Source organism: Microcaecilia unicolor, chromosome 5 (genome assembly GCF_901765095.1).
Source record: "Microcaecilia unicolor chromosome 5, aMicUni1.1, whole genome shotgun sequence".
NCBI classification, from domain to species: domain Eukaryota; kingdom Metazoa; phylum Chordata; class Amphibia; order Gymnophiona; family Siphonopidae; genus Microcaecilia; species Microcaecilia unicolor.
In genome coordinates this window covers 358,549,341-358,666,735 of record NC_044035.1, presented here as the reverse complement: position 1 = coordinate 358,666,735, position 117,395 = coordinate 358,549,341, and the positions used below count along the sequence as shown (strand labels likewise).

At 45.9% G+C, this 117,395-nt stretch overlaps 1 protein-coding gene and 1 long non-coding RNA gene across 2 annotated transcripts; one reads left to right on the top strand and one right to left on the bottom strand.

Annotated features, from left to right (window-relative positions):
* Nucleotides 1–15,383: 15,383 nt before the first annotated feature.
* On the bottom strand, nt 15,384–117,167 carry LOC115470969 (protein spire homolog 2-like). The gene is given in 16 exon segments (XM_030204617.1): nt 15,384–17,192; nt 21,351–21,466; nt 29,980–30,007; nt 30,648–30,715; nt 32,738–32,872; nt 35,688–35,812; nt 59,030–59,243; nt 64,376–64,539; nt 71,674–71,797; nt 74,131–74,168; nt 74,171–74,216; nt 76,740–76,904; nt 77,806–77,889; nt 78,804–79,160; nt 86,423–86,469; nt 116,913–117,167. Coding segments are annotated over 16 exon segments (2,184 nt in total). The 5' UTR covers nt 117,163–117,167; the 3' UTR covers nt 15,384–16,969.
* On the top strand, nt 24,093–31,001 carry LOC115470970. Its single transcript, XR_003942264.1, has 3 exons — nt 24,093–24,235; nt 28,627–28,716; nt 30,565–31,001. It is a non-coding gene; the product is annotated as an uncharacterized LOC115470970 (long non-coding RNA).
* Nucleotides 117,168–117,395: the final 228 nt, after the last annotated feature.

Sequence of the window (117,395 nt, the reverse complement as noted above, 5' to 3'; positions counted from 1 at the left end):
ATGCATGCCTCATGAAGAGGATGTCTCGATGGAACAGGTGGTGCAGGGCTCATGATGTCTCAATGGAACAGATGATGCATGCCTCATGAAGAGGATGTCTCGATGGAACAGATGGTGCAGGGCTCATGATGTCTCGATGGAACAGATGATGCATGCCTCATGAAGAGGATGTCTCGATGGAACAGGTGGTGCAGGGCTCATTAAGTGGAAGTCTCGCTAGAACAACATCTAAAGCAGGAGCGTATTTCTCTGCATAATCTTCTTATTCTGTATATAATAAAACAGATTACAAACATTATTTCAAGCATTTTCGGGTGAACCTTAAGTACTTACATCTTTTAAAATGAAATATGTGACCTCTTCTGGGATAACATGAATGAGTAAAGTCACCAGTCTTTCGTCATGTTTTCCCAGAAATGGTCACATATAGCCCAGGAAATGAAATGTTTGTTAGAAATATATATTGCTGGATAAAATATTAGAGAGAGTTTATATAGCAGTTAAATGTATTTTGCACTCACGTAAACTCCACTGAGCAGGTTGGCTGCTGATATTTAGCAGCAGTTAACCAGGCAGTGCTACAGAATATCGGCTAAGATCGTGCAAGCTGAGTCGAGGAGAAGCTGGCACCTTTGTGTCCAGATAGAACTATACAGAAGGCTGATTTATCTCTGCGGGTACCTGCGGCTACAACCTCCCCAGTTCTAATCCTCCTGGATCCCTGATGCTATCCCCCCCACTCTGTTTCCCAACCCCCCAAAGAGGTGATTCCTAGCATCTAGTGGGCTATGGTGAGAGCTGTCCCCCTAGGCTCCTGCCCCCTTCTGGCTTGGGGTTCAAAAATGCCAGTGATAACCCCTAGCAGTAGTCTCACAGTTTAAAAGAAAAACATTTCCGGTAATTTAAAAATTTATTATAATTACCCACGCCTTCTGCTTCCTCTGCTCCTGAAAAGGAAAGAGAAGTTTAGGACTTGTCTGCAAAACACTTAATTTGTAGCAAATTAATCCAATTAAGAGAACCAGAGGGAGTTGTAAATGATTGGCTTTAACAATTTTATAGTTGCTGAGAAGCAAATGCTAAATAAATCACATAAGATACCTGATCTTCTATAATTGATATAATTGTATTTATTTATGCTTATATATTCTCCCGGAACCTGAAAGTATTAGATAGTAGAACACCAAACCCTTGCCCTATTTGATATAATATGGAAGTTTCTGGAATCTCTGTTCCTAATGTGACCTGTGAGTTCGTAGTGGAAGATTGATTGCTGATAACTGACCAGTGACTGTAAGCTGTTAAGACTCTCATTGAGGCTCATTTTCAAAGCACTTAGCCTCCCAAAGTTCCATAGAAACCTATGGAACTTAGCCTCCCAAAGTGCTTTGAAAATGTGCCTCATAGTCTCATACTGTAAAGTCATGATGTCTTAGAGTATAACCTTGGCACACCAGTCACACCTTGAGTCTCTGTTATTTTTAATGAAGCCTCTTTTATTTGAATAAATCACAGATAATTTACTCACAGTCAGATGGTCATAAGTGCTGCCTCAGTTCTGGGAGCTGTTGGAGGTGGAGATCTGAGGAGAGGTAGCTTTATTGCAGCGGAGAAAGATAGTTGAACAGGTAGAAATGGTTCAAAGCTGGGTGACTGGAATGTGCGATATCTCATTAAGGAGGAGATATTTCCAAGGTAAAAAACCAAGTTCGTTGCGGGGAGTTTCAGCAGGACATAGCTGTCTGGGCCAAGATGGTGCATGCCCCATGTCTCTAGCAAGATGGTGAAATGCCTTATGGTGGGGGGACATAGAGGACTTGAAGCCTCACACAGGCTTAGGGAGGGGCAGATAAAGACCAATAGGGACAGAGCCTGCCACCGGGTGGCAAGTGAGGTGCGAGAGGACAGCTCTCGATTGGAGGGAAAGGTCATACCTGGCTGACCTTTCAGGACAGAGACAAACTAACGAATGCATTACCCTCAAACCTGCAGACAAAGGAGGCGCAGTGGTAATTATGGACACACAAAAATACTTTGAAGAAGGGCACAGACAGCTCTCAGACAATACATAGTACAGGAAACTAACTGAGGACCCCACACAGGATTATACAAAGCAGCTAAAAGACCTTATCAGAACATTTCCTAAACAAGTACAGCCACACCTGAAGAAACTCATACCAAACCAACCGTCTGTGGGCACATTCTACATGCTACCCAAAATCCACAAACCTGGAAACCCGGGCAGGCCAATCATATCAGGTATTGGCACACTCACGGAAGAAATATCTGGATTCATAGAGGGAATTCTGAAACCTCTCGTACACAAAACTAACAGCTTCATACAAGACACCACAGACTTTCTGAATAAATTGAAAAATATCAAGCAACTACCATCTAACACCCTTCTGGTCACGATGGATGTAGAATCACTATACAGCAACATTCCACATGCGGATGGCATAGCTGCATGTGGAAGACTCCTAAAAAAATCCACACTGGACCATCAATACTCACCAGAAACTATTACAAAATTAATACAATTTATTTTAACTCACAACTACTTCCGCTTTAGCAATAATATCTATCTACAAATAATGGGCACTGCGATGGGCACCAGGACCGCACCCTAGTATGCCAACCTTTTTATGGCTGAGCTGGAAGAGACATTTCTGAATACATATCAGACCAAACCTCTAAAATACTACCGGTACATCGATGACATTTTTATGATTTGGACGGAGGGTGAAGAAACTCTGAAACAATTTTACTCTTCCTTCAATACATACCCATCCTATGATCAGATTCAAAATTCACTACTCCCCAGAAAAAGTCAATTTTTTGGACACCACGGTCTCAATCAGTGATGGCTGTATACAAACATCTATATACAAGAAACCCACAGACAGATGCAGCTACCTCCACAACTCCAGCTTCCATCCTTCACATACAAAAAGATCCATCATTTACAGCCAAGCCACAAGATACCACCGTATCTGCTCTGACCCAGGGGACAGAGACAGACACCTTAAAACCCTGACTGAATCTTTCAAACAGAAGGGCTACAACCCCAAAATAATCTCCAAGAATATTGCCTCCTCCATCAAAACACCCAGGGAAAATCTGCTACAGTACAAAGAAAAAAAAGCCACAGACAGAATCCCCCTTGTAGTGACATACAACCCAGAGCTGGAGAAACTGGGGAAAATCATAAGAGACCTACAGCCCCTACTCCAGGAAGATGAATTACTGAAAGAGATATTCCCATTCCCACCAGTACTGGCCTTCCGACAGCCACCCAACTTAAAACACAAGCTAATCAGAAGTAAACTTCCATCACAGACTGAAAAGGAACAGAAGGGCACACTTCCCTGTAATTTATCCAGTTGCAAACTATGCCAAAACATTTCACAGGACCCCACAGTCATTCACAAAGGAAAGATATTCAACATAAAGGAATCTTTCACTTGCTCATCTTCCAATGTGGTATATATCATTCAGTGTAAAACATGTAACGAAGGATGCTATATTGGAGAAACAGGCCAGATGCTTAAGACAAGATTTAATTTACATAGACATCACATGAACAATACTGGTGCCAGTAGGGTTCCCACCCCTGTTGGTCAGCACTTTACAGGACCAGAACACTGTACCAGTGATTTCATAGGAACGTAAGACCTTTGAAGTCAGAATGATTGAATATTTTGACACCCAACAGACAGGACTTAAGGATCTGGGTTTTCTAGCCCATTATTAAACATAAAGTTGTATTTCTCTGTTCATGACCCTTCCCCTCTCATACCCACGCCCATTCTGTTAGTCTATCAATTGAATGCTTTGATGTCCCCATGCATACCTCCTACCCACCTTGTTAGACTGTCAATGAAAGGCTTGGATGCTTCGCTTATATACACTGTCAGCTAGCACATTTGCTTATTTCCGATCTGACGAAGAAGGGCAACCTTCGAAAGCTAATCAAGAAATGTATTAAGTTATGTCCAATAAAAAAGGTATCATCTTATTTTCTTTTCCATGTTTTATTTTGTTTGATTTCTATTGATTACCAGGACAGAGATAGTAAGAATGACCAGGAAATGATAGCAGGAAGACAAAAGAGCCAAGCTTGGGAGAGAGAGAGAGAGGAGGTCTGGGCAGCCTCACAACCAGTGGTAACAGTTCTTATACAGCCAAGCAAGTGTGGTTGTATTGCGTGTGAACTACATTACACACAATGCCTTGCTCACGTATCTTTGCAGAGTGAGAACTGCAGCAATGATAGTCCTTAGAAATGAGAATAACAGTAAAAGCATTACACACATTTTAGGATCATGTTATAAAGTAGTGCGAGGCTGTCCGAGGACAGAACACAAGCCTCTGGAAGAAAGAAAGTCTTAGGTTTAAAACTATCGGGAAAAGAGGTTTAGATTATTTAAACAAGTTAATAAAGTTTGTTTTTTTAAGAAATTCAAACTGTTTTTCTCAATAAATGTACAAATTATCTTCTATCCCAATGTTTTATGTCACCAAAGAACAGAGCAAACGTTCACTTACCCAGAGAGATTCAATTGAATTCGGGTCTTATATATGGTAATATTCCCTTTCCAGGGTGTCCTCAGAGAACTATCTCTGCTGGACTAAAATGTAAAAAATCACAGGCACTCAATGCCGACTATAGCTAGAGAAAGATACAGATCCTACTCGCGCTCTGAAACCAATAAATGGAATGAGCAGCAGGACAAGCTGAGTCTCCCTGGACAACAGCTATGACCTCAAAAGTTCCAGGTCATAATGCTGCCTCTGTGCCATCATTACTCTAGACCTAGCCCTCAGCTTTTCTGTAAGATGAATTTTGCAGTGAAATCTCTTTAAGGCATGTGTCCCATTCTGTGTCTAGGGAACCATCCATAAAGGGTCTATTCACCTTGAACTTTAGCTTCCACTGTTGTAAAAGGAGATATCTGGCCGCTATTTGCTGTGTTTTAATGTTTTCAGGCCATGCAGGAAGTGGAACACTTATACTCTCATTAACGGACTCCACCTCAATTCTGTCCACTGTTTGACCCTAGGCACCCGCTCTGTGGGTAGTTGAGCACCCCTCCCAATATTCTCTGCTGTACGTTTGGAGCAGAAAGCTCCATGCTGCAGAGTAACGTAGACTGCCCAGCGCAGTCAAATGCCAGTTATAATTCCCATTCAACTTCTGCCACTGATAATAAAATAATTCTAAATTCCATATGTCTTATCCATCGTACTCCTTTTTCTTTGAGCATCAGAGAGCTAGTTTTCTGCGCTGTTCCAGCGGTATGGACTCTGTGCTGTTGGCTTTAGCGCAGGGGTTGTAAGCATTGGCCCTGAGACAGAAACCCTCTTAATAGGCTCAACTTTTTAGAAATGGATTTGACCCTTCTATAGCCACTGTCCCCTTTTCTCCAGCTGCGCAGCTCTCATCACAGGGTCTGTCATAGCACGGAATGTGGTTTTTTTCCAAAATATTTCACTATAAAAGAATTCATGAAACATATTGGCATTGAAGGAAGTGAAACTAGGAAATCAAGTACGCTAGCGTTTAACTATAGAAAGGGTGATTACGACAAAATGAGAAAAATGGTGAAAAAAAGACTGAAAGGAGCAGCTCGCAGAGTAAAAAACTTGCATCAGGCGTGGATGCTGTTTAAAAACACCATCCTGGAGGTTCAGGACAAATATATTCCACGTATTAGAAAAAAGGGAAAAAAGACTAAACGTCAGCCAGCGTGGCTAAACAGTAAGATAAAGGAAATCATTAGAGCCAAAAAACAATCCTTCAGAAAGTGGAGAAGAGAACCAACTGAAAGTAACAGGATAGATCATAAGGAATGCCAAGCCAAATGCAAAGCGGAGATAAGGAGGGCAAAAAAGGACTTTGAGAAGAAATTAGCGTTGGAAGCAAAAATACATAGTAAAAACTTTTTTAGATACATTAAAAGCAGGAAACCGGCCAAAGAGTCGGTTGGGCCGCTGGACGAAAATGGTGTTAAAGGGGCGATCAAGGAGGACAAAGCCGTAGCGGAGAAATTAAATGAATTCTTTGCTTCGGTCTTCACCGAGGAGGATTTGGGGGGGACACCGGTGCCGGAAAGAATATTTGAAGCGGGGGAGTCGGAGAAACTAAACAAATTCTCTGTAACCTTGGAGGATGTAATGGGTCAGTTCAGCAAGCTGAAGAGTAGTAAATCACCGGGACCTGATGGTATTCATCCCAGAGTATTAATAGAACTAAAAAATGAACTTGCGGAGCTACTGTTAGAAATATGCAATCTGTCCCTAAAATCGAGTGTAATACCGGAAGACTGGAGGGTAGCCAATGTTACTCCGATTTTTAAGAAAGGTTCCAGAGGAGATCCGGGAAATTATAGACCGGTGAGTCTGACGTCGGTGCCGGGCAAGATGGTGGAGGCTATTATTAAGAATAAAATTGCAGAGCATATACAAAAACATGGACTGATGAGACAAAGTCAGCACGGATTTAGTGAAGGGAAGTCTTGCCTCACCAATCTAATGCATTTTTTTTGAGGGGGTAAGCAAACATGTGGACAATGGGGAGCCGGTTGATATTGTATATCTGGATTTTCAGAAGGCGTTTGACAAAGTGCCGCACGAAAGACTCCTGAAGAAATTGCAGAGTCATGGAATCGGAGGTAGGGTATTATTATGGATTAAGAACTGGTTGAAAGATAGGAAGCAGAGAGTAGGATTGCGTGGCCAGTATTCTCAGTGGAGGAGGGTAGTTAGTGGGGTCCTGCAGGGGTCTGTGCTGGGTCCGTTGCTTTTTAATGTATTTATAAATGACCTAGAGATGGGAATAACTAGTGAGGTAATTAAATTCGCCGATGACACAAAATTATTCAGGGTCGTCAAGTCGCAGGAGGAATGTGAACGATTACAGGAGGACCTTGCGAGACTGGGAGAATGGGCGTGCAAGTGGCAGATGAAGTTCAATGTTGACAAGTGCAAAGTGATGCATGTGGGTAAGAGGAACCCGAATTATAGCTACGTCTTGCAAGGTTCCGCGTTAGGAGTTACGGATCAAGAAAGGGATCTGGGTGTCGTCGTCGATGATACGCTGAAACCTTCTGCTCAGTGTGCTGCTGCGGCTAGGAAAGCGAATAGAATGTTGGGTGTTATTAAGAAGGGTATGGAGTCCAGGTGTGCGGATGTTATAATGCCGTTGTATCGCTCCATGGTGCGACCGCACCTGGAGTATTGTGTTCAGTACTGGTCTCCGTATCTCAAAAAAGATATAGTAGAATTGGAAAAGGTACAGCGAAGGGCGACGAAAATGATAGTGGGGATGGGACGACTTTCCTATGAAGAGAGGCTGAGAAGGCTAGGGCTTTTCAGCTTGGAGAAGAGACGGCTGAGGGGAGATATGATAGAAGTGTATAAAATAATGAGTGGAGTGGAATGGATCGGGTGGATGTGAAGCGACTGTTCACGCTATCCAAAAATACTAGGACTAGAGGGCATGAGTTGAAGCTACAGTGTGGTAAATTTAAAACGAATCGGAGAAAATTTTTCTTCACCCAACGTGTAATTAGACTCTGGAATTCATTGCCGGAGAACGTGGTACGGGCGGTTAGCTTGACGGAGTTTAAAAAGGGGTTAGATAGATTCCTAAAGGACAAGTCCATAGACCGCTATTAAATGGACTGGAAAAATTCCTCATTTTTAGGTATAACTTGTCTGGAATGTTTTTACGTTTGGGGAGCGTGCCAGGTGCCCTTGACCTGGATTGGCCACTGTCGGTGACAGGATGCTGGGCTAGATGGACCTTTGGTCTTTCCCAGTATGGCACTACTTATGTACTTATGTACTTATATATTGTTCTCACCTAAATGTAACCCCCCCCCCTGCTGTATGGGGTTACTGAGAGGATAGAGCCCTGAGAGAAGGTCACTGGGGGGAGTGGTCCTGGAGGTCACAGGCAGTGGCGTAGGAAGGGGGCGGTCCGCCCCAGGTGCACGCCGCTGGGGGGTGTCGGCTCCGCGCTGGTGCACTGCCCTCTCTGCCCCGGAACAGGTTACTTCCTGTTCCGGGACAAAGAGAGCAGTGAACCAGCGCGGAGCCGACACACCCCAGCAACGTGCAGTCGGGCGGATCGGCCCTCCCGCCCGTCCCTCGCCACAGGTATGCGCTCCGGGGGGGGTGCGCTCCAGCGGGAGGAGGGTGCGCCGTGCTGCACCCGGGGGGGTGCGCAGCGGCGACCCGCCCCGGGTGTCAGCTCCCCTCGCTACGGCTCTGGTCACAGGGAAACAAAATGAAGCAAGATGGTGCAGCAAAGGGATGAGTGGCATATTGGGTGATAAAAAGTATTACCATGTGTTTGCACATGGTCTTTTGGCTGTTCAGAATTCCCCTGCCACAGACCAGTGTGGAGTAAAAAGGAGTCCCGGGTTAAGAACTGGCAACCTGTGGGTTTGCAGAAGGAGAGAAGTCATAGTCCAGACGCATAAGAGCCAACTTTTCAAAACGATTGGGGGTGCTGAATGAACACAACCCAATATCCCCCACCACCACCAAAAAAAAAATAGTCTTAGACTACATTCACCTTTCTTTTGTTTTATATTTTATTGCAACAGTCAGCTAAAACAATAACAACAGAGCAGGGGTGAGATCCAAGATGGCGTCATAGAGAGCGGTCGCAAACCCAGAGAGCTCTTGCACTCCAACTAGGTTTTTGGCTGTTCGACGCGTTCCCAGGAAATGGGAAAGAGAAAGGGGAAAATCGGTACCCCAGCTCCCTCGGGACCGGTTGGAAACCCCATCGCACGCCAACCTACCTTGGAGGCATTTGGAATCCGGGTAATGGAGAATCTAGAGGCTACTTCGGCGATAATCGCACCTCTATCTGCGAACAGTAGCATTGAGGGAGTTACTCTCACTCCTCCCTCACAGGGCCAGACCCCGCCGCAACCCGGAAGCAGTGTTGTGGATAGTGCACTCGTGGGGACGTCCGAGTTCGGCTTAGTCAACCACGCTGGCGGAGGGGGCTCCTTCACTGAACTTTCTTTGGCTATAACATCTCCTGGGGGCTCGAGGGCGACCTCGTCGCCTATCCAGATTCAAGAAAGTACTTCTGGAAATCTTTGCGTCTCGGTAAGACCCATTACAGTCACGATGGACACTCTCTGGGAGGCAATACAGGGAGTGAACTCGTCCTTAAAGAAAATTTCAGATTCTCTCCAAGGAGAGACGGTTGAACTTAAAAATAATTTTTTGCAATTGTCCACTAAAGTTGACGGTCAAAAGAACGATCTAGAAAAAATTGAGAAAGAGATGACCTCTTCTAAAGAGGTCATAACTGCTTTGATTAAAGAGAAAAATGTTTCTGTAAGGAAAATGGAAGTACTGGAAAATCAACTTAAAAGAAATAATTTAAGGTTTCTGAACTTTCCGATATCAGCATTTATCTCTTCTACGGAACTACTTAAGAAATATCTTTCAGAAGTTCTTGGTTTCACAAATGATAATTATCCATCAATTATAAAAAGTTATTATATAAAAAGAAAATTGAGTGTATCTGGGAAACCACCTAAAGAGTCCTTTAATCTTACTGAATTTCTAGAAACATCTGTGGAACCAGAACGTGCAACACTGATAGTTTCCTTCACTTTTGAAATGGACAAAATGAATATATTACGTTTATATTTCCATCATATGAATGAAGTTTTTATGGGGGAGAAGATATCTATTTTTCCTGATTTATCTAGAGAGACACAATTAAGAAGAAAGGAACTTTTGGCGTTTAAACCGAGAGTTCTAGCCCTTGGGGCGACTTTCTTCATTAAGTTTCCCTGTAAATGCATGATATCCTATAAATCTAATCATTTTCTGTTTATAGACCCCCAAAAGCTTCAAGAATTTGTTATTGCTAAAGAAAGAATGAGTGACCCCTCTGTATTAGCTAACCAGACTCATGCAACTGTCTGATTGTAGCCCTAGTTATCACCTCCGCTCTAGAATATAGTATTATTCTTTTTCTTTTAGTTTAAGAATATTTATTTCCTAATTCTTGGATCAATATTGTGGAATAAGTATTATACAAGTAATCCTATTATGATATGATATTTCTGTAATGTATAATTTTCAAAGATTTCCAATTTTGTGTTTCATTTTGAATGGCATAATAATAATTATAATAAAGAGATTAAACATAACAACAGAGCAATACCAAATTGAAAACGAATGAGTCTACTGTCTAAGTAGTTGCAGGGTACAAGTGTAAAAACTTGTACCACAGAATTTCTTATCGTCAGCTGTGGGAGACAGTGGGACAGGCCATTTCTCTTATATTAACAAACCATAGCTGCAGATAATCAATTTCTTGATGAGCAAAAGAGCTTTATAAAGGAAGTGGTACTGCAAGGCCCAGTGGCGTACCAAGGGCGGGGCGGTGGGGGCGGTCCGCCCCGGGTGTAAGAACGAGGAGGGGGTGCTCCGCTCCCGCTGCTCCTGACCGAAAGGCTGCTGGCGCCGCGGTCCCCACCTGCCTACCCTCAGCTCCCTCGACAGCTCTCTTCTCTCTGCCACCCGGCCCCCTGCATTTAAAAAAAATCTCTGAATCAGCGGTGCAGCGCCTCGCGTCTGCCTGTAAAAGGAAGTAACCTGTTCCGGGGCAGACTCAGAGGGAACAGTGAACACATGCGAATTGTGAACTCGGACTGAGACAAGGCAACAGGCACGCGCCGCGGCACCCCCCCCCCCAGCAGCGTGCACCCGGGGCGGACCGCCCCCACCTTGGTACGCCACTGTTACTTGGTGCCCTAATCTTATTTGTCATGCAAGCTATGAATTACTTTTCTTAGGAACTTTATTTTCACTAATTTGCACTGTTTAAATGTGATTTTGTTCTGCATTAAATATAACTAGAACTGTGTAAAGCATAAGTCCCTAATCTGTTTAATTGCTTTGAGTCATGTTGTAGGTTCATTCAAAGAACTTTTCTTTCCTATCAGTTCTGATACATCCCATGTGAACTCCCTCCTGTGTACACCTTGATGGCTCAGGTCTCCCTTGCAACGGTTACATCCTGATCTGTAATACCAGAACCAACGCTGATCCCTGTCGATTCCTCTGTCTCCTGGATTGTCAGCCTATCATTGCAACAAAATGTTTAAAATGACACTGGCTTGCCAGCTTTCTCGCTGCCTATGGACTTTTCCAAGTTTTCTATTATTATTATTGCATTATCTTTCTTCTAGTCCCTTGTTCTGTTATTTTCCATAAGATTCCCTGATACTAGTTAACTCTTTTGCATTTTCTTATTTTGTATCCTGTGATCAAATATTTTGTTAATATGTCAACTGAGTGGAGGAGTGGCCTAGTGGTTAGGGTGGTGGACTTTGGTCCTGGGGAACTGAGTTCAATTCCCACTTCAGGCACAGGCAGCTCCTTGTGACTCTGGGCAAGTCACTTAACCCTCCATTGCCCCATGTAAGCCGCAGTGAGCCTGCCATGAGTGGGAAAGCGCAGGGTACAAATGTAACAAAAATAAAATAGATACTATTGGAGATTCTACATGGAATGTTGCTACTAATGGAGATTCTACATGGAATGTTGCTATTCCACTAGCAACATTCCATGTAGAAGCCTGCGCAGCCACATTGGTGATCTGCAAGGGCCGACTTCTACATGGAATGTTGCTAGTGGAATAGCAACATTCCATGTAGAATCTCAAATAGTAGCAACAGTGGAGGAGTGGCCTAGTGGTTAGGGTGGTGGACTTTGGTCCTGAGGAACTGAGTTGGATTCCCCCTTCAGGCACAGGCAGCTCCTTGTGACTCTGGGCAAGTCACTTAACCCTCCATTGCCCCATGTAAGCCGTATTGAGCCTGCCATGAGTGGGAAAGCACAGGGTACAAATGTAACAAAAAAAATTACCTCCTATGACACTTGATTATCTTCTTGCATCCCACTGTGGACTTTGTATTGCTTTAAATAGTCCTGACTGTTGCACTCTTATTGTTATTTGTACACATATTGCCATGGATAACATTCATAATCTTGCTTATGCTGGGGTCCTCATCCTTAGCCAACACTCTCCCTCCCTCCCTCCCTCCCTCCCATACTTCCTTGGTGAAGCCTCCATTCATAAGCCTCCTGGTTATGCCCCTTGCTTATTTTTTGTGTGGTATTGATTATAGCAGGTCTTATGTTCTGTCTTCTGGTTTCCTGTGCTATGACTGCTTGCCTCTGGATTATGGCGACTGCATAATGGTAGTCCGTGCTCCAGCCCAGCTTCCCTCCTCTCATATTCCCTTCTAGGGGTAGATACAGACTATGATTTGCTTTGGGGTCTTTTCACTTGCTTCTCTGTCTAATGAGGCCTCTACAGCCTGAAGAACCTAGTCTTAGTGTGGCCCAGTGGCGAAGCAGGGGGGGCTGCCACCCGGGGCAGGGCGGTTCGCTGTTGCACCTCCCCCCGGGTGCAGCACGATGACACCCCCCTCCCCCGACCAGCTCCCGCACCCTACCTTTAAAAAGAATATCGGGAGGCGAGGCGCAGCGCCTCGCACCTGCCCTGCACGTAAAAGAAATGTGGACCGTCGGGCCTTCTCTCGCTCTGTCTGTCCCGCCCTCCGCTGACGCAACTTCCTATTTCTGCAAGGGCGGGACAGATAGAGCGAGGGAAGACCCGACGGTCCACATTTCTTTTACGTGCAGGGCAGGCACGAGGCACTGCGCCTCGCCTCCCGATATTCTTTTTAAAGGTAGGGTGCAGGAGTCGATTCGCCGAGGGGGGGGGGAGCTGGCAGGGAGCACCCCCCTCCCTGAGCTGACACCCGGGCTGGACCGCCCCTCCCGCCCCCCTTGCTACGCCACTGGTGTGGCCCCTCTTCTCTTGCTTCGAGGGCCCACAAGAGGGGAGATGTATATCACAGAGGCCATGGAAAGGTGCAAACCCTCCATATTTCGAGTTCTTATTTTAATATAGCTGTTTTGCTTTTCTTGAGCTAGGAGCAGACCTGGAATTGGAAGACAGCTAGAAATGTAAGTCTGTAGAAATTTGTGGTTTGACATTTGGCCTATGCTAACTTGTGATAAGTTGCTGGTCAGCAACTAAGGGACAGAGGCCAAGATGCAGTAAACAATCGTTAGACCCCTTCCCTTAGCGAATCGGTAAGGAACGGGCATGCATTATGGAAAGGGAATGCAAATGAGCTGCTCGTTGTAGCTCACTTGCATTCTCTATTCCATTGTTAAACAGTCGGCCAATCGGCCAGTCGAGCATGCACAGAGCAGCCAAGCGTTATGCTGGCTGCTCTGCACATGCCAAATACGCCGCGCTGCTCACCCCCTCCAATGCGGCTCGAAGTAACTAAAAACATTTTCAAAAACCTAAAAATAGCTAAAATGAGGACTAAGACTGAGAACCAAAATCTCCCATTTGCAGCCTGAATCACACCCACAGCAAAGATTTCAAACACAAGGGCTGCAGTGCAAAATCTTTATTATTCATTCACTGCAGAGAGAATAAGCATATTGACACAGGAAAGACTTTTCCATGCCGTGCAGAATATTCACAAGGCTTGATTTTTACAGTACGGTCTCTGTCACCCACTGCTTCAGTCCAACAATCCTGTCATTAGTTGCAGACCCCTGTTTTCTTTACTACACAAGATACAATTAAAGCGTTAGGGAAGTTCTGCCCTAAAATCCAGTGAACTGGGGGCTGTAGACGAAGGCTGACAAGTGCAGGTGAGACAGGCCTTGGTAGAAAGGAGAACTTGTTTCTAACCCAACAATGCAGAAGTGACACTAGTGAAGCCACAGTCCTATTATGATGTCACAGTTTTATTATGATGTCATAAACCCATTTCAGGTGCTCCACCACTTCTACAACGGTTAGTACCACGTCCTGCTCCCATATCCAACCCTATGTCAAAAACCCAACCTCTTTCAAGGAATGGAGTTTAATTGAACTTAATTTTAGCATTTGTACTCCACTTAACCAAAATAATTCTAGGCGGAGCATGGAAGCCAACTCTTCAAAATCATTGGGGGGGGGGGGGGATGCTACACCCAATGGAAATTAGTCCTCCCTGAATACAGTCAAGAAATTTGCTCAGTAATGGAGATTCTCAAGCACGCACAGCACAGTTGGCTCCTATGAAGTGGAGAACAATAAAATTAAAAAAAAAAAAAAAAAGAAGAGCGAAGTACTGGAAACAGCCGATTGCTAAAGCAGGGGTCCACAATTTCAATGTTTAAGGTCAGCTTTTCAGGTTTCCCTAATGAACATGCATTAGATCTGCAGACATTTTATCTCATCACATATGTAAATGAGAATCACTTCTTTACTCTCCAAAAATACAAGGGGCAGTACTTTACAATAAACTAGTAATTGGAGAAAATCTTTTTTCACTCAAAGTGTAATTATGCTCTGGAATTCATTTGTCAGAGAATGTGGTAAAAGCAGTTAGTGTAGCAGGGTTTTAAATAGAAGTTTGGGCAAGCTCCTGAATGAAAAGTCCATAAGCCATTATGGGAAAATCCACAGTTTATTCCAGGGATAAGCAGCATAAAAATCTGAGGTACTCTTTTTGGAATCTTGCCAGGTACTTGTGACCTCGATTGGCCACTGTTGGAACCAGGATACAGGGCTTGATGGGCTTTCAGTCTGCCTCCGTATGGTAATTCTTATGTTCTTAATCTCTCTGAGAACAAAACAATCCCAATGCTTATCATCCGATTATCGATCTGTTAATGTTTAATAAAGATTGAAGAAAGATAACGGATGATAAGCGTTGGGATGGTTTTGTTCTATGGATGATTGCACCAGTATTAAAATTGCTTTCACTAGTATACAGTTGGGACTCAATCTCTCTCATGCATATTCATTAAGGGTATCCCAAAATATTGACCCCCTTTGTGTCATCTGTAAATATGATCACCTCACTGGCTGCTCTTTTTATTCACATATCGCTTATTAAAATGTTCGACAGCACAGGACCCATTACTGAACGTTTCCATGTGAAAATCTGACCATTTAGTCTCATCTCTGTTTCCTGTCTTTTAATCACAATAAGACCTTGCCTGCTTCCTGTAACTTTAATTTGCTGAGGAGTCTCTCTTGCATGAGAGAGCCTTCCCCTTCCACCCCCTACTTCCTTCTGGGCTGGCCCCAAGCTTAAAGAAGCTTTGAGGACTGAGTTTGCGCACCCCATGTGCTAAAGCTTTTCTCTCATTTTCTGTGTACGAGGAAACTGCTTCATACATCAGGCCCTTGGTGTTGAATGGAGGTGTAGAAAGCAACTCCGAGGTGTGCTCTGTCCCTGTTTCACTCATATCGATGAGCCCCTAAGTGCAATACGATGCTAGCGGACTGCAAACGAGATGAGCGAGCACCAAACTTTCACCTTTGTCATCTTGTTAGCCAACCGACATCCACGTGTGCTTGAAGGTACTTTTTCTAATATTTCGAAATTGTGTTACTGCGGCCTGTACCCTGGTCTGGACACTGTGCTCACAAGGTTCGTTGGAGGTCACGACACTGAAACTTGCTCTAAACATTTTTAGTCGCGAACACACTTATTCTGCGCAGGGACCGCAGCTATGGAATTTGCTGCCATTAGATTTGCGCACACACGTTCCAGTGTGAAGAGTTAAGGCCTAGTTCTTCAACGTGTCTCTGGAGCCTGAATGAGAGTTGGGAGCGGCACTTGTTGTTTTTGGTTTTATTGTATCATCGGGTTTTGATATAGGTTTTAGTTGTTGTTATTGTTTTTGATACTGTGTCTGTGTGATTTGTGATATAAATAATACAAAAACATTTAAATACATAAATCTACAGACAAGACATGAGAGACTTCATGATAAGGATAGCAGCAAATCACCTTCAATGCACATCTCTTCTTCACTCTATCAATACATTTCTCCTTTAGCACACTGATGTGGTCAATATACTGTAATATACTGCTATGGTTACTGGTAAAGTCCATATACATTTCTCATTTCTTGTATTGATAGAGTCCATACATACATGTATCCATCTCTCCATGGGCCTTTATAAGCTTCTCCTCCAGTCTGCTGACAGGACTGTTAATAGAGGTCATTCCACTGAGTTTTAATACTCTGCTTATTGCTTTGGTACACACAGATGCAGACCGAGGGTCACCTCTCTCAGCTACTTCATTTTATGCTTCTCATATGCTTTGGTTCTTTTGATTTATTTGCAAATTTGGAACAAGGATTCTATTCCTATCCCGCGGTCCAACTGGAATTGTTCTGAAACATCAGAATCGACACCTCAGCTCTCCTGCCGGTCAATGTTATTTTTTTTTTCCAGCCTCATTTAGTAAAAGTGCTTTTAATTGATTCTGTCATCTGTTGTATTTGCCGAGCAAGTGACTGAGCTGGAGGAGAAAGCCATGACGCAGACTGATTCGGGCAGTTTCCCCAATCCTGCTCCTCTCCCGCTTTCTAGGACGCATGTTGAAAAGCAGGGTTACAAGTCTCAGCAAGCAATGGCCCGTTGAAGCTTCCCATAGAGAAGAAAGCCGCTTTTATGAGCTGCAGGGATGCGATGCTACGGACTGCGCTGGTGCAGCACTGGAAGTATTCATGGTTTTGGCCTAGGTGATGGGGATTCGTGTGCTGCATAGCAACCTTGTCCTAAGAATTTTAAAGCACTTATAGCGAGAAATGATTTTTCCTTAACTGGAAATATCCTGCAGCATTAAGACGTGCACAGTGTTTGTCTCTCTGCACAGCTGATGGGAAATCCATCCTACACTGCCCTAAATCCCCTGTGATACAGCGGTCACTTCCTTATAAGGCTGTGCAGATGGGTGATGGTAAAGTGGGCAGTCTGGAGCACTGAGCCACATCCTAGGAAGTTGTGCCAGGTAGGTAGTGCCAGGATGGGAAGTCCTGTAGTGTCTGTCATGTCCTGCAAGGCGAGTAAAACCAGACTGGGCAGTGCCAGGCTGTGTCACTGTCGTTTGCCCATATGACTGGGGAGGGGGTGGTAGGTCTGAGCCCTACGGCTCCGGCACGGGGTGCTGTTCAGAATATCCACGCTCTTACGACTCGTGCTGATAACATCAGCCACAAAGCAGCTGCAGTCTCTGCAGACATCCTTCAGGACGCAGCCGTGTGCGTAGATGTGCGGAAACTCCTCCTCCACGCTGCGCCAGTGAGTTCCCCTCAGGCATCTGTAAGAGAGGATGACAGAGTAAACTGCAGAAGGACATCTTCAGTGGGAAAAGTACTCTGCCCAGGAATATTTAGTAGCTGTTGGATAGAAGAGAAGGTGGATATTTTGGGTTGAAATGTTAAAAACCTTGAGTAGTGTGTGCAGTTTGGGTCACTCCGTATAAAGAAAAGATATAGCAGAATAGAGAAAGAAAACCAGAGAAAAGCAACACCATTGATTAAGGGGAAGGAACAGCTCCCTTATGAAGAGAGTTTAAATGGGTTAGGGCTCTTCAGCCTGGAAACGACAACAGAAAGAAGACACGATAGGGATCTATGAAATCACCAGTGCGGTGGAATAGTTAAATAGGACACTGTTGTTTTCTCTTTCAAATACCGCTAGGACTAGAGGTCACTCTGAAACTAAGCAGAAGCAGAAAACAAATTGGAGAATATATTTTTTCACTCAGTGCATAACATAGACGGATTGACAGTGATCTGGGCCCTTGGGCAATAAGGGTCATGGGGCCCTAAACCAGGGGCATAGCCAGGCCTCGCAGTGGGAGGGGGCCAGAGCCCGAGGTGAGGAGGCACATTTTGGTCTGCCACACCCCCTGCCACTCCCCACCCACTGCCGCAGCAAATACCTTGGCTGGCGGGGCCATGGAGGTTGGCGCCAGAGACCGGCTCTGGACAACACTTCACCTCTGCCAGCAAAACCAGGGGCCCAGAGAATATTTGAGGGGTCCCAGGCCCCCGTGGCCCCACATAGTTATGCCACTGCCCTAAACACCCATCAAAAGTGATGAATTTAGATGGAAGCTAGGGGAGAGTGGGCCCTCGGGCAGTGCCTTATTGTTCCAGTGGTCAGTTGACCCCTGATGTATAATCAAGCTGTGGAATTTGTTTCCAGAGAATGTGGCCAAAGGTGCTAGTATTGCTGAATTTAAAATGAGTTTAGACAAGTTCCTGGAAGAAAAGCCCATGAACCATCATGAGTCAGGAGACTTGGGAAAGCCACTGCTTATCTTTTGGTGTGAGCACTAAGGAATGCATCTGATCTTCTGGACTCTGCCAGGTACCTTTGACCTGGTCTGGCCACTTTTCAAACAGGATGCTGGGTTTGATGGACCCTTGATTGGGCTCAGCCTGTCACATCATGGAGGCTGTTCTAGTAGCATCTATTTCAGTGGTGTGCTGGACCAGGCTCTCACAGGCTCGCAAGAGCCGGTTGTTATGTTTTGAAGAATTTTGGGAGCCAGTTGTTAAAGTAGGGCTTCTTTAACAACTGGCTCCCAAAATGTGGGCTTGGGCCCCCTGCTGAATTCTCTTTTACTTTGCTGGTGGGGATGCTGAGCCCTGCCAGCCAAGTAAATAGACTACTGCTGCTCCCCGCTCCTTGTTTCCAGCTCTGGGCAGCAGGCTGGGACTTCTCGAGCATATGAGAGAAGTTCCAATGTGCTGTTCAGAGCAAGACGTTGGGAGTGGTGGCAGTCCATTTATTGGTTGCCAGCAAAGGTATGCCTAGTGTGCCTGCACGAAGGGAGGGAGGAGAGAGAGGCAAGTGTTGCTCCCCCCCACCCCCCACCCGGCCACCCCTGTCCCTTCAACTGCAGAGCTGGCTACGTCCGGAGAAAGAGCCTGTTGTTAAAAATTTACCAGCACAACCCTGATCTATTTACACATGTAGAACCTCAGATGCAGAGATAGGTTGGAAAGGCCTGAAAAATAGACATGTCCTTCCCACTTGATGGATCAGGAAGTGAAGGAGCAGCTGGAAACAGGAACTCTGACAGGTCAGGAGGCAGGTACACAGGACTGGAGGCAGGAACACTGGCCAAATGACATGTTGTGAAGGCAGCGTGTAAGAGAGCACAGCTGCCTTAAATGGGTCCAGGACCCGATCTCATCACAAGGTGGATCCAACCCTGGCTCCCCGCCGAGCCCAGCAGACGAGCTAGGGCGTGGGACATGGCTTGGAGCTGTGACATGCACACTGGGCAGAAGATTTCAAAGTATTGTCTACACTGACACGTAGATCTAAGAAAAAGATCTACGTGTCAGTGTAGATCTTTTTCTTAGGTGCTGCCCCCCAAGGTGGACCCAAGCATCAGGTAACTATGATTTGGGCTATTCACAAAGTGGGGAAATAACCCCCCACAATAGGGATAGAATGCTAGGCTCTGCTCTTGCAGTCATTATGAACAATACAGTGAGATTGTGAGGGAGTGAGTGAGACAGAGCTAGGCATCCCTGGAAACACTCCCTCACTGAGATTGCAGGTCAGCCGCTTCACAACAGGTGGCGCTAAACCTGCCATTTCAGAGACTGAACTGCAGAGTCAAGTGAGCATAGGGATGGTCAGGCTGGCTGGCCAGGAGGGTGGGACGACAGTGAGCAAGAGGCAAAAGCCCTCCTGCAGGTTAGAACAGGAGGGGTTCTGATACAGAGGTCCCAGAAGGAAAGAAGCCACCCTGTGGGCTCCCTAGCTGTTGTGTAGGCTACCAGAACCTGGCTCAGGTAAGATACTTTTTCCTGCTTGACTATTTATTTATTATCCAAAAATAAGTTTTGGTTCAAAATGACTTACAGTTTACATTTAGGTGAAATTACAATAATGTTTTACAGTTAGAAAATAGGAGTGGAACATCGATAGCTTATAGAATTTTTTTGAAAAGGTAGGTTTTCAGTTCTTGTCTGCAGGGCCGCTGAGAGACAGAGCTGCTGGGCCCCCCCCCCCCCCCACTCAGGTCACAGCCGCCAGGCCACCCCCACTTGGGACGCAGTTGCTGGGTCGCTGGGCCCCACCCACCCACAGGCGGGACGCAGCCGCCGGGCCCAACCTGGAATGCAGCCGCCCCTCATTTACTCTCAGGCTGCCACGAGAGACATACTGTAGCACCGGGCCCCCCTTTAAGGCCGAGAGGAGCTGACGCACTGAGGTGGGCTATCTCACTTCATCTGCTCCTCCCCAGCCTCCAAGGGGGGCCCGGTGCTACGGTCTGTCTCTCAGCTGCTCCAGTGTACCGGGGACCGGTTCCTGATAGGAGCAAGAAAGAGACAGACCCCGGGGCCCAGTGATGGGCCCCCCTTGGAGGCTGGGCACAGGGAATTTTGCTCCCTCCCTTTTGGCGGCCTTGCTTTTCTGAACTGAACATAGTTGGTAATGCTTCTTGTGACCTTGGGTATTGAGTTCCACCATTTGGAACCCAGATAACTAAATTAAGACTTGCAAGCCTTGAGACTAAGAGAAGAACTGAGAACGTACAGCTGTGTTTGGGGCGGACTGGGCCTGCCACCAGAGGCGTGCTTAAGACTGTGGGTTCTGGCTTCCCAAAAAGAAAACAGAATGATAGGGATGAAAGGAATAGAGGAAAAATCTAAGAATCTTCTCATGCTCCCGCATAGCTCCCTAGTGTGACTGCACCATGTGGGGATCTGATCATCCCATCTCAAAAAGTATATGCGGGAACTAGAAAAGGTTGAGAGAAGGGCAACAGGAAGGATAAAGGCTAAACAGGTTGGAGCTCCTCAGTTTAGAGGAAATATGATAGAAGTTTAAAAAATCATGTGTGGGATGGAATGGTTAAATAGGAAATGGTTTCTTAATATTTCAAACAACACTAAAATGAGAGGAGCCTCCAGGCCACAAGAGGACATTCCATGACACAAGAGGACCCTCCAGGCCACATGATACAAGAGGACATTCCATTCAACAAGAGGACCCACCATGGAAGTAAAGGGAACGGGGATGGGACTTGATATACCACTTTCTGTGGTTACAATCAAAGTGGTTTATGTATTATATACAGGTACTTATTTTGTGCCTAGGGCTATGGAGGGTTAAGTGACTCACCCAGAGTCAGAAGGAGCTGCAGTGGAAATCGAACCCAGTTGCACAAGTGAACCCGCCATGCAATGGACATTAGTATGATTCTACATGGCATAACTCATATTCTGTCTTGCCAGGGCCCCTCTTTGGTGCACTCTGCCAGGCGTGTCCCCATCTCTTCTTGCAGTCCTCTTATAGAGGCCCCTTCCTGAATGCAAATATACTGTTATTCAGCCCTATGTATCCCATCAGAGAGGACAGAGCAGGAGGTCGGCAGCCTGATTAGTGAGATGGTAGGGTGGAAAATCAGGGTGGGGAGCAGGAGGATTGTGAAGCTGTGACTCACTGGAAAGCATCTCCCCTGTGAGGGGGATTTCCCTTCATGCTCATTGTTCCTGGACGGCTTTCAAAGCCTACAGTGTATACCGGGATATGCGGCAGCTTCTTGGATGGCATCTTCATCTGTGGAAAGACACAAGAGAAAAGAGATGATTATAGCCAGGAATATGTTGTCTGGTCAATATTCAAAATGATTCAAATAGGAGGAAAGACTCCGGCCTGCTCAAATCGCACTCTGCAGGCCAGTTGCCGATATTCAGTGGCACTTAACTGGCCAGCGATACTGACTATCGGCTCTGGCAGGCCATTTTTGAAGTGTGCCAGACAGGGGTCAGGGAGGAGCTGGTCACAATAGTCAATGATAGTGCCTGTACAGCTAAACAACCAAATAGGACCACAGATACCAGCACTGAATATCAGCTGGCACTTATATAACTTCCAAGTCCCGGCCGCAAGTGTGTTAAATCCACCCTTCTGAGATCCACCTCGGATCCCCCTTTTCCTCTGAAACCCCCCAGATCCCCTCCCAGGATCACGACAGGCCTACCTGTTCAATCCCTGGTGGTCTAGTAGGAAACAGGCAGGAACGATGCGCACTCACTCCTACCCGTAGTGACTGCCTCTTCAAAATGGCTGCCACGACTTCTAGCAGCAGTCTCATGGTACTTCAGTCCTGAGAGGTTGCACTGCAGTCATTTTGAAAAGGTAGGGTTACCATATGTCCGGATTTACCTGGACATGTCCTCTTTTTGAGGACATGTCCGGGACAACCGGGCGGGTTTTGCCAATCTGCCCGTTTGTCCAGATTTCTGGACAAACGGGCAGGATGGTGGGCGGAGAGCCCGCCCACCAGCCTGCCCGTTTGTCCAGAAATCCGGACAAAGGGGCAGATTGCTAGCCTCCCCTCCCCTTAGTTACTACAGCCCTAGTGACTTAAACTCTCGGCGGCCATTTTGAATCAGCGCCAAGATCAGGAACAGGAAGGATGCATGCAGGGCAGCGCCCCGGGCAGGAAAGAGGGGGCTCTTTCCTGACCCGAAGAGGTCACTAGACCACCAGGGCAGTAGTAAGGGGAGGGGGTGATGGGGGAGGGGAAAATGTGACAGGGGCAGGGTGGGGTGTGTGGTGGGGCGGGGCATGTGTCCTCCTTTTTGGGGGACAAAATATGGTAACCCTATGAAAAGGCGGCAGTGACAGGCCTGAGCAAGTGGGCATTGCTCCTGCTCATTTCCCGTTAGTCCTGTTGCAATCCTGCAGAGGGCAGTCAATGGGACGTGACTGGATGTTCATCCAAGCGGGTGGATGGTAGGAAGCGAGGGGGATCCAGGGGTGTTCTTACAGGGGTGGGAGGGGGGATCAGAACCTGGCCAGAAATCAATATGTCAGTCCTGGCCAATATTCAGCGGAATACCAGCATAAGTGTAAGTGTTTTCTGCGGGTCCCGGGTGAATATGGACCCACATAAGCTCTGGCAGCTATCTCGGAATAAATTAGCACCTGAATATGACTCAGCATTAGACGTCCGAATATTTACCTGATATATTTATATGTATTGATATCTGCTACTTATACTGCCTCTCATCCTACAAACAGCAAAGCGGTTTACAAAAGAAAAATAAATCAAAGAAAGAGACAATGTCATCATTTAATAACCTTTGCAATCAGCATGCAAGTGCTTTTCTTCTGTACCCATGGGTATAGTAGCATAATGACTGAATGGCTTAGGTATGGTGGTGCAGTGCCTGTATCCAGTCCCCCTGTGTACAAGGCATAGAGAGGGGAATGGTGACTAAGCAGGCATCACCTCCCAGTGGCACAGGGATGTCACTGTGCCATTGTACACATGGGTACTGTAGTGTACAATGGCACAGTGACATCCCTGTGCCACTGGGAGGTGATGCCTGTATTCAATGCTTGTGTGTACAATAAGAATATAAGCACTGCCATACTGGGACTGAAGGACCATCAAGCCTAGTATCCTGCTTCCAACAGTGACCAATCCAGGTCGCAAGTACCTGGCAAGATCCCAGAACAGTAAAACAGATTTTATGCTGCTTATCGTAGAAATAAGCAGTGGATTTTCCAAAGTCTCTTAATAATGGCTTATAGACTCTTCTTTTAGGAAATTAGCCAAACCTTTTTTAAACCCTGCTAAGCTGACAACGAATTCCAGAGTTTAATTAGACGTTGAGTGAAGAAATATTTCCTCCGGTTCGTTTTAACTTTACTACTTACTGGCTTCATTGTGGGTCCCCTAGTCCTAGTATTTTTAGAAAGTAAACAAATGATTCATGTCTTCCCATTCCACTCCACTCAGTATTTTATAGACCTCTATCATATCTCCCCTCAGCCGTCTCTTCTCCAAGCTGAAGAGCCCTAGCCACTGTAGCCTTTCCTCATAGGGAAGTCATCCCATCCCCTTTATAATGTTTGTCGCACTACTCTGTATCTTTTCTAATTCCACTATCATTTTTTTTGAGATGCTGTGATGGAAGGATTTTAAAGATAGCTTTTCAACTCTGTGTGAGTGACCGACAGTGCACTCTCTCATTAAAGTGATAATTCTGTTCATGTGAAAACAATTTGGAATGTGTAAGAAGATAAGACACAGCTATGTGCAGGGGGAGGTGGAGCATGTTTCGAGTGCAGGCTGGCCACCTAGACAGAGAAACATGTGACCACATTCTCAAGCATTCTTGTAATTTTCCTTAACTCTGAAAATGAGTTTTAGCTTAATAAAAAGGGAAGCTTTTGACAGTGAAATCAGAAGCTCACCTATGGGCAGACATGTCACATAGGAACCTGAATGCCTGGTTATGAGACTCCAGCTTCGCAGAAAAAGGGGCTTCTCTCAGCTGATGTAAAAAGCCTGGGTGATGTGTGACCAGTGATGTACTACTACTACTACTTAACATTTCTAGAGCGCTACTAGGGTTACGCAGCGCTGTACAATTTAACAAAGAGAGACAGTCCCTGCTCAAAGAGCTTACAATCTAATAGACAAGTGAACGGTCGGTCCGATCGGGGCAGTCAAATTGGGGCAGTCTGGATTCACTGAACGGTAAGGGTTAGGTGCCGAACGCAGCATTGAAGAGGTGGGCTTTAAGCAAAGACTTGAAGATGGGCAGGGAGGGGGCTTGGCGTAAGGGTTCAGGAAGGTTGTTCCAAGCATAGGGTGAGGCGAGGCAGAATGAGCGGAGCCTGGAGTTGGCGGTGGTGGAGAAGGGTACTGAGAGGAGGGATTTATCCTGTGTGTATATTATATCTCTTTATTATTGCTTCTCCTGGTCAAGACACTCCTGGCTTTGCTTGGATGTAGTGATGTATGACCGGTGATGTGACGATTGTTTCTTTTGACCTATAGATAGGTATTATTGTCTCTCTTCAGTTATATAGCTTAATCGTTGTGTATATATCTTAATCATTGTGTATCTTAGACAATAATGACTTACACACTCTCTGTTTGAAGTGAACCTCTAATAAAAGTCTAATTTACCTAATAGGAATCCAAAAGAATCCACAGTAATTATTGAGCAGTCTGTGTCAGTGATTGATTAGGCAGGCTGTAAAATTAGAGCAGAACAGATGCGGTGACTAGAATTGTACCCACTGTTTGAGGTGCGATTCACCATGGAAGGATACAAAGGCATTTTTGCTGTCCATTCCTTTCCTAATCATTCCTAACATTCCTTTTGCTTTCTTAGCCGCTGCTGCACACTGAGCAGAGGGTTTCAATGTATCATGGACGATACCTAAATCCTTTTCTTGGGCGGTGACTCCTAACGTGGAACCTTGCATCACGTAGCTATAGTTTGGATTCCTCTTTCCCACATGCATAAATCGCACTTGCTTACATTAAACGTCATCTGCCATTTGGATGCCCAGTCTCCCAGTCTTGTAAGATCCTCTTACAATTTTTTGCAATCCTTTTGCGATTTAACAACTATGAAAAACTTTGTGTCATCAGCAAATTTAATTACCTGACTAGTTATTCCCATCTCTAGATCATTTATAAATATGTTAAAATGGCATGGTGACAGCTCTGTGCCAGTGGGATGTGGAGCTTGTATTCAGTGCTCACGTGTACAGTGGAATTGTGACAACTCTGTACCTGTGCTGCGGGTGGGTAGAGGAGAATCCCAGCTCAGAAGCAAGGGGATCAGAGCTAGGGAGAGGTCGTCTCAGAAACCAGCATGGATGTAGAAGAGGGGGTCACTGCTAGAGAAGGGTCAGGCTAAGCGAAGTCTGAGCCCACTGGAACTGAACTTGTGTCAAGAAGAGGAGAAACAGCCTTTGGGTGCAACACCTTTTTTTTTTTTTAACGGATAGGTATGAATAGGTGGGCTGTACATATTAGTCCAAACGCAGAAAAACCACTGTAAATAAACCTGAGGGAGAGTGGTACAGGAGTTCCCGGAGAGGAACAGCAGAAGAATCAGAACTGGTTTAAGTTGACTTGCAAATCATTTGAATTGTAAAGAGTTGAGTTCCTTTTGCAAAGATTACTGTGTGCAGTGCGGTTGGTCCATAGAGAGAAAGAGAGCTGGGACCATGGCCCAGCCAAACCGAGGGTTGCATCTTCCCAAACGCCACGGATCGCAATTCCGGAACTGTGAACCCACTCGCAAGCTTGTCTTGAGAGTGAACTGAGCCTGTGAGAGAGTTCTGAGTGACAGAGTGTGGGTGAATCCAAGGAATTGTCCCTGTCAGCTTGGGTCCGAGCGAACTGAGCCTAGCCTAGGGGCGAGACCCAGGCTACACCAGGTATTTTCCTGTCCAGTGGCGTAGTGTAATGGGCCTGGAGTTTGGGTCAGTGTGGAGCTTGTATTTTAGTTGGCCCCCTCATGTTTTGGTGCAAGCTTGAGCAGCTTGCAAAGCAGTTTGTAGGAAAGAGGATGTGCTATAGGCTTAGCTAGACTGGTGGTTAAAAACAGTTGGAAACTGTATGTGCAGAAGGAACAAACAGGAGATGAGGCGAGGCTGTCTGACTATGAAGTCATCTGTTAGTTATGGACTAGAAAAGTCAGGGAGATCCAAGATGGCGCCGCTCTGCTAGGACGCTCTGAACCTCTCTCTGACGATGCCGAAGCGTAGGGGGAAAATAGCGGGCAGAGCTTCCCGCTGCAACCTCCTTTACTTGGTCCTATTGACCAATTTCTGAGGCCACGAGCAGCTGTACTGGAATGCGGAACGCTACCGGTTAGGAATGTCGGCGAAAGGGAGATTTCGGCTTCCTCCGGTCTAGAAACAACGTTGAGCCCCGCAGCGCGAACTCCGTCTCCCCAACCCCTCTGTGCAAGTTCCTTCCTCTCTGACCCGACAGGGTCCCCCTTGGAAGTAGGTACGGACCCAGGAGAACGCCGGGGAGAAGCGACGAATCTATCTGAGGAGGGAATGGAGGGCAGTTTGCCCATGAAGCCGGCGAGGAGGGAATGAAGGGCAGTTTGCCCATGAAGCCGGCGGGGAATGAAGGGAGAGAAACTGAGAGCCGAAGTGAGGTTCGTGAGCAGCTTCCAGTAAGGTTTGAATTGCCTAAAGAGTTAGCGGTAAAACCAAAAGAAGTGACTCTAGATGTTTTGTGGGACTTAATGTCTAACCTGGGACAGCTTTTCCTTAAACAAGTTAACGAGGTTTTACCAAAAGTAAAGCATATTGAAACTGAATTACAAAAAAAGGAAGAAGAGACTAATGCTTTGAATGAAAAAGTAGAAAAAATTGACCAAAGGATTGTGAAACTGGAAACAGTACAAACTACGATGTTAAAAGACTTGACGAATATTAGGCAAAAAATGGAAACATTTGATAATTATACTAAAAATCATAACCTGAGATTTGTCAACTTTCCCAGATTATCAAATGTTCTTCCTTTGGATATGTTGAAGCGTTATTTTTCTGAAGTTTTGAATATTATGGAAAAGGACTTTCCACCCTTTTCACAAGTATACTATGTCCCGGGGAAGAATTTGAATCAAGAAATTGAACAACCGATTGACGTCTCTCTTTTGCTTGAGACCTCTGACTCTGACTTGGCGACGGCCTCTACTCTGGTGGCGACTGTCGCCTTAATGCCCGATAAGAATTGGATTTTCCGTCTTTTCTTTCGAAATAAAGAGAAACCCTTTTTGGGTTTTAGAATAATGTTATTTCCTGATGTCTCTAAGGAGACAAGACGACGGAGGAAACAATTTTTGCTCACTAAGCCGGAGGTATTGCACTTGGGGGGTACCTTCTTTTTAAGGTACCCCTGTAAGTGCATAATAAGGCTTGGGGGTAAAAAATATATGTTTACTGAACCTGTTCATGTTTCAACATTGATAGCCTCAGTTAAAATTGAGAAGCAGTAGAAGAAGATGATGTACAACTTTCTAGCAGAGCATAATTGTTGTTTAAATTAATTCCATTGTTATATTTCTCCCTTAGATTATTTAATCTTGGAGCTCCGTTTATGGACTTGAGAGTCAATAGATTTAGAAAAGTGAAGATGTATTCACATTTTCTTTTCCTTTTTGTTTTTTCTTTCCCTTTATTTACTGGTGTAAAACTTTTACTATTGACTCTATCCTACTCAAGAAGTTTTCTTGTAATATATTGTTAAATGAATAAATAATAAATTAAAAAAAAAAAAAAAGTCAGGGAAAGACCCCTTTCCAGCTGAAGCCCTCAACTGCTGAGTGTGGTGCAGATTCCCCAAACTTCTCTCAGGTTTCACTGAAGAGGGGTTATCCCAGCTGATGGACACCGAGATGATGTTTCTAAGTTTGGTGATGTATATTTAATCTTCTTCTAATAAATGTCTGTATTTCTTTAGTATTTGTATTTGTGTAAGTATGTTTTCTTGCTTTTACTCATTGGGATCCAAACGGACCTAGTACATGTGCCTACCATAGTTGCCACCTGGGGCAGAACACCCCCCTCCTCCGAGCAAGGGGGTATGCGGAGCAGATGTGCGGCTGTTGGCTCTGCCGGTCCCCTGCCCCAGAATAGGAAGTTGACGTCAGAGGGGGCAGGGGACCGGCAGAGCCAACAGCTGCACACCTTCTCCATGTAACCCCTCGCTGCCTGCACCCGGGGTAGACTGCCCCCATTGCCCCGCCCTTGATACGCTAGAGTCCCTGTCCCTAGAGAACTGTTCTTATGTCACAGGACTTTTGTCAAAATTTTTATGTTTGTGCATTTAGGGGAAAGTCCTTCAGTTGCAGCTTTATTTTTTCTTTCTGAATGGCTCATAGGTTTTTGCAATCTCTCTGCCCTATGTTTGTCTGGAATTCACATGTGGCTTGAAGACTGTTTTTGCTGGAAGATCAGCATGAACAATGCCAAACCAGCTCTCTACTGCTTTCATTCTCACAAAGAATCTGCTGCCCTTTGGAAGGGTGAGTGTTGTGCTCTTCAATCACAAGGCCTTGGTCTTCTGCACTATTTTAGCTGAGATTAACCATGTTCTAGGTAACATATAGGCATATTTTCAAAGCACTTAGCCTCCCAAAGTTCCATAGAAACCTATGGAACTTAGCCTCCCAAAGTGCTTTGAAAATAAGCCTGATAGTAACATAGTAGATGACGGCAGAAAAAGACCTGCACAGTCCATCCAGTCTGCCCAAGAAGATAAATTCATATGTGCTACTTTTTAATTTGTACTGTCCTCTTCAGGGCACAGACCGTATAAGTCTGGCCAGCCCTATCCCCACCTCCCAACCACCAACCCCGCCTCCCAACCACCAGATCTGGCACAGAACCTATAAGTCTGCCCAGCACTATCCCCGCCTCCCAACTACCAGTCCCGCCTCCCACCACCAGCTCTGGCACAGACCGTATAAGTCTGCCGAGCACTATCCCTGCCTCCCACCAAGTAGCCAAGGGACTGTTACGAAGGGCCTTTTGTAACTATCTTTGAGATGTGTTCAGGTTAATATCTAGCTTCAGATCCATAAAGCGTGACCTGAAGGATTTTGGGTCTGATGTTTCTGTGCCTGGCTGATACTTGAATCTGACCCCAGGTCTTTGCCGTGCAAGGCTGCTGTGGATCATTTCTCACAGCTATTGTCATGAGCAGAGACTTAAATTCAGGGGCGTAGCCAGACAGTCAATTTTGGGTGGGCCTGAGCCCAAAATGGATGGGCACAGAATTCAGCCCCTCCTGGCCCCCTTCCGCTCTGTTCTCTGCATTCTGCCTCTCCCCCTACCTTCGAACACAAAATATTAAATACCTTAGCTTGTGGGGATCCCCAAACTGCACAGCTGAAGATTTTTTTCCTCCTCAGGCAGCCAGTGCTCTTCCAAACAGCAGCTGGCAGGCACTTGACTTCAGCTGACGCCGTTGCCAGGAGTCCGTATACGCTCAGTGCTTCCGCACGTGTGAAATGTGGAGAGGGGCCGGTGTGCGGTGCCAGCTGCTATTTGGAAGAGCATTGGCTGCCTGAGGAGGAGGAAACCTTTAGCTGGTGGGGTTTGGGGATTTCCACTGCAAGACTGCCACAATTTTGGGTGGGCCTGAGTCCAAATTGGGTGGGAAATTCTCATGCTGAGAGGTTGATTGGTAACACTGGTCGAGCAGCAGGTGCCCCCAGTGCATAGTACTCAGTGCGGTTACAGCCTCACTTTCTTATTCAGAGTGAAAATAAAATGTTTCTTCTTACCTTCTGACTGCAGGAACCACACACAGACCTGTCAGGAGATAAAGAGGGTCATTTAGGATGCCAGGGTCTAGTGAGGCACAAAAGCACATGTTATGTGGTTAAGCCTAAAATAAAATAATCACTAGTGCCATCTCCACCCCACGAAATAGCCAGTTTTGAGTTTAGTGGCCAGTGCACAAGCGATTTAACCAGCCAGGAGCCATTTCTGGCTGGATAAATCACTTTGAATATCGACCCTATGGTTATTTCCCACAAATGGAGGGGGGGGGGGGGGGAGGGTGGCTACTGTAGATTTATAGACGTAGTGGAGAATATTGAAGAATGGGGGGGAGGTTGTGGTATTTTTAATTTTTCTAATTTTAGGATTGAAAGGTTTAGGAATATGGAAGATAGGGTGGGTTGGTTTTATTGTAAACCACTCAGTTTTAATTAGTTCTTGAGCTGTATATACAAGGTTTTATTAATGAAGATAATAATAATGTTAGCTAATTGGGGGGTGTCTCCTCAAGATCTGGGGGTCAGGCTGGTCAGCAAGGTTCCTTCTGAAGGTGATGCCTCTTTTGTTCCCTCCTCTGACAAAATTAGACACTCAACCTCCGAGAAGGCTCTTGAGTCGCCCAGCAGTCTTCCTCTGCCTAGTGCTGACCGTGGGGCTTCAGCATCCTCACCTCTTGCAGAAGAAACAGGCAGCAGGCCAGGAAAACAATGGGAACCTCACTCTGCAGCAACAGCAGATCTGCAGGGTAAAAGGTCAACGGTGAAGATCAGGCACAAGTCCCTCCCCAAGAACATGGACGGCCTTAAAGTACAGCATCAAAACTTCCAGACACATTTTTCAGCAATCTCCTTCCCAACCCAGTGCTCCATGGAGAAGTCTAAATGTTGCAAGAGACTAGAGGTCTTAATTCCTCCTCCACCCATCCATCTACAGCTCTACATTCAGCAGGAGACTGGGGGATCCCCATCCATTCCCCACTCCATCCACCACTCTACAGTCAGCAAATGACTAAGGGATCTCCATCCATCACCCACCCCATCTACCAGGGGCGTATCTGTGTGGGGCCTCAGGGGCCTGGGCCCCCGCAGATTTCGCCCTGGACCCCCCTACCGCTGCCAACCCTCTCCCTCCGTTGCTCGCCTACCTTCACTGGCGGGGGACCCCAACCCCGCCAGCCGAGGTCCGCGTCCTCCTGCCCCTGCCGGCTGCCTTTAAAGAATTCCGTCAGCTGGCGGGGGACCCCCAACCCCCGCCAGCCAAGCCGAGGTCCTTTCATTTTTCCACTGAAGCTGGCGCCGACGAAAGTTTCTTTTGAGTCTGACGTCGCTGCACGTTGTACGTGCAGGACGTCAGACTCAGAAACAGAATGAAGCTGTTTCTGAGTCTGACGTCCTGCACGTACAACGTGCAGCGACGTCAGACTCAAAAGAAACTTTCGTCGGCGCCAGCTTCAGTGGAAAAATGAAAGGACCTCGGCTTGGCTGGCGGGGGTTGGGGGTCCCCCGCCAGCTGACGGAATTCTTTAAAGGCAGCCGGCAGGGGCAGGAGGACGCGGACCTCGGCTGGCGGGGGTTGGGGTCCCCCGCCAGCGAAGGTAGGCGAGCAACGGAGGGGGAGGGTTGGCAATGGCAGCGGCTGGGGGGAGGGGGATCGGCAATGGCGGCGGCGGCGGGAGGGGGGGCTATAATGTGCCCCCTCACTCTGGCCCTGGCCCCCCCTACCGCCGCAGTTCAGATACGCCCCTGCCATCTACAGCTCTACATTCAGCAGGAGACTGGGGGATCCCCATCCATTTCCCACTCCATCCACCACTCTACAGTCAGCAAATAACTAAAGGATCTCCATCCATCACCCACCCCATCCACAGCTCTACATTCATCAGGAGACTGGGGGATCCCCATCCATTCCCCACTCCATCCACCACTCCACAGTCAGCAAATGACTAAAGGATCTCCATCCATCACCCACCCCATCCACAGCTCTACATTCATCAGGAGACTGGGGGATCCCCATCCATTCCCCACCCCATCCACCACTCTCCAGTCAGCAAATGACTAAGGGATCTCCATCCATCACCCACCCCATCCACAGCTCTACATTCATCAGGAGACTGGAGGATCCTCATCCATTCCCCACCCCATCCACCACTCTACAGTCAGCAAATGACTAAGAGATCTCCATCCATCACCCACTCCTTCCACAGCTCTACATTCAGCAGGAGACTGGGGGATCCCCATCCATTCCCCACCCCATCCACCACTCTACAGTCAGCAAATGACTAAGGGATCTCCACCATCACCCACCCCTTCCACAGCTCTACATTCAGCAGGAGACTGGGGGATCCCCATCCATCACCCACCCCATCCACAGCTCTACATTCAGCAAATGACTAAGAGATCTCCATCCATCACCCACCCCTTCCACAGCTCTACATTCAGCAGGAGACTGGGGGATCCCAATCCATTCCCCACTCCATCCACCACTCTACAGTCAGCAAATGACTAAGGGATCCCCATCCATTACCCACCTCATCCACAGCTCTACATTTAGCAGGAGACTGGGGGACCCCCATCCATCCCATGTACAGCTCTTCCTTCAGCAAGACACCAGGGGAAATTCATAGAACTGTGAAATGACCTTTCTGTAAATAATGGGCCACAAAATAGACCTTGGACAAGCTTTGCCTTCTCTGCAGACAGTTACTGCTAACCAAAACAGTCTGATGCCTCCAGTTTCAGGATTTCCTACCAGGATCCATACCTTCCCTTTCTTTAAGCTGTTATAAAGATCTTTGCTCTGGAAGAATTTCTCCATTTCGGCTTTCACCAACACTCTGCGCACGTTAATCACTTCCTCCAGGGTCAGAGCCAGACTTTCCACGGGGTGACTGAACTCCTGCATCCAAGCAGATCCAGGAGGCAATGTGTGATCAGTCTCAGCAGATTTTAGCCAAAGTACTAAGTAAACCTCAGTCCTGCCTTGCAGCACCCCCAAGTCCTACAGTATAGTAAGATAGTAAAGTACCGGTCAATATTGGCAACTTAAACTGGCAGGAGAGGCTCTTGACCACTTAAATCATAGTCAATAGGTTGGCTGTCAATATTCAGCAGCACGTAACCGGGCAGTGCCTCTGACCAGCCATTTGAGAAGTGGGCAGGAGAAGGGAGGGCCGCTGAGAGACTGAACCAGGCCTGGGGCAGGCCCCCCCCCACAATCCTCACCACTGCCCCCCCCAGATCACTGCTGCAATTGAAATACCTTGTTGGCTGGCAGGGATCCCGAGGCCCCACCAGCAGAAGACGTTTTCCTCCAGCGCTGCTGTTCTGCCAATTGCCTGTCCCTGCGGCTGCTTTTTATCTCAGTGCACGCTCGGTTTCAAATCCAAGCATGCGCGCCTGGGAGGGAAAGCAGCCGCTCAGCTGAGCAGAAGAGCAGCGCTAGAGGTTCTCCTTCAGGTCCTCCCCAGCCACCAAGAGGGGCCCGGCCGCAGCGCCGGAGTTTTCTTTCTCCTGCTCCTGTTGGGACGCGATCACTCGGGTCCCGTCAGGAACAGGAGAGAGAGAGAGACCCCGGAGCCGGGCCCCCCTTGGAGGCACGGGCCCGGAGAATTTTGCCCCCCCTTCCCCCCTCCTCTCAGCGGCCCTAGAGAAGGGCATTCTGGAGGCGGAGTCTGGGAGGAGACAGGAGCTATGCAAATCCTAGCAGTATTCAGTGCCAGCTCCCGCACAGCTAAGTGACCGAATAGGTTCACATAAATAGCAGTTCTAATTTTGGCTGTGGGTGGCGACACTAAATATCAGTTGGCACCCACATAGCTTCTCTCCTGCAAGCCTACCAACAAAGTCCTATCCTCCTTCTGGCACCTTCCAACAATAGTGCCCCCCACCCGATACTAGATCCCCCTCTCAGCTGCCTACCTGTAGGCCACCTGCCAGGGCCCACCTTTAACTCCATGGTGGTCCAGTGGGTCGGTCAGGTAGGAGCGAACTACTCTTGCTCTTCCCCTTAGCAGCTACCAGTAGAAAATCGCTATCGTGAGCTCTAGTGGTAGTGTCGTGGTACTACCACTAGAGGCCAGCCTTATATTAAAGCCATTTTCTACTGGGAGACGTTAGGGGCAGAAACGTGTGTGATTCGCTCCTGTCCAACCAACCCCACTGGACCACCAGGGAGCTAGAGGTAGGCCTGGGGGGGGGGGGGCAGCAGGAGGGGGGTCTGGTATTAGGAAGGGGGAGGGTTTGCGAGATGGGATTGGAATTGGTGGGGATGGGGGAGGAAAAGGACTGATCCAGTTATGCGAGTTCCAGGCTAATTTAGCCGGTGGCTTTTGCTGTCTAGGAATATTGACCGTGTAGTAAATGATGGCAGATCAAAACCACCTTCCCCCTGGGTTTTTTTCTTTCTAGTTATGGGGCAGCGACTGTGTGCCTTAGCCTGTAGGAGAATTACCTCTCCTAGCTTCCTCTTTCCTGTGGTTATTGTAGTCCTTTTCTTTTCATCTTTTGCATTATTGAATTTGGAAACTGCTATGATAGTGTGTTCTCTATGGTGGTATATCAAGAATAAAAAAAAACCCCTGAAACCCGAAGACCCTGTGCAGTCCGTCCAGTCTGCCCAACAAGACTTCCAGAACTGCATCACTATTATGGTGTTTTTCATGATCAATACATGATTAAATCAACAATATTACTAACTAACAACATTTTACTGTCTAATTTCAACTGTCTTTCTTCCCCCACTTTTTGTTTTGTAACTGCAATTTGAAACGGTATAGTAAAATGAATAAACGATAAACAATACAAAATGCACATAATTGATCCTGATTGGTCTTTGCCATAATTGAGACACAGACCATAGAAGACTGACCGGCACTGGAGCTGCCATCAAAGCACCACTTCTGCCCATCACAACACAACAGCAGCAATGAGGTCATTTAAATCAGTCCTTTGGACACGCCCAGACAGTTCAGCCAGTTGTATACCAAGGAGGAGTGTATATAAATCTCATGCATATTCATTGTGGGTATTCTGAAAACCCAACTGGCTAGGTGTCCCGAGAACTGGGTTAAGAAACGTTGATTTAAGTTATGTATGGATTCCATCCTCTTGCAATATAAGGACCCTCTGTGTTTATCCCATGTATTTTTTTGAATTCCCTCACTCTCTATGTCCCCACTACCTCTACTAGGAGGGAATTCTTGGCATCCGCCACCCTCTGTGTTAAAAAGAATTTAGCTCCCGCAATGCAGAATTGCATCATTCATTGTTTCCAAGTACCTCTTAAGCATCCCTATTTACAGGAGCAAGAGGAGGGAGGATGGGAGGGCAGGGGCCGCCTATAGGGATGGGGGGAGGTGACACCCTGCAAGCAAGGATGTCAGAGTGACCAGGATGGGCAGAGGTGGTGAAAGGGGTGCCTCCTCCTTTGTTTGGGTGGCAGGTGCAGGTCTCACAAGCATTTCTCTGCCTGAGGGGGCAGCATCCTGCCATATGCGCCCCCTATAGGCAGGCTGGTGTCACCAGCCCACAAGCCCCTGCATGGCCACTCAAATGCTGCTTGTGAGAATGTGTCGCTGGCACACAGAGCGTCACCCCTTTCACTGCGGTGCATCTAGGCAGCTGCCTGATCTGCCTGGTGGGAAATCCAGACCTGTTTCTTGAACACATCTGCAAAGGGTGGGGATGTATCATCCATTTCTTCAGTTACTCACCAGCCAGAGATGTTTGGAGCTATTGGACCTTATGGAGCTGGCACTGGCCTCCGTCCTCTCCTCCACAGAGCTTAAGGATCCAGCATCTGAGCAGAAGGGGCTGGATTCTCCCGACACCATCTGACCTGGAATAGATAGAAAATTCCAGTCCAACCGCTAAATGATTAACTTTTCATCCTTTTTGTTGTGTATTAGCTCCGGATATTTAGACTACAGCATTGCCACTGCCTATTTGATTAATACACTAGACACTTTTGTGACAGGTCAATTTTGCAATTGGAAAAGCGTGTATTATTTGCCAGTTCAGTGCATGGGTTGCCACAGCTTAATACCTTTCCTTATTACAAAGAAAGAAGTCTGTAAGGCTGGGAAGATACAGTGTTCCTACAAACTTTCCTTCCAGGCCCATCCTTGCATTCCTCATTCCAAGATAGTGACTGGAGAAAACCTACATATCACCAACTACTTCTTCAGGTCTCAAGAATTCCCAGTACTATTACCATAACTCCCAGGATCTCAAGTAAATCTCAAACCCTTGGTACAGAATCCAACGATGGATATAGAATTTCCTTTACAGCGGAGGAAGTGATGTCACCACAGGAAATGGCAGCCTAGTTGCTGAGGTCCTGAGCCTCCCGCACAGTTATTTGCAATATCCATCGCCATCGACATTTGATAATAGAGAAAAAAGTGTCAGCAGATATATAGTACATCTGTGACTATGAGCAAATCTGCATCCACGCAGAAAAAAGATCTGGAACGCTGGGTAGGATGATTGGGGAGCAGGTCGGTGAGCCGCCATGTGTCACCAGCACATTTATCTCAGTCTGACTCAGACTCGGCTTTATACTTGGCAGAAACGAGATTACCGCCCTCAAGGGAATTTCTAGTAAACTGCACAAATTTTTGAGCAGAATTGAGGAAGAAATTAAAACATCCAAAAAAGGAAATCCTGGACAGTATGGCGGCGCTAAGCTCTGACATCCGTGAGCTGGGGGGAAGGGTAGAGGATGTAGAACTGAAGCTGGAAGAGTAAGCAGAAACACTCCTTGCTCATACCTCCAACATACAGGACTTGGAAAAGAAGTGTGTGGAAATAGCATACAAAATGGATGATCTGGAAAATAGAGGCCGCCGGAACAACCTTCGGTTTAGGGGGGTCCCAGATGGGGGCCCGACTAAGGATGTACAGGTAATTGTTTGTTCCCTATGTGCAACTCTGTTGGGATCAGAAGCGGGAGCAGCCCCTGTGGAACTAGAAAGAGTGCATCGTTCATTGGGCCAATGTATGGACAACAAGCCGCGGGACATAGTCGTGTGCTTTTCCTAATTTGTGGATAAGGAACTTGTACTTACCCGAGCGCGAAATATGCCTAATTTAGAGTACAGTGGCTCTAAGACTGCAGTATATCAGGATCTTTCTCAATACACATTGCAGCAGAGGAGACTGATGAAACCAGCACTGGATATATTAACCAAGGAGCGGGTCTCATATCGATGGGGGTTCCCATTTTCACTGCATTTTGCGCTGAAGGGTACAAAGCATCGAGTACAGTCGCTGGCAAGTGCCTGGGAATTATTACATGCGGCAGGTATGGTTGCATTGGCTGCCCCACCAAACATGATGGTGCCTGCAATGCGAGCCAGGCTTCAAAGATGGCAGAGGGTGCCCACGTCCTCTAAGAAGACCTTGCAAAAAGCTAGCATCCCTGTTGTGGAGACATGATTTGGACAGCAAACTTACTTACTGTTGAGTAACTCCTGGAGGTCATGTAATTGTTTCTTGAAATGGATGTATACTATTGTTAAATTCAGTGCGGGAGCAGTGTGCATGGGATGTGTTAATGACAAGGAAAGGAGCGGGGGGGGGGGGGACAATAAGGGGAAGGTGATTATGTGTGTTTAGAATGTAAATGTGTGTGGATAAGGACTGAGTTGGCTGGTGGGAGGATGAATATGGGGAAGGAAGGAAGCTGTTTGATGTTAGGGAAGGAGAAGCGTGCAGGGAGGGGGGGGCGTGTAATGGCTGGGTTGTCTGGGGTGAGGTGGTTCATTTCCTTGGAATCCCATTCATGGGGCCTGTGCCCTCCATCTGGTGAGTGTAGTGGGATAGAAGGGGGGGAGGGGAGGGTAAGTAAGGGTTTGTTGGGAGGTAACGATGGGGTTATAGAAATGTATATAACTAAGAGCAGGAAGGTCCCAAGTATAAAGATGAGCAGGCTGGCATAGAGGTTGGCACAACATATTTTTAAAGATGTTTTTTGAGGGTGGGAGGAGGTTAGTGACCACTGGGGGAGTAATGGGAGGTCATCCCCGATTCCTTTCGGTGGTCATCTGGTCATTTTGGGCACCTTTTTGTGCCTTATTCGTAAAAAAAACGCGTCCGGGTGAAAACGTCCAAGTGTTCGTCAGGGACGTCCTTGCTTTTTTTGATTATGGGTCAAAGACATCCAAGTGTTAGGCACGCCCAAGTCCTGCCTTCACTATGCCTCCGACACGCCCCCTTGAAATGTGGATGTACTTGCGACAGACTGCAGTTGGAGACATCCAAAATCGGGTTTTGATTATACCAATTTGGACATCTCTGTGAGAAGGATGTCCATCTTCCGTTTTATGTCGAAAGATGGACGTCCTTCTCTTTCGAAAATGAGCCTGATAGTAACATAGTAAATGACGGCAGATAAAGATCTGTGTGGTCCATCCAGTCTGCCCAACAAGATGAACTCATTTTACATGGTATGAGATACTTTATACCCGAGTTTGATTTCTCCTTGCCATTCTCAGGGCACAGACCGTAGAAGTCTGCCCAGCATTGGTTTTGCTTCCCAATTACCAGTGTTGCCACCCAATCTCCGCTAAGATTCTGTGGATCCATTCCTTCTAAACAGGATTCCTTTGTGTTTATCCCACGTGTGTTTGAATTCTGTTTCTGTTCTAAGTGAATCCTTCAGACAGTAGGATATGAATATTTTCAGAAATGTTCTCTTAATGCACCTATAGCAAATTTACTTGTTTCAGGACTCTAAAACGCCCCTGGAAGAGGAAATCAACTGCTTAGCCCTGGGATAAGCCACATGGAATCTATCTTGGATCCCGCCAAGTACTTGTGACCAACCTAGACTATATGCCAGGAAAGAAGCAGCCAAAAGAAACAACGAAGGACTGCCAATAAAGGAAGTTTATTTAAAAGAGCAAACTTTTCTGACCAGATGCACTTATATGGTCATACCACAGAGGCGTTTCAGTGACAGCCCAACATGTTTCAGAAGCTGACTGCCTGCATCAGGGGCACATCTGATTCTTATAGGAACATTGTGAAGCGCTGCGTACGACTGGTAGCGCTATAGAAATGATTTATAGTAGCAGGGCCGTGCCGATGCGGTAAGCGAGGTAAGCACCGCAGGAGGGCGCCCACCTCTGGAGGGCGCCGCCGCAGTGCTTACCCTCGCCCCGCGCCGCCGAGGCCTTTAAATCTTTTACTTGCAGTCGCAGCAGCGTCTGTGAAAACGGAGCGCTGCCGACGTCTTCCTTCCCTTGCACTCGTTGGTTCCCTCAGTGTCCCGTCTTCTTCTGATGTCAGAAGAAGGCGGACACTGAGGGAACCAAGAGCGCGAAGGGAAGGGAGACGTCGGCAGCGCTCCGCTTTCACAGACGCTGCTGCGACTGCAAGTAAAAGATTTAAAGGCCCCCAGGGCGCGCAGCGATCATCTTCACGGGGGGGGAGGGGCGCGCACGCGCGCCAACTGTTCTTCTGCGGGGGGGGGCGCAAACTGTTCTTCTGCGGGGGGGGGGGGGGGGGGGCGCCAACAGTTCGTCTGCGGGGGGCGGCATAGACCCTTGGCACGGGCCTGTATAGTAGTAGTAGTAACACACCTATAAATAATAAAACAAATCAGAACATATATACATAATAAAACAGTAATTAAAATAATAATAATACAATTAGAACAAAAGGTTGCTCTTTTAATAAACTTTCTTTATTTGACGGCCACTGGTCGGTTCTTTTGGTCAGTTCTTTTCTGACATTTGGACTTTTGCTGTGGCTTTTTTGTGCCTCTCCTTTCCTTGGACCAGGGGCGTATCTGGAATCCGGCGGTAGGGGGGGCCACAGCCAGAGAGGGGGGGGCACATTTTTGCCTCCCTCCCCCCCCCCCCCCCGCCGCCGCCGCCGCCTCTCTCCACCCCCTCCCCGCCGTCAACCCTCCCCCGCTGCTTACTTTTGCTGGCGCCGAGGTCCGACCCGCAATCTCCGTTTTTCGTCTTCCTCCGTGGCCATGCTTCCAGGAAGTAACGCTGCAGTGCTGATTCGTTGAATCCAGTTCGACGTCTGACGTCAGACGCCGAACTGGATTCAACGAATCAGCACTGCAGCATTACTTCCTGGAAGCATGGCCACGGAGGAAGACGAAAAACGGAGATTGCGGGTCGGACCTCGGCGCCAGCAAAAGTAAGCAGCGGGGGAGGGTTGACGGCGGGGAGGGGGGCCAGGGCGAAATCTGTGGGGGCCCAGGCCCCTGTGGCCCCACGCAGATACGCCCCTGCCTTGGACCAACCTAGATTCACCTGGAAAAAAAATCTGTCCTTGATGGACATTTGGTCTGACCCAGTAGGGCAATATTTATGTACTTGTGTTTTCAGAGCTTTTGCTCTTGGTCTGTGTTCTGTACTAAAGTGGTTTAATATAAGATGATGTGATAGCGTGAGAAGGTGTGGGTCAAAGAACCTTCACAAGCACAGCTAAACCCAGGTTACAAGTGAGCAAAAAGTCCTTTAATAGTGCGATTTGAACATAGAAACATACAGGAACCTGTTCTGCTCACAGACTGGTAGCTTAGTGTGGCACAAAAAAGCAGCTTGGAGTTCAATAGCAAACAAACAAAAAGGGTCTGATTCCTACAAGATACAGAAGCATTCCACTTTCCTACCTTACGGTTACCCCTCCGATCCTTCAAATGTACATTATGTAAGCACACTCTTGAGGTCTGCTTCTTCCTGCTCTGGTTTCCCTGGCTTGTCTCTCTTCTAGGGTTTTATCTGTCCTGACTGAACCCACACCCTCCCTGCTAAGCACTCTAGGGCTAGGTTCTTAAGATGACCCTGTGAGCAGTGGCGTACCAAGGGGGGGGCGGTCCGCCCCGGGTGCCAGTGGGTGGGGGGTGCTCCGCTCCCGCCGCCTCCCGTGGCCGTTCCCGCGGCGCCGCACATTTAAAAAACCGGCGAAGCAGCGTCGCAAGCAGCGCCTCGTGCCCTGCTTGTAAAAAAAAAAAATCAAATCTCCTTCCTTCTCGTCTTGACGTCTTGACGTCGACTCGGGCCTTCCGATTGGAAGGCCCGAGTCGACGTCAAGACGAGAAGGAAGGAGATTTGATTTTTTTTTTTTTACAAGCAGGGCACGAGGCGCTGCCTGCGACGCTGCTTCGCCGGTTTTAACGGGACTGAGGTGGGGAAGGAGAGGGGCGAAAGGGACTCGGGTGGGGGTGTTCAGAGGGGAGAAGGGGACTGGGGTGGGGGTGTTCAGAGGGGAGAAGGGGACTGGGGTGGGGGTCTCAGAGGGGAAAAGGGGAGGGGAGAAGGGGACTGGGGTGGGGATCTCAGACAGGGGAGGGGGAGGGGAGAAGGGGACTGGGGTGGGGGTCTCAGACAGGAGAAGGGGAGGGGAGAAGGGGACTGGGGTGGGGGTGTTCAGAGGGGAGAAGGGGGCTGGAACTGGGGGCTGAAAAAAGGGGCAGAGAGGGGACAGATCCTAGATGGAAGGGGGAGCGAGAGGGAGGGCAGACCCTGGATGGATGGGAGAGGGAGGGCAAATGGTGGATTGAAGGGGCAGAGAGAAAGGGCAGGCAGTGGATGGAAGGGACGGCAGAGAGGGCAGACACTGGATGGCAGAGAGAGAGAGAGAGTGAAGAGAGATGCTGGATGGAAGGAAGACAGTGAAAAGAAGATGAGGAAAGCAGAAATCAGAGACAACAAACTGTAAATAAAATATATTTTTTTATTTTTTTTGCTTTAGAATAAAGTATTGTAGATGTGTTAAATGTTTATAATAGAACATGTAAATAAGGTAATTTTTTTATTGAACTAATTTTAATACATTTTGACTAACTTTCGGAGAACAAAACCCCCTTCCTCAGGTCAGGATAGGATACTGTAACAGCACTATACTGTACTGACCCGAGGACGGAGGTTTTGGCCTCTGAAAGCTAAATGTATTAGTCCAATAAAATGGTATTATTTTACTTTCTATATTTGTTTTATTTCTATTTGTTAATTTGTAAAGTGGTGATTGGTACTTGTTAGTTTTTTTCAAATTTACATCTGCTGTCTTTATATTTTGCACAGTACTAGGGGTCATTTTCTGTTTCTGTGGTGTTGAATTGTATGCAGAGTCTGGCATCTTGGGGGTTCAGTTTAATTTTTGTCTAAATAGAAAGTTTAAATATTACTACTTATTCTATAGTGGATTAGGGTGTATCTGTGTTTGTGAAAAAGACATGGCTTTCAGTTGGCATTGACTGTGCAGGATCTACGATCTGTACTATTCTGTCTGGTTTCGTTTTACAATAGGTGAATTGATGTTCTAGTGCTCACTGTAGTGTTTAAGATGCTTTCCTTTTCCTTGTGTGACTCGTAGAAATGACTGCTTATGGTATGGTAGAATTGCTCTATAGGTCCTGAGTGTTTTGTATTCTCGGCATGCCTAGAACTGGATTTGGGGGGGGGGTGTTAAAAAATGACCGGCCCCGGGTGTCAACTACCCTAGGTACGCCACTGCCTGTGAGGGAGTGTGTTAAAGCTGGACCAGCAGTTTCCTTTACACTCCATTACAGGTGGGCTAAAATGTCTGCCACAGAGACTGAGATACAGACGTTCAAATATCTGAAAAGTATTAATCCGCAAACGAACCTTTTCCGAGATGAACTAGAGGACATAAAATGAGATTGAAAGGGGGCAGACTCAAGAAAAATGTCAGGAAGTATTTTTTTCACGGAGAGAGTAGTGGATGCTTGGAATGCCCTCCCGCGGGAGGTGGTGGAAATGAAAACGGTAACGGAATTCAAACATGCGTGGGATAAACATAAAGGAATCCTGTTCCGAGGGAATGGATCCTCAGAAGCTTAGCTGAGATTGGGTGGCAGAGCCGGTGGTGGGAGGCGGGGATGGTGCTGGGCAGACTTATACGGTCTGTGCCAGAGCCGGTGGCGGGAGGTGGGGATAGTGCTGGCCAGACTTATATAGTCAGTGCCAGAGCCGGTGGTGGGAGGCGGGGCTAGTGCTGGGCAGACTTACACGGTCTGTGCCCTGAAAAGGACAGGTACAAATCAAGGTAAGGTATACACAAAAAATGGCACATGTGAGTTTATCTTGTTGGGCAGACTGGGTGGACCGTGCAGGTCTTTTTCTGCCGTCATCTACTATGTTACTATGTTACGATGACCCTGTGAGGGAGTGTGTTTAACCTGGACCAGCAGTTTCCTTACACTCCATTACAGATGGGCTAAAATGTCTGTCACAGAGACTGAGTGTTCCCTGTACTTTTTTTTTTCTAAGAAAATTATTAAGATCCCTCCCTGATGAGAATTGGGACTTTGTACCAGTGCCTGGTTAAGAGTGCTACTAGAGCTCTAATGGGCTCTGGTGCTACTGAAAAGAAGAAGAGAGATGCCACACTTCACGGCCAGCTAGGCCGTAAACTAGGAGAGTTGTTGCCCCTTCAGCCCAGCCTAACTGAGGGAAATAAGTGTCTTTGAAATGCACATCAGGGAAGATCTAGAGTTGTTTTTTCTGTTCCAATTGGCAAAGCAAGTGTATTTATAGCTACAGTGGGGGAAATAAGTATTTGATCCCTTGCTGATTTTGTAAGTTTGCCCACTGACAAAGACATGAGCAGCCCATAATTGAAGGGTAGGTTATTGGTAACAGTGAGAGATAGCACATCACAAATTAAATCCGGAAAATCACATTGTGGAAAGTATATGAATTTATTTGCATTCTGCAGAGGGAAATAAGTATTTGATCCCCCACCAACCAGTAAGAGATCTGGCCCCTACAGACCAGGTAGATGCTCCAAATCAACTCGTTACCTGCATGACAGACAGCTGTCGGCAATGGTCACCTGTATGAAAGACACCTGTCCACAGACTCAGTGAATCAGTCAGACTCTAACCTCTACAAAATGGCCAAGAGCAAGGAGCTGTCTAAGGATGTCAGGGACAAGATCATACACCTGCACAAGGCTGGAATGGGCTACAAAACCATCAGTAAGACGCTGGGCGAGAAGGAGACAACTGTTGGTGCCATAGTAAGAAAATGGAAGAAGTACAAAATGACTGTCAATCGACAAAGATCTGGGGCTCCACGCAAAATCTCACCTCGTGGGGTATCCTTGATCATGAGGAAGGTTAGAAATCAGCCTACAACTACAAGGGGGGAACTTGTCAATGATCTCAAGGCAGCTGGGACCACTGTCACCACGAAAACCATTGGTAACACATTACGACATAACGGATTGCAATCCTGCAGTGCCCGCAAGGTCCCCCTGCTCCGGAAGGCACATGTGACGGCCCGTCTGAAGTTTGCCAGTGAACACCTGGATGATGCCGAGAGTGATTGGGAGAAGGTGCTGTGGTCAGATGAGACAAAAATTGAGCTCTTTGGCATGAACTCAACTCGCCGTGTTTGGAGGAAGAGAAATGCTGCCTATGACCCAAAGAATACCGTCCCCACTGTCAAGCATGGAGGTGGAAATGTTATGTTTTGGGGGTGTTTCTCTGCTAAGGGCACAGGACTACTTCACCGCATCAATGGGAGAATGGATGGGGCCATGTACCGTACAATTCTGAGTGACAACCTCCTTCCCTCCGCCAGGGCCTTAAAAATGGGTCGTGGCTGGGTCTTCCAGCACGACAATGACCCAAAACATACAGCCAAGGCAACAAAGGAGTGGCTCAGGAAGAAGCACATTAGGGTCATGGAGTGGCCTAGCCAGTCACCAGACCTTAATCCCATTGAAAACTTATGGAGGGAGCTGAAGCTGCGAGTTGCCAAGCGACAGCCCAGAACTCTTAATGATTTAGAGATGATCTGCAAAGAGGAGTGGACCAAAATTCCTCCTGACATGTGTGCAAACCTCATCATCAACTACAGAAGACGTCTGACCGCTGTGCTTGCCAACAAGGGTTTTGCCACCAAGTATTAGGTCTTGTTTGCCAGAGGGATTAAATACTTATTTCCCTCTGCAGAATGCAAATAAATTCATATACTTTCCACAATGTGATTTTCCGGATTTAATTTGTGATGTGCTATCTCTCACTGTTACCAATAACCTACCCTTCAATTATGGGCTGCTCATGTCTTTGTCAGTGGGCAAACTTACAAAATCAGCAAGGGATCAAATACTTATTTCCCCCACTGTATAAGTCTCGAAAGCATCCATTTTCGTAGGCATGCATGCATTCTATTAAAGTACCTTGGATGTCCAGCCTGATCTGTGAAGGTTTGAACCCAGATACATCCCAGACAGACAGGAAGACTTGAGGATTTTTGTGATAGTTTGGCTTGGGGCAGATACGGTATTTTTATTCTGTACCTTACTCCAAGATAGAGGTTTGAGAAAGAGAGATTGATTGTGGTGGATGTTTGAGAAGAGGCCCAGAGCAAATGCATTCCACAGATGACTCTGGGCCCTCATCATCCAAGACCTCTCTGCATGTGATGAGAAAGACCTAAGGTGCTACACAACATCAGATCAGAGAGATTGTTACCTGGGTTCAGCCTTGTGAGCACAACTTGCTGCAGAGACTCTAGGAAGAAAGACTATAAAGACAAGGATGGAAGAAGAACAAGGAGAAACTTACATAAGTACATAAGTAATGCCACACTGGGAAAAGACCAAGGGTCCATCGAGCCCAGCATCCTGTCCACGACAGTGGCCAATCCAGGCCAAGGGCACCTGGCGAGCTTCCCAAACGTACAAACATTCTATTCATGTTATTCCCGGAATTGTGGATTTTTCCCAAGTCCATTTAGTAGCGGTTTATGGACTTGTCCTTTAGGAAACCGTCTAACCCCTTTTTAAAGTCTGCCAAACTAACCGCCTTCACCATGTTCTCCGGCAACGAATTCCAGAGTTTAATTACGCGTTGGGTGAAGAAAACTTTTCTCCGATTTGTTTTAAATTTACTACACTGTAGTTTCATCACATGCCCCCTAGTCCTAGTATTTTTGGAAAGCGTGAACAGACGCTTCACATCCACCTTTTCCACTCCACTCATTATTTTATATACCTCTATCATGTCTCCCCTCAGCCGTCTCTTCTCCAAGCTATATAGCCCTAGCCTCCTTAGTCTTTCTTCATAGGGAAGTCGTCCCATCCCCGCTATCATTTTAGTCGCCCTTCGCTGCACCTTTTCCAATTTCACTATATCTTTCTTGAGATGCGGCGACCAGAATTGAACACAATACTCAAGATGCGGTCGCACCATGGAGCGATACAACGGCATTATAGCATCCTCACATCTGTTTTCCATACCTTTCCTAATAATACCCAACATTCTATTCGCTTTCCTAGCCACAGCTAGAGAGGGGAAAAAAACGTTTCTTGCTAATCAACGCAACAGAGAAGGCTCTACTTCTTTCCTTTTATTATTCTCTTTCACTGCGGCCCCAAACCAAGAGTTCATGTCATAAGGGCTTTGCTCTACTTCCTTAGGAGGCCATTTCAAAGTGTTTTCTTGCTATGCAGGAACTGCTTTGGGCTCGCTGATTAGCTGAGCTTGACGAGCCAACTACAATGTTCCTTGCACCAGTGCCTGACGTTACCCTTCTACACATAAATGAAAGACTGACTGGCTGAATTATTATTTTGCAAGCTGGATTAATTAGCTAGTGAAATAAATCTCTGGGAAGTAAGCCAAGCTATGACGTATTGGTTGGCACAGAGTCTTACTAGAATTTAGGTTTACGAAAATTTGTTTACAGAATTGCCTTTGTCATTGTTTCTAATACTGTGATGATCAGTCCGTAGTAAAGTTTGCATTTGTGACAGAATGGGAAACGTTCCAAAGTTCTCTTCATTACCAACAGACTAATGAGTGAGGGTCAGAAACTTAGTGCATGCAGGCATGTGCCCAGATGTGATTGCTTTTGATCCACAGCACAAAGCAGTAATTTGTGTTTATAGAAACATAGAAACATGATGGCAGAAAAGGGCCAAATGACCCATCCAGCCTGCCCATCTTCAGCATCCACTATCTCCTTCTCTCCCTAAGAGATCCCATGTGCCTGTCCCACGCTTTCTTAAATTTGGACACAATCCTTGTCTCCGCTACCTTCACCGAGAGGCTATCCCATGTGTCCACCACCTTTTCCCTTAGATTACTCCTGAGCCTATAATCTCTTAAGTTTGTCCTCCTCTCATTCCAGAGTTTTCCTTCATTTGAGAAAGGCTCACCTCTTCTTGTACATTAATGCCACAAAGATATATAAACGTCTATCATATTCCCTCTCTCCCGCCTTCCTTCCAGTGTACACATACTGAGGTCTACAAGTCTGTTCCCATACGCTTTAAGACAGAGATGTAATATCTTATATAAAACAAAACAACAACAAAACAGGCCAATTTAAAAAGAATTCTAGCCTCAATGGGCAACCAATGAAGTTTAACATAAACATCCTTCTGTAACACCAAATGTATATCCTCTTCTCATTTCCATTATCCATGATGTTTTGTAAGCCACATTGTGCCTGCAAAGAGGTGGGAAAATGTGGGATACAAGTGCAATAAATAAATAAAGAAAGAAAGAAAGAAATTCTGTTGTATTTAGTTAAACCTAAAATCATGCGTACCAGTGGCATAGCTACATGGGGCCATGGGGGCCTGGGCCCCTCCAATTTTCCTCTGAGCCTCTGGTTTGCTGGCGGGGGTCCCCAACCCCTGCCAGCTGAAGCCTTGTCCAGCACCGGTCTCCAACACCGCCGCATTGCCTGCCCTGCTCTCTCCTCCCCCTCACGTCCTGCATGCCCCCACCCCACTGCAAGGTTTGGCTATGCCCCTGAATTGCATACTTCTGAGTTCTGTACGGTCTGTAGTTGTTTCAGTCCGCCCTTAGTACAGCCCAAATAACCAAGATTACAGTAATCCAATTGCGAGAGTTAAGAGGGCCCTTTACCAGGAGTACGAACTGATCTTTCTCAAAGTAGTTTCAGATGCAGCGAAGTTTCCTCATCAGAAAAAACGATTTCCTTACGAGGGAGGAGATTTGGGCTTCCATAGAAACTGAGCTGTCAACGAAGACACCCAAGATCTTATCAGTGTGGACATCTTGTAATTCTTCTTGATTAATACAAAAAGAGCAGGGCCAGGTGCCCTTGGCCTGGATTGGCCGCTGTCGTGAACAGGATGCTGGGCTCGATGGACTCTTGGTCTTTTCCCAGTGTGGCATTACTTATGTACTTATGTCCTCTACTTGGCTCACTTTTATTACATAGAGCAGTGATTTAACCTATTGTGATGTCATAGTGGCTCATTCCACCAATAAGAGCCAACCTCATTAGTGATGTCACAATGGCTTGATTGTATAGAATGTTTGTACGTTTGGGAAGCTTGCCAGGTGCCCTTGGCCTGGATTGGCCGCTGTTGTGGTCAGGATGCTGGGCTCGATGGACCCTTGGTCTTTTCCCAGTGTGGCATTACTTATGTACTTATGTCCTCTACTTGGCTCACTTTTATTACATAGAGCAGTGATTTAACCTATTGTGATGTCATAGTGGCTCATTCCACCAATAAGAGCCAACCTCATTAGTGATGTCACAATGGCTTGATTGTATAGAATGTTTGTACGTTTGGGAAGCTCGCCAGGTGCCCTTGGCCTGGATTGGCCGCTGTCGTGGACAGGATGCTGGGCTCGATGGACTCTTGGTCTTTTCCCAGTGTGGCATTACTTATGTACTTATGTCCTCTACTTGGCTCACTTTTATTACATAGAGCAGTGATTTAACCTATTGTGATGTCATAGTGGCTCATTCCACCAATAAGAGCCAACCTCATTAGTGATGTCACAATGGCTTGATTGTATAGAATGTTTGTACGTTTGGGAAGCTTGCCAGGTGCCCTTGGCCTGGATTGGCCGCTGTTGTGGACAGGATGCTGGGCTCGATGGACCCTTGGTCTTTTCCCAGTGTGGCATTACTTATGTACTTATGTCCTCTACTTGGCTCACTTTTATTACATAGAGCAGTGATTTAACCTATTGTGATGTCATAGTGGCTCATTCCACCAATAAGAGCCAACCTCATTAGTGATGTCACAATGGCTTGATTGTATAGAATGTTTGTACGTTTGGGAAGCTCGCCAGGTGCCCTTGGCCTGGATTGGCCGCTGTCGTGGACAGGATGCTGGGCTCGATGGACCCTTGGTCTTTTCCCAGTGTGGCATTACTTATGTACTTATGTCCTCTACTTGGCTCACATAGAGCAGTGATTTAACCTATTGTGATGTCATAGTGGCTCATTCCACCAATAAGAGCCAACCTCATTAGTGATGTCACAATGGCTTGATTGTATAGAATGTTTGTACGTTTGGGAAGCTTGCCAGGTGCCCTTGGCCTGGATTGGCCGCTGTCGTGGACAGGATGCTGGGCTCGATGGACCCTTGGTCTTTTCCCAGTGTGGCATTACTTATGTACTTATGTCCTCTACTTGGCTCACTTTTATTACATAGAGCAGTGATTTAACCTATTGTGATGTCATAGTGGCTCATTCCACCAATAAGAGCCAACCTCATTAGTGATGTCACAATGGCTTGATTGTATAGAATGTTTGTACGTTTGGGAAGCTCGCCAGGTGCCCTTGGCCTGGATTGGCCGCTGTCGTGGACAGGATGCTGGGCTCGATGGACCCTTGGTCTTTTCCCAGTGTGGCATTACTTATGTACTTATGTCTCACTTTTATTACATAGAGCAGTGATTTAACCTATTGTGATGTCATAGTGGCTCATTCCACCAATAAGAGCCAACCTCATTAGTGATGTCACAATGGCTTGATTGTATAGAATGTTTGTACGTTTGGGAAGCTCGCCAGGTGCCCTTGGCCTGGATTGGCCGCTGTCGTGGACAGGATGCTGGGCTGGATGGACCTTTGGTCTTTTCCCAGTGTGGCATTACTTATGTACTTATGTCCTCTACTTGGCTCACTTTTATTACATAGAGCAGTGATTTAACCTATTGTGATGTCATAGTGGCTCATTCCACCAATAAGAGCCAACCTCATTAGTGATGTCACAATGGCTTGATTGTATAGAATGTTTGTACGTTTGGGAAGCTCGCCAGGTGCCCTTGGCCTGGATTGGCCGCTGTCGTGGACAGGATGCTGGGCTCGATGGACCCTTGGTCTTTTCCCAGTGTGGCATTACTTATGTACTTATGTCCTCTACTTGGCTCACTTTTATTACATAGAGCAGTGATTTAACCTATTGTGATGTCATAGTGGCTCATTCCACCAATAAGAGCCAACCTCATTAGTGATGTCACAATGGCTTGATTGTATAGAATGTTTGTACGTTTGGGAAGCTCGCCAGGTGCCCTTGGCCTGGATTGGCCGCTGTCGTGGACAGGATGCTGGGCTCGATGGACCCTTGGTCTTTTCCCAGTGTGGCATTACTTATGTACTTATGTCCTCTACTTGGCTCACATAGAGCAGTGATTTAACCTATTGTGATGTCATAGTGGCTCATTCCACCAATAAGAGCCAACCTCATTAGTGATGTCACAATGGCTTGATTGTATAGAATGTTTGTACGTTTGGGAAGCTTGCCAGGTGCCCTTGGCCTGGATTGGCCGCTGTCGTGGACAGGATGCTGGGCTCGATGGACCCTTGGTCTTTTCCCAGTGTGGCATTACTTATGTACTTATGTCCTCTACTTGGCTCACTTTTATTACATAGAGCAGTGATTTAACCTATTGTGATGTCATAGTGGCTCATTCCACCAATAAGAGCCAACCTCATTAGTGATGTCACAATGGCTTGATTGTATAGAATGTTTGTACGTTTGGGAAGCTCGCCAGGTGCCCTTGGCCTGGATTGGCCGCTGTCGTGGACAGGATGCTGGGCTCGATGGACCCTTGGTCTTTTCCCAGTGTGGCATTACTTATGTACTTATGTCTCACTTTTATTACATAGAGCAGTGATTTAACCTATTGTGATGTCATAGTGGCTCATTCCACCAATAAGAGCCAACCTCATTAGTGATGTCACAATGGCTTGATTGTATAGAATGTTTGTACGTTTGGGAAGCTCGCCAGGTGCCCTTGGCCTGGATTGGCCGCTGTCGTGGACAGGATGCTGGGCTCGATGGACCCTTGGTCTTTTCCCAGTGTGGCATTACTTATGTACTTATGTCCTCTACTTGGCTCACTTTTATTACATAGAGCAGTGATTTAACCTATTGTGATGTCATAGTGGCTCATTCCACCAATAAGAGCCAACCTCATTAGTGATGTCACAATGGCTTGATTGTATAGGATGTTTGTACGTTTGGGAAGCTCGCCAGGTGCCCTTGGCCTGGATTGGCCGCTGTCGTGGACAGGATGCTGGGCTCGATGGACCCTTGGTCTTTTCCCAGTGTGGCATTACTTATGTACTTATGTCCTCTACTTGGCTCACATAGAGCAGTGATTTAACCTATTGTGATGTCATAGTGGCTCATTCCACCAATAAGAGCCAACCTCATTAGTGATGTCACAATGGCTTGATTGTATAGAATGTTTGTACGTTTGGGAAGCTTGCCAGGTGCCCTTGGCCTGGATTGGCCGCTGTCGTGGACAGGATGCTGGGCTCGATGGACCCTTGGTCTTTTCCCAGTGTGGCATTACTTATGTACTTATGTCCTCTACTTGGCTCACTTTTATTACATAGAGCAGTGATTTAACCTATTGTGATGTCATAGTGGCTCATTCCACCAATAAGAGCCAACCTCATTAGTGATGTCACAATGGCTTGATTGTATAGAATGTTTGTACGTTTGGGAAGCTCGCCAGGTGCCCTTGGCCTGGATTGGCCGCTGTCGTGGACAGGATGCTGGGCTCGATGGACCCTTGGTCTTTTCCCAGTGTGGCATTACTTATGTACTTATGTCCTCTACTTGGCTCACATAGAGCAGTGATTTAACCTATTGTGATGTCATAGTGGCTCATTCCACCAATAAGAGCCAACCTCATTAGTGATGTCACAATGGCTTGATTGTATAGAATGTTTGTACGTTTGGGAAGCTTGCCAGGTGCCCTTGGCCTGGATTGGCCGCTGTCGTGGACAGGATGCTGGGCTCGATGGACCCTTGGTCTTTTCCCAGTGTGGCATTACTTATGTACTTATGTCCTCTACTTGGCTCACTTTTATTACATAGAGCAGTGATTTAACCTATTGTGATGTCATAGTGGCTCATTCCACCAATAAGAGCCAACCTCATTAGTGATGTCACAATGGCTTGATTGTATAGAATGTTTGTACGTTTGGGAAGCTCGCCAGGTGCCCTTGGCCTGGATTGGCCGCTGTCGTGGACAGGATGCTGGGCTCGATGGACCCTTGGTCTTTTCCCAGTGTGGCATTACTTATGTACTTATGTCTCACTTTATTACATAGAGCAGTGATTTAACCTATTGTGATGTCATAGTGGCTCATTCCACCAATAAGAGCCAACCTCATTAGTGATGTCACAATGGCTTGATTGTATAGAATGTTTGTACGTTTGGGAAGCTCGCCAGGTGCCCTTGGCCTGGATTGGCCGCTGTCGTGGACAGGATGCTGGGCTCGATGGACCCTTGGTCTTTTCCCAGTGTGGCATTACTTATGTACTTATGTCCTCTACTTGGCTCACTTTTATTACATAGAGCAGTGATTTAACCTATTGTGATGTCATAGTGGCTCATTCCACCAATAAGAGCCAACCTCATTAGTGATGTCACAATGGCTTGATTGTATAGAATGTTTGTACGTTTGGGAAGCTCGCCAGGTGCCCTTGGCCTGGATTGGCCGCTGTCGTGGACAGGATGCTGGGCTCGATGGACCCTTGGTCTTTTCCCAGTGTGGCATTACTTATGTACTTATGTCCTCTACTTGGCTCACATAGAGCAGTGATTTAACCTATTGTGATGTCATAGTGGCTCATTCCACCAATAAGAGCCAACCTCATTAGTGATGTCACAATGGCTTGATTGTATAGAATGTTTGTACGTTTGGGAAGCTTGCCAGGTGCCCTTGGCCTGAATTGGCCGCTGTCGTGGACAGGATGCTGGGCTCGATGGACCCTTGGTCTTTTCCCAGTGTGGCATTACTTATGTACTTATGTCCTCTACTTGGCTCACTTTTATTACATAGAGCAGTGATTTAACCTATTGTGATGTCATAGTGGCTCATTCCACCAATAAGAGCCAACCTCATTAGTGATGTCACAATGGCTTGATTGTATAGAATGTTTGTACGTTTGGGAAGCTCGCCAGGTGCCCTTGGCCTGGATTGGCCGCTGTCGTGGACAGGATGCTGGGCTCGATGGACCCTTGGTCTTTTCCCAGTGTGGCATTACTTATGTACTTATGTCTCACTTTTATTACATAGAGCAGTGATTTAACCTATTGTGATGTCATAGTGGCTCATTCCACCAATAAGAGCCAACCTCATTAGTGATGTCACAATGGCTTGATTGTATAGAATGTTTGTACGTTTAGGAAGCTCGCCAGGTGCCCTTGGCCTGGATTGGCCGCTGTCGTGGACAGGATGCTGGGCTCGATGGACCCTTGGTCTTTTCCCAGTGTGGCATTACTTATGTACTTATGTCCTCTACTTGGCTCACTTTTATTACATAGAGCAGTGATTTAACCTATTGTGATGTCATAGTGGCTCATTCCACCAATAAGAGCCAACCTCATTAGTGATGTCACAATGGCTTGATTGTATAGAATGTTTGTACGTTTGGGAAGCTTGCCAGGCGCCCTTGGCCTGGATTGGCCGCTGTCGTGGACAGGATGCTGGGCTCGATGGACTCTTGGTCTTTTCCCAGTGTGGCATTACTTATGTACTTATGTCTCACTTTTATTACATAGAGCAGTGATTTAACCTATTGTGATGTCATAGTGGCTCATTCCACCAATAAGAGCCAACCTCATTAGTGATGTCACAATGGCTTGATTGTATAGAATGTTTGTACGTTTGGGAAGCTCGCCAGGTGCCCTTGGCCTGGATTGGCCGCTGTCGTGGACAGGATGCTGGGCTCGATGGACCTTTGGTCTTTTCCCAGTGTGGCATTACTTATGTACTTATGTCCTCTACTTGGCTCACTTTTATTACATAGAGCAGTGATTTAACCTATTGTGATGTCATAGTGGCTCATTCCACCAATAAGAGCCAACCTCATTAGTGATGTCACAATGGCTTGATTGTATAGAATGTTTGTACGTTTGGGAAGCTCGCCAGGTGCCCTTGGCCTGGATTGGTCGCTGTCGTGGACAAGATGCTGGGCTCGATGGACCCTTGGTCTTTTCCCAGTGTGGCATTACTTATGTACTTATGTCCTCTACTTGGCTCACTTTTATTACATAGAGCAGTGATTTAATCTATTGTGATGTCATAGTGGCTCATTCCACCAATAAGAGCCAACCTCATTAGTGATGTCACAATGGCTTGATTGTATAGAATGTTTGTACAATTGGGAAGCTCACCAGGTGCCCTTGGCCTGGATTGGCCGCTGTCGTGGACAGGATGCTGGGCTCGATGGACCCTTGGTCTTTTCCCAGTGTGGCATTACTTATGTACTTATGTCCTCTACTTGGCTCACTTTTATTACATAGAGCAGTGATTTAATCTATTGTGATGTCATAGTGGCTCATTCCACCAATAAGAGCCAACCTCATTAGTGATGTCACAATGGCTTGATTGTATAGAATGTTTGTACAATTGGGAAGCTTGCCAGGTGCCCTTGGCCTGGATTGGCCGCTGTCGTGGACAGGATGCTGGGCTCGATGGACCCTTGGTCTTTTCCCAGTGTGGCATTACTTATGTACTTATGTCCTCTACTTGGCTCACTTTTATTACATAGAGCAGTGATTTAATCTATTGTGATGTCATAGTGGCTCATTCCACCAATAAGAGCCAACCTCATTAGTGATGTCACAATGGCTTGATTGTATAGAATGTTTGTACAATTGGGAAGCTCACCAGGTGCCCTTGGCCTGGATTGGCCGCTGTCGTGGACAGGATGCTGGGCTCGATGGACCCTTGGTCTTTTCCCAGTGTGGCATTACTTATGTACTTATGTCCTCTACTTGTCTCACTTTTATTACATAGAGCAGTGATTTAACCTATTGTGATGTCATAGTGGCTCATTCCACCAATAAGAGCCAACCTCATTAGTGATGTCACAATGGCTTGATTGTATAGAATGTACGTTTGGTAAGTTTGCCAGGTGCCCTTGGCCTGGATTGGCCACTGTCGTGGACAGGATGCTGGGCTCGATGGACTCTTGGTCTTTTCCCAGTGTGGCATTACTTATGTACTTATGTCCTCTACTTGGCTCACTTTTATTACATAGAGCAGTGATTTAACCTATTGTGATGTCATAGTGGCTCATTCCACCAATAAGAGCCAACCTCATTAGTGATGTCACAATGGCTTGATTGTATAGAATGTTTGTACGTTTGGGAAGCTCGCCAGATGCCCTTGGCCTGGATTGGCCGCTGTCGTGGACAGGATGCTGGGCTCGATGGACTCTTGGTCTTTTCCCAGTGTAGCATTACTTATGTACTTATGAATAGAATCTGGTTGACGAAGAAGGGCAACCTTCGAAAGCTAATCAAGAAATGTATTACGTTATGTCCAATAAAATTGAAATACAGAAATTTGGTCATCAGTACTGAGTTTTAGCTTATGGCTAAGCATCCATTCTCCTAGCAAATTTATACGCTTATGAACCCTAGAAAGATCCATCTCTGTAGTAGGACTTGATGGAATTAGTACAGAAATATCATTTGCATAGCTGTATAACAAAAAAACATTACTTTCAAACACATACCCTAGTGAGTTCAGAAAAATATTACACAATATGGTGGGGAAAGGGAAGACCCTGGGGAGCCTCACAGGCAGCGGTGTGCTGGAGAAGGCTCTCATGGGCTCACGAGAGCCATTGGTTACATTTTTAAGAATTTTGTGAGCCGGTTGTTAAAGTAGGCCCCCCCCCCTCCTCATGGCTACTTTACCATGCACAAGTGAGAAGTCCCAGCATGCTGCTGAGAGCCAGAAACAAGCAGCGGGGGAGTGGTGGCAGTCCGTTTACTATCTGGTGGGGCTTGGCATCCCAGCCAGCAAAGGTATTTATTTATTTATTTGTTGCATTTGTATCCCACATTTTCCCACCTTTTTGCAGGCTCAGTGTGGCTTACATATTGCCGTTAAAAGCGTTAGCCAATTTCGGTCTGAACAAATACATGGTTTCAATGAATACAAAGTGAATTGTGGTAGAATGAGGTACATGTGAGGAGGTATTTACAATTGGGGGAACTTAGAGAGGGAGAGGGGAGGAAGAGTCAGGTAATGTCAATTACGGTCCTTGGTTACATTGTGTCGCAAGTGTCCGGTATTTTTATGTTGGGTCGGTAGGGTATGCTCTTCTGAACAGTTCTGTCTTTAGTACTTTCCGGAAATTAAGGTGGTCGAGCATAGTTTTTACTGCTTTTGGCAGTGAGTTCCACAGTTGTGCACTTAAGTAGGAGAAGCTGGATGCGTAGGTGGATTTGTATTTGAGTCCTTTGCTGCTTGGGTAGTGGAGGTTTAGGTATGATCGTGCAGATTTTGTGGTGTTTCTGTTTGGCAGGTCGATAAGGTCTGTCATGTATCCCGGTGCCTCGCCATAAATAATTTTATGAACAGTTGTGCAGATTTTGAAAATGATATGTTCTTTAATTGGTAGCCAATGTAGTTTTTCTCGGAGTGGTTTGGCGCTGTCAAAACGCGTTTTTCCAGATATAAGCCTGGCTGCTGTGTTTTGGGCGGTCTGAAGTTTCTTTATGATTTGATCTTTGCATCCCACATAGATTCCGTTACAGTAGTATGCCTAACATGCCTGAACAAGGGGGGGGGGGGGGGGGGGGGGAGAGAGGCATGTGTTGTCCACCCCAGCCCTTCCCCCCCCAAAAAAAAAAAAAAAATTCAGGGCTGGCTACCCCTGCTCAGAAGGATTATGTCACTTTGAGGAAAGGACACCATTCATGACCTTCTAGTCAAAAACCCATAAAACCATTTCAGATCATTTCCTCTAAGATCTGCAAAAGAATAGTTAGATCTACCAAATCAAAAGCTGAGGAAAGGTCAAATTGAAGTACTGCGGCTCAGCAGTATCCTGGCATGAACCAGTCGTGAACGTATTACTGTTTCAGTACTAAAGGGAGAAGGGAAACCTGATTGATAGGCGTGCAGGAGATTAGGTGCATCCAGATTTTGTTCTAACTGCGGAGTAACCAGCCCTTCACTTAGCTTAGCAAATAATTACATTACATTTAATGCTTATATTTTGCACATACCATACATGGATCAATGTGGCTCATACTCAAAAAAAGAAGAAGGTCATAAACCCAGAATCACAACAGTATAATCAAGAAGCCCTATACAATAACATCCAGATGAAAAAATCATTAAAGCAAGAAACCACCGTATCCTATGGTATTGATGCTGTAGGCCCAAGATTATTGGGTTGTTTTGTGTCCTTCAAAATTTCACCTAATAGCACTTGTATTCAGTTTAGCAAAGGGGCACAAAACGTTAGCAGGGGTGACTGCATTATGTATGGAGGACGAGTATTTAACGATAAGAGTCATCTTACTTCTTAAACAAAAAAAAAAGAAAGTCATACCATTGAGGAGAGGAGAAAGGCAGATTGGGCTGGAAATACACTTACACACCCGGTTATAGGACAGCACCGTGTAACTGCAAAAAGGGTGTGGCTACGGGAGGGACATGGGCAGATCGGGGGCATCCAAAAATTTGCAGGCGGTGTTATGGAATACTGGGGATGCACTCCAGTATTTACAACAGGTTTCAGCTGGCTAAGTCCTTGCAGCCAAAGCTGGACATGGAATTCGGCTCTTCTATAGACTGCTCATCCCAGAGAAGGTGCAGAGAAGGGCGACGAAAATGATAAAGGGAATGGAACGACTTCCCTATGAGGAAAGGCTGAGAAGGTTAGGGCTCTTCAGCTTGGAGAAAAGGCAGCTGAGGGGTGATATGATAGAAGTCTACAAGACAATGAGCGGAGTAGAGCGGACAGATGTGAAGCGTTTGTTTACACTTTCAAACAACAACAAAACCAGGGGACACAAGATGAAGCTAGAATATGGTAGATTTAAAACAAATAGGAGAAAGTTTTTCTTTACTCAGCGTGTAGTTAGACTCTGGAACTCGTTGCCGGAGAATGTAGTGACAGCAGCTGGCCTTATGGAATTTAAATGGGGTTTGGACAAATTCCTGAAGGAAAAGTCCATTGAACATTATTAAGAATTAAGTTTGGTTTTGGGGGGGGTGGGATTTTGCCGGGTTCTTGAAGCCTGGATTGGCCACTGTCGGAGACAGGATGCTGGGCTTGATGGATCTTTGGTCTTTTCCCGGTATGGCGGTGCTTATGTACTTACTAGTAAAAGAGGCCCGTTTCAGAGGAAATGAAACGGGCGCTAGCAGGTTTTCGTCGCCAACACCCCCCCCCCTCCCTGGCCAACCCCTTCGTTGTTCTGCCATTGCTTCGCCCCCAACGTCATGACGTTTGACACGAGGGCGGGGCCCGGAGCGATTTCCCACCCCCCCGCCTCCCTCCCTGCCTGCCTGCCAGCCAACCCCTTCGTTGTTCTGCCATTGCTCCGCCCTCGAGGGCGGGCTCGGCTTCACTGACGTCAGTGTCCTCAGAACGTTGAGGGTGAGTTTTATTATAGTAGATGTAGTTAGGAGTGACCTTTATAGGATGGCATCGAGAGCCAGTTTTGGGCACTGTTTACTGAATTCCAGTCCTTAATGCTCAGCCTCTCTCTTCACCAACCCCTTCTGTTTAGAGTTGAAGAAGGGGGCCTAACTCCTGAAAAGTAGTCCAGAAATGTAATAAGTTATTCCAGTAAAAAAAGTGACACGTTATATTTAATGTACAGCCTCTCTCTTCGCATTATATTTCTTTGCTTCTTGGCTTTTATGTCTGTTCAAATATATATATATATATAAAGTGTACAGGAGCAGCAGCAGAATGAAGGGTGAAGTGGCAGATGGTTAGCAAAGCAGAAGGCAGCAGGTGCGGGGTAACAGGAGGGACTTGGTGCATGATGGAAACTTACTTTTTCTCTTCGAGCTGGGTCCTGCTGCTGCTGCAGTCATGCTGCCTGATCGGGGTCTCCCTTCAGAGCCCCCTGCTCCCAGAGTCCTTGTCTGGCTGCTTCCCATCTCATTCTGCAACTGGGTCAGGTCATGTTCTGAGAAGGAGCGATCTCGCTTTAGGGGCAGTGGCGAGCTGGTGACCCTCCTCATCTCTGCACTTGGAGACTCCTCTTCCTGCAAAACAGTGAGTCAGTAAAAAGCTGGGAGGAAATACTCTGAATGACAACGCTACAAAGTTACCCCCAAAGTGTTCCTCTTCCTGGGAAAAAGTGAATCAATAACAGACGGAGGAGAAACACTGTAAGTGGAGGAGTGGCCTAGTGGTTAGGGTGGTGGACTCTGGTCCTGGGGAACTGAGGAACTGAGTTTGATTCCCACTTCAGGCACAGGCAGCTCCTTGTGACTCTGGGCAAGTCACTTAACCCTCCATTGCCCCATGTAAGCCGCATTGAGCCTGCCATGAGTGGGAAAGCGCAGGGTACAAATGTAACAAAAATAAAATAGATACTATTGGAGATTCTACATGGAATGTTGCTACTATTGGAGATTCTACGTGGAATGTTGCTACTATTGGAGATTCTACGTGGAATGTTGCTACTATTGGAGATTCTACATGGAATGTTGCTATTCCACTAGCAACATTCCATGTAGAAGGCTGCGCAGGCTTCTGTTTCTGTGAGTCTGACGTCCTGCACGTACGTGCAGGACGTCAGACTCACAGAATCAGAAGCCTGCGCGGCCACATTGGTGATCTGCAAGGGCCGACTTCTACATGGAATGTTGCTAGTGGAATAGCAACATTCCATGTAGAATCTCAAATAGTAGCAACAGTGGAGGAGTGGCCTAGTGGTTAGGGTGGTGGACTTTGGTCCTGAGGAACTGAGTTCAATTCCCACTTCAGGCACAGGCAGCTCCTTGTGACTCTGGGCAAGTCACTTAACCCTCCATTGCCCCATGTAAGCCGCATTGAGCCTGCCATGAGTGGGAAAGCGCAGGGTACAAATGTAACAAAAATAAAATAGATACTATTGGAGATTCTACATGGAATGTTGCTACTCTTTGAGATTCTACATGGAATGTTGCTATTCCACTAGCAACATTCCATGTAGAAGCCTGCGCGGCCACATTGGTGATCTGCAAGGGCCAACTTCTACATGGAATGTTGCTAGTGGGATTCTGGGCAAGTCACTTATCCCTCCATTGCCCCATGTAAGCCGCATTGAGCCTGCCATGATTGGGAAAGCGCAGGGTACAAATGTAACAAAAATAAAATAAAAATAACTGATGAAGCTAGGGGAAGCCAACTATCATTGACAGGCCCCCAGGTTGAGTGGAAATATCATACCACACCCAGCGTGAGGGGAAGAACTGTACCACAGCTCCCCAGGCCCAGAGGAAGCACCATGCCAGCCCCAGGCCAGGGGAAAATGCTGTACCAACCCTAGGCCCAGGGGAAGCACCGTACTATCCAAGTCACCAGCTGTTACTAGTTATTTCTATATTGTTAGACGTTGGCAGCACTGTTCAGATATACAAAGAGAACTACTTTTTAGCTACTTACAGGGCCTGCAGACCTTCGCTATTTTGTACTAGAAGGTCTGCAAGCTTAATTTCAAAGGGAAAAACCACACAGGCTTTTGCTTTGAAAACACGGGCTCATGCTCACATCAGAGTACACACAGGGTTACCATATTTTGTCCCCCAAAAAGAAGGACAAATGCCCTGCCCCCAACCACACACCCCGCCCCGCCCCCTTTCACGCCCTCACTCCACCCCGTCACATTTTCCCCTGCCCCCTGTCACACACCCTGTCACTCCCCCTCCCTTTACCTTACCACTGTCCTGGTGGTCTAGTGACCCCTTAGGGGCAGGAAAGAGGACATGTCCGGGTAAATCCGGACATATGGTAACCCTAAGTACACAGTACCCACATCCTTTCCACCAACATGGAAGCTACAGGGTGACTGAAACCGGTTTCTTTGGTTTCAGCCAAAAAAAAACAAATCTGTGGCTGAAATACACCTCTTGGTTTTGGCCCAGCCCCTCCCACACAGCATGAGCCCCCATTCCCTCCCTCCTTCTCCTCCCACAATGAGCTCCCCCCCCTCCTGGACCCACCTGTAGGTTCCCCCCCAGGTCTACCACAGCATCCCCTGGTGGGGTCCAGAGATTGCGGCAGCAATTTTAGCAGTGGAGAGGACATGGGCAGGAGCCACTCGACTACCAGAAAATGTTCACTAGGCCAGAGGGGGGCTCATTGTGTTCGGGGGTGGGAAGAGGGTGGGAGGTGGGCTTCTAATGTTCGGGGAGAGGGGAACTAGGGGACCCACATAAAGTTTCACAAGGCTGAACATGAAGTCTGGGCCATGTCTGGCACCAAAACTGAAATTCGATTGGCCTTTAATGGAAGCACAGGGATTTTAAACTGAAATCGCCACATGTACTTTCCTGGTTTTATCCACTTCAACTGCAGAGAAACCTGCTCCCTTATGGTACATCCCATACTAATTGTATGCTAAGGGATAACTTGTGGTGAAATACTGAGAATAGGCCTTAAGGAAGTTAAATCAGCCAGTAAGGGATACTTTTATAAAACAGAATACCCCAACAGTGCACAGATTCTCTCCCCTAATATACACTGGCTCCAGAGAAGATATAAGTGTGTGAATGTTCTCTATGCCTGTCCACTGGTATTCTATAAAGAATATGCGAATCAGGGCCATGAAGAGATAAAGCTGGGCCCAGGGCAAACACGGGCTCCACCACCACTCTCCCACCCTCCTAGATGGCTTCTGAAAATATTACCTTTTAAAACAGCAGTTCTTCACCACAGTGGCATAGCTACATGGGGCCACAGGGGCCTAGACACCCCCCCCCCCAAAACAAAATCTGCTCTGGGCCCCTGGTTTGGCTGGTGGGGGTCCCCAACCCCCGCCAGCTGAAGCCTTTGTCCACCACTATGCGGCAGTGCCAGAGACCAGCGCTGGATGAAGGCTTCAGCTGGCAGGGGTTGGGGATCCCCGCCAGCCAAGGTATTTGCAGCGGCGGTGCTGCAGCTGGCGGGGGACCCCCCACCCCCACCCAAGATGTACAGTGGTGGCAGTGGGTGGGGAGCGTCAGGGGAGCGAGGTGGTGGAGGGAGGGCAGCGGTGGGGTGGCAGGGGGGCAGCAGAACAAAATGTGCCCCCCACCTTGAGGTCTGGCTACGCCCCTCCTTCACCGGCAATGAGCATGAGCAGTCAGCAACTGATACACACTGCTTCCGTCGGCCCCACAGCCTTCCCTCTCATGTGTTCCCGCCTAGGTGGAAACAGGAAGTTGAATCACGGGGGAGGCGGTGCAGCTGGCGCAAGCAGTTTGTATCAGTCGCTGGCAGCTCATGTTTGACTGTTTTAAAAGGTATGCAGGAGGCCTTGAGTTTTACAAAAACAAAATTATTTTGAATCGATTTGCCCAAAACAAATCTGAGAATCGATTTGAATCCCAAATTGGACAGCACTAGCGCCAGGCCTGGAGAATCATGATCCCCCCTGGTGTATCACATCACAGCTCTGTCCAAACAACGCCCCTGGGAACCCAGATTGTACAAGTGCCTGTATATATCTACACTTTATACACCCTCACTTACCATAATGTTCCATCTTATATACAAAATAAATAGACTTTACATGAACTAGACAAAACCGACCTCTTGTCACTTGACCGTTTAACCTCACTGCTATTAAAGAAAGCTACACAATACGCACTACCAATCTATCTCCTAAATTGAAAATGACCTAACTTATGTTAAAACTCACTTGGAGGGGCATAATCGAACAGAAACGCCTATCTCCATGGGCGTTTATCTCCGAGAACGGGTCCGTGAAGGGGCGGACCCAAGCTTATTTTCGAAAAAATTAGACGTCCATGTTTTATTCGCCAAGTTGTGAGCTGGGCGTTTTTGCTTTTCAGCGATAATGGACAATGAAATCGCCCAGCTCAAAAACGAATAAATCCAAGGCATTTGTTCGTGGGAGGGGCCAGGAGTCGTAGTGCACTGGTCCCCCTAACATGCCAGGACACCAACCAGGCACCCTAGGGGGCACTTTTACAAAAACAAAACAAAAGGTAAAAGAGCTCCCAGGTGCATAGCACCCTTCCCTTGTGTGTAGAGCCCCCCAAATCCCCCTCAAAACCCACTGCCCACAAGTCTACACCATTACTATAGCCCTAAGGAGTGAAGGGGGGCACCTACATGTGGGTACAGTGGGTTCGGGGGGGGTTGGACGACTAAGCATTAAGCAGCACAATTGTAACAGGTAGGGGGGGGATGGGCCTGGGTCCACCTGCCTGAAGTCCACTGCACCCCCTAACAACTGCTCCAGGGACCTGCATACTGCTGCCAGGGAGGTGGGTATGACATTTGAGGGTGAAAATAAAAAGTTGTGAAACATCATTTTTTGAGGTGGGAGGGGGTTATGACCACTGGGGGAGTCAGGGGAGGTCATCCCCGATTCCCTCCAGTGGTCATCTGGTCATTTAGGGCACTTTTTGGGGCCTTATTCGTGAAAAAACAGGGTCCAGGAAAAGTGCCCTAAATTCTAGCTAAAAACGCATACTTTTGTCCCATTATCTGTGAAATGCGCCCATCTCTGTTCGGCAGATAACCACGCCCCAGTTCCGCCTTCGCCACACCTCTGACACGCCCCCATCAACTTTGTCCGCATCCGCGACGGAGTGCAGTTGAAAACGTCCAAAATCGGCTTTCGATTATACCGCTTTATTCGTTTTTGTGAGATAAACGCCCATCTCCCGATTTAGGTCGGAACTTGGGCGTTTTTCTCGTTCGATTATAAGCTGGTTGATCACTTAGAAACCTCTATGCAATGCCATAATGCATTCCTCTGTACCATGTATGTATGCACCTTAATGCAAAATCATGTGTATGTAATACCAAAATGTACTCTTTTTTACCATATATGCATGCACCTAAATGTAATACCATTTGAAATCCTGTACCCGGAAATGGCGATCGCCATCACGGCATAATGTAAGCCACATTGAGCCTGCAAATAGGTGGGAAAATGTGGGATACAAAGGCTACAAATAAATAAATAGAAGAAACCTTTACATGTAGAAACTGCTTTCTACTATTACCTCCTAAATGCTCCACAAAGTCAACGGAGCTTGACTCAGTGACCGACACACACGAGGAGTAGATAACGAACTCACTGTTCAGTGCCTCTGTTGCAGCAGGAGAGAGCAGGCACTTCTCCTGGGGACAAATTACGTTTTCACTGCTGCGCTGAGAAGAAACGGGCTCTTACCTCAGAAATGTTCATCTCCTCCATTTCCGCCAGCGTCGGTGCTTTTAGCAGTACCCGAGGCCTCTGGCGCTGAGTGCTGAGCTCTGGAATGGACAGGTTAATGCAGGAGGTGGATTTTACATCAGCAGAACAGGCACTGATGATGCAGGGCAATGACCCGAAGGCTGAAAGGCAAGAAAACCAGGCTTAAGGGTAATATCGCCATGAGCTCCTTGTCTCTGTGCTGAAGTATCCCTAATTCACCGCAGACCTACCTAGAAGCGTATTGAGAGCTCAACACAAGTCACTCCAGCCTGGAGATAAAAATTTGGGGGGTGGGTTTGGATTCTGCACTCTCTTTTGAGAAACATGCATCTTTATTATAAAAAAAAAGTGTTCAGGCTATAATCTTAAATCAACTAGATTATTGTAATGTGTTGTTTATTTATTAATTAATTTATTGAGATTTCTTAACTGCCTTTATGAAGAGATTCATCCAAGGCAATGTACAGTAGTAGGTACAGTTTAACATAAAACTGATCATTTTATTAACAGCATAACAATAGTAAAATAACAAAGAATAAACATAAATACAATTAATGAGATAAACTTGAAAACAGTAAATTGAAACCTAATAGAACCACCGTGAAACAGTATCAAAAATATACACATTTAACAGCAGTGGAATTCAAATACCAAAGATGTGATACAATGTAGCATAATACTAATGATACACCTAATAAGCATTAGAACATTCAACTAACATAGACATACTACTACTACTTGACATTTCTAAAGCGCTACTAGGGTTACGCAGCGCTGTACAATTTAACATAGAAGGACAGTCCCTGCTCAAAGGAGCTTACAATCTAAAGGACAAATGTACAGTCAGTCAAATAAGGGCATGGAATGTTGCTAGTGGAATAGCAACATTCCATGTAGAATCACCAATAGTAGCAACATTCCATGTAGAAGTCGGCCCTTGCAGATCACCAATGTGGCCGCGCAGGCTTCTGCTTCTGTGAGTCTGACGTCCTGCACGTACGTGCAGGACGTCAGACTCACAGAAACAGAAGCCTGCACAGCCTTCTACATGGAATGTTGCTAGTGGAATAGCAACATTCCATGTAGAATCTCCAATAGTAGCAACATTCCATGTAGAATCTCCAATAGTAGCAACGTTCCATGCTACCAAGCCCAGGGCAAGCAGTGGCTTCCCCCCCCCCCCCCCCCCCATACCTACTACTACTACTTGACATTTCTAAAGCGCTCCTAGGGTTACGCAGCGCTGTACAATTTAACATAGAAGGACAGTCCCTGCTCAAAGGAGCTTACAATCTAAAGGACAAATGTACAGTCAGTCAAATTGGGGCAGTCTAGATTTCCTGGATAGAGGTACAATGGTTAGGTGCCGAAAGCAACATTGAAGAGGTGGGCTTTGAGCAAAGATTTGAAGATGGGTAGGGAGGGGGCTTGGCGTAAGGGCTCAGGAAGTTTATTCCAAGCATAGGGTGAGGTGAGGCAGAATGAGCGGAGCCTGGAGATGACAGTGGTGGAGAAGGGTAATGAGAGGAGGGATTTGTCCTGTGAGCGGAGGTTACGGGCGGGAACGTAAGGGGAGATGAGGGTAGAGAGGTAGTGAGGGGCAGCAGACTGAGTGCATTTGTAGGTAAGAAGGAGAAGCTTGAACTGATTGGAAGCCAGTGAAGTGACCTGAGAAGAGGGGCGATATGAGTATATCGGTTCAGGCGGAATATAAGACGTGCAGCAGAGTTCTGAACAGATTAAAGGGGGGATAGAACATTCAACTAACATAGACATGATGCTAAAGATTTTCTACAATACGGCTTACCGTATAGCTGAGGGATCAAGAGTGGATATATGATGGAAACAAGATGGAGGTTGTATGCAAGCTCATTTGAGAAGGTTACAGACGCTGCAAAATATAGCAATCAGGATGGTGTATGCTGCAGAGAAGTTTGATGGGACAACCTCGCTTCTGATCAAAGCTCATTGGTTGCCAATCCAAGCTAGAATTTGTTTTTAAGATCTGTACAACTATTTTAAAGATATTGCATTCCCAGGGTCCCACAGTTCCTAGAAAGCACCCACAGACCCCAAAAAATACAAACTACTAGGATTCTTATTCAGTCCAAGACATCAAAGCTAATAAACTAATCACAGAAATAGAACAGTGAACAATATAAAACAGGTGGAAAAACAACGTGTAATTAAACTCTGGAATTCGTTGCCAGAGAATGTGGTAAAGGCGGTTAGCTTAGCGGAGTTTTAAAAAGGTTTGGATGGCTTCCTAAAGGAAAAGTCCATAGACCGTTATTAAATGGACTTGGGGAAAATCCACTATTTCTGGGATAAGCAGTATAAAATGTTTTGTACATTTTTGGGATCTTGCCGGGTATTTGTGACCTGGATTGGCCACTGTTGGAAACAGGATGCTGGGCTTGATGGACCTTGGGTCTTTCCCAGTATGGCAATACTTATGTACCTATGTACTAACAGGCAATAACAGGTAATTGAATAAGGATCAATATTAAAACTATCTAAACACTTTGTCACTACCTGGGTAGCACCCGGGGAGTTTCAAGAAAACAGCTGCTCACAGTTCCTGAACAGGACCTCAGAGCAGGGATGTTTACCCTCTGCACTTCCTATCTGAGACTGGGGAAAATCCAGTACCTCCTGGCTAGATTTGAATTCCAGGGCCAATCAGAGCCCAGAGCATCAACTTTTAAAGTATATGTCCAATGGCACTGCAGGTTGCCTTTCTACAGGGCTAAACTGAAAAGAAAACAGCTTTCTCTACAGCAGCTTTAAAACACAGAACAAACACCACCTGCTGGCCAAACAAGAGAAATACACTGCATGAAAATATTACAATTCACAGGCTTGAAAACCCCAATCTGCTTCTTGCTGGCCTCCCACTTAGTCACCTCTCCCCTCTCCAGTCGGTTCAAAACTCTGCTGCCCGTCTCATCTTCCGCCAGGGTCGCTTTACTCATACTACCCCTCTCCTCAAGTCGCTTCACTGGCTTCCTATCCGTTTTCGCATCCTGTTCAAACTTCTTCTACTAACCTATAAATGTACTCACTCTGCTGCTCCCCAGTATCTCTCCACACTCGTCCTTCCCTACACCCCTTCCCGTGCACTCCGCTCCATGGATAAATCCTTCTTATCTGTTCCCTTCTCCACTACTGCCAACTCCAGACTTGGCGCCTTCTGTCTCGCTGCACCCTACGCCTGGAATAAACTTCCTGAGCCCCTACGTCTTGCCCCATCCTTGGCCACCTTTAAATCTAGACTGAAAGCCCACCTCTTTAACATTGCTTTTGGCTCGTAACCACTTGTAACCACTCGCCTCCACCTACCCTGCTCTCCTCCTTCCTGTACACATTAATTGATTTGATTTGCTTACTTTATTTATTTTTTGTCTATTAGATTGTAAGCTCTTTGAGCAGGGACTGTCTTTCTTCTATGTTTGTGCAGCGCTGCATATGCCTTGTAGTGCTATAGAAATGCTAAATAGTAGTAGTAGTAGTACTGTTTTGCCACAGAGACTTATGCAAATTCCTGGAGACTTGGCTTCCTACCACACTGTCTTATCTTTAAAATCGAGCATGGGAGCAATGTGGGAAGCCAGAGGGGCGAAAGGATCTTTGAAATGGAAAAGGAACTTGCAAATTTGGACCCCGTATGTCCTTAGTTTGAGCCCTCGTGGATGTATCCTGCTTCTTAACTGATTGTAGTCTCAGAAAAGGGGATATGTTGGAGCTCCTGTGTTTAATCTCGAGCAGCAAGAGATTTCCTGGGGGGGTGGGGAGCCCGCCTGGACTAAGAAGGGGAGGGATGTGTAGAGGGGAAGGAAGGGAAGGAGAAAGGGGTTAGGTGGGAGGGAACGTGGGGGGAAGGTCTTACAGGATGGGGGGAAGATGTCAAAATCCTGGTGACAAAATGCATTGTATTGTAATTTGTGGAATTATCCTGTGATACCAAGGTATTGTTTGTTAAGTTTTGCCAATCAGTAAAAAAGGTGAAATCTAAAATCGAGCATGGTACTGGAAGATTGGAGGGTGGCCAATGTAACGCCGATTTTTTAAAAAGGTTCCAGAGGAGATCCAGGAAATTATAGACTGGTGAGCCTGACGTTGGTGCCGGTCAAAATGGTAGAGACTATACAGCGATCCGGTTTAGGATGGGCTGGAGAGAGCTTCAACAGAAACTCCAATTATTTGAAATGTCAGCACATTGCCGGCCTGACTTTTACAGTCTGTGTCCAATAGTTGGCCAGCAAAGAAATAGTGTGATCAGCGAGGTTCTCCCATGAAAAAAACAGAAGGACGAGGAAAATAATAAATAAAATGTTTTATTCTTCAGGACCTGACACAGCACTGTGTTTCGGCGTAAAGCCTACACCAGGGGTCTGTACACAAGATTGCTGGAGGATACAGGAATATCTGGATGACAGTCTTGTAAAAGACTCGATCCAAAACTAGAATAGTCAGCTTGTAACACTGAGACACCAAGCTGGTATTTTCAGACGTAGTGGAATATGGTCTTCCAATAGTTGGAACATAAGGGCAGAGCCAGGCGGACTTCTATGGTCTATGTCCCAGAAACACCAAAGAAAGACCATGATTAAGTATATAAAATCACATTCGTTGTTGATTTAATCTTAAGATTGATAACGAATGTGACCGTTGGGCAGATTGGATGGACCGTTCAGGTCTTTATCTGCCGTCACTTACTATGTTACTATGTAATCATTGGTTATTGAATTACCCTCCATCCAAATGGTCATGGAGAAACAAGCTCCATAAATTAATGTTATGGGAGTCACAGGAGGCCCATTTATCGCCAAACAGGCAAAAGAGATTTCTCTCCATATGGGATGCCTATCGTCAGAAGAGATCTCCAACAGCCTGTAGTCGGGTCTTGAACCGATTGTCATTGGTTCATTAATAGACATTTTTGTCCCATAGGTCTCAGGCATTGGGGGGGGGGGGGGGGGGAGGGTGTTTCCTGTGGGAACAGGTTTGTTTTTCAATTGTAGGGCAGTTTGGGGTACTAAAGAACCAAGGCCCCAACTGCAGTAACTTGTTTTTTCTTTTTTGTACAATTCAAATTGCTGTATTCTTTGGAAGTCACTAAGCTTAGGGGGTGTTGGTATATCATTGTTCTTTATTGTTATGTGTTGAAACTTTATGTAGATTAGATTAACCCCTTCCAGCCCCATACTGAGACCTCCATTCAAGCTCTGCCAAAATGCCTAACCCTCATACAGTAACAGCAGCTTGACAGGAGATTTAAATAGCCAGGAGCCTCTCCTGGCCTTTGAAATTGTTTCCTAAAGTGACTGACTGGGTTAAAAACTGGTGAAGTGGGAGGAGACAGAGGGTAGTGGTAAATGGAGTTTGCTATGAGGAAAGGAATGTTATCAGTGGTGTACCACAGGGTTCGGGCCTCGAGTCGGGCCGTCTCTTTTTAATATTTTTGTGAGCGATATTATGGAAGGGCTGTCTGGTAAGGTTTGTCCTTTTGCGAATAATACCAGACGCTGTAGTAGGGTGGACACCCTGGAGGGTGTGGATGGCATGAGGAGGGATCTAGCGAAGCTTGAAGAATGGTCCAAAAATTGGCAACTAAGATTTAATGCTAAGAAATGCTTCTGTGTACAAAAGAAGAGCGGGACTTGGGGGTGATTGCGTCCGAAGACCTCAAGGTGGCCATGCAGGTAGACAAGGCGACACTCAAAGCCAGAAGGATGCTCGGGTGCATAAGGAGAGGGATGACCAGCAAGAAAAAAGAGGTGATAGTACCCTTGTATAAGCCTCTGATGCCCCATTTAGAATACTCTGTGCAAAGGAAGAGCGGGACTTGGGGGTGTTTGCGTCCGTAGACCTCAAGGTGGCCATGCAGGTAGACAAGACGACAGTCAAAGCCAGAAGGATGCTCGGGTGCATAAGGAGAGGGATGATCAGCAGGAAAAAAGAGGTGATAGTACCCTTGGATAAGCCTCTGATGAGGCCCTATTTAGAATACTCTGTGCGATTCTGGAGACCACACTTACGAAAAGGATGGAGTCGGTCCAGAGGGCGGCTACAAAACCTGTAAGCTGTCTTGGTCATAAAACATATAGGAACAGGCTCATGAACCTCTCAACATGTATACGCTGGAAGAGAGGTGGGAGAGAGGGGATATGATAGAGACGTTTAAATACATCAGTGACATTAATGTTAGGAGGTGAGCCTTTTTCAAATGAAGGAAACCTCTGGAATGAGTGGGCATAGGATGAAGTTAAGAGGAAACAGGCTTAGGAGGAATCTAAGAAATACTCTTTCATGGAAAGGGTGGTGGATGCATGGAATGGCCTCCCGGTGGAGGTCGTGGAAACAAGGACTATGTCAGAATTTAGGAAGACATGGGACAGACGTGGGATCTCTTAGGAAAAGGAGGAGTTAGTGGTTACTGAGGATGGGCAGACTGGTTGGGCCATTTGGCCCTTATCTGCTGTCATGTTTCTATGTTTCTATCAGGCTCTTGATTACCAGTGTTTCTTAGCAACTCACACGAGGCAGAAGATTTTGTGTAAGTATTCAGGATATATTTGATTGTAAACTGATTGATTTATGCATTCATTTTGAGGATTCTATGCTTTGCACTGTTATACTTGTTTGCAAATCACTTTCAGGTAATTGGGTGGAGGAGTGGCCTAGTGGTTAGGGTGGTGGACTTTGGTCCTGGGGAACTGAGGAACTGAGTTTGATTCCCACTTCAGGCACAGGCAGCTCCTTGTGACTCCGGACAAGTCACTTAACCCTCCTTTGCCCCATGTAAGCTACATTGAGCCTGCCTTGAGTGGGAAAGCACAGGGTACAAATGTAACAAAAAAAAAAGTGATTCATAAATCCAATAAATTAAGTGCATGACATTTTCCAGTATTGAGACCTACACACTGCTTTGCCAGTGCACCTCTCGCCTGCTCTGTAATGCAGCCTCACCCATGGCTCTGTCAGTTCACTTCTCACCCGTCCTATGGTGCCCCCTGCTATTCCGGTCCAGGATACTGGGCTAGATGGACCATTGGTCTGACCCAGTATGGCTATTCTTACGTTTCGTTATGTTCTTATCACACTTCACTCTCTTTATTTTGCGTTGGATTAGTCCAGCCGAGTTCATTATAAAAACAACTGTGAATTTCCATAAGACTGCACATTTCACAAAATGTCTAGTCCCCCTGCTCACGTCTCTGCTGGTGGGGGTTGGAAAATGTGCCTCTCATGTTCTCTCTCAGTCTCATTACCTTTCTGGCCTGTTTGTTGCTTCTCTACAGGCCGAAGCTTCCGTTCTTGTCTGATTTCCTCCAGGATCTTTTCATGCAGGCTGCTTTGCTTGGCAGCCATAGGTCTCAGGCTCCTTTCTGACACCTTCCACCATGCAGAGGGAGGAAGAGAAAGGATTAAAACCAGGAGACGTACTTGTGCGTCAGTCTGTGTACAAAAGACCGTCAGCCCACTAGCGACAGAGAAAATACAGTACCTAGGTCTAATATATAAACCACTTTGGTTGGGTATCATAGAAAGGCAGAATATCAGACAAAGAAAGAAAGAAAAGAAAAGAAAAGGTGTCAGTTTGTGCACATATGGGTGTGCAAGAGAGAAAGAAAGTGGACAATTTTCTCTGTCGTTTACCTGGCTAAAGAGACCTGCCTGAAAACTGGCCTCTGCAGTGGCTGTGTGAACTATTACAAACCTTGAGATGAAGCTTTTGATGTGGCCACAAGAGTCTTCCCCACACCCACATTACCTGCCCTGCTGCTCCTGAGGGCTAGATGCTCTAAGCTTTCCGAGCCAGCAACTGGGTTTTAAACTGGTTTTAGCCAGTCTAGCGCACAAGTAGTAAACCAGGGACATGCACAAAAGGGCATTTTCCTGTCACAGTAGCAGCTAACGAAAACGGAATGCAAATGATCCAAAGGCTATTATAATGAGCTGCACTACCATTGCAAGGATATTATAATGAGATACACTACAGTTTTATGATCCCCTTACCATGGAAAACCTAACGGGAGGTCTACACCTCTCGTTGGGGCAAATCAGAAGACAAATTGTCGTCAGGGACGTCCTTTTTGGATGTCCTTCACCTGAATCCCCCCCCCCCCCCCACACTCCAAAGACGTTCTTTTTAGACGTCCTTCACTTAATAAAAAAAACCCTCTAAAAAGACGTTCTTTTTACAGGCTACAAGCTAATCTACAGTTCAGAGGCAAGAGAATAGAAACTAACCTGACGATACGGAGGAGCCTGACAAGCTGGTGTTACTGAACGCTGCCATGTCTGTCTCTTTCTTATGTGAACCTTCCAGCCCAGGAAAGCTGCTTTTTATTTTCTTTCAGCCTGGCACAAAGGCAAGCGATGCTTAAGCAGTTTGCAGCTTGCGCCCCCCCCCCCTCCCAGGATCGGGATGTGCGAGGATGCAAATCAAAACTTTTTGGACGTCCCTCCCTCCAGGTCTCTCTCAGCCAATCACAGCGCGTTTAACAGCTAAACGCGCCGTGATTGGCTGAGAGAGACCTGGAGGGAGGGGCGTCCAAAAAGTTTTGATTTGCATCCTTGCACGTGGGGGGCGCAAGCTGAAAACAACCTTAAGCTCTGTGTCTCTCTCCTGCTTCTCGCTGCTCGGCCAAAGGGATTCCCGGGAAGTTAGTGAAGGACGTCCATAAAGGACATCCTGGGTTGCTCGGCAGAGACATCCTTTTTTTTAAAGTGAAGGACGTCCATAAAGGGCGTCCTTGACATGCGCAGAGCAGCCAGCATAACGCTTGGCTGCTCTGCGCATGCTCGACCGGCCGACTGGCCGACTGTTTTCAGAGGTTATTAGAGAATGCAAGTGAGCTACAACAAACAGCTCATTTGCATTCCGTTTCCTTGATGCATGGCCGTTCCCTTCCGATTCATTATGGAATCGGTAAGGGAAGGGCTCTTCCGAGGACCTTAGTGCATCTGGCCCTGAGATACATGCGTTCTTTTCCCCTTTTTCTTTCCTTGGTGAGGGGAAGTTTGCTGCGTTCATGAGTTCAGCGCAATAATTGCCAAAAATTAGCTCCTATGGACTTGGACAACAGAATATCTGGCTAAATGTTATCTGCTTAATATTGGGAGGGGCTGGCAGTTTTGCAGGGTGAGGCTAAAAGGTAAGAGGATACCTGAAGTATTCAGCGCTATCAGCCTACCTTTATTGCATTAAGTAGCCCATATAAATAGCAGGTCTAATTTAAATGAATAACTGTATTTTCAGCCATATGACTGAAATGAATAACTCCTGCAAATCTGGCTAGTTTCACTGTAATCAGATGTATCACTGCTGAATATCATCCCCTATATGCATAGGGGTTTTATTTAATTGTGTACCTGCTGACCTGCTAAGCAAATACCCATGGGCTTTACACCAGGGTTATGACCCTAGAAAGTCACATCAGACTGCACTGCTTCAGCTACAAACATGCATTAATGCTGTAAGACACATCACTGCACATGAATGCAAGTTAATCTCATTTAACACAAGCCCCAGCTCTGTCAGCAGGGCTATTGATCAACATGCTTAAATGCATTATCACAGGTTATAAAATGAGATTTTTAGATTACAAGCCCTCCAGGGACAGGAAAATGCCTACTGCACCTGAATGTAACACAGCTTGAGCTAAATCCAAAGAAACAAATTAATGCCAAAAATCATAATCAGAGAAATCAAAACAGTGTACCGGTTTTAATGGAGGTCGTGACCTTATGAAATCCAAATGACCTGATGAGCGTCTTTCTTCACCTTGGGGGGGATGTCGCCGTCCACCTGAGGAGGAGGAAAGGAAGAGAATTTCATGCAGAGTAATGATGATGTCACCAGTGGTAATGATGTCACTGTCAACGCGGGAGCCCAGCAAAGTGGCACCGCCGGCAATGATTGACTTAAAAATTTCTATTCCGCATCATCTAAAATGCCATCAGATGAGGCAACAAGTGGCAGTGGAACACCTTTTGGGCTGGAGGAGTCAAACAAACCAGTCTCTCACCCTCCTGATCCTGTGTTGTGGAAAAACACAGGTGGGGCTGCGGCCCACCCCATTCCACAACCAATGGATGCAACACAAACCCTACAAAGACGCTTAAGGAGCTCATAACGTACACACTGGAGGAAAGAAGGGAAATGCGGCATATTCCAGCAAGATTCAAACACTGGACCAGCTGTAATCAACTATAGGAAGGCGTCATTTTCCATGGAAAGATCATTTGAAACACAAGAGGTCATAAAGCTGGAGGGACGAAGAATCAGGAGAAAGATGAGGAAATGCTTCTTCACAGAAAGGGCAAGAGATAGTTGGCCTGCATAGCCGCCAGTACATCCATCGAGCCTATCACACACAGATACACACCTGACACATGTAGAAGGGACAATTCTGTACCTGCGGCCTCCACTTAGTTGGCCCAAGGCTGCACAGTAGAAATCTTATTCTGCAACGGCACCTGTGTAACCTGGTATCGGTGAGCAGTTACCAGCCATAGATAAATCAGTCCCTGGAGCGTAAATGCAACAGTGCGCGGGGAGCTCACAGAATTCTGTAAGTGACTTGTGTCACGGAGCCTGCCCATGCTCTGCTGGTTTATATACACTCCCTTTGCAAATACACACTATGTAAGTCACACTTTCTAACAGAACAGCACTCAGGCATCTTTTGGGCACGTTGAGAATGGCTGGGGACCACCCAGCAAGTCAATAAAATGAAAACTAGGACCAGAGAAAGCAAGCAAACTGTGGCCTGCACCATGTGGTAGGGAGGATGGGTTGGAATCAACATGCCAGAATTTGCCAAAAAAACAACTGGGTCGGCACCAGCAGGTTGGTGGTGGTGGTGGTGGGAACCATCCAGCAAGACCACAGGGACCTAGAAGGCCAGATGATCATACAGCAGCTTCACTAGTTTTGGTTTAGTTTACATTATTACAAAATGTAGTAGAAAATCTGATAGAAGCAGGTGGCTCCTTATAGACTAATTATTAAGGCCTGAGTGTTTGAGGACCAGAGTCCACTTTCTCAGAGGGCACCTTATAGAGTAACTCCCCGATAATCAAAACTATTTAACTGGCCAGGAATGGCTCCAGGCCGGTTAAATAGTGTTTAAGCACTAACTGCGGATATTCAAAATATCAACCCCTTATAGACTAGCTGATTTATTGAGGTAGTGGTAGGATATGGCTGATAGGGATTAAGTTTGGTTCTTTTGTGCTTTATTAACCCAGGATGGTAGAGAACCAAGGAGGAAGACAAAACTGACTTGGCAAAGGAGTGATAGCTATGTTTCTGTGACTGAAAAATGAGACAGAAATAACTGGGCAGACTGGATGGACTGATTGGTCTTTTTCTGCTGTCCTCTACTATGATTTGTTTGATGGGTTAACAAAAAATCAGAAACATAAAAAGTGATGAAATGACATAGGAAACGTCAACAATATCTACGAACCTTTTCCGTAGATGGGAAGGCGGTAGAACTAGAGGACATGAAATGAGATTGAAGGGGGGCAGACTCAAGAAAAATGTCAGGAAGTATTTTTTCCACAGAGAGAGTAGTGGATGCTTGGAATGCCCTCCCGCGGGAGGTGGTGGAAATGAAAACGGTAACGGAATTCAAGCACGCGTGGGATAAACATAAAGGAATCCTGTTCCGAAGGAATGGATCCTAAGGAGCTTAGCCGAGATTGGGTGGCAGAGCTGGTGGCGGGAGGCGGGGATAGTGCTGGGCAGACTTATACGGTCTGTGCCCTGAAAAAGACAGGTACAAATCAAGGTAAGGTATACACAAAAAATGGCACATGTGAGTTTATCTGGTTGGGCAGACTGGATGGACCGTGCAGGTCTTTTTCTGCCATCATCTACTATATTACTATATTGTTGGAAAAAGAAAACAAGCAGAAAAAAATGTGTTTTTTCTTATGCCATCAACAGTGCGAACTCTTGACAGAGCTCACACCTTCTTTCAGGATCACATGCTTGTGCGCACACTATCAGGAATGAGTGTGCAGTCGTCCTGAATAGTATCCCCTCTTGTGAAAGCGTGTGTACTCTCTCCGCGTGTGCAATATACACTTTTTGAATGAAAACATGAATGTTTCTGAAAATGACACAGGAAACATGAAACAGACATTTTCCAGCTCACACCCCTAATGTTTAAATGTGATAATGAGAGTGGGCCACTGGTGATGATGTCATCTGTGGAATCTTGTGCTATGACATCATCAGCTGAAGACCCAAACTGACTGCATTAATCTTAGTTCTAAACGTGGAAAGCCGTTTCCAGTCCAGCACAAAATTACTATTCACCATAACTTTTCGTAGATTGTAGTTTCGTGCCCGGATGTCTTGCATCAGCATCTCAAAGGGTGTCAGCTGATACTCTGTAGGCAAAGGGTTAAACTGCTTCTCCTGAACTTTCTTTAGTTTCACTCCTTGGCGAAGATCTCTCATCAGCTGCACCCACAGCCGAGCCTAAAACACCAGAAAACAGTAGCTCAGTAACCTGGAAACACAAAATGCAAGTAGAGATTGGCTTATCCACCACTGTTCTCCCAACCTGGTTTACCTGTCCAGCCTCACACAGACAAGTACACCTTCTCTTTCAGACCACGCATATTCCCGCCCTCTTGCAAGCTGCTACTTGTGCTCACCCTCTCAAGACTGGCATACACATTTTTCTTCTTAATGGCCCTCTCACAGGCTGGAACTTTTCCTCCTGTCTCTGGACTGGTATAACCATCTACCCTTTTGTGGGCTGGGTCCTGTGCTTATACTCTTTGGGGCTGGTATACCCATCCATCTACCCTTTTCAGGGCTGGGTCCTGTGCTTATACTCTCTGGGGCTGGTATACCCATCCACCTACCCTTTTCGGGGCTGGGTCCTGTGCTTATACTCTCTTGTGCTGGTATACCCATCCATCTACCCTTTTCGGGGCTGGGTCCTGCACTCTCTGGGGCTAGTATACCCATCCATCTACCCTTTTCGGGGCTGGGTCCTGTGCTTATACTCTTTGGGGCTGGTATACCCATCCATCTACCCTTTTCGGGGCTGGGTCCTGCACTCTCTTGGGCTGGTATACCCATCCATCTACCCTTTTCGGGGCTGGGTCCTGCACTCTCTTGGACTGGTATACCCCATCCATTCTTTTGTGGGCTGGCACACTAGCCTGCCTCTTCAGGTTGGCATAATTTGCTGTCAGTACAAAAGGAGAGATGTTTCCATAGGAAAACCACCTTCAGGTTTTTCAGAGTCAGAAGGGATGGACTAGAGGCTTCAGTACAGACAGACCGAGGACTTCTTGCCTCCGTTTCTGCTGTGTATTATGAATAAAGTGTTGCACAGAAATTCACAGGAGAAGCAGCTTCATCTCACCCAGTCCGTGTTTCGCAAGTTGCCCAGATCTGCTATTGACTTATCACTTGATGTTTCTTCATCCACTCTCAGCTTCATCAGCATCTGTAACAGTAGAACAAACCTTTTGGATCGAAATGACCTTCACACTCAGCTCCTGAAACCTGTTCTGATACGTCCCTGCAATTCCAGTACTGAGACCCCCCCCCCCCAATACACAGAGCTTTGCAAATGCACTTGCCTCTCCCTGCATCACTCCTTCCCCCCCCCCCTGCTGTTTCAGCACTAAGATGCATCTGTGTCCTGCCCTACTCCCTCGCTATAATGCCAGTACTGAGACCCCACCTCACAAAACACACAGAGCTCTGCAAATGCACCTGTCCACCCCCTACAATTCCAGTACTGAGACCCCCAGAGAGTTTTGCAAATGTACCTGTTTCCTGCCCTGAATCACTCTCTGCTATTCCAGTACTGAGACCCCCCCCAAACCTCTGAAAATGTACCTATCTCTCCCTGCATCACTCTTCCCCCCTCCCCCGCTATTCCAGCACGAGATGCATCTCTGTCCTGTTCTACACCCTTGCTATAATTCCAGTATTGAGACACCCCCCACACACAGCTCTGCAAATACACCTGTCCCCCCTACTATAATTCCAGTACTGAGACCCCCCTACACAAGCAGAGCTCTTCAAATGCACTGTCTCTCCCAGCATCACTCCTCCCCCCCATGCCATTCCAGCATTAAGATCTAACACACAGTTTTGCCACTGTCCCTCATTCTGCTCTATATCACCCATACACAGCACTGCTGCTGCACCTCATTCCTGCTGTGCACCACCCTCCTACTCTAGCACAGAGACTGCCTGGTATTTTCAGTTTTTCTTTGTTTTTTACTGCTCTGGATTATCCTGGACAGTGGCTTGTAGTCAGTTTGGCAAAGTTCATGTCACAGTTCTCTGTTCTGAGACTTCTCCTGTGTCCACTTTCAGATAGACTGGGCCCGTCCCCAGCTCACTCACCTGTTTTGCTTCTTGGACTTTTATCAGGAAGGCTTTCAGCTCCATCGTCTCCACAAACAGTGCCCTGCAGACAGCCTGGTAGTGCACCTGGGCCTCTCTGGGGTCTGTCAAGCGCACGGCACAGACCTTTAGCACGTGTTCAAAGGTGCGCACGACTCTGGGGGTCCCTTCCACCTCCTCTTCTTCCTCCTGCCCCTCATAGCCCTCATCTACAGCACCCGAGTTGCCGCCTTCCGAGTTGCTGTTGACCATGAGGTCAATGAGCTGCTCCAGCTGGGGGCTCAGCTCCCGCTCCTCACTGTCATCCAGGCCCCAGTCCAGTGCCCGATAGATGGCAAATCCCAGACTTTGAACCATCTGCAGAGTGAGGCAGAGACAGACAAGGAAGGGGAAGAGGGGACAGAAACAGGAATAACGGGAAGAGAGGAAAAGGCAATGTAAGGAAGGAGTTGAGACAGGTAGAAAAGAGAGAGTGAAGAAAGGAAAGACAATGGAGAAGAGGGAAGACAAGAACAGGGAAGAAAATAAGATAGAAAAGAGTGAGAATAAGGCAGGAGAGAGGAAAGACAAAGACGGAGGAACAGAGAGAAGGACATGGAAAGATGAAAAGGAAGGAAAAAGATTGAACGATAGGGAAAGTGGAAGAGGGAAGAGGAGAAAGAGAAATTAAAAATGATGCTAAGATCAGGGCCACTGAGAGCCAGAGCCGGGCCTGGGACAAGGCCGCCCCCGGGACCCCCCACCACCACCCGAGGTCGTCGTCGTCGCCGCCAGGCCCCCCCACCACCCGCTACCGGGCCGGGCCCTGCACTAACCTTAAACGCCTCCTTTCAGCACGTTTACAGCAAGCGGCAGCAGGGCAGACCTCTCCTTCCTTCCGTGCCCACCCTCGCGGACGTTACGTCAGGTGAGGGCGGGACACGGAAGGAAGGAGTGGCCTGCCCTGCTGCTGCTTGCTGCGAACGTGGTGAAAGGAGGCATTGAAGGTTAGTGCTGGGAGCGACGGAGGGAGGGCGGGTCGGACTGCGGTGTCGCCAGGCCCACTCCGGAGGCCCGGGCCCAGGGACTTTTGTCCCCCCTGTCCCCCCCTCTCAGCGGCCCTGGCTAAGATACTTTATACATTGTAACCAAAGGATAGCAGTTTATAATGATGCTTCCGTTACAAGATGCCACTTTTTCTCTGGGATTCTGCATGAAAATAGCATTTATTTGGTACAGAAATAGTGGAAGTTGCAGGATTCTTTATAATACAGCAGGTCGTCCACAGTACAGGAAGACAAAACCAGGTTTATTCCTGCAGAGAAATCAGGCACTCAGAAAGCAAGAACGTAAGAAAACTCATGCTGACCAAGGTCCATCGAGCCCAGCATCCTGTCTCCGTCAGTGATTATTATTATTAGTTACATTTGTATCCCACATTTTCCCACCTTTTGCAGGCTCAATGTGGCTTACATATAACCGTCAACGGCGTTACCGATTGCGGTCTGAACAAATACATGGTATGAATGAATACAAAGTGATATTGTAGTAGAATGAGGTACATGTATGGTAGGTACAGTCGGGGGACCTTAGAGAGGAAAAGGGGGAAGAAGAGTCAGGTAATGTTGAATCCAGGTCCCAAGAATCAGACAGATCCCAAAAAAAGGTAGATCTGTTTCTCATAACTCATTTCTAGGGATGAGCAACAGCCCTCCCAAGTCTACTTGGCTAATACATTTTTATGGAGTTTTCTTCCAGGAAACAAATTCCACAGCTTAATTACGCACTGCACTGGTCAATAGTTTCACGGAGGGTCCCCTTGTTTTTGTGTTTAACAGCTTAAGAACTATCCCATATTTAACCGTTCACCCCACTCATATTAATTTTATAAACATCAAACATATCCTGTCCCAGTTGTCTGCTCTCCAAACTATTTAGTCTCTCTTTACAAGGGAGGTTGTCATTTCTTTTGCCCTACTGCGAAATTTGCATGCAAATCAATCTCATGAATATTCATTGCAGATATCTGAAGACCTGACTGGCTAGGGATCCCCCAGGACAGGCTTGAGAATCACTATTTTACTGTACATCTTCTTTGAGAGAAGGTGATCAAAGCTACACATAGTAATCAAGGTGCAGAAGACACACTAGGGACCGATACAGAGACATAATGATGTTCTGGTTCTGTTCAACATCCCTTTTCAGATAATCCCTCACAGTCCATTTGCTTTTTTAGCAGTTGCAGGACACTGGGCAGAACATGTCAATGTGATACCCACAATGGCTTCAAGATGTTTTTCTTGGGTGGTCTCCTAACTCAGAGCTGGGATTATTTTCCCTATGTGCATCACTTTGCACTTGTTCATATTAAATGTCATCTTCCAGTTTGATGCCCAGTCTGCTCCTTTCACATTATATCATTTGCAAATTTGATCACTTCACTCATTGCTCCATCTCCAGATCATTTGAGAATTTTGTCACACAGCAGAGGTCCCAGTACAGACCCCTGGGGCACTCCACTAGTGACTATTTACTATTTACCAAAGGTACATCAAGCCCAGCATCCTGTTTCCAACACTGGCCAATCCAGGTCACAAATACCTGGCAAGATCCTGAAAAAGTTCAATACAAGAGACGGCTGAGGGGAGACATGATAGAGGCATATAAAATAATGAGTGGAGTGGAACAGGCGGATGTCAAGCGTCTGTTCACGCTTTCCAACGATACTAGGACTAGGGGGCATGCGATGAAACTACAGTATAGTAAATTTAAAACAAATAGAACATTTTTCTTCACCCTACGCATAATTAAACTCTGGAATTCGTTGCCGGAGAACGTGGTGAGGGGCGATTAGCTTGGCAGAGTTTATAAAAGGGGTTAGACGGTTTCCTAAAGGACAAGTCCATAAACCACTACTAAATGGGCTTGGGAAAAATCCACAATTCCAGGAATAACATGTATAGAATGCTTGTATGTTTGGGAAGCTATGCTGGTTATCCCAGAAATAGCAGTGGATTTTCCCCAAGTCAATTTGATAACGGTCTATGGAATTTTCCCTTAGGAAGCCATCCAGACCTTTTTTAAACCCCTCTAAGCTAACTGTCTTTACCACATTCTCTGGCAACGAAATCCAGAGTTTAATTCCACAAATTCCAGAGTTTTAAGTACACAAACGTTTCCCTGTGGATAATTGCCTATTCAGTCCTACTCTTCATTTCTGACTTTTAGGCAGTTTGCATCCTATCCCATGACCCTTGAATTTCCTAAGGAGTCTCTCATGAAGGACACCAAAAATCCAAACACACAATATTGACCGGCTCATCATTGTTCACTTATTTGTTTATACCTTCAAAAAAAAAAAGCTAATTGGTTTAAGGCAAGACTGTCTTTGCTGAATCTATACTGACTCATTACATAAGTACATAAGTATTGCCGTACTGGGAAAGACCAAAGGTCCATCAAGCCCAGCATCCTGTTTCCAATAGTGGCCAATCCAGGTCACAAATACCCGGCAAGATCCCAAAAATGTACAAAGCATTTTATACTGCTTATCCCAGAAATACTGGATTTTCCCCAAGCCCATTTAATAACGGTCTATGGACTTTTCCTTTAGGAAGCCGTCCAAACCTTTTTAAAACTCCGTTAAGCTAACCGCCTTTACCACATTCTCTGGCAACGAATTCCAGAGTTTAATCACACGTTGCGTGAAGAAAATGTTTTCTCCGATTCGTTTAAAATTTACTGCATTGTAGCTTCATCGCATGCCCCCTAGTCCTAGTATTTTTGGAAAGCATTGCCATTAAACCCTGTATATCTATATGATCGGTAATTTTCTTTTTATTATATCTTTAACCATTTTGCCCAGTACCAGTGTCAGGCTCACAGGTCTATAGTTTCCCGGATCACCCTGGGAGACTTTTTAAAAAATCGGCATTACAAGGCTGCCCCCAGTCGTTCAGTAGCATGGCTGATCCTGCTGTGACACGGTAGATAAGACGCCAAGCTGGTGAGGTCTGCCGTATCTGCCTGACTTCTCTGCTGACTAAACCTCCCTGTCTGCACTCGATACTAGCTGTGAGACAGGAGAGGAATTTATCCATGCCGCAGGTCAGGGGTCAATAGTCAGAAGAGGTTTGCACTACTTTCAGAATTAACCACACAAGCCTTTCTTTTTAAAAACTAGATGACAGACCATCGGTTAAACTTTATCCAGAAAAATGGGTCCAGTTCCAGATCCAGGAGGATAAATTGTAAGGAGAAAGGGGTGTAGTGGAGGCAAGAGGTAAAGTGAATTGGATTGTGCTGATATTCCAATGGTCTCCGGTTAACGTTATGTGGTTGCGCAGGGCCATAGGAACAGCTGTCCTACAGTTAACCAGATTACTTACCCGCTTAACTACAGAACTGCATATTAAGTGCATAAGTCAGCTGAATATTCACTTAAAATTAATGTGATCGTGCTCACTTTAGCATCACTACTACTAATTTCTATAGCGCTACTAGATGTACACAGCACTGTACACATTATATGCAGGTACTTTCTCTGTCCCTAGAGGGCTCACAATCTAAGTTTTTTGTACCCAGGGCAGTGGAGGGTTAAGTGACTTGCCCGAGGTCACAAGGAGCTGCAGTGGGAATCGAACCCAGGTTGCCAGGATCAAAGCCCGCTGCACTAACCATTAGGCCACTCCTCCCTGCATCACTGAATATCAGCGTCTCTGTTCCTTTAATAATGCTTTCCCCCCAAAATCAAATTCAGATACAAGGAGGAAAGCTTGGAGAAATGATATGAAATACTTGTAAGCTGAGAGAGTGGCTTGCGAGAGATACAGAGGACAGCGGTAAGGGGAGGTAGTAGAGAAAAGAAACAGAACAGGAGGGCTTAAATATTGGACTTTTTTTTTTAAACTACAGCCTCAACCATTTGAATTATAGAAGAGTCCAAAGAGGAGAAGATAAAAACTAATTACACAGAGCAGCAATATGGTTACATCAAAAAAGAAGATGAGATTTATTTATTTACTTGGATTTAGCTCACACTTGTTCCAACCTATGGACCAGGTGAGGCTCTGATTCAGTCTGCTGGTGAGAGGTGTGGTAGCCGTGTTAGTCCACTCTTAAAGGTTATCAATAGAAATCAAACAAAATCAAACATGGAAAAGAAAATAAGATGATACCTTTTTTATTGGACATAACTTAATACATTTCTTGATTAGCTTTCGAAGGTTGCCCTTCTTCCTCAGATCGGAAATAAGCAAATGTGTTAGCAGATAGTATATATAAGAGAAACATCAAAGCATTACTTTGACAGTCTGACAGAGTGGGAGGGTGGGGGTATGCATGGGGACATCAAAGCATTTCATTGATATTCTAACAGAATGGGTGTTGGTAGGTGAGAGGAGGGTAATAAACAGAGAAATAAACAGAGAAATACAGCTTTATGTTTTATAATGAGTTAGAAAACCCAGATCCTTATTAAGTCCTGTTTGTTGGGTGTCTACACAGACATCACATGAAAATAGCCGGTGCCAGTCAGGCCCCCACCCCTGTGGGCCAACACTTCACTAGACCAGAACACTGCACCAGTGATTTATTTATTTACGGTTCATTTCTACCCCACATTTTCCCACAAATGCACAAATTTCACAGTAAGAATACTGAAAGGTAATTTTAAAACAATACAGGAACGTAAGACCTTTGAAATAAGAATGATTGAATATTTTGACACCCAACAGACAGGACTTAATAAGGATCTGGGTTTTCTAACCCATTATAAACCATAAAGTTGTATTTCTCTGTTTATTACCCTCCTCTCACCTACCAACACCCATTCTGTTAGAATATCAATGAAATGCTTTGATGTCCCCATGCATACCCCCCACCCTCCCACTCTGTCAGTCAGTCAAAGTAATGCTTTGATGTTTCTCTTATATATACTATCTGCTACCACATTTGCTTATTTCCGATATGAGGAAGAAGGGCAACCTTCGAAAGCTAATCAAGAAATGTATTAAGTTATGTCCAATAAAAAAGGTATCATCTTATTTTCTTTTCCATGTTTTATTTTGTTTGTCTGCTGGTGATAAACAGTGCCAAAATCCCCACCTGACATCTTTTCCCTCCTCTTCTCCTGGCTTGCAGTTCAATATCCCCTACCCCTGCCTTCAAACTCCTAGAGGGCACTGGCAGGTACAGAGTTGCACCTGAATCAGAGCCTTTCCTCTGCTGCATCCTGCCCCCCTTCTGATGCAACTTCCTGTTTCTGGAGGGGCAGCACATAGAGGCTGAGCTGGGTGCAAGCCAAGGATGTTTAATGAGAGGTTTTAATTTCCCCCAGTGCAGCTGCTTCCATCTTGGTACACCAAAAACAATGAAATTGATAGGGCAACAAGCTCCACCTACTGGCTTCAGCCCACATTATGGGCCAGATGGGCTTATGCCATCTCCTGTTATCAAATCTCCTTGGTGCAGGCAGTATGTGTAAATCTCTGCCACTGTCAGTGCCATCTAGGAGTTTGAAGTTAGACGGGGCGGGGGATTGAGAAAGAGGGGGATATCAGACTGTGGGCAACAGGAAAGGAAGGGAGAGGGGGAGATGCCAAACTGGGATTTTGGTACCCTTTATCAATGGCTGGGGGGAGAGGGAAAGAATTCAGACAGAGACAGTGATACCAGATCATTGGGGGTAGGGAAGGAAGTAGAGGGAGAGATACCAGATCACAGGTGAGGGGAGAGGAAGTGGAAGGAAAGATACCAGATAAATGGACAGGGGAGTGGGGGAGTAGAGAGATACTGGATCGTAGGTAGGGGTGGGGTTGATGCAAGAGTTGGCTCAGGGTGACACTTTCTAGCTCAAGGTGAGCTACATTCTAGATATTTTTCTGTCCCTGGAGGGTTTACAATGTAAGTTCTAACTGAGACAATGGAGGGGTAGGTAACTTGCCCAAGAAGAAGCAGCAGTGGGCTTTCAGTTGGGCTTCCCTGGTTGCCAACCCAGTGCTCCAACCACTAAACTACTCCTCCACCAACATGAAACTGCTGTGAGGCTTTGTTACATTTTAGGGCATAACGGAAGAGGAGGAGGAAGAGGAGGTCAGTTTCACTGCAAGATCAGCAAGCTGGCTTGAGTCAATTCACTGCTGGTGGACAAAGTTGTACTGCAGAGAGGGTGAAGAGGTCCTTAGCACCGTGATAGTGGAGGACCGGAGGGAGTGGCAACCACTGTGAAAGGGTGAGGAAGGGTAGTGGCCACAGCGAGAAAGGTGACAGATGGCAAATGCCCTTGGAGTGGAGGAGTAACGTAATGGTTAATGCAGTGGGCTTTGATCCTGGCAACCTGGGTTCAATTCCCACTGTAGCTCCTTGTGAGCTTGAGCAAGTCACTAACCCTCCATTGCCCCAGGTAAAAAAACTTAGATTGTGAGCCCTCCAGGGACAGAGAAAATACCTGCATATAATGTGTACAGCACTGCGTACGTCTAGTAGCGCTATAGAAATGATTAGTAGTAATAGTAGTTAGCAGGAGTAATCTAGGCAGGGACCTCCAGGCAGACTTTATCTGCTGACATCTACTGTTTTCCTATAATTTCCATTTATCTAGCATAAGCAAACATCTTCTGTAAAGAGTTTGAAGGGCATACCTGTGGTTCCGTGAATGCCATCAGTGGATCCCGCTGCTTGGGGTCTGCTAAGAAAAAGAAACAGAGCAATTATTCCCAGTCTGATTCTTCAACCCATAGGGTCCTTTGTATGCTGTACTGAATATAACGAGTGCTGATAAACCCTTCATAAAAACTCGGGACATGCCAGATGATGGCTGAGGCATGATGAGGTCCCAAGTCTGTCACTTGCCTTCCTCTCACCACTGCCACTGACCCTAGGTGACCGCTCCATTTCCCTTTACAATTAACAAAAAAGGCCAATATACTACAATACAAGGGGACAATGCATGAATAAACACCCAAAAGCCAGCCGGTCAATATTCAGCTGGTGGCAGTCAAGAGTCTCTTCAGAGGCTGACCACTGCTGGATGAATTAGACTCGGATATTAAGTGCTAGCCTTTATCAAGACACTGGGTCTGGGACAGCCAGCAGCAGTTTCCCTTTTTGCTGTCCTCAGCACCGTGAAAGCGAAGGACCGAAGGGAAGGACAATCACTGTGAAAGGGTGAGGAAGGGTGGTGGCCACAGCGAGAATGTTGACATAAATGCGAGATTGGCAGTAAATAAGAAAACACTACTAAGAGACTGGATAGAAATGGAACAACTCGGACTACTGCTCCTAACTGAAACATGGCTGCATCTTGAAGACGACCCTACACTACTAGACCTATGCCCACCAGGATACAAAATAATACATAGCAACAGAACCAAAAGAAGAGGAGGAGGCATTGCAATAATATACAAATCCTCCTTCACAGCAGAACCTGTTGCTAAACACACATCCTCAACAGTCGAAATCCTGGCATGCAAAATCACCGACAAAACACCAGCTGACCAACTATGCATCACATTATTCTATCACCCTCCAGGAAGCTGGACAAACGTCCAAGATGATTTCATGGACTTCGTATCAAACATCTGCACCAATCACCCAAATGTCCTACTAATAGGTGACATAAACCTGCACCTAGAAAAACAAAATGACACAACCACCAGAACTTCATAATGAATGTCATAAATCAATGGAACTTCACAACAGCACAAGGAGTTTCATCGCACACAAAAGGACACCAATTAGACATACTAGCCCACAGATTCTCAACGAGTAACAACCACATATTCACAAACGACACCTGGAAAGAGGCACCATGGTCAGACCAGAGCAAGCTCACTTTCACACTACAATGGAAAGAAAATGGCAAGAAAAGAGAGCCAAGAACCCATTTATAACCAGAAGAAAAGTAGGCAACCACACATTCTGGACAACAACAATATATGAACTCAATGACATACCACCTGAGGGTAAACACTTCATGAGAAACTGGGACGAAACAAGTGAAAACACACTAAACAAAATACCATTCAAAACAAAAACAAAAATCACAAAACCACCACGTCCCTGGTTTAATGACAAACAACTACACACGAAGAAACTCTGTAGGAAACTCAAAAGAGCATGGGTCAAAAACAAAACAGATGCGAACAAAACCATATGGCGAAAAGCTATAAGAACATACACAAGCAGCATAAAGAAAGCGAAAGCAGAACACTACAAGTACATATACGAACCTCAACCAGAGCAACATGAAAAAAAGGTTCAAACTCATGAACAAACTACTGAAAACCCAGAACAAATTGGCAACAACTGAACAGTGCCGTAGCGAGGGCGGCTGACACCCGGGGCAGGTCGCCACTGCGCACCCCCCCCCCTGGATGCAGCACGACGCACCCCCCCTCGGCGCGCACCCCCCCAAATGCATTCTTACTGCCATACGAAAGCGGGGGGCGGGTGGGAACGCCAATCCGCCCCGAGTGCACGTCGCTGGGAGCTGCGTCGGCTCTGCTGGTTCCTTGCTTTCTCTGCCCCGGAACAGGAACCATCGGAGCAGGGAACCATCGGAGCCGACACCCCCCCAGCGGCATGCACCCGGGGCAGACCACCCCCCCCCTTCCTACGCCACTGCAACTGAAGCACCATCAACTACAGATGAGCTTCCACAATACTTCAAAAATAAAATAGTAAAACAAGATCAAACCTTGCAAAAGCACAAATAAATGTTACAGACTACCTACAGGACTGTAAAACACATGACAACCACACCGCAGCAGACAGAATATGGACCATGTTCAAACCACCCCAACAAGACACAGTAAAGACACTATTGACAAAATACATGCATGCACACTGCCTACTTGACCAATGCCTCAACTACACGATGAAAAACCCACCAGACTGGTTCATTGAGTAACTCACCAAACACATCACATACATGTTTGAAAGAGGTCCAATAGACAATGCGACATAGTACTACTACTACTACTACTTAACATTTCTAGAGCGCTACTAGGATTACGCAGCGCTGTACAATTTAACAAAGAGAGACAGTCCCTGCTCAAAGAGCTTACAATCTAATAGACAAGTGAACGGTCAGTCTGATAGGGGCAGTCAAATTGGGGCAGTCTGGATTCACTGAACGGTAAGGGTTAGGTGCCGAACACAGCATTGAAGAGGTGGGCTTTAAGCAAAGACTTGAAGACGGGCAGGGAGGGGGCTTGGCGTAAGGGCTCAGGAAGGTTGTTCCAAGCATAGGGTGAGGCGAGGCAGAATGAGCGGAGCCTGGAGTTGGCAGTGGTGGAGAAGGGTACTGAGAGGAGGGATTTATCCTGTGAACGGAGGTTACGGGCGGGAACGTAAGGGGAGATGAGGGTAGAAAGATAGTGAGGGGCAGCAGACTGAGTGCATTTGTAGGTAAGAAGGAGAAGCTTGAATTGAATGCGGTATCTGATCGGAAGTCAGTGAAGTGACCTGAGGAGAGGGGTGATATGAGTATATCGGTTCTGGCGGAATATGAGACGTGCAGCAGAGTTCTGAACAGATTGAAGGGGGGATAGATGGCTAAGTGGGAGTAAGTACTCACACCTGTCCCAAAAACACTACCAGCAAGAGCAGCGATATCACAAATTACAGACCAGTAGTCTCAATACCACTACTGACCAAAACGATGGAAGGTCTAATACAGCAACTAACGGAATACTTGACAAAATTCTCAATTCTTCATAAATCCCAATTAGGTTTCAGACCACAACACAGCACTGAAATGGTCACAACCACCCTGGTAACAAAATTCAGAAGCATAATATGCCAAGGACAAAGCAGAGGGTGGCTACGAAATTAGTAAGCGGTCTTGAATGCAAAAATTATAGGGACAGGCTTATGAACCTCAACATGTATACGCTGGAAGAGAGGAGGGAGAGAGGAGACATGATAGAAACGTTTAAATATCTCAAGGGCATTTATGTACAGGAAGAGAGCCTTTTCCAAATGAAGGAGAGCTCTAGAATGAGGGGACATATGACAAAGTTAAGAGGGAATAGGCTTAGGAGTAACCTAAGGAAGTACTGGACTTGGGAAACATAATAGTAAACATAGTAGATGACGGCAGAAAAAGACCTGCACAGTCCATCCAGTCTGCCCAAGAAGATAAATTCATATGTGCTACTTTTTTATTTGTACTGTCCTCTTCAGTGCACAGACCGTATAAGTCTGGCCAGCCCTATCCCCGCCTCCCAACCATCAACCCCGCCTCCCAACCACCAGATCTGGCACAGAACCTATAAGTCTGCCCAGCACTATCCCCGCCTCCCAACTACCAGTCCCGCCTCCCCACCACCAGCTCTGGCACAGACCGTATAAGTCTGCCCAGCACTAGTCCCGCCTCCCAACCACCAGCCCCAGCACAGACCGTATAAGTCTGCCCAGCACTAGCCCCGCCTCCCAACCACCAGCTCTGCCACCTATTCTAGGTTAAGCTCCTGAGGATCCCTTCCTTCTGCACAGGATTCCTTTATGTTTATCCTACACATGTTTGAAACACTGCGCTATAGCACATAAGGGGAATTTCAGCAAATGGCCCCAAAGAGATGCACCAGGATGATTCGCAGTAAGATCACAATCTGTAAAGAGCACTCCTTTGAGGTACACTAGATTATTGCATATTTCGGGCCTACCTTTGGGCCTGAGCCTTTATGCCTGCAAAAGCTGGTGTAAAATGTTTGTGCCCAACTGATGGCAGTTAGGTGCACAAATAACATCGCACCTGAGTCCTGGGAACACCCCTCCTGTAGCCACGCCCCCTTTGGAGTTGCAGGCGATGAAATTTAAAGCGCATGTTAGTGGAGGAGTGGCCTAGTGGTTAGGATGGTGGACTCTGGTCCTGGGGAACTGGGGAACTGAGTTCAACTCCCACTTCAGGCACAGGCAGCTCCTTGTGACTCTGGGCAAGTCACTTAACCCTCCATTGCCCCCTGTAAGCCGCATTGAGCCTGCCATGAGTGGGAAAGCACAGGGTACAAATGTAACAAAAAAAAAAAAAGAATAAGGGCATAGGGTAGATCTAGGAATGGAGGAGTGGCCTAGTGGTTAGAGCACCAGGCTTGTAAGCCAGAGGTGGCCGGTTCAAATCCCACTGCTGCTCCTTGTGATCTTGGGCAAGTCACTTAACCCTCCATTGCCTCAGGTACAAACTTAGATTGTGAGCCCTCCTGGGACAGAGAAATATCCAGAGTACCTGAATGTAACTTACCTTGAGCTACTACTGGAAAAGGTGTGAGCAAAATCTAAATAAATAAATATTCTAGAATTCTAAAGAATAACAAGATTCCATATAGAATTTCAAAGTGTAGCAACATTCCATGTAGAACCCCAAAGAGTAACAAGATTCTTTGGGGTGCAGGAGTGGCCTAGTGGTTAGAGCAATCCAGAGGTACAAACTTAGATTGTGAGCCCTCCTGGGACAGAGAAATATCCAGAGTACCTGAATGTAACTCACCCTGAGCTATTACTGAAAAAGGTGTGAGCAAAATCTAAATAAATAAATAAAGATTCCATTCAGAATCTCAAAGAATAGCAACATTCCATGTAGAACCCCAAAGAATATCAAGATTCTGGAATCCTAAAGAGTGACAAGATTCCATGCAACATTCCATGTAGAACCCTAAAGAGTAGCAGTAGTGGAGGAGCGGCCTAGTGGTTAGAGCACCAGAGGTGGCCGGTTCAAATCCCACTGCTGCTCCTTGTGATCTTGGACAAGTCACTTAACCCTCCATTGCCTCAGCTACAAACTTAGATTGTGAGCCCTCCTGGGACAGAGAAATATCCAGAGTACCTGAATGTAACTCACCCTGAGCTACAACTGAAAAAGGTGTCAACAAAACTACACACATAACTCCTAATCACTAGTAGCTAAGTACTTGTTATCACCTAATTATCTAGTTCAGGGTTGTCCAACCTCAGTCCTTGGGTTTTCAGGATTTCCCCAGTGCATGAGATCTATTTGCATGCACTGCCTCCTTTGTATTCAAATAGATCTCTCATGCATATTCATTGGGGAAATCCTGAAAACCCGACCTGGCAAGGGCCGAGGTTGAACACTCCTGATCCAATTAGTTTTCGCTCCATAACCAACTTTCAGTGACCCTATACAGAGTCCTGGTGAAAGCACGCTTGTGCATTAAGCGACCTTTTTCTGTGCACTTCCATGCACAATGGCGTAACTGCCGCACAGCTATAGAACTGTCTTGTTTTGTTTCCTTTTTTCTGATCTAATAACCAGCTTTATGTGCAGTGATATTGTCTGAAAACTCAACTGTCAGGCCATGAAAAGCACAAGGTAAAAAGCGTAAGTATTCCAATACAATCTTAAAGAGCAGCAGCACCACGTCAGCACACCACACACCTTAAATCTGTGGCCAAGAATGACAATGTCACTGTTTACTTAGTGTAGCGAAAGCATGTGTTAAATTTCCTTCTCCTCCTAAGGAAGTTTCTAACGTGGAATTATGAGCCAATAATATCAAGACTTGAATCAGCTATTCCTCCTGTTTATCGCAATTATGTAATTTCTCAGGGGAGGTGGCTGGGAAATTAGCTTCACAGGAGGAATCGATAAGAACTAAAGCATATAACGTGTCTTTTCATAAAAAGAAATTAGAATCTTTAGAAAGTGTCAATCAGCCTTTACTGAAGGACAATCTTTTCTTAAAGTCTAAGACTGACCTGACTGCAAATAATTATTATTATGATTTATACATTTTTGTTATACTAGATTGCTAAAGAAATATTTTTGGGATATCTTAAATATTGTTAATGAGGAATTAACTATACTTTCTAGAGTGCATTATGTACCATCATCTGTTAGCTCAGGAAGGTGTTAGTGGATCTGATGTTCTTACACCGTCAGGGATTTAAATTTAACAACTCTGCTGGAAACTTCTGTAGAAGCTACTTTGGTAGTAATTGTTTTGCATTCAATTGATCAGGGATCCATAGGAATATAATGGGTGTCTCTATCATTAGCGAGCGTTAAAAAGTGTGCGTGCCTGCAGCGCAGCTTAGTTAACAGGGCACATATTGTTTCACGGTTCCAAAATTAATTTAGCTTCAGCTACCTTAGAAGTGAGAAGAGAATTTTTGCAACTGTTTTTTTCATCAAAACTGGGTAGTTTTTTTTTTTTATTCTCTAGGAAATGTATAATTAAAGATGCCGCTAAATCTTACTTTCTTTTAACCTGTTCGGTTGAAGCAATTTTCAAAAGTAAGAAAAGGATCAGCCTGTCTTCTCCAATCAATAGTGTTGATATGATGTGAGTCGTTCAGCTGAATTGGTAACAGGGCAGACTGAGTAAGTCTGTTTATGTGATCTTTTCCTTTTTCTGTATTTTCTTTTTTGGAATTTGCAAATAGGTTTCTCCAGTAGTGCACTACAGAGATGGGGTGAATTTCTTTTTTTAAACGACTTCCTATGTAAATGATGAGGAGTGGCCTAGTGGTTAGGGTGGTGGACTTTGGTCCTGAGGAACTGAGTTCAATTCCTGGCACAGGCAGCTCTTTGTGACTGTGGGCAAGTCACCTAATCCTCCATTGCCCGCCGCATTGAGCCTGCCATGAGTGGGAAAGTGTGGGGTACAAATGTAACTAAATAAATAAAAATATCTCTTTTCCTTGAAGGAGTGGCCTAATGTTAAGTGCAGCGGGCTTTGAGCCTGGTGATCTGGGTTCAATTCCCACTGCAGCTCCTAGTGATCCTGGGTAAGTCACTTAACCCTCCATTGCCCCAGGTACAAACAAGTACCTGTATGTACTATGTAAACCACTTTGAATGTAGTTGCAAAAACCACAGAAAGGCAGTATATCAAGTGCCATTGATCCTGGGGAACTGAGTTCGATTCTCACTGCAGCTCCTTGTGACTCTGGGCAAGTCCATTGCCCCTGGTACAAAATAAGTACCACTTTGGATGTAGTTGCAAAAACCACAGAAAGGCAGTATATCAAGTGCCATTAACAAGATTCCAGGCACAATCTCAAAGAGTAGCAACATTCCGTGTAGAACCCCAAAGAATAGCAAGATTCCGGAATCCCAAGGAGTGGAAGAGTAGCCTAGTGGTTGCTACTATTTGAGATTCTACAGGGAATGTTGCTAGTGGAGGAGTAGCCTAGTGGTTAGTGCAGCGGATTTTGATCCTGGTGTTCGTTTCCCACTGCAGCTCCTTGTGACTCTGGGAAAGTCACTTAACCCTCCACTGCCCCAGGTACAAATAAGTACCTGTATGTACTATGTAAACTGCTCTGAATGTAGTTGCAAAAACCACAGAAATGCAGTATATCAAGTGCCATTAGCAAGATTCCAGGCACAGTCTCAAAGAGTAGCAACATTCCATGTAGAACCCCAAAGAATAGCAAGATTCCGGAATCCCAAGGAGTGGAAGAGTAGCCTAGTGGTTGCTACTATTTGAGATTCTACAGGGAATGTTACTAGTGGAGGAGTAGCCTAGTGGTTAGTGCAGTGGACTTTGATCCTGGGGAACTGGGTTCAATTCCCACTGCAGCTCCTTGTGACCCTGGGTAAGTCACCTAACCTCTATTGCCCCAGGTACAAAAACAACAACAAAAAAAACTTAGAGCTTGTGATCCCTCTAGGGACAGAGAAAGTACTTGCTTATAATTTGTACAATGCTGTGTATGTCTAGTAGCACTATAGAAATGATTAGTAGTAGTGTTTTATATTGTAATCTGTTTGATGATAAATAATAAAATGGAAATGTTGATATTGCCCAACTGTGAAAGCCCCTCTTTAAAGCAGTTCTCACTGATGTTCTCTTAAGTGAATTAGAAAGGAGGTACCCGTTTCCCTAAAGAACTGATACTGGAAGTAAGGAACAGCTTAAAACAACAATGTCACAAGTTCTGCTGAATCCAGTTTACCATCTGTTAAATTTTTTTTTTTTTTTTACATTTGTACCCCACGCTTTCCCACTCATAGCAGGCTCTATGCAGCTTACATATTAGATACAGGTATTTATTTGTACCTGGGGCAAAGGAGGGTTAAGGCTTAAGTGACTTGCCCAGAGTCACAAGGAGCTGTGCCTGAAGTGAGACTCGAACTCAGTTCCTCAGGACCAAAGTCCACCACCCTAACCACTAGGCCACTCCTCCACTGTTGCTACTATTTGAGATTCTACATGGATTGTTGCTATTCCACTAGCAACATTCCATGTAGAAGTCGGCCCTTGCAGATCACCAATGTGGCCACACAGGCTTCTGCTTCTGTGAGTCTGACGTCCTGCACATACGTGCAGGACGTCAGACTCACAGAAACAGAAGCCTGCGCAGCCTTCTACATGGAATGTTGCTAGTGGAATAGCAACATTCCATGTAGAATCTCCAAATAGTAGCAACATTCCACATAGAATCTCCAATAGTAGCAACATTCCATGTAGAATCTCCAATAGTATCTATTTTATTTTTGTTACCTTTGTACCCCGCGCTTTCCCACTCATGGCAGGCTCAATGCGGCTTACATGGGGGAATGGAGGGTTAAGTGACTTGCCCAGAGTCACAAGGAGCTGCCTGTGCCTGAAGGGGGAATCGAACTCAGTTCCTCAGTTCCCCAAAGTCCACCACCCTAACCACTAGGCCACTCCTCCACTGTTGCTCCTATTTGAGATTATGTTGCTATTCCACTAGCAACATTCCATGTAGAAGTCGGCCCTTGCAGATCACCAATGTGGCCACACAGGCTTCTGCTTCTGTGAGTCTGACGTCCTGCACATACGTGCAGGACGTCAGACTCACAGAAACAGAAGCCTGCGCAGCCTTCTACATGGAATGTTGCTAGTGGAATAGCAACATTCCATGTAGAATCTCCAAATAGTAGCAACATTCCACATAGAATCTCCAATAGTAGCAACATTCCATGTAGAATCTCCAATAGTATCTATTTTATTTTTGTTACCTTTGTACCCCGCGCTTTCCCACTCATGGCAGGCTCAATGCGGCTTACATGGGGGAATGGAGGGTTAAGTGACTTGCCCAGAGTCACAAGGAGCTGCCTGTGCCTGAAGGGGGAATCGAACTCAGTTCCTCAGTTCCCCAAAGTCCACCACCCTAACCACTAGGCCACTCCTCCACTGTTGCTCCTATTTGAGATTATGTTGCTATTCGACTAGCAACATTCCATGTAGAAGTCGGCCCTTGCAGATCACCAATGTGGCCGCGCAGGCTTCTGCTTCTGTGAGTCTGTCGTCCTGCACGTACGTACGTGCAGGACGTCAGACTCACAGAAACAAAAGCCTGCGCAGCCTTCTACATGGAATGTTGCTAGTGGAATAGCAACATTCCATGTAGAATCTCTAATAGTATCTATTTTATTTTTGTTACATTTGTACCCTGCGCTTTCCCACTCATGGCAGGCTCAATGCAGCTTACATGGGGGCAATGGAGGGTTAAGTGACTTGCCCAGAGTCACAAGGAGCTGCGGGAATTGAACTCAGTTCCACAGTTCCCCAGGACCAAAGTCCACCACCCTAACCACTAGGCCACTCCTCCACTCTATTTCATACTGCTAATAGCCTTGAGAACAGTAAAAGCAGTAAATTCAGCCCAAGACATCTTTGAAGTGAAAAGCAAACTTTAAAGCATTAGATTCATCACAACTGGATACTTGTGACCTGCATTGGCCAGTGGTGGAAACAGGATGCTGGGCTTGATGGACCTTCAGTCTGTCACAGTATGGCAACACTTATGTTCTTATATTATGGTTCTCTGAACACTTCACTTCTCGCATTGTTTTACAGTGGTTGGGACAGGGTGTTTCATTATTTCCCTTCTAGTATTTTGTTCATTTTGTTCACTGCTTTGATGGTGAAATAATTAAAAGGTGGACGAACAAATATATTAATTAACTAACTAACTAACTATATACTTCTTGTGTAGCCTGTGTTTGACAATTTCCACAAGTGATTAATATGTCCCTGTTCTGTTCCCTGACAGCCTTGCACTAGTTCATAACGTGATCCTAAAATGTGTGTAATGTCTTTACTGTTATTCTCATTTCTAAGAACTTTCGCTGCTGCAGTCTCTCATTGTAAAGATATATGAGCAAGGCACTGTGGTTAATGTAGTTCACAGGCAGTGCAGCCACACTTGCTTGGTTGTGCAAGAGTTGTTACCACTGGTTGTAAGGCTGCCTGGCCCTCCCCTCTCTCTCTCTGCCAAACTTGGCACCTCTGTCTCCCTGCTACCATTTCCTGTTCAGCCTTACTATCTCTGTCCTAAGAGGTCAGCCAGGTATGACCTTTCCTTCCTATCTCTAGGACCACCCCTTGCCACCCGATGGCAAGCTCTGTTCCCATTGGCCTCTATCTGCACCCCCCCCCCCCCGAGCCTGTAAAAAGCCCCATCACCTCTTTGTCCTTTCAGCCATGAGGTATGCTAACACCATCCAGCCAGGGGCATGGAGATGACCCCATCTCGCTCCAGACAGCTCTGTCCTGCTGAAAATCCCTGTAACGAACCTGGATTTTTTACCCTGTAAATATCTTCTTCCAAATGAGATATCGCACATTGCAGTCACCCAGCTGTGGACTATTTCTACCTGTTCAACTACTTTCCTCTCCCCTGCAATACAACTACCTCTCTTCAGATCTCCACCTCCCACAGCCTCCAGATTAAGAAGTCTCTGTATCCTGAACATCTATCTGTGAGTAAATTATCTGTGATTTATTCAATAAAAGAGACTTCATAAAATAATAGAGACTTCAGGTGATTGCTGGGCCAGGGTTATGCTCCATGATATTGGGGCTTCTAATTACCAAGCTCCAAGAGTCATGACAGTCCCGATAAAAAAGAAAATTATATTGCCTTGGGTGTTCTTTTTGATTGGAAAGGTGATTGATTGATTTTACTTTAAAAGATTTCTGAAAAGAACAGGATTAAATCTGGTCTTATCTCCCAATGATATCTTTTATAATCTGGTTAGTGTAATCCACTGTGAACTTGAATTTGGAAAGGTGAGTAATTAATCTAAACATCCAGATAATCCCAGATGAAACAAAGAGAGGGTGTTAACTGAGATAAAGTCCTTCCTAAGGACAGTAAATTGCTGTTCTCTTTGTCTGAATTCACTTGTGAAAAGGATTTATTAAAAACAGACTCATTGGGCTCAAAAGAACATTGCACAGTTCTTAATTTTTGTTGACAAGATAAAATTAAGCCCTCGCAGATAAGAGTGAGAGGTTTTAGACAGTCAATCCTGACTTCTTGCAAACGGTCTCACTTTAGAAGCCTTACATGAGTATAAGCTCATTTCCACGTGTAAGCAGCAGTTTTAGGAAGGCTGACACTCAAATGTGTGCACCTGCGGCCAGGGGCGTAGCTAGATGGCCAATTTTGGGTGGGCCAGAGCCCAAGGTGAGCGGGCATGGAATTCACCCCCCCCCCCTGGTCCCCCTCCGGCTTGCCCCTCTCTCCACCCCTCCCTGCCCAAAAACCCCAAATACTTGAGCTGACGGGGATCCCCAAACCCTGTCTGCTGAAGATTTCCTCCTCCTCCTCCTCCTCAAGCAGCCAGTACTCTTCCAAACGGCCAGCCGGCAGCACTTGCCTCAAACCGCTGGCAGGCTGTGCATGCTCAGTGCTTTTGCATGTGCAGAAGGGCCAGTCTGTGTCAGCTCAAGGCAAGTGCTGCTGGCTGACATTTGGAAGAGCGCTGGCTGCCCAAGGAGAGAAAACTTTCAGCTGGCAAGGTTTGGGGATCCCCACCAGCCACGGCAAGTGTCACAATTTTGGGTGGGCCTGAGTCCAAAGTGGGTGGGCCCTGGCCCACCTGTAGCTACGCCACTGCCTGCGACACTCATAATTCTGAGGGAGGTATGTTGTGGACATGGTTTGGGAGGGCCTGACAAGTGTACAAGAGAAATACATGTGCAAATACTGTTAGATATACAGAGCCCAGAGTGCTGCTCTCTTTAGTTTTGTTTTTGTTTTTTTAATGGCTGCTGCCAAACAGAGGTGCTCTACGTTCACACTACTGATGCAAATTTGGGCTTTTAAGATGAAATAGGTTTTTTTTTGTCCATTTATAATTCAAAGTTAGAAGTGGGCTTTGATCCTGGCAACCTGGGTTCAATGCCCACTGCAGCTCCTTGTGACCTTGGGCAAGTCGCTTAACCCTCCACTGCCCAGGGTACAAAAAACTTAGATTGTGAGCCCTGTAGAAAAAATCCACAGACAGAATCCCCCTTGTAGTGACATACAATCCAGAGCTGGAAAAACTGAGGAAAATCATAAGAGATCTACAACCTCTACTCCAGGAGGATGAATTACTGAAAGAGATATTCCCATCCCCACCAGTACTGGCCTTCCGACAGCCGCCCAACTTAAAACACAAGCTAATCAGAAGTAAACTTCCATCACAGACTGAAAAGGAACAGAAGGGCATACTTCCCTGTAATTTATCCAGTTGCAAACTATGCCAAAATATTTCACAGGACCCCAAAGTCATCCACAAAGGAAAGATATTCAACATAAAGGGATCTTTCACTTGCTCATCTTCCAATGTGGAATATATCATTCAGTGTAAAAAATGTAACGAAGGATGCTATATTGGAGAAATAGGCCAGATGCTTAAGACAAGATTCAATTTACATAGACATCATATGAACAATACTGGTGCCAGTAGGGCTCCCACACCTGTTGGTCAGCATTTTACAGGACCAGGACACTGTACCAGTGACTTCACAGTGAGAATCCTGAAAGGTAACTTTAAAACCATGCAAGAACGTAAGACCTTTGAAGTCAGAATGATTGAATATTTTAACACCCAACAGAAAGGACTTAACAAGGATCTGGGGTTCCTAGCCCATTATAAACCATAAAGCTGTATGTCTCTGTTGATCACCCCACCCCTCACCTATCCACACCCATCCTGTTAGAATATCAATGATATGCTTTGATGTCCCCATGCATACCTCCTACCCACCCCCATCCTCCCACCCTGTCAGACTGTCATAGTAATGCTTGAATGTTATCACTTATATACACTGTCAGCTAGCACATTTGCTTATTTCCGATCTGAGGAAGAAGGGCAACCTTCGAAAGCTAATCAAGAAATGTATTAAGTTATGTCCAAAAAAAAGGTATCATCTTATTTTCTTTTCCATGTTTTATTTTGTTTGATTTCTATTGAGCCCTGTAGAGAAAGTACCTGTATATAATGTGTACAGTGCTGTGTATGTCTGATAGCGCTACAGAAATGATGGGTACTAGTAAATTGCTTCTTTGCACCCCTAATGGTATAATGTTAATGGTGGTCTCTGCACCCATTGTAAAGGTGCAGGCGTTCAGTTAGGTCCTATGTTGTAACTGCATAAGTGAGTGTGAAAGAGTAAGGCAGCCTTCTCAGGGTTTCTTCCTCTCCTCTGTTCTGTTCTGATGAACAATTCCTACCTTCTGCTCTCGGGCTTGCCTGCCTTTTCTCCGATAGCAGATGAACCATTTTGTCCTCCACACATCTGCTTCTTATGTGTGGGAAACAGGTACCTCAAGCCCTGAATAATGCAACGCCCTCCCTCAGATGTGGCAGTAACAAAGGGGTCCCATCAAAGACAGAATTCCTTTGTTACTGCCGCATCTGAAGCAGAAACCCTGCAAATGCCTGCGGGTCACTTTCTGTAGCTGATCACAGACTTGGGAGGAGGATCTGACTGTTTGCAATCCTGGTTACTGATCTTGAAAAGTCTCTTGGAGCTGTCGATGGAGGGAAATGCCAGAACTAAAGTGGGCGAACAGTGGAGCCTGTGGATTTCACTTACTCTGTACTATGCTCACTTGCCCTGTCCTTTTATCCTCACCTCTTTATTCCCTTACCCTTAATTGTTCTGTTTGTCTGTCCTATTTAGATTGTGAGCTCTTTGAGCAGGGACTGTCTTTTTGTGTATGGTGTACAGCGCTGCTTGTACCTTGTAGCGCTATAGAAATGATAAGTAGTAGTAGTACTACACACACTAAGAGGTGTGCCATGAACCAGAGATGCTTGATATCTGCTAACACTGAGGCAATGCAGAGCTTAACCCCCTGAGACAGAAGCTTCTGCTGTCACTGGAGGGTTTGTTGCCATAAGGACAGCAGATGGGGCAACACTGATTCTGAAACAGGTCTCCAAGAGACTTCCAAAGAGAGCACAGTACCAGAGGCACTCAAATACAGAAACAAAGTTTTCAGTAAAGATCAGAGGTCCTTCCCACTAGCACCAGAGTTACAGGGGCCCCAGGGTTGACCAATTTCTGGAACAGGAAGGATGGAACTGGAGTCATTCTGCCATAATGAACATGATGTCTGTAAGCTTCCAAAAATTCCAAGGGTGCCTCCTCTTCTAGGTGTGGAGGGCAGGGGGGGGAGTGGTGGGCTATATGAGTGATCATTTCCAAAAAGAAACTGCTAGTCAAGAGTCGGTCCTCCTGTTTTATCTTATAGGCGACTTCCTGTCAGGTTTAATTGATTGTAATTCTGCAGCTGGAAAGATGAAGATAAACAGGAATAGACGGGGAGCAAAGTGTGCTCAGATCAGCAGGGTTTTGGAGAAAAAGAGGCATCCCGGAATTCCCAGATCAGTGTTTCCCATCAGTCCTGGAGTCCGTCCGTCCCCCCCCCCCCCCCCCCGTGCCAGTCATATTCGTTTTCAAGATATCCAGAATGAATATGCACAAGATTGATTTGCATAGACTGTCTCCATCCTATGAAAATCTATTTCATGCATATTCATTGTGGATATCCTGAAAACCTGACTGGCAAGGGGGGTGCTCCAGGACCAACTTGGGAAACACTGATCTAGATCATTCGGCACAGAAAGGCCAGTGATGTTGTTGAGAAATCTCTCTGCGGCTGGCTGGCTGATATCCTGCAGCTTGGTCTCACAGATTTTATACTGGATAAAAAAACTCTTTGTCTGGATCAGGCTTATGTCTGTCAGCTTCAGCTGCAGTAGCCCCACCTCCTCAGTGATGTAAGACATCTGCAGAAACCTCAGCCCTAAGGATCCCCATGGCACCTGTCCTATTAAAGGCAAGCTGATGTTTGAAAGCAGGGATGCAATGCAACTCCTGTGCGATGGAATCTGCTATAAGAAACGTGATAACCGAATATTTCCTACGCTCTGTTCCTTTCCCTTTGAAGACATTAGAAATGCCTGGAGAGAAACTACCTAAAAGAATGTTACAAACGCCAGCCAGCTCAAAAGTGAACACCTCTGTTCCCATCTTTATGTTCGTAAAATAATTCAAAACGGGGCTCCCGTGATTTCTAAGGAGACCCTCCCCCCTCCATTCCCAGTACACTCAAGACTCTGACTGTGGGAGGTCATGTGATGCAAGCTTGGTGAACGGGTGCGTGAATGGTTGAGTAGGAAATTGAGGGTGAGCTAGTTAATGATGGATGAAAGGGATGACGGGGATGAATGTTGAGTTGAGCAAGTGACAGGGGGGAGTCTAGGTTTTCAGAGGCTGGGTGATTGTTAGTTTAGATAATAATACAAGCAATGACAGAGGGGATTTTGGAATTGAAGCAAATGTGTGAACTCATTGGAAGAAGTTTACCTATTTATTTTGCAAATATAGTGTATATTTCTGTACCACATAATCTGTAACTTTGTGGTGTCGCTTTGTATCACTCAAACCTTTTTTTTATAATTTCTGTTCTACCCTATGTGTTGCATTTACAAACAAACAAAAAAAGCTTCAACTGTTGCATATGTCAGGAGCCTGTGTAAAGAACAGGACTTACCAGTTTCAATGTCCTTCAATCAAGATCAATATTATCATAGTAAAACCACAAAAGCAACACCTAGTTTATTTACAGAACTATTGGCAGTTCAAGAAATGCCCCAGGTCACTTGTCCTTGAAGCTACTTTTATCCTCAGGTGCTCAGTAGAGGCCAATTAATATATTTCTAAGGCTTCCACTGCCCACTGAGGCGACCTCCGTCTACCAGATGGACATGCTGGTAGATGCAATCAGGCTAATAGTTTATGACTGAACCGGGCTTTGCTTTATAGTCCAGCGGTTTTCTGCTACTGAAAACGGATCTTTTCAAGAAGGCATACCACAAACATCCATCTTAACTACTAAATATTAACTTTATACACGATCTATACAAGACCGAACTACTATCGCCTGACTGCTTACCCTCTCTAATACTGATGTTCAAGCACAATATCACTTTAAACGTTATGTCGAATAGGGTCTCCCTATAGTCGATGATCTAATGTATGTTACAATCAGGGATTTTCTTACAATACCATAATGTATTCTCCCTTACCAAATATGTTTGCAATTTGTATATACTCACACCATGAGATGTTCCATATATATTCTGCTCCTTATATGTTACCATATACGTATACACCCTAACGCAATACCATTTGTAAACCTGTTACATGGAAATGGCAACCGCCATTCCGGCAAATGTAAGCCACATTGAGCCTGCAAATTGGTGGGAAAATGTGGGATACAAATGCTACAAATAAATAAATAAATATCGTGAAATTAAACATGTTTGAGAAGAGTGAGTGATATGATGGTTTTCGCTAGAAAGCTTGCTCTTCCTTCTGAAATCCAATTAACACTTGAGTCGTACTCATATCCATATTTGTAGTTGAATTGATTAAAAAACAAACAAACCAGGATGGGTCTGCTATTGAATTAAAAACATGTGCCCTGAGTGTGATCATGTCCAGCTTTCACCCTCAAAGCAATTCCAGTACAATATTATATAATAAGTAGGGCAAGACTACTGCAAAGTGTTACCGAGAAATTGCCCGGTGAATCATATGCAGGGCAACGAAACACCTTCTAGGTTTGAGGGGCCAAACAAACCAATCTCTCTGGCCCGGTCGCCAAGCTCTCTAGTTGCTCATGCTACGCTCAGCCAAATATTGGTTGGCTCCAGTGGTTCCCAAACCTTGTCCAGGAGGCACCCCAGACAGTCATGTTTTTGAGATTTCCACAATGAATATTCATTAGATATATTTGCATGCACTGCCTCCACTACATGCAAATCTCTCTCGTGAATATTCATTGTGGATACCCTGAAAACCTTACTGGCTGGGAACCAGTGCTATAAGCAAACCCTGTCCATAGACGTTGTCTCTTTCCCACCATGCTACAGAACCAGTTGTCCCTTCATTCTCTCCCTGCTCCTCTCTCTTCCCTCCCCACCTCCCTGGCCCTCCTTTCCCCTTCTCTGCCAGCTCAGTCTCTAGTCCTTCCCAGCCTGTCTCTTCCTCCCCTCTGCCTCACCTTTCCCCTCCAATTCTAGTCTTCTTTCCCTCATTGCTCTCTCCTTTCCCTGCTGGCAGAAGAACACTTCACTTAGCTGCATCTGTTCCTTCTCTACAATCTCCTGTAAAATCAGCACAGGGTATGCAAGTCCCACAGGAGCTACTGGGTACTGCACAAACTCAACCAGGCAAGAAGACAAGAAGCAGTGAAGTGCTCTTTTCTCTTGGTGGAAGAGAGACCTCAGGGAAGAAGGACTGCAGAAGTGGGAGGAGGAGAGGAGAATGGGATGGATCAGGAATCTACTAGGAGAGAGGGGGGGGGAGGGTGGGCTATACATGGCACTGGCAGGATAGGAAGAGAGAAAACCTGTGACCGGGCAGGGTGGAGAGCAAACCAAAAGAGGAGGTAGAGGAAACGAAGACCAGGGACTAAGTCATTAGGAGGCAGAGGAGACCAGGGGTCAAGCTAGTGGAAGAAGGCACAGAAAGGACTAAGAACCAAGCTGGAAGCTGGCAGGGGAGGGGAGGAGAGGAATCAACTCTAGGTACAGGGGAAAGGAGAGGGAGTGGAGGGGCAGGGCAGCGGGTGAGAGATGGATGAGGAGCGGGGAGAAGAGCTGAAGGAGAAAGAGACAAAGTAATGTTACTTATTCTTATGTGAGGAGATGCCTCACCTAGAAATAAAGTCTACAATTTATTTTCCACCTACAATAAAACAGCGTTCAACACCACCTTCCTCAAAACAATTTCACATTTCTAAAAAACTGGCCCAATGCTGAGCCTCAGTGATCAGTACAATGTGTTTTCTTAAGAGTTGTTTTATCCACCCCTCTCTAGACCTACGGGGAATCCCTTTCCACGGTGAGGTGAACAGGATCCGGACAGGGGCTGGAGTTGAAAATCCGAATACTGTGGTCAATGCTGCCACTACCAGACAGAAGCGTTATTCACACCACTGTCCAGATAGGCTGTCTCAAGTTATGCGATAGATTTCTCCTATGCAGATAATTCACTACGTTGCCCCAGCTCCCCCGTGGATCACTCTAAACCATTGGTTCCCAAACCTGGTCCTGGAGGCACTCCAGCCAGTCAGGTTTTCAAGATATCCATAATGAATGAAGCCTCATCTCTGGCCATCTTCAAATCTAAGCTAAAAACCCACCTCTTCGATGCTGCTTTTAACTCCTAAACCTTCAACTGTCCCCTATCCCTGATATGTCCTGTCTGTCCTAACCCTTATCCCTTACTTATCCTGTCTGTCTGTCATAATTAGATTGTAAGCTCTATCGAGCAGGGACTTCTCTCCATGTTCAAGTGTGAAGCGCTGCGTACGTCCGGTAGCGCTATAGAAATGATAAGTAGTAGTAGTAGTAGTCATGAGAGAGATTTGCATGCACTGCCCCCACTGCATGCAAATCTCTCTCATCAATATTCATTGTGAATATCTTGAAAACCTGAGTGGCTGAGCTGCCTCCAGGACCAGAGTTTGGGAACCACTGCCCTAAACCAGTGTTTCCCCAGTCCAGTCCTGGAGTACCCCTTGCCAGACAGGTTTTCAGGATATCCACAATGAATATACATGAAAGAAATTTGCATATAATGGAGGCAGTGTATGCAAATCAAGTTCATGCATATTCATTGTGGATAGCTTGAAAATCTGAGTGGCAAGGGGGACTGGACTTGGGAAACACTGCCCTAAACTATCAGGATACTGCAGAAATTGTCTGAAGGGATATTCAAGGGGTGCTCATGCTGCTATCCAGGTCTGGGCACGGTGGCTTGTGAGTGCTGGTGGCTTTTGGTGGACCTGGAACTGGGGTATCCACAGACTAGAGGGAATCCTGCCTAATCTCCTCTATCCCTTCAACTTGTCTTACTCCCTCCCAGATTCCAACCCGCTCTTACCCTTCGAAGGAATCTACCTGCAAATAAACCGACAATTTCCAGGATTGTTACTCAAGCTCTTCATTGTACAAGTGCATTCACTTTTAAACTCCACAGCTTCCCAGCTTCCTTCCATGTAAAAGAAAAAAATAAAGATCCCTTGCCTGAGGTTACTGTTAAATTTCACAGGCTCCAGGCATTAAAAAAAAAATTAAAGATTAACATTCTGCTTTATAACAAGTGGGGAAGCATTTCATTACCACTTGCACACACCATTGTGGCTTGCAATATTCCAGGTGGCTTCAAAATTCTGTACCAGGTTTTCAGCCTTGTCTGCACGTGCTTCGTTCCCCAAGAAGACTCAGAATTCCAAGGAGGAATTATTTCTCTCTGCCTCCTTTTCACCATTAAAGTGCATCATGCTCACCAGTAACAACCTTCTCCGAGATTTACTCTTTGGTAATCGTGAATCCACAGAACTCCCTCATTTGTTAGCTTAATTAACTGCAACGTTGCCAAGAAGGTACCGATATCATTTACCAGACTTTGCCTTGGCATTTTCTTCCTTCTGAGTTTATTTCAACCAGCAAAGTCATAGGAGCCAATTTTTCTAAATTATTGGCGGAGCTAAGCCCAGTGGAAATAACCCCTCCCTGGAGGAATTTTCTCAATATTGGGGGTGCTCAAGCACCCACAGAGCCGGCATAGTAAACTAGTTACCATAAGCTAACAGAATTTCTTCCTTCTTTACATTTCATAAGACAATCACTCTTCTGTACCAGCAAACCAAATCCTGATCAAAACCGTTCCCTAAGTTACAGCTTGTCTTCTGGGTTTGTTTCAGTAAGAGAAACCGTTTACCAAGACTTGCCTTCTTCTCCTTCCTGCTTAAGGCAACACCCATATCACCAAGAACTTTCCCTTTCCCTTTTTGCTCAGATTCTCTGTTGGTTACTTCCAGCTCAGCTCTCTAAGGTTCTGACCCCCTCTAGGCAACTTGCTTTCTTCCTGTATCTGGCCCACCTCCCAAGAGAACGACCGTCTGTTATGTTTCTTTAAGGAGGAAAATTCAGCAATCTGACTACAGCTGGTGCCCTATCTTTGGTTCAGGAAACACCTCAGCTCTCTTCCTGTCAGGTTCACTTGCAGGAGCACCTCAGCTCTCTCTCTTTAAGCCTTCCATTGGTTGGGTTTCCTCCTTTCACTTTCTTCTGGCCAGGGGCGTAGCCAGACCTCGAGGTGGGAGGAGGCCAGATCCCAAGGTGGGCACATTTTGGTCGCTGCCCCTCCGCCACCACCCACTGCCGTTGCTGTACATCTTGGTTGGCAGGGGTCCATAACCCCCGCCAGCTGACGACTTCACCCAGAGCTGGTCTCCGGTGCCACTGCATTGCCTGCCCTGCTCTCTCTTCCCCTCATGCCTGAAGAGAGAGCAGGGCAGGCAATGCACTGGCGCCACCGCAGACCACCGCTGGGCAAAGTCTTCAGCTGGAGGGGGTTGGGGACCCCCGCCAGCCAACCAGGGGCCCAGAGCAAATTTGGGGCAGCCCAAGCTCCCATGACCCCACCTAGCTACACCACTGCTTTTGGGTCCTTAGCCCAAGGGTTAGCATCTGCCATTCACCTTCCTCTTTCAAGACTTCTTCTCTCTTCTTCCTTCTTTGTCAGCAGCATTGCCTCCCCCTCCCCCTACCTTCCTGCAATGGCTGGAAGCACTTATTAGTCCCTCGAGCTACCTGCGGGGGGGGGGGGGGGGGGAAGAACTAGGGCTTTATACTACACTTTCCCAAGTTCCTGTGGGTTGCCCAGGGCAGGTTACCTGCATAGCCTCTCCTGTCCCGACTCTTCCTGCCCCACCCCCTTGCTTCTGTCTGCTCATGTTATCTGGCATCTTCCAAAAGCAAGAGTGTGCACATTTCAGGTAAGACTGCTTTTCTGCTGGGTTCCCTTTTCCCTGTCAATATTTCCGATCTGACGAAGAAGGGCAACCTTAATAACAATAAATTGTCCATTGCAATTTTTCATCACAAAATGGAGCCTCTCTTAACACTCGTTTTCTGCCCAAACGTTATCATATAACAAAAGCCTTGCTAAAGAATCTCGCCTTAGCCCTTTTAGAACTTGGAATTAATTTCTCTCCACTGATAGGTCAATTGGAATTGAGGTCCATAATTTGAGCATGTTGATTGGTGCACCATCTGTGCACTCAGGGGGTCTTTTACAAAGGTGCGCTAATGATTAGCAGGCGCTAAACACTAGAGACGCCCATAGGAATATCTGGGCATCTCTAGCATTTAGCACATTTATTTTTAGCATGTGCTAAAAACGCTAGTACGCCTTTTAAAAGGGACCCTCAATCAGGAAGGCGCAGCAGCTGTTGCCTTGAAGACCAAAGGAAACATTCTAGAAAGGGATCTGGGAGTCATCGTTGATAAGGCGTTGAAAACTTCTGCTCAGTGTGCTGCAGCGGCTAAGAAAGCGCACAGAATTTTGGGTATTATTAGGAGAGGGATGGAAAACAAGCACAAGGATGTTATAATGCCGTTGTATCGCTCCATGGTGCGACCGCACCGCGAATATTGTGTCCAATTCACATCTAAAAAAAGATATAAAGGAATTGGAGAAGGTGCAGAGAAGGGCGACGAAAATGATAAAGGGAATGGAACGACTTCCCTATGAGGAAAGGCTGAGAAGGTTAGGGCTCTTCAGCTTGGAGAAAAGGCGGCTGAGGGGTGATATGATAGAAGTCTACAAGATAATGAGCGGAGTAGAGCAGACAGATGTGAAGCGTTTGTTTACACTTTCAAACAACAATAGAACCAGGGGACACAAGATGAAGCTAGAATATGGTAGATTTAAAACAAACAGGAGCAAGTTTTTCTTTACTCAGCATGTAGTTAGACTCTGGAACTCGTTGCCGGAGAATGTAGAGACAGCAGCTGGCCTTACAGAGTTTAAGGGGGGTTTGGACAGATTCCTGAGGGAAAAATCCATTGAACATTATTAAATTTTTTTTTTGCCAGGTTCTTGAAGCCTGGATTGGCCGCTGTCAGAGACAGGATGCTGGGCTTGATGGACTCTTGGTCTTTTCCCAGTATGGCGGTGTTTATGTACTTATGTATTCTGAATATAAGTAATGAGTACATCCCACAAATAGTTTGGGTCATCATGATACAATACTCTACTGATCAATCACAGCTACTTTAAATAGTATTTATTTCTCCACAAAAAGCCATTCCTGCTAGTAAGAAAAGCATTAACCAAGGTGAACTAAATATTATCACATCCCCTCAGCAGCTGCAGCGTCTTGAGGAAGGATGAGAAGATGAAGGGCTGGAAAATGCAGGACAAATTAATAGCAGGAGATAAAGGCTGGAAGAGGGACAATGATAAAGAAAACAGAGATACAGAGCAGGACAAGCGTCGAGAAACAAAAGAGGTGAGGGAAGACCAAGTCCTGGGTGGAGTAATGAAAGGAGAGATTTATAAGAGGATGAGAAATGAAGAGTTGCCGATTGAGAGAAGAAGAGCAGAGAAAGATAGTGAGAAGTGAAATGAAAGAGATAGTACAGCTACAGGAAGAGATGGATGGAAATGGAAAAATAGAAGCTACAGACAAGAAAGGAGAACAAAAACAAGACATCATAGAAGGCTGAGCTCTCAAGATAAAACAGAGGAGAGTTTGTAGTGATGGAAAGTTAATTATACCTGGTTCAACTGATCCACTTTATTCTTCAAACAAGTTTCTTTGAAGAATAAAGTGGATTGGTTGAACCAGTGGCTTGTCCAGCTGTCCTTCATTTTCCACTCGAAGGACTCACAATGATGACTTTGACAAACCAAGATATAAAGCATTACAATACTCAAAAGTGTCAGCACCAAGCTTTGAACTGCCATGTGAATACGATATCATGACTTAACAAACCTTTCGGTCAATAAAACATTCTCATTTTATAAAATATGATCTTAATCACTGTTCTCACCTGAGGCTTAAAAAAAAGTGATGAATCTAAAAAAAAAAACCTAAATGCCTTACTTCATGAACTATTGGATTCAAATTGGAAAGTCTCCGGACACTCACCCCATTTTGCCACATTCATAGAAGGCTGACGTGAGCCATCATGCATGATATAAAGATCTACAAAATTTCAAAGACTCAGTAACTGATGCATGAAATGGAACAGAAAAAAAATGTAAAGTCTATACTGTACTCCTAACCCAATTGGACATATATTGCTGAAAGGGCTGAGCCCCGAGTAATGCCTGAATGCACAGTCAACGCAAAAACAAACAAACAAACAGAAGAAACCAGTCTTCGCAAAAAACAACACTGGACAAAACAGCAAAGATGACTAAAAAAATAAAAAATAATAAAAAATGAAAAATAAAAGAGCGGCGACACTTTGGTTATTGAAGTTAAAAAGTAGGCTCTAGTTATCTATCTGCTATCTATTGATAACTAGAGCCTACTTTTTAACTTCAATAACCAAAGTGTCACCGCTCTTTTATTTTTCATTTTTTATTATTTTTTATTTTTTTAGTCATCTTCGCTGTTTTGTCCAGTGAATGCACAGTCATTCATATAGAATTGCAGTTAGCATAAGATACTTAAAATTGTTGATTAAACAAAAATGAATCAAACCAGGATTAATAGCCAACCTGCAGTTCTATAAGACTGACAAACACTTCAGGCCTCTGTAACCTTAGCTGCAACAGACTTTCGATGGCACAGTCTAAACAGAATATAAGAGTAGCCATACTGGGTCAGACCAATGGTCCATCTAGCCCAGTATCCTGTTTTCCAAACGGTGGCCAAGCCAGGTCACAAGTACCTGGCAGAAACCCAATTAGCAGCAACATTCCATGCTACCAATCCTGGGGCAAGCAGTTGCTTCCTCAAATCTGTCTCAATAGCAGACTATGGACTTTTCCTCCAGGAATTTGTCCAAACCTTTTTTAAACCCAGAACTCCGACCTTGTAAATAAATTCAGGCAGTTCACAGAGCCTTTATTCAGGCATAGATGAGAATGTAAAAGAGTTTTCTACAAATCATGCCAATGATGGGGGGGGGGGGGGGGGGGTGGATCAAGTAGTATTTGTTTATAAACTATCAATAGAAATAAAACAAAATAAAACATGGAAAAGAAAATAAGATGATACCTTTTTTATTGGACATAACGTAATACATTTCTTGATTAGCTTTCAAAGGTTGCCCTCCGTCAGATCGGAAATAAGCAAATGTGGTAGATGACGGTATATATAAGTGAAACATCAAAGCATTTCAGTGACAGTCTAACAGGGTGAGGGTGGATAGTGAGAGACCAGGAGATATGCATGGGAACATCAAAGCATTTCAGTGACAGTCTAACAAGAAGGGGAGGGGGATAAGTGAGAGGAGGGTGACAAACAGAGCAATACAACTTTATGGTTTATAATGGGCTAGAAAACCCAGATCCTTGTTAAGTCCTGTCTGTTTGGTGTCAAAATATTCAATCATTCTGACTTCAAAGGTCTTCAAAGGTAATAGTTTTTGTTATTTGATAAATAAAGGCTGTTCCATGGCACCAAAGTTTGTTTTGGGATACTGAAGTTAAGATGTGTATCTGAAATAATGAAGTGGGACAAAGGGTTTTGTTTTGTTATTTTCACACATCTGACCACTGCTTGTGACTATGCAAGTTACTCTGTAGTTTTTCTTATAGAAAGGGGGCGTGGAAACTCCATTGCCCTTATGTTGTTGTTAAGGGCCTTTGTGTTGGTGTTGATTCATGGTGACCCTCTGGATATTTGCCTTAACTGTGTTGGGTCTTCAGACAGGCAGTTAATTGCTAATAGAGTGACATCCATAGCTTCTTTTTTTGTATTGATCCATCATATTGCCAGTCTTCCTCCTGCATTGACCTTCAACTTTGCCAAACATGATTTCTTTCTTTAATGATCATTCTCTTTACATCATGTGTCCAAAGTATGAAAGTCAAAGTCTTGTCATTTGAGCGTCAAAGGAAAGCTTAGGTTTGATCTCCTCCAGTACCGATTGATTTGTTCTTTGGGCAGTCCAGGGTATACGCAATAATCTTCTCCAGCACCATAATTCAAAGGCATCAATTTTCTTCCTGTCTTCACTGTCCAACTTTCACGTTAATTTGACATTATTGAAAATCCTATGACTTGGACAAGTCGGATCTTTATACACAGAGATTCATTTCTGCACCTGAGGATCTTGTCTATGTCTTTCAGAACCATTCTACCAAGAGTGATACGTCATCGGATTTGACTGCTTGTTGTTTATTATTGATTCAAGCAGTTTTATGTCTATGTGTTCATTTTCTATACCGCTCTTCAATGAAACAATCAGGGTGGTTTACAATCAGACTAAAAACAGAGAATTTGCAATAAAAAGAAAAGAAGACACATGTTCTCTCATGGCCATAGTTGGGTCCAATATAGTCCCAACTTCACTAGCAATCCTTAAATGCTTGTGAGAAAAATAGATTAGCTTAGATTTTATTATTTATAACCTGCCCTTAAACGAAGACTGGAGTGCGTTTCCAACTCACTTGGACTCCCTTTTGGAATACTCTGACTCCAACTGCCAGGAGTAGACTGTTAAACTTCTAAATATTGCTCTCTACCCTGCGTGATTATGTTCATTTGATGCCATAGCAAAGGAAAAAGAGGGGGGGGGGGGGGGGGTGGGAGGGGAAGGGGAGGGAAGGTTAAGTTCTATTTGTTGGGGTAGAAGTACTATGTGTTAGTTTAGCCACATGGGGGGAAAATATCAGAAGTTCATACATGATGATGTTAACTTTTCTTCTTAAGTTTTGAATAAAAATGATTGAAACATAACCTGCCCTTATCCAGGGCGAGGTACAATGTACACTCATAAAAATACATAACAAATACTACACAGAAATTTAACAAACAAAACCAAAACCAAACCAAACCTAATGAACATCAACGTCCAGAATTTTCAATAAAAAGAAAAGAAGACACATATTCTCCCATGGCCATAGTTGGGTCCAATATAGTCCCAACTTCACTAGCAATCCTTAAATGCTTTTGAGAAAAAAATAGATTAGCTTAGATTTTATTATTTATAACCTGCCCTTATCCAGGGAGAGGTACAATGTACACTCATAAAAATACATAACATATACTACACAGAAATTTAGCAAACAAAACCAAACCTAATGAACATCAACGTCCATAAACAAAAAGCAGAAAAGTTCAAAATATCAGCCATATACGAAAACAGCAGAAGTAGAGAAAGTCAGACACATCAGCTGTCTCTTTAATTTATGCTTAAATGTCAGCAAATGAGTCTCATGCTTCAGTCCAGCTGGCAAGAGATTCCATTCAAAAGGTCCAATAGGTTTTTAGGCCAATTTGGAACTTCTTATAATTTGGTTCCATTCTAAAGTACAAGGTTGAAGTCATTTACATTTCTGTTACTTCTTCCCTAGATAGATAGATAGATAGATAGATTATATATATAAATCTTATCTAGTCAATTTAAGAACATAAGAATAGCCATACTGGGTCAGACCAATGGTTCATCCAGTCCAGTATCCTGTTTTTCAAACAGTGGTCAAGCCAGGTCACAAGTACCTGGCAGAAACCCAAATCACGGCAACACTCCATACTACAAATCCCAGGGTAAGCAGTTGCTTCCCATGTCTGTCTCAATAGCAGACTATGGACCTTTCCTCCAGGAATTTGTCCAAACCTTTTTTAAACCCAGATACGCTAACCGCTGTTACCATATCCTCCAGCTAAGAGTTCCAGAATTTAACCATTCATTGAGTGAAAAAATATTTCCTCCTATTTGTTTTAAAACTATTTCCATGTAACTTCCTTGAGTGTCCCCTAGTCTTTGTACTTTTGGAACGAGTAAAAAAATCGATTTACTTCTACTCACTCTACTCCACTCAGAATTTTGTAGACTTCAATCATATCCCCTCATCCGTCTCTTTTCCAAGCTGAAGAGCCTTAACCTCTTTAGCCTTTCCTCATACGAGAGGCGTTCCATCCCATTTTGGTCGCCGGTAGCGGTAAACATTTTTTTACAACACTGACCGCTGGTTAAACTAACTGCAGATATTCAATGCTGGGTCATATGTGGGCATCTGAATTGAATATCTGAGCCTGACTGGGCTGACGCTAGCCACCAGAACTTATGTGGGTCCCGGCTGACATTCAGCTAGAATCTGCATAAGCCCCCGGATTCTATATAAGGCGCAGCAAGTTGCGTGCATTAAATTGGGTACATGACCAATTTATGCATGCATCTTAATTGAGTAACAAGCCAATCAGTGAAGATAATTGGCCTATAACAACCCAACTACACTACCTTCATTAACTGGCAACAACTGGGACTTACATGTGCTTATTTTTAGGCATATCCTAAAAAACGTTGTGTGTAAATTCTAATGTGCATAGCTGAAAAGGGAGTGTGGCCATGGGAGGAGAGTGGTCATGTCAGGGGCATTACTCAAGTTTACGTGCGTGGTTACAGAATTTGGGGGAACGCTTCTCCATTTAGGTGTGGGTATTTACACCAGGTTTTCAGTGGGTTCCCTGGCCCTATGTACTATTCTATAAACCAAGCCTAATTTTTGGACGAGTCTAGATTTTAGAAGCCATTTACTCAGGTGTTTGTGGCTAGTAAATTGGTGCTGGCGGCAGCATGGAAACAAAAATCTCAGCCCGACTTGGCGGTAATAAAACGCAAGCTGGATTACATCTGCTTGATGTCTAAACTCACAGCGATGCGTACAGGCAATATAATAGCTTATCACCACATCTGGGACCCTTATGTTCTATGGCCATCGCATCCTGACACTGATTCACCAGTACTTCAGAAGGGGGGAGATGGGGAGGGGAGGGGGAAGGGGTGGGGGGATGGGGCGGCTAGGTATATCACGATAAAAAAAAGTAAAGTCAGGTATGTTTTGTTGTCTATTGTACCTTTTACTTGAACCAATATGTGGAAGATTCATATGTTGTATTGTTCTATTGCAGATGTTCAATAAAATTATAAATAAACACTTAAAAAAAAAAAGAAGCCATTTACAGAATCTGGCCCAAGATGTTTATATGGGTCCCTGTTAAATATCAACCAAGACCTGCATAAGTATTTCTGGCATTGTTCCCCCAAATCCAATGTCCCCCTGATTCTGCTCCCCCTTCTCAAATGCAAAGCCCCCACTCCCCCAACTCGCTCCTCCCTCAGGTCAAAGGAGCCCTCCAAATCTGATCCCCTCCCCTAGGACTAATATGTGTATAATGAAAAAGAATTAAATATACCACTTTCAAGAACAGAAGGGAAGGGAAAGAAATGCAGTTTGTTAGCGGGTCAAAGACAACAGACCACAGCCAGACTACAGTGTATTCCTTAGGCAACAGGGAAGCTGTAAGAGCCCATGAGGGAAAAGCAGTAGTCATTTTATGTCCTTAGTAAACCAACTGAACTGCAAGATACAGTGACAGACAAACACATGTGAACACAAAGCTGACTAAATGCTATGATGGCACCCCTACACACATTGCTCTCTTCTCAAAATCACCTTGCATCCAGCACAGTAAAAGAGAAACCTTTTAAAAATGATCTGTGATATATAAAAAGCACAAACGATAAACGTACACAGAGAAACATCCACTGACCTGCTTTTAATTGTTTCCTTATTACCCTGGAAGCAGCCTGCTAACCTCCTGTATCAGCTTTCTGCAGTAAGGGGGAGGAAGGGAGGGTTGACCTGCGCTATGCTTCCCATGCAGGGATCCAGCTATAAATCATGGTCAGAAATTCAATTTGATGGTCATGGAAGTGTAAATCAGAACCCAGTGTGAAATGCTCTGAAGTTCTGGCTTCCTGCTTATAAAGACAAACACTTGGATGACACTAAGGCCCCCCCCCCCCAAGGCAGCTGAACCCTGGGGTCCTGCCTCCTCCTCCACTCGACTGAGCCTGGGAGTGAGCATCCACACTCAGATTTAGAAGGGGGCCACAGCTGCGCTTGGCACATCAGAGCGTCTCTAGCTCCAGGGCTCTGCATTCACAGAAGTACTGCTCCAACAAGACTCCCCAACCCCCACTCTAGCCTGTGGCCCCTGATCCCATTTCCTCCCATGCCTGCATTCTCCCCAGAACTACACTCAACCCCAGTCACATTCCTGGGTCTCTTTCCCCCCCCCCCCCCCCTGCCTTACACTCCTTTCATCACCCTCAGAGCCCTGCCTTCCCCTCCCTATGGGCCACAGGCTCCATAATTCCCAGCTCCTAGGAACCTTGCAGAAACCCTACCTGTTCAGTTCCCCAACCCTGCTGTCTCCCAGGTTCCATACCCTTTCACCTGTGGATCTCCCCCCACCCCAGTTCCTCCACCCCTGGGCTCCTCAATCCAACATCTTACCCCGGGCCCCCCACTCTGTCAAGTTCCAAACTCATTCAAACCCTAGGTCTCCTCCCATAGGTCCTACACTCATCTAGGGTTTCCTCCTCTCCTGGGATCCACAGTCCCTCCATACCTTGATCTCCTCCTCCTCCCCCATCAACCCCAGGGTCCATACTCCCTCCTCCCCTGGATCCTCTTCCTTCCTTTGGCCCCTCACTCCCCCATATTCCATACCTTCTCCTCCCCTGGACCACCTCCTCTTCCTCCCCTTGGCCCCTCACTCTCCCAGATTTCATACTCCCTCCGCTCCTGGATTTCGTCCTCTTCTTCCACTTGGCCCCTCACTCTGCCAGACTTCATACTCCCTCCTGGAGTTTCTCCTCTTCCTCCCCTGGATCTCCTCCTCCTTCCCTTCACCCCTGGATCTCCTTCTTCTCCCCTTCCCTGGGCTCCCCAGGTTCCACTCTCCCTTCTCCCCTGGATCTCTTCCCTTCCCCACAGGTTCCTTCATCCATGGATCTCCTCCCCTCTCCAGGGCTCCACACTCCCTTCTCCCCCGCCCCAGCCCGGCGTCACTCACCCGGAGTCTCCTCCCGCACCCGGACGGAGCCGTCTCGCTGCAGAAGCAAGGAGTTGGGTTCTCGGATGCGGCCGGGCAGCTCCGGGTTCTGGCGCAGCCCTCGGCAGCACTGGTAGCACACGGCCCACGCTTGCTCCTCGTTGATCGGCTGCTCGTAGGATTTCAGCACCTCGTCCAGGGACAGCTCCCAAGGGTCGGCGGCGCACAGGGCCGGGAGGACCCCGCCGCATGAGCCGCTCCCGCTGGCCATGGCCGGACCCCATCACCGGCTCCGGGACCCGCGATCCATAACTGCAGAGCCGCCGCCGCCGCTCTGTCACCAGTCAGGAGGAGGAGACAGCTCGGCCCGGCCCAACCCTGCCCAGCCCTGGGAGAAGAGGGTGGAGGCATCGGAGCCTGAGGCATAAAGTGGAGAGAGAGAGAGACACCTCCAGCCCGGGACAAGAGGAGGGGGAGGAGGGAAGAGGGCTACCTTCAGCCCAA